This window comes from Oncorhynchus kisutch, linkage group LG6, assembly GCF_002021735.2.
Source record: "Oncorhynchus kisutch isolate 150728-3 linkage group LG6, Okis_V2, whole genome shotgun sequence".
NCBI lineage: Eukaryota > Metazoa > Chordata > Actinopteri > Salmoniformes > Salmonidae > Oncorhynchus > Oncorhynchus kisutch.
In genome coordinates, this window is record NC_034179.2 from 64192597 (window position 1) to 64336775 (window position 144179).

The 144179-nt window shown below is 43.2% G+C and overlaps 4 protein-coding genes across 8 annotated transcripts in view; 2 read left to right on the top strand and 2 right to left on the bottom strand.

Annotated features, from left to right (window-relative positions):
• The first annotated feature begins 12300 nt into the window (after positions 1 to 12300).
• On the top strand, positions 12301 to 34377 carry baiap2l2a (BAR/IMD domain containing adaptor protein 2 like 2a). 2 transcript variants are annotated; one of them, XM_031827174.1, is made up of 14 exons: positions 12302 to 12482; positions 12786 to 12861; positions 13552 to 13638; positions 24164 to 24225; positions 24533 to 24604; positions 25289 to 25369; positions 25772 to 25897; positions 26237 to 26426; positions 26692 to 26911; positions 27181 to 27246; positions 27399 to 27567; positions 28119 to 28162; positions 30738 to 30836; positions 33307 to 34377. In XM_031827174.1, the coding sequence occupies exons 1-13, from the start codon at positions 12429 to 12431 to the stop codon at positions 30814 to 30816; spliced, it is 1326 nt and encodes a 441-aa protein (XP_031683034.1). In that variant the 5' UTR covers positions 12302 to 12428; the 3' UTR covers positions 30817 to 30836; positions 33307 to 34377. The 2 variants fall into 2 exon arrangements, with proteins under 2 accessions (XP_031683035.1, XP_031683034.1); XM_031827175.1 differs by lacking the exon at positions 33307 to 34377 and having other exon boundaries at positions 12301 to 12482; positions 27402 to 27567; positions 30738 to 31418.
• A 532-nt stretch (positions 34378 to 34909) lies between these two features.
• LOC109893192 (parvalbumin-7-like) lies at positions 34910 to 78422 on the bottom strand. 2 transcript variants are annotated; one of them, XM_020486289.2, is made up of 5 exons: positions 78190 to 78422; positions 37600 to 37668; positions 35974 to 36106; positions 35614 to 35723; positions 34910 to 35490 (listed from the first exon to the last, which is right to left on the bottom strand). In XM_020486289.2, the coding sequence occupies exons 2-5, from the start codon at positions 37658 to 37660 to the stop codon at positions 35465 to 35467; spliced, it is 330 nt and encodes a 109-aa protein (XP_020341878.1). In that variant the 5' UTR covers positions 37661 to 37668; positions 78190 to 78422; the 3' UTR covers positions 34910 to 35464. The 2 variants fall into 2 exon arrangements, with proteins under 2 accessions (XP_020341878.1, XP_020341876.1); XM_020486287.2 differs by lacking the exon at positions 78190 to 78422 and adding an exon at positions 45051 to 45177.
• On the top strand, positions 53335 to 110885 carry LOC109893191 (cytokine receptor common subunit beta). 3 transcript variants are annotated; one of them, XM_031827173.1, is made up of 14 exons: positions 53335 to 53353; positions 98632 to 98765; positions 99044 to 99173; positions 99394 to 99554; positions 99752 to 99906; positions 103736 to 103880; positions 104258 to 104393; positions 104584 to 104738; positions 105133 to 105266; positions 105460 to 105643; positions 106247 to 106343; positions 107012 to 107081; positions 107749 to 107858; positions 107974 to 110885. In XM_031827173.1, the coding sequence occupies exons 2-14, from the start codon at positions 98663 to 98665 to the stop codon at positions 108764 to 108766; spliced, it is 2373 nt and encodes a 790-aa protein (XP_031683033.1). In that variant the 5' UTR covers positions 53335 to 53353; positions 98632 to 98662; the 3' UTR covers positions 108767 to 110885. The 3 variants fall into 3 exon arrangements, with proteins under 3 accessions (XP_031683033.1, XP_020341875.1, XP_020341873.1); XM_020486286.2 differs by lacking the exon at positions 53335 to 53353 and adding an exon at positions 98376 to 98478; XM_020486284.2 differs by lacking the exon at positions 53335 to 53353 and having other exon boundaries at positions 98453 to 98765.
• A 25358-nt stretch (positions 110886 to 136243) lies between these two features.
• The window catches only part of LOC109893193 (trichohyalin), an 11697-nt gene continuing 3761 nt past the window's right edge, over positions 136244 to 144179 (bottom strand). The window contains exons 2-7 of the mRNA XM_020486290.2: positions 142168 to 142264; positions 141225 to 141302; positions 140493 to 140686; positions 139262 to 140309; positions 138938 to 139103; positions 136244 to 138651 (exon numbers count right to left, since the gene is read on the bottom strand). Coding sequence (XP_020341879.1) covers positions 138958 to 139103; positions 139262 to 140309; positions 140493 to 140686; positions 141225 to 141302; positions 142168 to 142264 — 1563 coding nt within the window. The 3' untranslated portion in view covers positions 136244 to 138651; positions 138938 to 138957. The remainder of the gene's footprint in view (positions 138652 to 138937; positions 139104 to 139261; positions 140310 to 140492; positions 140687 to 141224; positions 141303 to 142167; positions 142265 to 144179) is intronic.

Sequence of the window (144179 nt, forward strand, 5' to 3'; positions counted from 1 at the left end):
AAACAAGAAAATGCTCATCCAGAGGTGGCGCTCCTATTGGCCGGGGACTTTAATGCAGGGAAACTTAAATCCGTTTGACCTAATTTCTATCAACATGTAAATGTGCAACCAGAGGGAAAAAAACTCTATACCACCTTTACTCCACAAACAGAGACACGTGCAAAGCTCTCCCTTGCCCTCAAGTTGGCAAATCTGACCATAATTCTACCCTCCTGATTCCTGCTTACAGGCAACAATTAAAGCAGGAAGCACCAGTGACTCAGTCAATAAAAAAGTGGTCAGATTAAGCAGATGCTAAGCTACAGGACTGTTTTGCTAGAACAGACTGGAATATGCTCTGGGATTCTTCCAATGGCATTGAGGAGTACACCACATCAGTCACTGGATTCATCAATAATTGCATCGATGATGTCGTCTCCACAGCGACTGTACGTACATACTCCAATCAGAAGTCATGGATTACAGGCAGCATCCGGACTGAGCTAAAGGGTACTTGCATTGCCTCCCCCTCTTTTATACGCTGCTGCTACTCTCTGTTATTATCTATGTATAAGGTCACTTTAATAACTCTACCCACATATTACCTCAATTACCTCGACTAACTGGTGCCCCCGCACATTGACTCTGTACTGGTACCTCCTATATATAGCCTGGCTATTGTTATTTTACTGCTGCTCTTTAAATATTTGTTAGTTTATTTCTTCTTCTTTTTTTTGTATTTTTCTTAAAACTGAACTGTTGGTTAAGGGCTTGTAAATAAGCATTTCACTGTAAGGTTGTATTCGGCGCATATGACAAATAAAATTTGCTTTGATTTGATGAATCTAAACATGTGACAACATAGAGGGAATTCTATTAACATGAGCCACAGTGCACCCAGCTATGGCCGTGATGTGAACAGGCAAAATCGTTGAGGGAGGAGTTCCCATCTCAAATGGAACAGTAATCTTCTCCGCTTGGTCATCTTGTCAACAAGGTAATGTTGTGCATGGTCCAGAAACATAAAACATCTATTTTCCATAAAAAATATGATTGAATTCTCAAACTACTTTTCATTTCTAAGGCAGATAAAGCATTTTTGTCAAAATTAATCCCCTTTGCATGTAAAAACACATAATTATACTTATTATTCCACATGCTTAATCTACATAACTTTTGCTTTGAGCCATCTTCGCCATGGGCTTTGAACGGGGCACCTGGGTCACACCCAGGAGTCAGCCTGGTTCTAAAACTTATGCAATCACTTGGTACAAACTCCTCCCACTGGGGCAACCCGTGCCAGATAATCGAATCCCCTCAATATCTCATGTGAAGGGGTCCAAAAACACATGTTTGCACATCATTCCACATTTGAAATTTCACTTGCACATGATTTGCCTAGCGGTTCAAGCTGGGCATCTTTCTTTTGGTGTTTTTCAGAGTCAGTAGAAAGGCATCTTTAGTGTCTTAAGTTTTCATAACTGTGACCTTAATTGCCAGCCGTTTGTAAGCTATTAGTGTCTTAACAACCGTTCCACAGTTGCATGGTCATTAATTGTTTATGGTTCATTGCACAGGCATGGGAAACAGTGTTTAAACCCTTTACATTGAAGATCTGTGAAGAAATTTGGATTTTTACAAATTCTCTTTGAAAGACAGGGTCCTGAAAAAAGGGACATTTCTTTTTTTGCTGAGTTTAGTTATATGTATTGCTGCTGCAAAGACTTTTATCTGTAGGCAGCCTTTAGGGTTCCATTCAAACTGTGAAGGGTTTTAGTGAAGGGCAGGGGTGGAGAAACCTTTTGGCTCGAGGGCCACATCGGGATTTTGAAATTCAACGGAGGGCCACATTTTTGGGGGGAATAATTGTTTGTTAAACTCATTATTTTTTTATATTTTTATGTCTCGCAAGCCGTATTGAAGTGCCCGGCAGGCCATACTTTGCCCCACCCTTGGTGTAGGGTATGCTATAGCGCCGCTGCGAGAGAGTCAATGATGTTTAAAATTCCAGTCATGTCTTCGGTGGTTTTATGGTGCCACCTAGTGTACAAATAGCCATCAGACAGACAGACCATGATTACTGCGCCACTAGTTTTATGAGAGCTCAAGGGCCTTCTCTCTTGCTCTCTCTCTCACTCTCTCACTTTCTCTCTCTCCCTCACTTTCATCTTTCTCTCTCTGTCAGACCTCTTTCTCTCTCAGTTCTCTCTTCTCTTTCCCTTCTGTTGTTTCTTTAACTCTCTCCATCTCTTCTTCTCTCATTATATCTCTCTCTGCCCCTCAACTATATCTCTCTCTGCCCCTCTCAACTTCTCCCCCCCTTTCCCACCAACATCTTTCTTTCTTTCCTTTCCTCTGATTTTTTAAAATCATGTTACTTAGATTTTAAGACAATCGAACAACCTCCTGGAAAATACACACATAATCAACATGTACACATTAACTATTTACATGAAACTGTACCTTATAGTTTACTGAAGAAAGGCCTAGTACTACACTACCTGTAAACAAAAGTGAGTTATAACTAAATATCAAATGTACAACAAAATGTATAGTCAACTTTGTAAATACAATTCAGGGATGGCCACAACTGCTATTGAGAAGCTCAAATCAAATCAAATCAAATTTTATTTGTCACATACACATGGTTAGCAGATGTTAATGCGAGTGTAGCGAAATTCTTGTGCTTCTAGTTCCGACAATGCAGTAATAACCAACAAGTAATCTAGCTAACAATTCCAAAACTACTACCTTATAGACACAAGGGGATAAAGAATATGTACATAAAGATATATGAATGAGTGATGGTACAGTGCGGCATAGGCAAGATACAGTAGATGGTATTAAGTACAGTATATACATATGAGATGAGTATGTAAACAAAGTGGCATAGTTAAAGTGGCTAATGATACATGTATTACATAAGGATGCAGTAGATGATATAGAGCACAGTATATACGTATACATATGAGATGAATTATGTAGGGTATGTAAACATTATATTAGGTAGCATTGTTTAAAGTGGCTAATGATATATTTTACATAATTTCCCATCAATTCCAATTATTAAAGTGGCTGGAGTTGAGTCAGTGTGTTGGCAGCAGCCATTCAATGTTAGTGGTGGCTGTTTAACTGTCTGATGGCCTTGAGATAGAAGCTGTTTTTCAGTCTCTCGGTCCCAGCTTTGATGCACCTGTACTGACCTCGCCTTCTGGATGATAGCGGGGTGAACAGGCAGTGGCTCGGGTGGTTGTTGTCCTTGATGATCTTTATGGCCTTCCTGTGAAATCGGGTGGTGTAGGTGTCCTGGAGGGCAGGTAGTTTGCCCCCGGTGATGCGTTGTGCAGACCTCACTACCCTCTGGAGAGCCTTACGGTTGTGGGCGGAGCAGTTGCCGTACCAGGCGATGATACAGCCCGACAGGATGCTCTCGATTGTGCATCTGTAGAAGTTTGTGAGTGCTTTTGGTGACAAGCCGAATTTCTTCAGCCTCCTGAGGTTGAAGAGGCGCTGCTGCACCTTCTTCACGATGCTGTCAGTTTGTCTGTGATGTGTACGCCGAGGAAATTAAAACTTACTACCCTCTCCACTACTGTTCCATCGATGTGGATAGGGGGGTGTTCACAAAGTCCACAATCATCTCCTTAGTTTTGTTGACGTTGAGTGGGAGGTTATTTTCCTGACACCACACTCCGAGGGCCCTCACCTCCTCCCTGTAGGCCGTCTCGTCGTTGTTGGTAATCAAGCCTACCACTGTTGTGTCGTCCGCAAACTTGATGATTGAGTTGGAGGCGTGCGTGGCCACGCAGTCGTGGGTGAACAGGGAGTACAGGAGAGGGCTCAGAATGCACCCTTGTGGGGCACCAGTGTTGAGGATCAGCGGGGTGGAGATGTTGTTGCCTACCCTCACCACCTGGGGGCAGCCCGTCAGGAAGTCCAGTACCCAGTTGCACAGGGCGGGGTCGAGACCCAAGGTCTCGAGCTTGATGACGAGTTTGGAGGGTACTATGGTGTTAAATGCCGAGCTGTAGTCGATGAACAGCATTCTCACATAGGTATTCCTCTTGTCCAGATGGGTTAGGGCAGTGTGCAGTGTGGTTGAGATTGCATCGTCTGTGGACCTATTTGGGCGGTAAGCAAATTGGAGTGGGTCTAGGGTGTCAGGTAGGGTGGAGGTGACATGGTCCTTGACTAGTCTCTCAAAGCACTTCATGATGACGGAAGTGAGTGCTACGGGGCGGTAGTCGTTTAGCTCAGTTACCTTAGCTTTCTTGGGAACAGGAACAATGGTGGCCCTCTTGAAGCATGTGGGAACAACAGACTGGGATAGGGATTGATTGAATATGTCCGTAAACACACCAGCCAGCTGGTCTGCGCATGCTCTGAGGGCACGGCTGGGGATGCCGTCTGGGCCTGCAGCCTTGCGAGGGTTGACACTTTTAAATGTTTTCCTCATGTCGGCTGCAGTGAAGGAGAGTCCGCATGTTTTGGTTGCGGGCCGTGTCAGTGGCACTGTATTGTCCTCAAAGCGGGCAAAAAAGTGATTTGGTCTGCCTGGGAGCAAGACATCCTGGTCCGTGACCGGGCTGGTTTTCTTTTTGTAATCCACGATTGACTGTAGACCGTGCCACATACTTCTTGTGTCTGAGCCGTTGAATTGAGATTCTACTTTGTCTCTATACTGACGCTTAGCTTGTTTGATTGCCTTGCGGAGGGAATAGCTACACTATTTGTATTCGGTCATGTTTCTGGTCACCTTGCCCTGATTAAAAGCAGTGGTTCGCGCTTTCAGTTCCACGCGAATGCTGCCATCAATCCACGGTTTCTGGTTTGGGAATGTTTTAATCGTTGCTATGGGAACGACATCTTCAACACACGTTCTAATGAACTCGCTCACCGAATCAGCGTATTCGTCAATGTTGTTGTTTGATGCAATACAAAACATATCCCAGTCCACGTGATGGAAGAAGCAGTCTTGGAGTGTGGAATCAGATTGGTCGGACCAGCGTTGAACAGACCTCAGCGTGGGAGCTTCTTGTTTTAGTTTCTGTCTGTAGGCAGGGATCAACAAAATTGAGTCGTGGTCAAGCTTTTCCGAAAGGAGAGCGGGGCAGGGCATTATAATGATCCAAGGTTTTTCCAGCCCTGGTTGCGCAATCGATATGCTGATACAAAGAGTCTTGTTTTCAGACTAGCCTTGTTAAAATCCCTAGCTACAATGAATGCAGCCTCAGGATATATGGATTCCAGTTTCCAAAGATTCAAATAAAGTTCGTTCAGAGCCATCGATGTGTCTGCTTGGGGGGGAATATATATGGCTGTGATTATAATCGAAGAGAATTCCCTTGGTAGATAATGCGGTCGACATTTGATTGTGAGGAATTCTAAATCAGGTGAACAGAAGGACTTGAGTTCCTGTATGTTGTTGTGGCCACACCACGTCTCGTTAACCATGAAGCATACGCCCCCGCCCCTCTTCTTACCAGAAAGATGTTTGTTTCTGTCGGCGCGATGCGCGGAGAAACCAGCTGGCTGCACCGACTCCGATAGCGTCTCTCCAGTGAGCCATGTTTCCGTGAAGCGAAGAACGTTACAGTCTCTGATGTCCCTCTGGAATGCTACCCTTGCTCGGATTTCATCAACCTTGTTGTCAAGAGACTGGACATTGGCGAGAAGAATGCTAGGGAGTGGTGCACGATGTGCCCGTCTCCGGAGTCTGGTTTATGCAGGCTTTTTTGTTCAAGCCCAGTTCTACCACACCTGATTCTACTATTATTGGTCTCGGTGAACAGCTGAGTAGTAGAATCAGGTGTTGTAGCACTGCTTGATCAGAAAAGCCTGCATAACGCTGTGGATCATCAAGAACAATGTTGATAACTCCTGTCATCATCAGCATGTCCAGTTAAATAGGCCAGACAGTCCATATAAATAGTGTTAAGTTGATGTGCTTATAACAAGGTCTGTAGTGCAATGGTTAGCGTCACCGTCTTTGGATCTGAGGACACAGTTTGACCATTCTCTTTAGTGTATAGTTTTAATTGGCTCTTAAAAGAGCCTTTGGTTTCGTGGAGTGGCAGGCAAGAGGCGGTCAGTGGGCTGGTATGTACTACTGCATCCGTCTCGCTAGAACGGAGGAGAGACCAGCTCTCAGACTCTCAAGGAAGAAAGAGGTCGTTGCCCTCATCCATGAGATTCACGCCATCCCTAAAGTACTGCCCAGTGAAGCAGTGCTTGTATGGCAGAGTAGTGGATTGTGGACATGCGCCTGGAAGCTTGTGTTGCACAATGTCTTTGTTGTTCATTCACTCAGTACTGATTGAACGTGTATTTATCTTGCTTGCTCAAAAAGTTAATTGTCTTAGACAGTTGATGTGTTGAAAACAGTATAATTTCAGTTAGGTCATATATAGAGTTAGCTCGAACCAGGTTAGCAAGCATAGCATTTTCTTTAAACTGCGCTCAGATTCGGTTGCACTAGCAAGTTTTAACTGGGTGCACGTGTGGCAAATTCAGATTTTTGGGAACACACTGAAAAGTAATTTGACACTATTGATCAGTCAGTGCAAATTTGGATTATAATGACAGGAAGACAATTGCATTGAGAGGAGGGCGCGTACTGAATCAATGCATAGGGTAAGGTCTGTAACATTAGCTTACATTAGCTAGCTTGCAAGCTAGCTAGCAGGTGTTATGTTATAAGTTGAAATCTGGTTGTACATGTAACGTTAGCAAGCAAGCCAATTTTACATCATGGAGTAGCTAACGTTAGATGAGCAATGCCCATTGCAAAATGTATTATAAATTAGCTGTGTGGCAGTTTTACAAAGTTTGGTGTTGACTATGAACTTTACTTAGCTATGCTTTGTGGAATATTGTGGGATATAGCTAGCTAAGTTATTGTCAACTTTGAGTTTTTGCTAGTTCGCTAACTGACTATAGCAGGCAAGGACATTAGCTAGCGTATCTGTTTGTTTACACAGATGACTTCAGCCTTATAAAACACCTTCCCAGGAAAAATATAGGTAGGTAGCTTTCCTCGCTTGTTGGTTAGCTTCCTAGCCAACATTAGTTCTCATCTGACAGGTAACTTATGCTGTGGTATAACGTTATGTTAGCTTGTTATCTAATGTTACAGCTGCTGGCTAGCTAGCTAACTAACATGAGCTAATCAAAACAAACCACATTCAGCTCACTAATAACCAACCCATTTTTCATGTTGGACAATAATCTGTGTGCATTTATTGATTAACCTCATCTTGAATACCAACATATAGCTATCTATAGTAGCTTAGGTTTGTCCTCAACCACTTCTTATCATGACTGTCTGCCTGGCTGGTAGAGGCGGCGACCTGTTTGTGTTGGCAAGTTGCTGAGCACTCTTGAGATTCAGCTAAAAATATGTTAGTATTGATTAGAAATGTTACAAAAAGTTAGCACATCATTGTTTTCTAATTGACGGAAATGTGCACGTGATAAATGATACATTTCATAAAAACTGTTGCACCTACAAACTTAGCCTATCCGACATTGTTTAAATTCAATGGTCACTTTATGGACGCTATAGTCTCGCTTTTAACCCAACTTCTAGAATTTGAGCTAGGTAGCCACAAGAAATACTCAATTGCTAATGACAATGTTTAAAAAAATCTGGTATGTGGTTCTTATAAAAGTAGCTATTGGCTGTCCTAAAAGTCACTAGAAGTTGCTAAATGACGTCATCACCTAATTTGCATAATTTGCCATGTGCATGTAATTGTGATGGATGCTGTAGGAGAGAGGAATAACGTCATGGGAGAGACTAAAAGTGAGTAAAAAAACACCCTAAATATGTTTAGAACTACAAATGAACTTTCTTCTGTTGATTCTTGTTTTTTTTATGTCACAATTCCAACCCTCCTCCTTTATCCGGGCTTGGGACTGGCAAAAGTTACCCAAAAGAGACACTCTGGCGGAGTTACTTATTTTTATTATTATTTATTTATTTTATTTTTTTCTTAATTTGGTTTGGTTTTTAACCTTATGGTCCACTTAGGAGCCTACAACAAGTCACAGTAAAACATTACAATTTTTAACCATAACATTTTTTACAATTTTTTTTGTATACAATCTACATTAACAATCTAAATGAACCAAAAAACTGTCAATGGCAATGTGAGAAAATTATGGTAACAAGTCTGTCCCTAATTCAGGTTAATTGTTTATTTTTTCCAGACCCCCCCTCCGCACACACACACAGGCTGTGCTGGCTCACAGAAAGAGTGGGTCATCGTCACTTTGGTCAAGGCTCTCTATGGCAGGTTCAGCAACTGAGGGAGCTGACTTAAATGAGTAAGTAGCTAATGTGCCAAAATCAGCTCCAAATCATTATCAGGCAGCTGGTGCTCATAGCAAGCCTCACCAGACAGCTTCAGTCCATATCGAATGTACAGGATGGAGTTAAGGGTCTGCAAGGACATCCGATTTCTAAGTTTGCTTTTTACCACACTCATCTGGCTGAATACTCTCTCGACTTCAGCATTCGAGTGTGGCAAGGACATCACAGACACAGCAGCCATGGAAAGTTCTTGAAATGGGTTGATATCAGCTGCATCCCTGAACTTCCAAATCTCACTCCAGAACCCAGTGTGTGTTTTGTCTCATTCCATTTACTAAGTTGGATGGCACGCTGGACAATCTTGTCTATCTCTGCGGGGGAGTAGCCAAGGAGTTTGGCTATTTTTTCAATTTCTCCAGGGCTCTTATTGTGCTTTAGAGTTTCCTCCACATTGAAAACTGACATGTAATGCAATGCTTCGATGTTGTCCGGCAGTCTCGCCCTCAATTCATTAGTGAGGGAGATGTTGAAGGCTACACACCGCTTTCGGACATTGTTTTCATCCTCGGGCGCAAGGTGGAGCTCAGCTGCCTTTGACTCAAAAGGTAACCAAGATGCGGTTTGGGACTGATGTATCCATCTATTGGCCCTTTGTGTACATCAACATTTGCCAGTGGATTCAGCACCCTGCTGCTCACAGACTTGATCAGGCTAACCAAGCTGTCAAGTAGCTTAAGAGGATCTACTTGCTCTCCATCAAAAGCCTTGATGGCCAACTGTACCTCACCCAGCACTGACTTCAAAAAAGTCAGATACAATATGTTTTGAGGATCACTGTACATGGAGTATAAAACCTCAGCCATGTAGCAGTGTTCACTGGACTTGGTGACTGCGAAATGCAGCCTAAGCTCCCACTGGTCCAAAATGTGTGGAACCGCATGTTCAATGGAGAGCCAACGTGTGGCACACACCTTGGTTATCTGTAAAGGTTTCTCTCCCCAGTTGATGGTCTCATATAAGGCCTTGTAGGCCTCCCTGCGCTTTGGAGACACATAAAACCAGTTATAAGTCTCTCGTACCAAGTACTCCACACTACAGGGGATGGTGTCATTGGAAGCATGACTTACAGCAAGCTGCAGAGAGTGGCACACACAGCGAATAAGAACCAGACATTTGAGGCCATACTCCTCCTTCAGCACTTTATGGACCCCATTGTTAATCCCCGCCATAACAGAGGCATTGTCAGTCCCTATACCCAGGGGTTTCTCTTTTTTAAGACAACACTTCTCGAAGAAAGCCACAACAGCACGGGCTATAGATTTGGCATCTCCTCTCTCCAACTCAACAAGCCCCAGAAATGTTGATACAATTGTCTGCTTGGTGTCACTAAATTACCTTATCACAACCCCCAGGTACTTAGAAACACTTACATCCGTGGCCTCATCGAGGAGGAGGCTGAAACACTGGTCACCCACATCTGTGACCAACTTTTCAGAATGTATAGTGCTAGAACATCATTAATCATTTCTGTGCACTTTGTTCTGTGCATTTGGAAGTGGGTAGCAGCAGTGGAGTCTGAGAAAGCTGCTCTACATGCTTCTCCAATGTGATCACATGCCAGCATGGAACAGTGTTCAGAGATAGCTAATGCCATGGTGGCCTCATGCTTTTTTGCAGAGTCAAAATTTTTTTAACCATAAATGGCAGCTTGTTTTAGATGGAACTGTTATAAGGCTTTGCCCTTTGAGTATGTTTTTGAGTTGTCATATGTGTTTTTTTTACATCACTAAGTTTGGCATAGAAATCAGCCTTACAATTTCAGGCAGTATGCCCATGTATCATCTCCAATAAACGGCTTCAACCAGCCTTTGAATTCAGGGTTTGATTCCCACTCCTTTCTGTATTTTTGAGTGTACAGTTTAGACTGAGACATGATGAGCTAGCCAGCTAGATGTTTAGCTTATGTTACAGAGAGGCACACACACAGTGGACAAGGTGAGTAAGTGCAGTGATTTATTTTAGACAATTTACATCTACATCCCATTTACATCCCGCGCTGAATGTAAGCCAGGGCGGGATCAGCCAGTGGCGGCTTCTCGCATGCACGATTCATTTGCAGTTTGGACGCGTAGGGGTGAACATCTCCTGCTCTGGCTGCAGCTGGGAGTGACTGCTTTGTGAGGACTGGGCCACCTGTGAGTGCTTTGGGATGGGGGTGGGGCCCACGGCAGCACCTGCTGCTCGTTGAGAAGAGTAAGAACGATACATGCTTTCACGTCAGGATCTACAAAAGTCTCCAATAACACCCGAAAAAGTCGCTAGATTTGTCGCTACTTGATTTTTTTTGAAAATGTGTCGATCATGACGAGAGGCGGAGAGTGAGTTGTGTATCTCCAATCAAGTTGATTTGAAATCGGTGTCCTATTGGCTTAGATATATGATGGTAGGGAGATTTGAATTTAACAGTGAGCTTCAACCAATACCTAAATAGACGAGAGTATTCTCATGTTTATAATACATTTTGGCAGTTACCTGTATATAAATAGGAAATACAATGATTCTTCTAACATATTGGGAAATTGGGAACTATAGTTCTAGCTACTATCACGAGCCTCTGTAATAATCTGTATTATATGTGAACAGAAAGGTTGGTAACAGTAGTCCGTGGGGAGATGGGATAATTATTTATTATTGACAAGTTCACTGCCTCAGCTCACATACCTGAGAGTTGTATGTGTTTGAGGTCACAGGAGAATCTGATAAGTCATTCCTATTGGTGATACATCTGAACCCTCATGCTGGGATAGCTCACACACACACACACACGCACACCCGAGCACACGCACACACTATCCTGGGTGTGAACATGAGCTCATGCTCATCAGATTGTGAATGTTATAAAATTCACTCATTGAATCATTCCAGTTAACTTTGACATCTTATTAGTGTTGATAACGGATGAAATGTATTATTAAAGGGCAATTCCGCCACTTTTCAACCTTGTATTCATTATCTCCAGCGTCATACCAGTGTCTACATGGTCTTTCTTTGATCTGTGGTTAAAAACGTAAACAATTATTCTCTGTGACATCACAGGGTAGGATTAAAAGTAAGTAAACCTGATTTTGTGAGGACAGACGCTTGGAAGCGAGAAGCAAGTACAGGAGTGAACATTTAATTAATAAACAGACATGAAACAAGACATGTCAGCATCTGGACATGAAAAACATAACGACATCAATGCTGACACGGGGATCAAACTGAGGAACAGACAGATATAGAGGGAGCAATCAACAAAGTGAAGGAGTTCAGATGAGTCCAATGATGCGCTAATGCGCGTAATGAGGATGACAGGTGTGTGTAATGATGGGCATAGAGGGGGAGTGGAAACAGGTGTTACAGTAGCCCCCCCTCTAGGGGCGCAACCCGGCATCCCACCTGGGCGAGCCTGACGGTCCGGCTGGGGTGTGGAAGCCTGACGAGCCGGCTGAGGCATGACGCGGGATGGGAGCCTGCCAAACCCGCTGAGGCGTGGGAGCCTGATGAGCCGGCTGAGGCGTGGGAGCCTGACAAGCCGGCAGCCTGGTGCTCGAGGGGGAGCGGGAGCTGGCATGACAGATTTTCTAAACCGGCAACTAGTTTCTAGCCAGAGGGATCGGTATTTTCTTGCTTCCCACGTCATCCGAAACCCATAGTGTTTGAAAATCACTATCTTTAAAATGCATTAACTTTTGATGATGTCATCGGGTAGAACTTTATATATTAGAAATGCACTTTTTTCACATATGTAGACGCTGGTATTGTAATGGAGATAATGAAAATAGCCATTTTAAGGCCCCTACTTACACAAATAACCTATCTTTGTAAAGCTTAGGTCACTAGTCGCTGAGTGTTTTGTGTTGTTGAATCGTTTATAGCTTTGACTTGATTAATAATTGACAACAGTCCTCTCTGAGCTCCAGTGTCAATTACTCACACGTTCTGTTCTGCTCCCCGCCCAGTTTCCTGTGAATTAGAACATCCGCGTTGATACGGATAGGGGACTTTCAGGACTGTCACCCTTAATTTTCACAACGTATAAATAAATAGATTGAATGTTTCATAGGCAGCCAGTGGGAACACTTTGAGCGTCAGAATGTCTGGACAAAACAGCGACCAGTTGCATCGCTCTACTTTGGGCATATATGCGGTGAGTGAGATTGGTTTGAAATCTTGACAATTGTTGCGTAGCCCTAGATATAAGCTTCACCTGTAGGCCTAATCTGCAATGCACATTTGTTGTTCTTATATTCTGTTCAATTTGGCGCACTATAGTCGTGAGCAGTACAGTATTCTATGGATAAATACAATATCACTTATGAACAGGATATATGTATACAGCTTACTGTTCAAGATAAGCACCACACCTTTCAATGTCTCACCGTGTGTGTGTCTCTCTCTCTGTGTGTGTGTGTGTGTGTGTCTCTCCCTGTCTCTGTGTGTGTGTCAACAGAGCCTGATGGATCAGTTCAACCCAAGTCTACAGAAGTTAGTGTCTTTGGGAAACAGCTACATGCAGGCTTTCCAAGGTGAGAAAGAAAGGAAGTGAAACCGATGACCTTTGTGGCATGCATTTGAATACGATGAAGCATTCAAATAAAATAGAGTACATTGTGACAAAATAGTCATTCTCAGCAGAGTCATACATACAGTAAGTATATGACTGATTTATACTAGAGATCCTTCTCAGAACTATATCATCTCATCAATGAGAGATCATTTGTCGTGCCCTTCCTTGACGCCTCTCCTCACTTCTACACAACAAACCTGGAAATAAATACAAATAACTTTTCATTTTGTCAACAGAGTTCATAAGGTTTCCCGTACTGCCATATCACTTGGGAATGTTTATTACGATGAACCTATAGGACATAATATGACCTACACATGTTTCTATTGGTTGAACTGCTGAATGTAAATGTGTCTGTCCAGTTTATGTTCTGTCTGCAGCAGTCCTTTTCCACTCCAAAGTAATGAGATATGGAAATATGGAACATGTATATGCGATGGGCCCAGCTATTTGAATCATTTATAGATGAATCTGTCGATGCATATTAAACAAACTTTCTGCAATTTGCTGCTTTCAGATTCATGTGTTTGTTGGGCTTTTACTGGCATGAGTCTAACTCTGGCATGTCAGCAAAGTGAATCATATCAACTGGATATGCAATTCAATTGCTTGTTTGTTTCTCTGTGTGTGTGTGTGTGTGTGTGTTTAGCCCTAGCTGTGACCAGTGAGGCTTACTTCAGCACCCTTGCTAAGATAGGGGAGCAGGCCTTCCACACCATGTCGTCTCGCTCTATTGGTAAGAACCTCTTCATTCACTGTGTGTGTGTGTGTGTGTGTGTGTGCACACGTGTGTGTGCGTGCGTGTGTACATTACATATGTGCATGTGTCTGCCGTATGGTGTGTGTGTGTGTGTGTCAGGTCAGTTAAAGAGTATGAGAAAGGTTAGAGATGCAGGAACAAAGCTAGAGAAACACGAAGGACTGATGTACTGTATGGGTCCTTTGTGCTGTTTATGGTTGTGGTTATTACCCCAATCAATGCAATGTGTCCTTCACCGAACCACACAGAGCAAAGTTTACCTGACAGGCAGCACATTGGTACACTTCCTTTTACCGTCACAATAACTCTGGAGCTTTCTTAGACGAGGGCGTGTGTGTGTGTGTGTGTGTGTGTGTGTGTGTATGTGTGTGTATGTGACAGAGGGTGGACACTGGGTTGGGTTGAATAGCAGTTGTGCTGTATGCGTGTGTTTTTTTGTTTGTTGTGCCATACACAGTATGTCTGTTCCTGTTTGTTTTGAGCAGAGTTATAGAGCGCATAGGTGTGTATTTCTATATTATTTGTTTACCCCATAGTGGAATATGCATTAAAATGAACTTTGCCCACATCAGCGTGACTGTAATGTTGATGCATTTTGAGGTAACAAGACAACATGTACGTGAGTCTAACCATAACAACTGGTCCAGAGTCAGTCTTTCCATTTCCCTAATAAGAGGTATAATGTAACCGGAGCCCTTGTTAGGGGGTGTTATCTGTACTATAGCAGTGGAATCAGGTGACAGAGCCGTATGCATAATAGAGTGTAACAGGCTGTGGGTCCTGTTTAGTTCATTTAACCCACCCTGAACCTAGCCACTCAGACACTCTGAGGCTAAAATGAGTTACAGATGTAGGATCTTAATTTGATCACCCTGTTGAAGGAGAACTTTCCTGCAATGTAAGAAATGTAAAACATGTACTGTATTTGAGGTTTAAAAAGGCATGGGACAGGTAGCACGTCCGGTGAAAAGGTCAGGGTTCCATAGCCGCAGGCAGAACAGTTGAAACTGGAGCAGCAGCACGCCCAGGTGGACTGGGGACAGCAAGGAGTCATCAATCCAGGTAGTCCTGAGGCATGGTCCTAGGGCTCAGGTCCTCCGAGAGAAAGAGAGAATTAGAGAGAGCATACTTAAATTCACACAGGACACCGGATAAGACAGGAGAAGTACTCCAGATATAACAAACTGACCCTAGCCCCCCGACACATAAACTACTGCAGCATAAGTACAGGAATGTTATACAATTGTATAATCTATGTAATTCTACTTAATAGGGCCTAATATAGAACCCCCATCCATGCAAAAAGTGTCAAATAAAAATAATTATACTGTTACCACTTTAACAATGTATTTTTTAGGCCTTGATATTCACATTATTATTACATTCTAAAATATGTGAGAATAACGTGGACATTGCCTGACTAAAATATTATCTGTCTTCCCAGACACGTGAAATCAATGGATTAAGAAGTCCTAATACATTCATTTCATTTAATTGATATCCTTATATGAACTGTAACTCAGTAAAATCTTTGAAATTGTTGCATGTTGCGTTTGCATTTTTGTACAGTTTGGATTTATACATGGCGATTTTTCTGTAGCCATGTTGCCGACGTCGGCACACATAATAAAGCCATGAATAGGGACAACATCCCTAGCCATGTCCTCAAAGCATGCGCAGACCAGCTGGCTGGTGTGTTTACGGACATATTCAATCGCTCCCTATCCCAGTATGTTGTCCACACATGCTTCAAGATGGCTACCGTTGTTCCTGTACCCAATAAGGCAAAAATAACTGAACTAAATGACTACCGCCCCGTAGCACTCACTTCTGTCATCATGAAGTGCTTTGAGAGACTCGTCAAGGATCATATCACCTCCACCTTACCGGCCACCCTAGACCCACTTCAGTTTGGATACCGCCCCAACAGGTCCACAGACGACGCAATCGCCATCACACTGCACACCGCCCTATCCCATCTGGACAAAAGGAATATGAAAAAGGAATGTAAGAATGATATTCATTGACTACAGCTCAGCATTCAACACCATACTACCCTCCAAGCTCATCAAGTTGGAGGCCCTGGGTCTCAACCCCACCCTGTGCAATTGGGTCCTTGACTTTCGGAGGGGCCACTTCGGCCCCACAAGGGTACGTGCTCAGCCCCCTCCTGTTGTCCCTGTTCACCCACGACTGCGTGGCCATGCACACCTCCAACTCAATCATCAAGTTTGCAGACGACACAACAGCAGTGGGCTTGATTACCAACAACGACGAGACAGCCTATACGGAGGAGGTGAGGGCACTCAGAGTGTGGTGTCAGGAAAACAACCTCTCACTCAACGTCAACAAAACAAAGGAGATGATTGTGGACTTTAGGAAACAGCAGAGGCAGCACCCCCTATCCACATTGAAGGGATAGCAGTGGAGAAGTTGGAAAGTTTTAAGTTCCTCTGCGTTCACATCACAGACAAACTGAAATGATTCACTCACAGACAGTGTGGTGAAGGCGCAACAGCGCCTTGTCACCCAAAACCCTGACAAACCTTTACAGATGCACAATCGAGAGCATCCTGTTGGACTGTATCACAGCCTGGTACGGCAACTGCACCGCCCTCAACTGCAAGGCTCTCCAGAGGGTGGTGCAGTCTGCACAACGCATCAGGGGGCAAACTACCTGTTCACACCCTACTATCCAGAAGGCGAGGTCAGTACAGGTGCATCAAAGCTGGGACTGAGAGACAAAAACAGCTTCTATCTCAAGGCCATCAGACTGCTAAACAGCAATCACTAACTCAGAAAGACCCAATCGCTGGCCACTTTAATAAATGGATGACTCGTCACTTTATACAATGCACTCTAAATAATGCCACTTTAATTATGTTTACATATCTTACATTACTCATATCACATGTATAAGTCAACTGTATGTAGACGTGTTAATGCACTGAAATATCTCACAGCTGCTTTCAGCGATGGAAATATATCACAGGGTCTAACAGTTTATACACACAGGACATGTCAGAAGTAAGTAAGCATTTCACTGTAAGGTCTACTACACTTGTTGTATTTGGCGCACGTGTCAAATAAACTTTGATTTGATTTGAAATAATGTTTACCTGAATTGAGCTAAAGGTAAAATCTGGGAAAATTTCAGTTCCGTATTGATATTATCAGTTCACTCAATCGTAAACCTGATTTAACATTCAACTATCTTACCCTTCACTAACAATACCTGTGTTCATTCTCTCTCTGTCGATTTAGCAACAAAATCGACATGTATTCAACCATGGGGCAAAACAGCTAAGGTTGGCTTATATAGTTGACATGTACGTTATATTTTGTCTCCAATGTTTATTGCAAACGAATACATTTGCACAATGACCACCTGTTGTCTCAAATACATTGTTACAGTTGTTGGTTAGCTAGCTAGCAAATATTTGCATTGACATGAAATCAAATCAAATCAAATTTATTTATATAGCCCTTCGTACATCAGCTGATATCTCAAAGTGCTGTACAGAAACCCAGCCTAAAACCCCAAACAGCAAGCAATGCAGGTGTAGAAGCACGGTGGCTAGGAAAAACTCCCTAGAAAGGCCAAAACCTAGGAAGAAACCTAGAGAGGAACCAGGCTATGTGGGGTGGCCAGTCCTCTTCTGGCTGTGCCGGGTGGAGATTATAACAGAACATGGCCAAGATGTTCAAATGTTCATAAATGACCAGCATGGTCGTATAATAATAAGGCAGAACAGTTGAAACTGGAGCAGCAGCACAGTCAGATGGACTGGGGACAGCAAGGAGTCCTCATGTCAGGTAGTCCTGGGGCATGGTCCTAGGGCTCAGGTCCTCCAAGAGAGAGAAAAAAAAGAAGAGAGAATTAGAGAGAGCATATGTGGGGTGGCCAGTCCTCTTCTGGCTGTGCCGGGTGGAGATTAAAACAGAACATGGCCAAGATGTTCAAATGTTCATAAATGATCAGCATGTTCGAATAATAAGAAGGCAGAACAGTTGAAACTGGAGCAGCAGCACGGCCAGGTGGACTGGGGACAGCAAGGAGTCATCATGTCAGGTAATCCTGGGGCATGGTCCTAGGGCTCAGGTCCTCCGAGAGAGAGAAGGAGAGAATTAGAGAACGCACACTTAGATTCACATAGGACACCGAATAGGACAGGAGAAGTACTCCAGATATAACAAACTGACCCTAGCCCCCTGACACATAAACTACTGCAGCATAAATACTGGAGGCTGAGACAGGAGGGGTCAGGAGACACTGTGGACCCATCCGAGGACACCCCCGGACAGGGCCAAACAGGAAGGATATAACCCCACCCACTTTGCCAAAGCACAGCCCACACACCACTAGAGGGATATCTTCAACCACCAACTTACCATCCTGAGACAGGGCCGAGTATAGCCCACAAAGATCTCCGCCATGGCACAACCCAAGGGGGGGCGCCAACCCAGACAGGATGACCACATCAGTGAATCAACCCACTCAGGTGACGCACCCCTTCCAGGGACGGCATGAGAGGGCCCCAGTAAGCCAGTGACTCAGCCCCTGTAATAGGGTTAGAGGCAGAGAATCCCAGTGGAAACAGGGGAACCGGCCAGGCAGAGACAGCAAGGGCGGTTCGTTTCTCCAGAGCCTTTCCGTTCACCTTCCCACTCCTGGGCCAGACTACACTCAATCATATGACCCACTGAAGAGATGAATCTTCAGTAAAGACTTAAAGGTTGAGACCGAGTTTGCGTCTCTGACATGGGTAGGCAGACTGTTCCATAAAAATTGAGCTCTATAGGAGAAAGCCCTGCCTCCAGCTGTTTGCTTAGAAATTCTAGGGACAATTAGGAGGCCTGCGTCTTGTGACCGCAGCGTACGTGTAGGTATGTACGGCAGGACCAAATCAGAGAGATAGGTAGGAGCAAGCCCATGTAATGCTTTGTAGGTTAGCAGTAAAACCTTGAAATCAGCACTTGCTTTGGAAGCCAGTGTAGAGAGGCTAGCACTGGAGTAATATGATCAAATTTTTTGGTTCTAGTCAGGATTCTAGCAGCCGTATTTAGCACCAACTGAAGTTTATTTAGTGCTTTATCCGGGTAGCAGGAAAGTAGAGCATTGCAGTACTCTAACCTAGAAGTGACAAAAGCATGGATTAATTTTTCTGCATCATTTTTGGACAGAAAGTTTCAGATTTTTGCAATGTTACGTAGATGGAAAAAAGCTGTCCTTGAAATGGTCTTGATATGTTCTTCAAAAGAGAGATCAGGGTCCAGAATAATGCCGAGGTCCTTCACAGTTTTATTTGAGACGACTGTACAACCATTAAGATGAATTGTCAGATTCAACAGAAGATCTCTTTGTTTCTTGGGACCTAGAACAAGCATCTCTGTTTTGTCCGAGTTTAAAAGTAGAAAGTTTGCAGCCATCCACTTCCTTATGTCTGAAACACATGCTTCTAGCAAGGGCAATTTTGGGGCTTCACCATGTTTCATTGAAATGTACAGCTGTGTGTCATCCGCATAGCAGTGAAAGTTAACATTATGTTTTCGAATAACATCCCCAAGAGGTAAAATATATAGTGAAAACAATAGTGGTCCTAAAACGGAACCTTGAGGAACACCGAAATTTACAGTTGATTTGTCAGAGGACAAACCATTCACAGAGACAAACTGATATCTTTCCGACAGATAAGATCTAAACCAGGCCAGAACTTGTCCGTGTAGACCAATTTGCGTTTCCAATCTCTCCAAAAGAATGTGGTGATCGATGGTATCAAAAGCAGCACTAAGGTCTAGGAGCACGAGGACAGATGCAGAGCCTCGGTCCGATGCCATTAAAATGTCATTTACCACCTTCACAAGTGCCGTCACAGTGCTATGATGGGGTCTAAAACTAGACTGAAGCATTTCGTATACATTGTTTGTCTTCAGGAAGGCAGTAAGTTGCTGCGCAACAGCCTTTTCTAAAATTTTTTAGAGGAATGGAAGATTCGATATAGGCCGATAGTTTTTTATATTTTCTGGATCAAGGTTTGGCTTTTTCAAGAGAGGCTTTATTACTGCCACTTTTAGTGAGTTTGGTACACATCCGGTGGATAGAGAGCCGTTTATTATGTTCAACATAGGAGGGCCAAGCACAGGAAGCAGCTCTTTCAGTAGTTTAGTTGGAATAGGGTCCAGTATGCAGCTTGAAGGTTTAGAGGCCATGATTATTTTCATCATTGTGTCAAGAGATATATTACTAAAACACTTGAGCGTCTCTCTTGATCCTAGGTCCTGGGAGAGTTGTGCAGACTCAGGACAACTGAGCTTTGAAGGAATACGCAGATTTAAAGAGGAGTCCGTAATTTGCTTTCTAATAATCATAATCTTTTCCTCAAAGAAGTTCATGAATTTATCACTGCTAAAGTGAAAGTCATCCTCTCTTGGGGAATGCTGCTTTTTAGTTAGCTTTGCGACAGTATCAAAAAGGAATTTCGGATTGTTCTTATTTTCCTCAATTAAGTTTGAAAAATAGGATGATCGAGCAGCAGTAAGGGCTCTTCGGTACTGCACGGTACTGTCTTTCCAAGCTAGTCGGAAGACTTCCAGTTTGGTGTGGCGCCATTTCCGTTCCAATTTTCTGGAAGCTTGCTTCAGAGCTCGGGTATTTTCTGTGTACCAGGGAGCTAGTTTCTTATGAGAAATGTTTTTAGTTTTTAGGGGTGCAACTGCATCTAGGGTATTGCGCAAGGTTAAATTGAGTTCCTCAGTTAGGTGGTTAACTGATTTTTGTCCTCTGGCGTCCTTGGGTAGACAGAGGGAATCTGGAAGGACATCAAGGAATCTTTGTGTAGTCTGTGAATTTATAGCATGACTTTTGATGTTCCTTGGTTGGGGTCTGAGCAGATTATTTGTTGCAATTGCAAACGTAATAAAATGGTGGTCCGATAGTCCAGGATTATGAGGAAAAACATTAAGATCCACAACATTTATTCCATGGGACAAAACTAGGTCCAGCGTATGACTGTGACAGTGAGTGGGTCCAGAGACATGTTGGACAAAACCCACTGAGTCGATGATGGCTCCGAAAGCCTTTTGGAGTGGGTCTGTGGACTTTTCCATGTGAATATTAAAGTCACCAAAGATTAGAATATTATCTGCTATGACTACAAGGTCCGATAGGAATTCAGGGAATTCAGTGAGGAACACTGTATATGGCCCAGGAGGCCTGTAAACAGTAGCTATAAAAAGTGATTGAGTAGGCTGCATAGATTTCATGACTAGAAGCTCAAAAGACGAAAACGTCATTTTTTTTTGTTGTAAATTTAAATTTGCTATCGTAAATGTTAGCAACACCTCCGCCTTTGCGGGATGCACGGGGGATATGGTCACTAGTGTAGCCAGGAGGTGAGGCCTCATTTAACACAGTAAATTCATCAGGCTTAAGCCATGTTTCAGTCAGGCCAATCACATCAAGATTATGATCAGTGATTAGTTCATTGACTATAATTGCCTTTGAAGTAAGGGATCTAACATTAAGTAGCCCTATTTTGAGATGTGAGGTATCATGATCTCTTTCAATACTGACAGGAATGGAGGTGGTCTTTATCCTAGTGAGATTGCTAAGGCGAACACCGCCATGTCAGTCAAAACACTTCAAAACAAGACATGGTATCAATAACATGACGAAAAATGCTGAAATGAGCCACTTGCGATACCTCACATGGCAGTTTGTCATTCTTGCTAGCAATCTGGCAATCCAGAATCACAACAGGCTGACTTCTGCCCCATGGAAGAGCACACATCATTTTCATGACATTATCAGCCAACCCATCTATGTAGCTAGATGCTAAATAATTGTATTGTGCACACACACACACACACACACACACACACACACACACACACACACACACACACACACACACACACACACACACAAAATCTAGTCACTAGATTTTGTGTGTGTGTGTGTGTGTGTGTGTGTGTGTGTGTGTGTGTGTGCACAATACAATTATTTAGCATCTAGCTAATACAACAACCATCTCACTCTGTGTTAGGAAATTCTTGAGAAAGAATCACCAATCTTCCATAAATTGGAAAAAATGTTAATTCAGCTATCGAGCTTTGTTTTTCAACAGATACGGTAGCTAACTAATTGAGCTGACGTTACTGAGAGTAGCTAACGTTAGCCTTAGGTTAGCTAGCTAGCTGAGAAATTATTTGCATATTTGCACAGTAGCGTTACTTGATTAGACAGTAATTGGTTAGTTAGTGATACTTGAGGGGTGTTGAACAGCATTTTCAGTGTCTAAATAGCTAATCAATTACTGTCAAAACCAGTGGTGTAAAGTACTTAAGTAAAAATACTTGAAAGTACTACTTAAGTAGTTTTTTTGGGATCTGTACTTTACTTTACTATTTATATTCTTGGTCACCTCCCTGACCAAGGCCCTTCTCCCCCGATTGCTCAGTTTGGCCAGGCGGCCAGCTCTAGGAAGAGTCTTGGTGGTTCCAAACGTCTTCCATTTAAGAATGATGGAGGCCAATGTGTTCTTGATGACCTTCAATGCTGCAGACATTTTTTGGTATCTTTCCCCAGATCTGTGCCTCGACCCAAGCCTGTCTTGGAACTTTACGGACAGTTCCTTCGACCTCGTGGCTTGGTTTTTGCTTTATCATTGTGGGGTGTTGCATGTAGATTGATGAGGGGAAAAAACTATTTAATCCATTTTAGAATAAGGCTGTAACATAACAAAATGTGAAAAAAGTCAAGGGTTCACGCCTTGTATGATAATGAGCCAGCGATTCTTGTCCCTCCCACAATATTTTACCACAGCAATATTTATTTACAGCAAAAGATCAACACAGTACTTTATTGTTGAATTGTACTGAAAAGCTATTCAGCAATTGCTAATAGTGAAAATGTAATTATATATTACAGCATACCAACTGATATTTGGTGTTTTATATCACTTGTACTTTGGGCCTTAACATAACAAAGGCTTCGAAACTGACAGTGACTACAGGGCAAAAGAGACACGGTTGTGTAATTTGTTCATTTTCAGTAATTTGAGTTAATTTTCACCAAGTGAGTTAATAGGATAATGTTATCCAGGAATCGGGATTGGGATTTCTGGAAAACCTGGGAAATTTCACCTGTATTGCATGCTGTTTGGGGTTTAAGCCTGGGTTTCTGTATAGTACTTTGTGACATCTGCTGATTTCAAAAGGGCTTTATAAATACAGTTGATTGATTGATTACAATATGTCAGTTAAATCTGTACAGCATTCTCACTAATGGGTGCAACAAATAGAGCCTCTTACAAGTCACAACTAAAAATATGTTAATGAGTCAGAAGCAACAACACCATGCACCCACTGGTGTTAAAAAAAGGTTTTGCGCTCCAAAAATGCAGTATGATACTGTATTTTGCATAACAGTGAATTACTGGCAGAAATTGACCAGTAAGTTACTGTACATTTTTGGGACAAGGTTTGTATATTACAGTATTCTCTGGGGGCAGAACATTCTCACTCAACTAGAGCTTCTTACAAGGCATGCCTTAAAATATGTTAATGAGATTCTTTCCCCGCCCACAGCATTTTCCCACAATGCACCATCATGTATTCTTTGAAACATATTTAATGTATGTTTCTGTGCATTCTACAGTGTTTTTATTGGCTTGGCCATCAAACCCCTGCAACTTTTACAGAACGCTGCAGTCCGTCTGGTATTTAACCTTAACCTTTAACCTCCGCACACTCCACTGGCTTACAGTTGAAGCTCGCATCCACTACAAGACCATGGTACTTGCCTACGGAGCAGGAAGAGGAACTGCCCCTTCCTATCTTCAGGCTACACTCAAACCCTACACCCCAACCTGAGCACTCCCTTCTGCCACCTCTGGTCCTTTGGCCAGCTCCCACTCAGCCCAGTTCAAGCTCTTCTCTGTTCTGGCACCCCAATGGTGGAACCAGCGTCCCCCTGAATCTAGCACAGCAGAGTCCTTGGCCATCTTTCTACCTCTGACTTTTCTGATATCTATTTTATTGAGGAAAAATGTATTTGCTATGCCTGTGATATGTGGTTGACCCACCTAGCTGTTTTAGGATGAATGCACTAACTGTAAGTCGCTCTGGATAAGAGCATCTACTAAATGACAAAAATGTCAAATGTGAAAAGGACAAACTCTTACAATGTGCTTTAAAACTCGTTTACGATATTTTACTGTGAATTCTACTGTGTTTTTACTGTTGAAATTACAGAAGTGTCTTACAGTGTAGTCAGAGAGATGCGCCTTGGGATGTTGTTAAAGATGATAAAAGCAGTGTGTGTGTATGGGGGGTGGCGGGGTAGGACTGTATGTGTGTTTTGACACCGTCTCTTTATCTGGGGTGTGTGTGTGTGTGTGTGTGTGTGTGTGTGTGTGTGTGTGTGTGTGTGTGTGTGTGTGTGTGTGTGTGTGTGTGTCAATGTCTGCCTATGATAATAATTTCTCATTGTGTCTCACAGGAGATGTTCTGATTCAGATTTCAGAGAACCAGAAGCGTCTCACCACTGAACTTGAAGGAATAGTAGGTTCCTTTACACTCCTCATCAAACAGTAGAACAGTGGCACTGCACTAGTTCTTTTACTGTATTAGAATTCAAAAGGAAGAATTACGAGTGTATTGCAATTGTACCTGGGGATGTAGTTATACACCTGTCGAAACAACTCACAACTAAGCAACCCACTTATTAATATATTGTACTGTATATTTTACCAGATGGTGTAACATCACAGTTGACTCTATAATCTGACAATTTGAGATGTGATTGTTTGGCTTACCAGTGGTGTTTCAACTACTGCGATCATAATAACCATTCTCTGTGTTGCTCTAGTTCCGCTGGTTCCACACTGAGGTGCTACAGGAGATGAACAACAATGTCAGACTGGATAAGGACTACATAGCAGTGAGTAGCCACTCTCCTTCACATACCCCTTTCACATACTGTACTCCCTTGTGTTGACAGTACAGTAGTAGTGTAGTAAAGATCATGGACTGGCACACATACAGAATCCGAATGTACAAAAGTAGTACAGAAGTAGTGGGCAGTGCCCGGACCATTCCTGTTTGATCCTTACTGATACTTTTACATAAAGACTATGGTGGTGTTATTATGTATACACTCAGTGTACACAACATTAGGAACACCTTCCTAATATTGAATTGTACCCCCTTTAGCCCTCAGAACAGACTCAATTTGTTGGGGGCATGGAAAGCATTCCACAGGGATGCTGGCCGATGTTGACTCCAATGCTTCCCACAGATGTCCTTTGGGTGGTGGACCATTCTTGATGCGGGAAACTGTTGTGCGTGAAAAACCCAGCAGCGTTGCAGTTATTGACACACTCAAACTGGTGTGTCTGGCAAGGGCACTTAAATGGCACAAAATCCAGCTCTCAACTGTTTTAAGGCTTAAAAATCCTTCTTTAACCTGTCTGATTGAAGTGTATTTAACAGGTGAGATCAATAAGGGATCATAGCTTTCACCTGGATTCACCTGATCAGTCTATGTAATGTAAAGAGCTGGTGTTCCTAATGTTTTGTACACTCAGTGTAAATGTATCTGGCATTGATGTAATGTGTCCTCCAGGGCAGCAGGAGGCGATATGAGATGGAGGTACAGAGCCAGGCCATATCTTTGGAGAGGCAGCTGAGGAGAGGGGCTCACCAGGTCAATCATGTGTGTGTGTGTGTGTGTGTGTGTGTGTGTGTGTGTGTGAGAGAAAGGAGGTTGGTGGCATCTTAATTGGGGAGGATGGGCTCATGGTAATGGCTTGAGCGTAACAGGTGGAATGGTATCAAACACATGGTTTCCATGTGTTTGATGCCATTCCATTTGCTCAGTTCCGCCCATTATTATGAGCTGTCCTCCTCTCAACAGCCTCCACTGGTGTGTGTGTGTGTGTGTGTGTGTGTGTGTGTGTGTGTGTGTGTGTGTGTGTGTGTGTGTGTGTGTGTGTGTGTGTGTGTGTGTGTGTGTGTGTGTGTGTGTGTCAGATAAAGAGTATGAGTAAAATAAAATAAAGAGTATTTACACAAGTTCTATATTTACACATTGCATGTGTGCTCACAGGATGAGTACATTCACTTCCTGAGGGAGAGTCAGCGCGAGGCTCTGATGGAGGAAGAAAGGCGATACCGTTTCCTGGCTGAGAAACACTGTGGTCTCACTCAGTCCATCATCTACCTCATGAACAAGGTAGTGTAGCTTAGTTCATTGTACTACAGTCATGCTCTACCAACTGAGCTACAGAGGACGACCCATAAACCACATTCATCATAGAAAGAACCGTGGCTGGTTTGCAATATGACCACCTGCTCCTGGCCTTTTCCATTTCCAAATCTCCAATTTGTGGATTTGAAGGGAATGAATAAGTAGAGGCTCCACCTAGTGTGTTGCTTTCTGTTTTTATTTTTTTTTGAGAGAGAGTGGTAAGTAAGAGAGAAGAGAGTGAGTTTCCTGACCTAGATGAAAGCCAATGAATAAACAAGGTGAATGAAAGTAATGCAATGTGTGTGTGTGTGTTCGATGAGCCAGACAGGGGCAGGGGGAGGCCTACAGCAGATAGCTGATGGATGGAGAGACCAGGTCAACGCCACCAGACGACCTGGATCCCGGAACCCCTCTCACCTGGACCAGGACAACACATCCAGAACGAGGGAGGAGGACAGGGGGAGCCAATGGTCAGGCAAAGAGGAGCAGCCTCTGGGAAGAGTGCCCTCCAGAGGTGGGGGCATGATATACTGTATATCTACACTACAGTATACCAAACCTATAGTGTTAGATAGAGTACTCATCTTCGTGCCCAGTTGACTACTTTGGTGGAAGTCATCAATGGCAATGTCCATGCTAAAACAGGTTAAGTCTATCTGGATAACTATTATGTACATGCCATACCCATGGTGTTCAGGTGTTTTTCCTCTCCTATGACTTGCCTTCCTGGCCCTCTGATGTTCACACATCTATGTCCGTCCGTCCCCCCGTCCCCCCAGGCCCATCACCCCAGAACATCCGTTCCCGCTCCAGCTCATTTGGCGAGTCCCTAGGTCTGGGTGGAGGTGGAGGAGGGAGACCTATGAGAGCTCTGGTATCCCACCCTGCTAACTCCAGCAACCCCACCCTGCTGCCCTTCTCCCGGGGGGAGGTGGTGAGCGTGCTGGTGCAGGAGCCCCGTAACGGCTGGCTCTACGGCCGGGCAGAGAGCAGCTCACGGTGAGGGAGAGGGAGGTAGAGAGAAATGCTCCTGCCTTTGAGGCAGAGCTGCCCTCACAGAACAACATTGTATAAGGAAAACTTAAATCTGTTCAAGAGATACTCCACTTGATACTGTAGTCTTTGGGATATGAACCAGAAAATGAAAAATGTAATATATATATTTTTTTGCCTACTTGCTTATGACGTGCTGAATGCTAGCATGCCATAGCTCTCTGTCCTTCATAGAAACTCCTAGAAATGTATCTCTTCTCTGCTTCCCCCCACAGCCAGGGCTGGTTCCCAGCTGCCTATGTGGGGACACTGGAGGAGGCCCCTAGATCAACTGGCTCCAGGTGATCCACTAGCTCTTAAAGGGACAGTTCAAGCAAATAAGCAAATAATAATTTCACTTGAGGGTAAATTTGGGTAAATTATCCCTTTAAAGAGATAGTTGCTAATGAGTTGCTAATGCTGTTTTGACTTTTGTTGACCTTTGATCCTTCAGTAGCTCCACCCTTAGGAGCGCCCACAGTATGGACAACCTGCTGGACCAATCAGGAGGCAGCAGCCACGGTAGACCCCCGCCTCCGCCGCCTCCACCCAATAGACAGACAGAGATGCGTCCAATCACACCCAGCATGGATAGAAGGGCGGAGTCTCACTCTGACAATAAGGTAATACTGCCTGGGTGAATGATCACTGAGGATCGATTTTGGCCATGAAGTTCTTAAAATCTAGTCTTTACACTGTTTACGCTATGGTGAGCCTGCTATACGACACTAATGTGGTGTTTCTAACAAATCAATGTTCGTTTGTTATTGTTAACATGATAGTCTGAGGAAAGTCTCTGAGTGAAAGTCATTCAAAGCTAGTTAGAATGGAGTTAAAGCGGAAAAGGTTGAATGAAAATTAGTTTTTAAAATCGGCGGCATGTTTGTCCTCCGGCCAGCAGGGGCACTGTGGCAATGTGCTGTTCTCTATGACGCCACAGCCCTCCTTCTGGTGGATGCAGGGGGGAAGCTCCAGCTGCTGACAGTGTAGGGGGGTGAGGAGTGTGTGTGTCTGTTTGTGTGTGTGTTTGCATGGTGTTGGATCTTTGCATGGTGTGGATTGCACACCCGTAGATGCTCTGCCCCCCTGTCTGGGTTACAGCTCTATATGTAAACATGTTTGCATGGGTTGGAAAAGACACCTTTTAAAGTTGTGTTCTTTCCTCCCCCTGCAGAGAGGAGAGCGTCATGGTGGACCTGGGCCAAACCTCTTTCCAAAGTAAGGAACAGCCATTGCAGTTCTCATCAGTCCTATTTGTGTTTATTCATTACTAAGAAGTGATATCTAGAGAGATCGTCCAAGATTGACGTCGAAATTGGATGTTTATCCATGTCCCGAGGGAAATGCCATCAAAACCGGCAACTAGGGGCAACAGTGAACGCTATTACCATCAAGTAAGCTTGGGTTTTGCTAGGTCATGGTGCCTGGGTGTAACTCCCATGATTCTGGGTCAGAAGGTTGTGTGTTCGTTCCCAGTTGTGGCCACTTTTTTTTATACAGAGTACCTTCGGAAAGTATTCAGACCCCTTAACTTTTTCCACATTTTGTTAGGTTATAGCCTTATTCTAAAATTGATTAAATAGTTTTTTAATGAAAAAGCAAAAACAGTTTTTTTAAACATTTTTGCTAATAAAAAAATAATTACAAAATTAAAACTTATATAAGTATTCAGACCCTTTACTCAGTACTTTGTTGAAGCACCTTTGGCAGCAATTACAGGCTTGAGTCTTCTTGGGTATGATGCTACAAGCTTGGCACATCTGTATTTGGGGAGCTTCTCCCATTTTTCTCTGCAGATCCTCTTAAGCTCTGTCAGGTTGAATGGGGATTGTTGCTGCACAGCTATTTTCAGGTCTCTCCAGAGATGTTCGATCTGGGTTAAGTCCGGGCTCTGGCTGGGCCTCTCAAGGACATTTAGAAACTTGTCCCGAAACGACTCCTGCGTTGACTTGGCTGTGTGCTTAGGAGCGGGTTTTCATCAAGGATCTCTCTGTACTTTGCTCCATTCATCTTTGCCTCGACCCTGACTACTCTCCACTCCCTGCTGCTGAAAAACATCCCCACAGCATGATTCTGCCACCACCATGCTTCAACGTAGGGATGATGCCAGGATTCCTCCAGACATGACAAAGTTCAATCTTGGTTTCATCAGACCAGAAAATCTTGTTTCTCTTGGTCTGAGAGTCATTAGGTGCCATTTGGCAAATTGCAAGCGGGCTGTCATGTGCCTTTTACTGAGGAGTGGCTTCTGTCTGGCCACTCTACCATAAATGCCTGTTTGATTTAATGCTGCAGAGATGGTTGTCCTTCTGTAAGGTTCTCCCATCTCCACAGAAGAACTCTAGAGCTCTGTCAGAGTGACCATCGGGTCACCTCCCTGACCAAGGCCCTTCTCCCCCGATTGCTCAGTTTGGCCGGGCGGCCAGCTCTAGGAATAGTCTTGGTGGTTCCAAACTTCTTCGACTTAAGAATGATGGAGGCCACTGTGTTCTTGGGACCTCAATGCTCCAGAAATGTTTTGGTACCCTTCCCCAGATCTGTGCCTCGACACAATCCTGTCTCGGCTCTCTAAGGACAATTATTTTGACCTCATGGCTTGGTTTTTGCTCTGACATGCACTGTCAACTGTGGGACCTTATTTAAACAGGTGTGTGCCTTTCCAAGTCATGTCCAATCAATTGAATTTCTTAAAACCAGTTTTTGCTTTGTCATTATGGGGTATTGTTTGTAGATTACTGAGTATGTTTTTATTTATTTAATTCATTCTAGAGTATGGATTAACGTAATGTAACAAAATGTGGAAAAAGTCAAGGGGTCTGTATACTTTCCGAAGGCACTGTACATAACCTATCCAAAACCTTAACCCTTACCTTAAAGCAGCAATCAGCAGTAGAAACAATAACAAAGCAGACTCCCTGCCACTGGTTCGGTAAAAAGCTGAGGGATGGGGCTGGAGAAATGCAATCACTCTCGAATTCATAGGCGGACTATGGATACAAAGACTGACCATCCATGATATCAAAAATGAGAGTTTTTAACCATGTTGACATTTTCTTTGTTTACAAATGTTGAGCAAAACAAGCTGATATTTTGACGTTCTATTGGGGTACGACAGTCGAACTAAAGCTTCCGAGGCATTTCTGAGTTCTATTCTTCAAGAATCAATGGGTTCATGTCATAAATGTACAAGTCCAAAAATGGGTGTAGCAATTGCTTTTCTTTTTTCACCGCTTTAACCATTCAGAATGATGTTTTAACCCTATCCCAAACCTTAACCCTTACCTTAACCTTTGGAACGAGTGGCTAAACGCATCCCTTTAACTTTGAAATGTTACGTTTTGAGAAATGGAACGATACAGAGCAGCAGGAGTCAACCCAGGGTGTCAAAAAACATTTGGATCAACTTCAAAATTGGACATTTGGAGAACGTGGAAACATTTCTAGTTCTGCAAGTGAGACTGTGGGAGCTTGTTGGGGATATTGTAATCTGCGCACACGTTCAAATGGCTCTCAGCATATCACACAATGTTATGCAAATGAGTTACTGTATGTGATGAGGCTGGGCCATGCTTAGTCAGTTAGTTTTGGAGAGGCGCCGTGTGCGTTGGGTTAGTGCTGCTGTACACTGTTCATCCAAATAAATGACAACTTGATTATTTCATGGGAAATCATCATTCTGGACTGTTTATGCTGGTTAACAAGCTATGTGTGAGTTTCGGTTTTCTCTCAGGCTCGTTAAAACATAATGCGTGAGCTACCATATCTCTGTTCTCTCACTGTCTTTGTTGTATAGGGGCACCAACCCTTTCGCCACTGTCAAGCTGAAGCCCACGTCCACCGATGACAGATCTGCTCCACGGCTCCGTCGGTGAAGAGGTCACGCCCTTGGGAGGTATTGGGCGCATTCCAGTTCGACTACATTTCAGTCATTGCATTGCATCAACAAATGGTTTCATTCCGCATTATCAACTGTGCAGTCGACTGCTATATCATATGATTCACTGATATGTTAAATTCATACCTATCCAGGCGTTGTGAGATCTGACAGGTGTCTGAAATGTTGATGCCCTAAAACTGCCCCAAATCCTCCCAAACTGTTGAAAACTGTCTTAAAACTGCCCCACACTTTCTCAAAGCAGTCCCTAATACCAATCTTGTACAGTTGGTTATTTAAAAATATGATGGAGTTTATCAGATGACTACAGTGATAAAGGAAGTTTGGCGGGCAATGTGAGATGCCAGAAACCCTAACAGATGCTTGGTGCACTGATTGACCTCGCAAGTGCATTAATCCTTTTTATTTAATTAGCGAGACAAATCTTTGAGGGCACTCATTTATGCACTTTCCTTCAGAATCAGGAATATTTTCTGACTTCATATACAGTTGAAGTCGGAAGTTTACATACACTTATGTTGGAGTTATTAAAACTTGTTTTTCAACCACTCCACAAATTTCTTGTTAATAAACTATAGTTTTGGCAAGTTGGTAAGTATTTATTCCAACAATTGTTTACAGACAGATTATTTAACTTATAATTCATTTTCACAATTCCAGTGGGTCAGAAGTTTACATACACTAAGTTGACTGTGCCTTTAAACAGCTTGGAACATTACAGAAAATAATGTCATGGCTTTAGAAGCTTTTGATAGGCTAATTGACATAATTTGAGTCAATTGGAGGTGTGGATGTATTTCAAGGCCTACCTTCAAACTCAGTGCCTCTTTGCTTGACATCATGGGAAAATCAAAATAAATCAGCCAAGACCTCATAAAAAAATTATAGACCTCCACATGTCTGGTTCATCCTTGGGAGCAATTTCCAAATGCCTGAAGGTACCACGTTCATCTGTACAAACAATAGTAAACAAGTATAAACACCATGCGACCACGCAGCTCTGTCATACTGCTCAGAAAGAAGATGCGTTATGTCTCCTAGAGATGGACGTAATTTGGTGTGAAAAGTATGAATCAATCCCAGAACACCAGCAAAGGACCTTGTGAAGATTCTGGAGGAAACAGGTACAAAAGTATCTATATCCAAAGTAAAACGAGTCCTATATAACCTGAAAGGCCGCTCAGCGAGGAAGAAGCCACTGCTCCAAAACTGCCATAAAAAAGCCAGACTACGGTTTGCATCTGCACATGGGGACAAAGATCGTACTTTTTGGAGAAATGTCCGCTGGTCCGATGAAAGAAAAATAGAGCTGTTTGGCCATAATGACGATTGTTATGTTTGGAGGAAATATGGGGAGGCTTACAAGACGAAAAACACCATCCCAACCGTGAAGCACGGGGGTGGCAGCATTATGTTGTGGGGGTGCTTTGCTGCAGGAGGGACTGTTGCACTTCACAAAATAGATGGCATCATGAGGTAGGAAAATTATGTGGATATATTGAAGCAACATCTCAAGACATCAGTCAGGAAGTTAAAGCTTGGTCGCAAATGGGTCTTCCAAATGGGCAATGACCTCAAGCATACTTCCAAATTTGTGGCAGAATGGCTTAAAGCTCATCAATAAGCTAAGGACCCTGGGACTAAACACCTCCCTCTGCAACTGGGTCCTGGTCTTCCTGACGGGCCGCCTCCCAAGTGGTAAGAGTAGTTAAGGGCAAAAAGTCAAGGTATTGGAGTGGCCATCACAAAGGCCTGACCTCAATCCTATAGAAAATGTGTGGGCAGAACTGAAAAAGCATGTGTGAGCAAGGAGGCCAATAAACCTGATTCCGTTACACCAGCTCTGTCAGGAGGAATGGACAAAAATTCACCCAAGCTTGTGGAAGGCTGCCCGAAACGTTTTACCCAAGTTAACAATTTAAAGGCAATGCTACCAAGTACTAATTGAGTGTGTGTAAACTTCTGACCGACTGGGAATGTGATGAAAGAAATGAAAGCTGAAATCCTTCTCTCTACTATTATTTTGTCATTTCACATTCTCATAATAAAGTGGTGATCCTAACTGACAGGGAATTTTTACTAGATTCAATGTCAGGAATTGTGAAAAACTGAGTTTAAGTGTTTTTGACTAAGGTGTATGTAAACTTCCGACTTCAACTGTACATGTCAGGTACAGGAAATATCGTGGTAGAAGTAGTTGTTTTTATCAAAGCCTTTTGCATTGTTTTCTTCAAGTATCACTTTTGTTTAGTTTTGCTTGTACAGTAACAATATGCCAATTTAAACCAATACTTCACTTTGATGCTAAACTACAGTGAACCACAGTGAGCTAATCTTTCTCTTAGGAATGCCATGCAGGTAGATTGTTATGACAAGTGAGTTTTAGTGCTTTACTTAACAGTGCTGTTTGGTCCAGTGCCTTTAGTAAATGTACAATGAGATTTGTGTGTTTTTTTTGCTCATGCAGGCAGTAGGGTGGCCTACTACTCTAGTGAAGAACCCCGGGTTTGTCAATTCTAATCCACCAATGGGAATACTTAACCTAAATGACCCTTAGTGTGTACTCCTTAGTGTGTACTGACATGTGAGTGTTGAGCTCCAACAAAACAATGACTTTTGATTTTATTGCTAAAATAAAAATGGTAGCTGCTTTTCACATTGTTTCCAATTCCTTTAATCAGAAAGAAATACATCCTCTGATTCTGTTTTTTAGTTGCTGTTGATATTTGACACATTTATTTTCTAGTTATTGAGGGCCAATCGGTAGTGCTGAGCGATTAACTGAAATGCATTGAACAACCAATTAACCGACGTCGGTTCATTTATTTGAATTCCATTTAGTTCTTCTTCTTTTTTTGTGAGCCCAACGTGCCATTTCTGTAGAGAGAAATCCAATCATTCACGAGCAAAATCAAGTCAAGAACTACGTGGGACGCTTGGCTGTAGTATTAAGCCAATAATTAAACCTAATTCAGCACAGAAATTTGGTGATTAACTACAATGACCATAATCCATTGCGCCTGTACTTCCCGGCTTGGATGTTAGATAAGACACACACAGACCAAAATAGACCGCATGATAGGAATGTACAGAACACAACGATGAGAGGGACGGAGACAATTTGTGAAAGTATGCCTTACCTTGTTTGAAGAGCTAGTAAAAATGTTTTTTTTTTTTTACAGACGGCTCTGCGACATTATTAGACAGGCTAGCCTAGCTAAATAGGATGACTAAAGACAGTACGGTATATGAAGCACAGAAATACTGTAACGTTAGATGGTCGGTCGGGCTGGCTGCTACTACTTGAGCAGAGATGAGATGATGACTTTAAGGAATGAAAAATGATAAAGACATCAGATAAAAATGAAGTAATGTACACAACTGAAATGTGTTATCATTATGATAGTCATTTTCTACTTTTCAATGGATGTCTACCCAATGTGAACCGTGACAGAGACAATGGAATATTTGAAATGTTTTGACAGTATAATGTTCACTATTTTTGGTTTTTAATTTCCATTAAAAAGCTTTAAAATCATGTAAATTGTTTTATTTCGTAATGCATTTCATGTGTACCCCATCCCTGCAGTCAAAGGACAAAAACTGCCCGTCTAGTGGCCTCATTGGTGGAATGTTATTAATAGTTTTTATAATTTCACAATTAATTAACATCCTTTTTAAGAAGCTGCCAGAAATCTATGTCAAACGGTTTTGCTATATTTCTATCGTCTGTGATGTAATATTGGGAAGCAAACTCAAAATTGAACACATTTCAACTCCTATATCTGACATGGTACAGGTGTCTTATTTTTTGAAGCCCATAAACATGTGAATGAGGGGTATACTTTTGTTTCAAAGTAGATTTGTTTAACCAACACTGTGTGACTCTGATTTAGCCCACTGCAGTAACAAGCTAAATATACTATTGAAACCGAAATCGAAAACCTTGATTACTTTTTTTGTAATCAAACCAAAACTGAACCGACCTCCAAAAAGCACTAATCACTCAGCAATACCAATCTGAGAAGAAAAGGAGACAAACAGAGGAAGCATTCAGAGTGAGTCAGTTGTTCTTGAGGCATTTTTAAAATTTATTTTAGTTTGTTCGTTCACAGCTTCATCTTTTGGTGTGTTTTTACAACAGCTCATTACCAAAGGAGAGAGGGGAGGAAAGGAAAGGAGCAGTGCCAGAAAGTTGAAATAGAGATGGACAGATAAAGAGAGGGGAAGCGGGACAGAGTAAAAGGGGGGTGAAGTAAAATGACTTTCTCTCATTTTGAAATATCTACACTATTATTTTAACTTGAGGTTATTGGCCTTCCAGGCGGTCTGAAAACTATACATAAACAGAAACACATACGTTTTGTATAAAAAGGAAAAAATAAATAGGTTGTGGGTGGGAGTGGTGGAGAGGGGTAAGTTAGCGGGGTGGGGGGCGGGAGCCACGACCCCATTCCTCCAGTGCAGTAGTAGTAGTAGTAGTGCGCTTGAGTGGGAGAGAGCTGGGTGTCAGTGAGGGCAGGTGGAGGGATGAGGTGGGGGTGGGGGTGGGGGGCTGCAGACTGGGAGAGAGGGAATATCGGGGGCCGGGTGGTGGAGCGCTAGTCGGTTTAGGGATGTGTCTATTACTCGTGCACCAGGGCAACGAACTCTGAAAGAGAACAAGGATAGACAAGAGGTTAGAGCACTCTGTGGAGTCTGTGGAAAATCGGATGACACGATGATGACACAGGTGAGTATATGTGTCCGTCGGTCAGAGAAATAGTTTACTTACCGTCGATGCCGATCATGCCGTCTCCGTCCTTGTCGGCTTCGTTTAAGAACGCTTTGGTTTCTTTGTCGGTCAGGTCCCTGCCGTCTGAGGCAAATCCCTTCAGTACGAACCTATGGACAACAGGAGGATGGCAGAGAGATTTGAATAGAGACAGTACAACAACTAGGAATGTTCTGCGGCCTAAACAGTTAAACGTGAGTGTTTGTTTGTGGATATGGGATGTGGATGCATGTCCGCGTGGTCACTGGATAGTCACCACGCACTGTATATTATTTAATAAATGAAGGTGTAGTTAGTCAAAGTGTCAGTGTGTGTGTGTGTCTCTCTGTCTGTGTCTTTCTGGTTGTGTGTGTCTCTTACTTGAGCTCCTCCTCCTCTATGAATCCGCTGGCATCAGCATCCAGCACCAGAAAGGCTTTCTTCACATCCTCAGCTGACTTGGCCTTCAGACCCACCATCTCAAAGAACTTCTTATGGTCAAACGAGTCAGCCGCTGCAAGGCATAATACACACACAGTTTAGTGAACACACACGCATGTGCGCGCACACACACACACACACACACACAGAGAGTACAGACACAAACGGAGGCAGGCACACACATACATATGCACACACGCGACAGGCACGCATGCACGCAGACAGACCGCATGGCAAGTGGTACCGGTGGTGGCAAGTGGTACCGGAGTGCCAAAAAGGCTTCTCAACAGTTTTTACCCCCAAGCCATAAGACTCCTGAACAGGTAATCAAATGGCTACCCGGACTATTTACACTGCGGCTACTCTCTGTTTATCATATATGCATAGTCACTTTAACTATACATTCATGTACATACTACCTCAATTGGGCCAACCAACCAGTGCTCCCCACATTGGCTAACTAACCGGGCTATCTGCATTGTGTCCCGCCACCCGCCAACCCCTCTATTACTCTACTGCTACTCTCTGTCCATCATATATGCATAGTCACTTTTTATCCATATCTACATGTACATACTACCTCAATCAGCCTGACTAACCGGTGTCTGTATGTAGCCTCGCTACTTTTATAGCCTCGCTACTGTATATAGCCTGTCTTTTTACAGTTATTTTATTTCTTTACTTACCTACTGTTCACCGAACACATTTTTTGCACAATTTGTTAGAGCCTGTAAGTAAGAATTTCACTGTAAGGTCTACTACACCTGTTGTATTCGGCGCACGTGACAAATAAACTTTGATTTGAGACAGGCACGCACGCACGGATGCTTGCACACGCACACACTCACACAAAACACAAAAAACTGCATGGGTGGCTGCCTGGACACAGCACTCCAGAGGCTAAACGTTAATGCTAAACAATCATTAAGAAATTACTATTGTTACACTCAGACAAACGTTGTATCATCGTGTATGTGCGTGTGTGGATTCTGTTGTGCCAGTGGTCATATCAATTCTATAGGTTAGAGGACTGTGCCAACACCAGGACTAGCTGGCATCTTCTGGCAGATGTGTTACACAATACCAGTTATTACACTATCATAATTATGTCTGATATGATGTGCTATTACAGTAACATAATTATGTAAAAATGTGTTGATCCCAAATGGTACCCTACTTCCTATATAGGAGGGCACTATAGGGAATAAGGTGCCATTTGGGACACGTACAATGTGTATGTTTGACCAAGGAGCTCCTCCTATTAACACTTTAGTATAGAGAAGACATATTAGCCACTAACGTGCAATACAATACATTTATTTGACCTTTTACTAAGTATAATTAGCCATTTATTTTGCCTCTATTCAGTATTTTCTTGTTTACACATTGTGGGACGGTTTCCCATACACAGATTAAGCCTAGTCCTGGACAACAACAGGAAAACTTTCAATGGAGAATCTTCATTGAGAATGCTTCTTAGTCCTGGACTAGGTTTAATGGATGTCTGGGAAACTGTTCCTAAATATGATGTAAGAAAATAAAATGGAGTAAAAGGTGTTTGGTCACCTGCGAATGCATCTAGGGCTTTCTTGATATCGGCAGCGTTGAGAATGCTGTTCATCGCCATCTCTGCAACTGGAACGTCAAGAGGGGGGGGGGGGGGGGGAGAAAAGGGGGGAACCAAGTTAAACACAAGGGTACATGAGAGCAAAGGGAACAGAGAGAGACATTCTCATATTACACTGCTGAGACTTGTGAACTAGAGCAAGAAATCAGGGCGAGAGCGAGATATTGAGAGAACAAATTAGAAAGGAGGGAGAGGAGGGAGGAGGAGAAACTGGAGGGGGGTGGAGTTGCTCAGTTCTCCATTTAGTGTGTGTGTGTGTTTTTGGGGAGGGGGCTGGGGTTATTATAAGAGAAAAATGGCTGGTCTCCAGGCGTCTACTCAGCAAGGTTAGTGCCATAGGATCTGTGCCTTGTGCTGTGTCGGACATACCATAGAACAAGAACAAGAGCTGTGGAGCTAGGAGGCCGTTGGACATACCGCAGAGTTGGAGCTGTGTTGAGCTGTAGTGTGGGCCGGGGGCTCCTTCTGTCTCACACTTTGAAAGGCGAGCAGTGTGTCCAACTCTGTGTGCCACTGAAGTCAATTGCTTCTTACTTATAAACGTATCACCTTACCCTTCCTACCCCAGTGCCCATCTGTCTCCGGAGAGAGGAGAGCTGGGGAGTGAGTGGTGTTGACTAAGGGGTTATTGAGGAATGGATTAGTGAGTTGAGGTATGGTTGCTGTGTGGTGGCCATGCTATGATATCGTGCGAGGGCAATTTATAGTTTATTTTTGGATTAGTTTACGTCTGCAATGGCCCCCGAGGGGTGGCCCTACTCCAGGACGTCAGGACCGCAGGGCCAAGTAGGGTGCTCTAAGATATTTCCCTAAGACACAGCTGAAGCAAAGGCTCATTGGAGTGAGCAAAAAGGCCCAGCTAGACATATATAGTACAATAGAGCTCGCCAGCTTGTAGTCCTAAAAAACTGAAATGCGTTGCCTCTGGCTCGTTCAGAAATTCCTATGGGGGAAATGAATAGGGAAAGAATGGGGTTTTGGGATAAACGCCGAAAATAAGGTCTGAGGTTAACGCAGGTTTAGGAGATCTTATAAGTTTTGTTCTAAAAGATAATATCAGTTAGTTAAAATGACCTTTATGAATTATGAAGCCTTTCCCTTTCAGAAAAAACACAACATTTCACATGTGAAATCATGTGAAACCGTGTTTTTGAAACACTTCACATTTTTCCATGTGATATTCCACATGTGAAATCATGTGGTTTTTCCGGCTACACAACCAGGTATGTGGCCACAGATTTATAGGCAAGAATAAAAGGTCAAAGGTACACATAAGGTACCTTCGGAGATACACAGGAATTCACATGGTACTGGCAGGGCCGGCTAAATGCAGGGGCTTACCCCAAAAATACATAGTATATATTATATATATAATATTCTGCAACTGCCAACCACAGGAGGATTCAGGAGCCCACTCTCAATGAGTGTAGACAGCCTGCTGCTGCCTGGTGCCACCCTGCTAATCGTTAGATCAAGGGAGGAGATACATGTGACTGGTCAATTGTGTGAGTCAGGGGCAGGGGCCCAAGCCATAAGGGACCCAGTTTTTTTCAACCACAGGAGCCCATCCTCAAAATACACCAGAGAGCATAATTTAGCCACAGAGGAACAATAGTTTCAAAAATATTACTGTGGATAAAATGTTATCACAAGCACATACAGGTAACTGCCAAAATAAAGGACACACCAACATAGTATCTATGAATGGTTTGGCTACGAGCTGTCGGAATAGCTTCAATGCGCCTTGGCATAAAGACTACAAGTGGACCTAAAACAAACCATGCCAGTAAAATGCACACCAGACCATAACATATCATTTGAATCCCTCGTTTACGCAAGTGTTTCCGTTATTTTGGCAGTTACTTGTTGCCTACAGTCAGAAAGGCCAACTTTTTTGTCAAGCAAGCACACCAAATATACAGCTTGTGGCACCGGGGCCAATGATTTCTTAATATGGCCCTGGGTACTGGTCAATATCTTGTGTGGATAATCTAGTATAATGGTAATTCTTTCTAGGTGCAATCGCTACTCCACTCCAAAAAATGCTGGGTTAAAAGCAACCCATAGCTGGCTAAATAGTGGACAGAACACGTGTTGGGTTATTGAGCTATGATCCAGCATGTCAGATCAGAATACAGAATACAGAATACTGGAGGCATGGCTTTCAGTTCTTTTTGGCCACCTGTGAAAGTAAATGCTGTTCCGGTTAATCTGTTCTGTTGTATTGTCAACACATGTTAAAGTTGAGCACTGACACTTTTTTTTGGGCAGGTTTTAGTAAAGTGCAGGAATGTATTATTGCCAATAAGTCTGTAGCCCTATCTCTTTTATGCTCACAGACCTGGTGGTGTAGCTGGACATTTCAGATGGCTACCAATGAAGAGGTTATACTGTGGTCACACTAATTGAAAACCGAATACAGCAGCATACTGTCATTGTATAGAAATAACACCTTGAAGTTGTTGTATACATGTATACTTTTAGGCAAAATGCAAACATGTATTCTTGGCAATATACAGTATGTATGACCAATCTCTTTTATGTCCACAGGCCCAGTGGCGCTGGAGGAACTTCAGGTACCTACCAACAAAGAAGTTGTGAGTTAAAATCACAACTGAGGTTTAGTCCCAAGTAATCCAGAGGACCATGACACAAGGTTCTTAAAAGGTTGTTGGTGATGTCCTGGGAACTAGACTAAACTTGGAGGGGGCCATGACTGTTTAAACTGAATGCCTTTTAAAGTCAAATATTCTCAATGACATCCGACACCTGTGTTTTCACGTGCTCAAATGTTGTCACGTGTAGTTTCATGGTATCACATGTTGAAATATGCCATCCCCACGTTGTCACATTTATTTCCCATGAGATCATAATTTTGCATGTGTTACCATGGTCACAGGTTTTCCCATAAGGCTTATGTGGTTTATGATTGTTTTGATTACATAAATGCTTCAAAATTCACAAAAAGTGATATTAGCTGATGAAGATTATCTCATGGAACAAAAAGTACAAATTCTCCTAAGTCTGTTTACCACAGACTTTAAGTTAGCATTTTATCCAAAAACCCCTCCAAACACCCCATTCATTTCCCCATAGGCTTTGGCCAATGAGCCATGGGGGAGTTAGTGCCTACAAAAAAGATGCCATTACTATTGCTCTCTATAGGATCCTACAAGACCCTATTTAGTAGTTAGCTTCTTTCCACAGTTTGTCCTATGCGAATGCCTCAACAGTCAGCCTCATCTTAGTGAGATATAGTGCTTTCTTCCACCCAACCCCTTTCTAACACTCCTCCATTTGGCTAACCCATTGGCTCCAATGAAAAGTAGAAATATGAAACCCTCCTTTTTTCCTGCGTGAGAGCCGGCTGTGCCCTTCTTCTCACCCAGAGGTGAGGGAAATCCAACCGCACCTCAGGAGAATGGACCGACTCCTAGCCTTCAGTACAACAGCTGCATGGTGTGTGTGTGTGTGTGTGCGTTTGGAAGAAGGGTTCTGGGGATCAAGGGAGAATGCACTTGCGTCTCAAGAAACCCGAGACACTTAAGTTAAGCCCCCTCGATCTCAGTTTACTATAACATGTGTAAGTTTGTACTCGGTCGTTTGTAGTGTCAGTGTGTGAGTGAGAGTGTCTATGAATGTGTGGCTTTGCTAATATGTCTGTGACGTGTGTGAACTTAGATTTGATCTTTGTGCTTGGTATAGGTTAGGTGTGCACACGGGGGGGTTATGAGTGTGTGTGTGTGTGTGTGTGTGTGTGTGTGTGTGTGTGTGTGTGTGTGTGTGTGCATGCTCCCATGGGGTGGGGATGAGTTTGTGTGTGTTATTGTACATGCATATATGTCTGTGTGCTGTTGGTGAGATAATATTTTGCAACATTGTGTGTCGGGACACATATACAGTTGAAATCAGAAGTTTACATACACCTTAGCCAAATACATTTAAACTCAGTTTTTCACAAATCCTGACTTAATCCTAGTAAAAATTCTCTGTCTAAAGTCAGTTAGGATCATCACTTTATTTTAAGAATGTGAAATGTCAAAATAATAGTAGAGAGAATGATTTATTTCCGCTTTAATTTCTTTCATCACATTCCCAGTGGGTCAGAAGTTTACATACACTCAATTAGTATTTGGTAGCATTGCCTTTAAATTGTTTAACTTGGGTCAAACGTTTCAGGTACCCTTCCACACGCTTCCCAAAATACGTTGGGTGAATTTTGGCCCATTCCTCCTGACAGGACTGTTGTAACTGAGTCAGGTTTGTAGGCCTCCTTGACGCACACGCGTTTTCAGTTATGCCCACAAATGTTCTATTGGCTTGAGGTCAGGGCTTTGTGATGGCCACTCCAATACCTTGACTTTGTTTTCCTTAAGCCATTTTGCCAGAACTTTGGAAGTATGCTTGAGGTCATTGTCCATTTGGAAGACCCATTTGCGACCAAGTTTAAACTTCCTGACTGATGTCTTGAGATGTTGCTTCAATATATCCACATAATTTTCCTACCTATATTGTGAAGTGCACCTGCAGAAAAGCACCCCCACAACACGATGCTGCCACCCCTGTGCTTCACGGTTGGGATGGTATTCTTCGGCTTGTAAGCCTCCCCCTTTTTCCTCCAAACATAATGATGGTCGTTATGGCCAAACAGTTTTATTTCATCGGTCCAGAGGTTTCTTCCCTGCTGAGTGGCCTTTCAGGTTATGTCAATATAGGACTCGTTTTACTGTGGATATAGATACTTTTGTACCTGTTTTCTCCAGCATCTTCACAAGGTCCTTTGCTGTTGTTTTGGGATTGATTTGCACTTTTCACATTCATCTGTAGGAAACAGAACACATCTCCTTCCTGAGTGGTATTTTTTTTTATTTTACTAGGCAAGTCAGTTAAGAACAAATTCTTATTTTCAATGATAGCCTAGGAACAGTGGGTTACCTGCCTGTTCAGAACAACAGATTTGTACCTTGTCAGCTCAGGGATTTGAACTTGCAATCTTCCGGTTACTAGTCCAACGCTCTAACCACTAGGCTACTCTGCCGCCCCATGACGGCTCCGTGGTCCCATGGTGTTTATACTTGCGTACTATTGTTTTTACAGATGAACGTGGTACCTACATTTGTTTGGAAATTGATCCCAAGGATGAACCAGACTTGTGGAGGTCTACCATTTTTTCTCTGAGGTCTTGGCTGATTTCTATAGATTTTACCATGATGTAAAGCACTGAGTTTGAAGGTAGGCCTTGAAATACATTCACAGGTACACCTCCAATTGACTCAAATGATATCAATTAGCTTATCAGAAGCCTCTAAAGCCATGACATCATTTTCTGGAATTTTCCAAGCTGTTTAAAGGCACAGTCAACTTAGTGTATGTAAACTTCTGACCCACTGGAATTGTGATATAGTGAATTATAAGTGAAATAATCTGTCTGTAAACAATCGTTGGAAAAACTATAGTTTGCTAACAAGAAATTTGTGGAGTTGTTGAAAAACGAGTTTTAATGACTCCAACCTAAGTGTATGTAAACTTCCGACTTCAACTGTACCTCGTAGAGCTCTTACTTACAGTTGTTTTGACATGTAAATACTCACTATGTAAGTGAATCAGAATGATTTTAAACACAACAAATTGGGGACTGTGCTTGTTTTTAGCATACTTTACAGCAGAAACATTTCATTTGAGGATTTTGTTTCAGAATAATAGCCAACTTGTAAATGAATAGCTGAAAGTGTGTCGAGAACAGGTCAACTGGGTGGCTACAATACAATGCTGTAGCTCCAACGGTAATGATGTGTCTTTAGTTATGGCTGCTATCTTGTGCTAAGTGTATCCAATCTAATGTTTGCTATTCACGGTCCATCAGAACAAATGCTATTGATTCAGCAAGTCATTGATTTCATTATAAAAAAGTGGAGTCAGACTCTTGTCATGCTAACAATACCAAAACACAAAGAGCAGTGGTCCTAGTGGCACGGCCATAATAACAACACCCAGATGGATTGTGGGGGATCATCTTTGGACATAACACCAAAGTCCCCTATCTTATCTCACGGCATTGGTGCTGAAAATAACTGCTGAGCTACCTACCTGCTGTACCACCACAGTACAACTAAACAATCAGACCTGGGTTAAAATACTTTCAAAATTTGTTTCAAATACTTTAACTGTACTTGACTAAATTTGACTGTTGCAATGGAACCAATAGAGCTGTCCGAGTGCAAACCTTGCCCATCTGGTTGTCCAGGTAGGCTGATAAAAATATTTAAAATAGTATCCAAACCCAGGTCTGGATACCAAAGTACCCACAATTCAATGACTGAGCAGCCACAACAATAGGCATTGTGTAGTAGTAGGGACTCTCCTGGCTGGCACAGAAAGGTACCGCCATGATAATGTAATCTTGTCTAATCAACTAATCACATCATCTCATAATTCAATTTTGGACAATGGGACAATCAATAATCTACATGCAAATTCCAAACATGTCAATAATGAAACCACGTCACGAGACATTTACAAAAAACACAAACAGAATAATATAATATTATTAAATAAATAGAAATGTGTAAATCGCTTAAGCTATCCATTAGCATTTAAATCAACATCTGAAGTCTTGAAGTCGTACATATTTCATTATGACACACAAACAACACATTAAATATGTCCCTAATGGCACCCTATTCCCTATATAGTGCACTACTTTTGACCAGAGCCCTATTGAGTTGTTATTTGTCTCTGTTTAATTAACAAGGGCTATAGCCACTAAAACAGTTCACTGACTATATGAATATGCATTAACATAGAGATATGAGTATCATGCAAATGCACTAATCATACTCAACGACTCAACGTAATCACATACCAAATGATAATGAGGGAAGGTTATGGTCCCGAGAGGCAGCTTAGTTAAAAAAAAATATTCATAAATACAATTTCCCAGTGTCAGCAATTTGCACCATACTTAGTTAATGTCCTCTTCATCATTATTGAAAGGTTTGGTCATTTGGTTCATATTCTTTATATAGTAGCCATTCCCATTATACAACGAATACCACAAATTGCACCTACTCATGCTATTTTCCAACACGTAACTACCTACATACTTAAACAAGAGCTTACCCTCACAACTTTGCGTATACTTTTTGTCATTTTCCCCCCAAAGTAGTTGTTAGTAAGTGTACTGCAAAACTGCCTAAAATTGAATTATAGATATTCTCTACTGTGGTGACCAATTTATGAAACCTCTTCCATGTTATTACTAGGGTTGGGGTCAATTCCATTTCAATTCAGTCAATACAGGAAGTAAACTGAAATCCCAATGTTTACTTCCTGATTTGGCTGAATGAAATTGACCCCAATCCTGGTTGTTGACCAAAGCACGCAGCCTTACCTGAGTTAAGGTGAGGAGTTGTATGGAGGAGATGGAGAAATGGGCCAGAGAGGTAGGGTGGAGGTCTGATAAAGAGACGAGGGTCCACTCCTTTCTTTTTTATACTCCTCCCCTCCGCCTATTTTAGGAGGGAAAGATGGAAACCCTATCGCTACCTTTAAACCACACTTAACTAATCAAACCCCTGCTATTAATAATCACCTGCTCAGTCTCCAGCACCCATTCCACCTGACACCTTTTTCTTTGCTCTAGCTCTTTCTTGCCTTCCCTCCACCCATCTGATTTTCTTACCTTATTTTCTCCCGCTCAGGGGGCTCTGTCCTTAAATCCTCCTTTGATGTCACTCTTTCTCACAAACTCTCTCTTTCTGTGTTATATCTCTCTCTCTTTCTTTCTCTCTCTCTCTCTCTGTCACTCTCTTCATCTCCTAAGCCCTCCGTCCGCCAACGTCCCCTGTCTCTCACACTTAACCATTCTCAAAGCAGAGATAGGTAGTAGTTCTGTTACATGTATTTGAAATACGTATTTGAACTACTTCTGAGTATTTTGTACGTTCTATTACACTGGGCCGAACTACAGTCCAATGTACTTTGTAACAATATATTTTCAAAAGCTGTAATTTTCAAACGACAAAATACTTTTCTATACCATTTCTTTATAGAAGTTCAAATATTTTGTGGCCCTCTTTCACCCTACATTGTTATCAAAAGTCTGACGGCACTATGGAGTGATAAGACTATCTGCTAAATTAACTTAATGTATACATATATACATTTTGGTAATTTAGCAGCCACTCTTATCCAGAGTGACAGTGCATTTAAGTAAGGTAGATAAACAACAACATATTACAGTCATAGCAAGTAAGAAGTTTCTGTAACCATTACTGAGAATGTTGTTTCTGTTCGTCCGGTTAGTTGAAAATGTATATCTGTATTTTTTAATACAAAAGACATGTATTTCAATAAAATACAATACTTTGCAAAGGTATCTTTATATTTTATTTGGATACATTGGTCTTTACGGTATTTTTCAGGGTTTTTTTCTAATTGTAATTTCTAATTTACGCCCATCCCTATCTCAAAGTCTCTCTCATCTACCATTCTTTCTCAGGGGGGATTAAAACCATTAGCCAACTTCCTTAATCCGTCCCTTTATATCCACCTTCGTTATCTTATTCCTTTCTTTGTCTGTCCCTAATGAATCTATATTTAGCAGACACAAGGCAAAGCCAAACTGAAGGTAAATCCTGAACAATCATGACTTATTTTTACGTCCATGATCATAACTGTAACTGAAATCTGATATCCGTGGGCTACCTTATGCGCTATGCTCATATGAGTTTGTCCAAAAAATGGCAGCCTATTTCCTGTATACAGCTGGTAAAAATGAGACTACATGAAAAGTGCAATACTGTTGACATAACGTGTTTAAATGTGAATTCTCAGCAACAAAAGAGTGATCAAATTAAGATCTTATATGTGTACAGTGTAGGTGTGGTCAAAAGTAGTGCACTATATAGGAAAAAGAGTGTCATTTGGGACACAGACTATATTAATTTGTGGGGAGAGAATCCAAACAGGGTCTCAGCATCAATTAACCACAGAACATAGAGGCTTGGGTCACTCTGGCGCAAGCAGCACCCCGTCAGGAATCTCCAAAGCCTGTCGTATATAGATATGTATTACTGATTATGGCTGTACCAGTGGACTGCACACATCAGCTGTTTCCATGTCTGTGATATTATTGAAGTGTGTGTGTTTGGGTGGAGGGATGGGGGGGATTGTGTGTGTTGACCTTTGGAAAGGTGGGTTTTGAAGGCTAGAGATAGGGACTGTGATGTGGGCTGCGGTGCAACTGTACTGTACATAAAGAGAGCAATAAACAGGTTTACTATTGGATAGAGGGGGGGGGGGGGTGGTGGTGGTGTGGGCCACTGAGCTCCCATGTATAAATGTACTGGGACATGGTGTGATGAGGAGGGATTTTCTGCTCTGTAGGGGACCTCAGTGACTGTTGCTATTAAACCTTCTTACCTTACCTCATTGGGACCATTTATGGAGCAGATGCTGTACTTAAAAAATAACAAAAACGGATAAAGTTTTGTTTCTGGAATGACATGCATTTCTCAAACGAGGTTAATCACGCAGTTTGATTAGATGTCGAGTCATCGTGACATATTTCCAATCAATGACTTTGATGTGGAACACCTCCCCATCTGTACTTCTCTACAATTTACCACTATCATTTACCACTCTATAATTTCTCCCTCTGTTTCTCCTGTCCCTTATTCCCTCTGCTACCACTCATGGGAATGTAATTCCCCTGTCCAATTCTAATGCGCTCAGGCACTTTCATCTTTTTTAAACTCTTTCTCTCCTTTCTTTCCTTCCAAGAGAGCATCCCTTCCGCCTTCCGTTCACTGCATGAAGAGGTATATACAGTACCCTCCTTTTAAGGAGCCCCTTTCTTCATTTCTTCCACTAAACTTGTGTGCTCTCCAACCTTCCTTAGACTAAATGTATCATCCTCCTCTCTCTGCCTTTCAGGGCCATGCAGCCAAGAGCCACCAAGAGGCTTGACTTAACCCCACAGCGTGCTTGTTTGTTGTCTGGGTCTCTCTCGGGGGTGGATGACTGTGGTGCTCAGTGGTGAAGCCAGGGTGGTGGCAGAAACGGACTGGCCGTAGGGCAGCTCGGGAAAATAACAGATAGGCTGGTCCATCTTTAGCTCAGTGGGTCGGTGATACAATTTTTGGGGGGCTAATATTGAAGGGTCTGGAAAGAAAAAATGGGTTGGTGTGGGGACCTCAAGGAAATGCCCGGACGGTTTCTGGTCACTGACTTTCCCTGGGTGGAGGGGTGGTGCTAGGGGGAAGCGGGAAGCAGAAAGGCGGGCCTAAGGGTGGTGAGATACATAAACAGGTTGTATGGAAATCAGTGTTGAACGGGGGTTTTTCACCCCAATGCCCTAGCTGTTATTAACAGGCATGGCACCAGACACCATCAAAAACCTTTTGAGCAAAATAATATAACAAATTTTGACACGTCGTGGTTTTGTAAGGGATTTTATGGAAGGTGATGGAATTATCTGCTTCTTTGATTCAAAATGACTTTTTATTTACATTTCTGTTCATTTGAAAGGTTTTTGTTGAGGTTGACTTAAATGGATGTATCAATAAAATGTGTTCTGACTAGCATGTTAATGAGGAAATCAAAAGGTCCTTGTTGGTTCGTTTAAAGGGGTGCGTGTTTTTGTTGTTTATCCCCAACAAAGCACACAATGCACATCGACAGGCTGTTGTGGAACAGGTCAAGAGCTGGTATTTCAGGTTTTTATGTTTAATAAATGTGCACATTTTTTTTATTTTAAATCTGTTTTTAGCTTTTTCATTATGGGGTATTGCGTGTAGATTGATGAGGGGAAAAAATTATTTAATACATTTTAGAATATGGCTTGTGTTATTATTTGATCTTTTTCTCTGCTATTTCTCTTTTTTTCCCTCTGTATTGTTGGGAAGGGCCCGTAAGTAAGCAGTTCACTGTTAGTCTACACCTGTTGTTTGCGAAGCATGTGACAAATAACGCTTGATTTGATTTCAAACTGTAATGAGTTCAGTTGTAAGTCATTTCCAGTAAAGGTCTTTGAGTGTTTGATTTCAGTCTGTCTCGGGCCAGTTTGTTGAACACACTGACATGTTCACACTTGGCCTACTCTTAAACAAAGTTGTAATATGAAACAAACTTTTTCCAACCCACATATTTAGTTTTTACATTTCTGGTGGCCTTCTCTTTAAAACACACTTCCTAGCGAGAGCCACTTCCTGTGGCTGAAGAAAGCACAAATATGTTTATATATTTCCCCGTTTCCATGCCAGGAATAACAAAGACAGAGTTATTCTGAGGAAGACAAAGTGAGAGAATAAAACTGAATACGTTTTAGAGGAAGCCGAATTCCAGGGAGTCGAAAGAGAGGGGACGGGGACGGAGGGAAGCTTTGAAAAAGTCACAAAAAAAAGCTCAGCTAAAACAGACAAAATCTCATTCCCTTTGAAACTGACAGCTTTTGAAGAAGCAGAAGTCAGGGCTGTGCGGCTGGTCCAGGGTGAGATGAGAGGTAATGGGATCTCCAAATGTCATCTTTGCAGAACAGTGTGGGTCTGGATGAAAAGTTGGACGATTATGAAGGCTTGAAACAACCACAGTTTAAATAAACACGTTAGCATTTATTTTTCTTTTTTTTGTGTACATTTTGGAGTACTAGCTCTTTCTTGCCACCTGGTTTATTTACTGTATCATCCGTATCCAGTGAAATACTGGTGAAGTCTGTTTCAGCAAACCACTGAAAGCAATGCATTGTTTACTTGTTTAGCTGTGCTGTGCTGAGCCTTTCCACCTGGCATTAGGTGTGGGTATGTAGGGGCATGACTGTTACCGGCTGTCTGGCCTGCTGTGGGACATCACATGACAGACCTATTGCAGAGAATCATCGTCCTCCCTTCAACTATTACATTTCTCTGTTTCAGCATTTTCTCCAAGGGAGACGCAGAGCGAAAAATGACACTGACAGGGATGAAGGGAACAAGGGAACAATGGATGAAGGGAACATGAAAGGCGTAAAGAGCGACAGAAAGACCAAGGGTAGGAAATGGAGTGGCAATGGAATGAGATACTGTCCAGAGAGAGAGAGAGAGAGAGAGAACAAGATGGACAAGGACATCCATGGGTCCTGACAGAGGGAATGAGAGGAGAATGAGAGCTGGACGCCCATGGGACAGAAATTAATTAGTTATTTAATAAAGGAGCTACTGGGTCGTCCACCTGCAGGGATCCTCCCTTAGCCTTATCAAATAGGAGTCTGCATTTGAAACATTAAGACGGCTGGGCTCTTCTCTCACTCCGCATGATCAGCCGTTCCGTTGCAATGATGTAACGCTATTTCGCGCCGCGAGCATCTTCTGATGCAAGAAAAGACAGAATGCTGCAGGGCTGAGGAATACCAAGAGACACACAGACAGTAAGAATGATGGGCCAGTCAGGAGGCTAGGAGAGAAGTAGTGTGCAGAAGATACAGAGGAAAGAGACAGGAAGAATGATGGGCCAGTCAGGAGGCTAGGAGAGAAGCAGTGTGCAGAAGATACAGAGGAAAGAGACAGGAAGAATGATGGGCCAGTCAGGAGGCTAGGAGAGAAGTAATGTGCAGAAGATACAGAGGAAAGAGACAGGAAGAATGATGGGCCAGTCAGGAGGCTAGGAGAGAAGCAGTGTGCAGAAGATACAGAGGAAAGAGTCAGGAAGAAAGAGACAGGAGAGGCAGGGAGTAAAAGAGGTCAAATAGAGTTTTGGTTGGATGTGATGAAGGAAGGTTGCTCAATCTATAAGGAAAAACATAAGATGGATGCCAGTGTCTTGTCGTCAACCTCAATCAATTACCAACGATGGACAGTGTAATGGAGGTGATTCGGTGAACTGCGCTCGCATGATTTAGTAGCCTAACCTTTTCTTAGACCTGAAGACTTGTGTCAGCTCCTCAAGTTAGGCTTTAGCTTAGCAGGCTAACAGACCCCGTTCGTCACACCAGTATGGACAACCAATGTGAATCGCGCCAACAAATCTGAACTAAATCATTTCAATAAGTCTTGAAAGCCCTTTGAGATGACGGTGGCCGCAATAGAAAAGCTGAACCTCAACATAGATGATGGGGTGGGTTATTCACACGGAGTATACGTCCCAAATGGTACCCTAGTCCTATATGCAATATACTCCTTTTGACCAGGGTCCTAAGGGCTCTGGGCAAAAGTAGTGCACTACGTAGGAAATAAGGTGCCATTTGGGACGCTGAGAGAATCAGAGCTGGTCTGTACTGGACTTGGCACAGGGAGGTGTGTAATCCCTTCAGCGGGTGCCTTGGGGCCAGAGAGACAGGCTTTGGGAGAATATGAGGTTGTGAAGGGGAGATATGAGGAAAGAGGGAGAACACAGGGAAAGCGATATGAGGAGAGGGAAGAGAGGGAGAGTAGAAGGGTGTGGGGATTTGAAGAGGTAGGTATAAGCGAAAGGAAGGTGAGGAAATGTGAGTTTGAGGAGGGAGGGCGAGCGAGTGAGCGAGAGGGAGGGAGTGGGGGAGATGGAGTAGAGGGTGAGGAGATTCCTCAGGAGCATCTGTCGACTTACAACTCAAGCGATAGGTGTTGAGTTGCACCCGGCGATGCTACAAATGCTTTATGGGAGACAGACACTGTATCCCTGGCGATGTCGTCATAACTAATGTTGGATGCTGGCCAGTTTGCATTTTTGTCATACATTTTGTAGCTCTCCTTGGGTTCTAATATCAGTGTGCTCCTGTTTGTTTTAGGAAGGATGTCAGTGAGTCAGTGATACCTTCTCTTCCTCTGTAGGCCAACTGACAACATGACATTTATAACCGTGTCACTTGAGAATCACACCACCACGCAAGCACAAAAATGCAAGCATGCATGTTGATACACACACACACGCACACACACACGCACACGCACACCAAGATCGGTTTGACCTTGAAGTCCTAGGCTACATGTGTCAGATGTGTGGGTGCAGTATGTAGTGTGAATGAACTGTGATAAGACTGTAAATAGTAGCTCTAATATATACAGAGAGCACAACACCAGCTCAAGGCCTGAGGCAGCAAGAGCACTAAAGTTCACTTGACATTAGATGCAGTCAGGCTTAAACTGCACCCCCAAATGGCCACCACAGCATTGTAATAACTACTACAATGATCATTATTCCCCTAAATGTATACTGAACAAAAATGTAAACGCAACATGCAACAATTGAAACAAATTTACTGTTACTGTTCATATAAGGAAATCAGTTCATTAGGTCCTAATCTATGGATTTCACTTCACTGGGCAGGTTCACAGCTATGGGTGGGAGGGCATAGGCCGACGCACTGGGGAGCCAGGACTTTCAATTAGAATGAGTTTTTCCCCACAAAAGGGCTTTATTACAGACAGAAATACTCAGTTTCATCAGCTGTCCAGGTGGCTGGTCTCAGACGATCCCGCAGGTGAAGAAGCCGGATGTGGAGATCTGGCGTGGTTACACATAGTCTGCGATTATGAGGCCAGTTGGATGTACTGACAAATTCTCTAAAATGACATTGGAGGTGGCTTATGGTAGAGAAATTAACCTTCAATTATCTGGCAAAAGCTCTGGTTGTCACGGATCCTTCTGGAACTTTCATCACACACACCTGTCCCCTATTCCCTCTGATTAGTATTTGTATATATGTGCCCTTTGGTTTCCATGATTTTGACGATTATTGTTATAATACCCGTTGGTGTGTGAGTACCTGTGCTGTGTGTTTTGTTTTTTCGTGCCCTTGTGGATTGCGCAGATGATTACAGGTCTTGTCCCGTGGGTTAATCATATGTGCTCATGTGTTATTTATTCGAGGTACTCCTCGCTCTTTTGTTTCTACCCTGTGTTTTGTTCCGTGTTTGTTTGGTCTTTGTCCCCGTGCCTTTACACGGCACGCCGTAATTTGGGCTTAATTTTTTTAAATGATTACGCATTCCTGCATCTGCCTCCCGACCCTTCATGCCAACGTGACCCTGGTAGACATTCCTGCAGCCAGCATGCCAATTCCACATCTGTGGCATTGTGTTGCGTGACAAAACTGAACATTTTAGAGTGACCTTTTATTGTCCCCAGCACAAGGTACACCTGTGTAATGATCATGCTGTTTAATCAGGTTCTTGATATGCCACACCTGTCAGGTGGCTGAACTATCTTGACAAAGGAGAAATGATCACTAACAGGGATGTAAACAAATTTGTGCACAACATTTGACAGAAGTAAGCTTTTTGTGCGTACGGAAAATGTCTTTACATGTTGCGTTTATATTTTTGTTCAGTAATAGTTGTTGTTGAACAGATTTGAAAGGCTGGCGCTGGTTCTGACTCCATTTAGGGGGATATGCTAGCTCTGTCTGTGTTGCCAAATGTACCACATTATAAAAACATTAAAGAGACGGCAGCGCTCACAAAGACAGAACACACACCGCTTGAAATTGAAACATCAACACCGACCGACTGGCCCGCACATCCACTCAGTCAGGGGTATGTCCATTTAGAAGGCAGACAAGATGTTGGATTGGAGTGTCTTCACATGTGAACAAATACAATAGGCTTCTTGAAGGGCCCTTTAACAGTTAACTGCCGTTAACTCTACGCTCCCTGTTCTTCCCCAGGACCCAGCCGCATTGCAGTTAAAATCGAAGTCTGTTCGCAGGTGAAGGATGCCTTGAGTCGCTTGGTTGGGAAGGTCTGTATTATTACTTCACACAATCAATTAGCTGTTACATGGGCTATGAGGGCGGTGTGTGTGTCTCTGTGTGTGTGTGTCTCTCTCTCTCTCTCTCTCTCTCTTGCTCTGTGTGTGTGTGTGTGTTTGTGTGTGTATATGTATGGGCAGTGTGTGTGTGTGTGTACTTATGTGTGTGGGCAGTGTGGGCAGTGTATGGGAGCCAAGGAGTGGCCACCATAGAGCAATTAAGCCAAGTTAATGCACCCCCGTGCACATCGATCCACTATACTCTAATATCCCTCAGCAGTGCCAGTCATTAGAGTGTGTCCATAATGGCACTATATAGGGAATTGGGTGTCATTTGGGATGTACCCATTATATTTATCATGGTCGACGCAATAACACCATAGTGTAATTACCTAAAGAAGCATTAATTGCTTTGGGTTATTTATTTAGTAACATATACTGTATGTAAAGTATAGGCGGTGTTAGGTTTGAAAGTGTGTCGCAGATTTTGAAGTGGTTTTTCAGATGTGCTCAATATAGGGAATGAGCTTTACCCCAGTAACTGTTGTTATCTCACTCAGAAGAAATTACATTCACAAAATATCACATTTCAGTTTCGGAGAAACTAACCAAAATGTTGGTTCATTTTTATTCACACTTATTCAGGAAATTCCAGTCGACACAATCCCAATTTAATGGGCCACACACACACACACACACATGTACACACACACAAACGCGCACACACACACACACACGCATGCACGCACACACACCGCACGCATGCACACACAAGCCATTGTCTTCTAATTGGGGTATCGGGTGATATTTCTCAGAGTCTTTGAACAACTCTCTTTCTGAATCATTCATGATTTTTATGAACAAACGGAAACAATGAATCTTTTATCAAAAATATAGAATATCCAACCCATGCTGTTACATCTGAGACAAGTCATAGAGGGATCACTGGTTAAAAAAGATAAAAGACGTTTTTTGAAACAGAATAAAAGTAAATATTCCCAGCTTCAGTTTAATCTTTTAAGGTAGAATAGTAGCTGACTGCACACCAGGGACCTCATTTCTCAGTCATGCATTGGCCCAAATCTGTGCGTAAACCATGGGTGAGATCATTTCCACTCAAAGTGTGAGATTTATCCATGTAAATGTTTGCTTGAGAAGGTGCGTACATTTACACACAGCCAGGACCATGTGTACACACAGTGCCAAGTGGTGGAATAAGGGAACTGCTTGTCAAGCGTAGTCTAGTGACTGGGGGAAAAATACAGTGCTTACAGAAAGTCTAACACAGCTTCTGTCTGTATCGTCCGGACCGCTTTGGCTACCCACTAATACCGTTTGGACTACGTTTGGGCTACCCACTAATACCTTTTGGACTACGTTTGGGCTACCCACTAATACCGTTTGGACTACGTTTGGGCTACCCACTAATACCGTTTGGACTACGTTTGGGCTACCCACTAATACCGTTTGGACTACGTTTGGGCTACCCACTAATACCGTTTGGACTACGTTTGGGCTACCCACTAATACCGTTTGGACTACGTTTGGGCTACCCACTAATACCGTTTGGACTACGTTTGGGCTACCCACTAATACCGTTTGGACTACGTTTGGGCTACCCACTAATACCGTTTGGACTACGTTTGGGCTACCCACTAATACCGCTTGGACTACGTTTGGGCTACCCACTAATACCTTTTGGACTACGTTTGGGCTACCCACTAATACCGTTTGGACTACGTTTGGGCTACCCACTAATACCGTTTGGACTACGTTTGGGCTACCCACTAATACCGTTTGGACTACGTTTGGGCTACCCACTAATACCGTTTGGACTACGTTTGGGCTACCCACTAATACCGTTTGGACTACGTTTGGGCTACCCACTAATACCGTTTGGGCTACGTTTGGGCTATCCACTAATACCGTTTGGGCTACCCACTAATACCGTTTGGACTACGTTTGGGCTACCCACTAATACCGTTTGGACTACGTTTGGGCTATCCACTAATACCGTTTGGGCTACCCACTAATACCGTTTGGACTACGTTTGGGCTACCCACTAATACCATTTGGACTACGTTTGGGCTACCAATTAATACCGTTTGGACTACGTTTGGGCTACCCACTAATACCGTTTGGACTACGTTTGGGCTACCCACTAATACCGTTTGGACTACGCTTGGGCTACCCACTAATACCGTTTGGACTACACTTGGGCTACCCACTAATACCGTTTGGACTACCTCCTCTGTGCAAGGGGGAGACTCTCACGAACACCCACAGGCCTCACAAAACTCGTCTGAAGGTCCCGCTACCAGTTGAAAACATGTCTGGAAGTATAGCATATATGGAGACTGTTTAATGGCAAAAATATGGAGTTAAATACAAATAAATGTTTCCTGATCTTTCTTATATCTCTCAGATATAGGAGAGACACTTCAGAGCAAACTTCCTTTTGATATTTTTGGGTGGACTATCTGTGGTTCCATGTAGTGAATATGTTATCCAATGAGTTTGTATGGGCTAATAGCAGGCCAAAAATACTAATACCAAAAATCATTTTAATGAGCAATTTTGACAAAAACAGTGCCTTCAGAAAGTATTCACACCCCTTCAACTTTTCCACATTTTGTTGTGTTACAAACTGGGATTAAAATGGATTGAACGTTTTCACATGCACCAACAAATGGGTGTGTTCATTCTACAGTGGTCCCTGGAGCGTACGCTCAAACCGGTGTGATTAGAACGCTTTTTTAGAGCATCTAGTTTTGATGGACACGACAGCCAGCATTTGAGCTAGCCACACTGTTTTTTCACAAACACAGTCCTTACAAAGGTATTTTTGGATGCAATGTTCAGACATTCACAGAAGTAGCGACAGCATACACAATCATCCGAACCGGAAAATGTAGAGCACATTAGTCCTATCGCTAACTGAGGAAAGATTGACATAACACAAGCAGTCATATTTATAGAACTCTCGGCTGACAAAAACTACAATATGAATTAGCTAATAGCAATTACTATTAAAAGTAATCGCATCACTGGTGAGATCAACATTGATCAAAATGGATTGAGTAAAACACTTTCTAGAAATCAAAAGGATTCCAATGATGGGTAGTTTGTGCATACCACCATGTTTATTTTTTCACGTCAACCAAAGATAATACAAGGAGACAAGATAAGTTTGGTCTGTTTGCATTATGCATGTTGAAGGGGGTGTGTCGTATACGATCATTCCCTTCCCTTCATTCAATAGCGTAAGTTTATTAGAAAAATGAGTGAACCATTCCTTCAACATCTTTGGTCTGATAGACGTTTACGTGACACCCAGAATGCATTGTATAATGTCAACAAACATGGCGCCACACATAGCTGGCAAATTGATTAATATTAGCTCATTATAATCAGTACAACCTTCAAAAAGTATTTTACAAACATCATAGGTGTCCATTACAATCTATGCAATAATCGGAAAGCATGATTTGTCACGAGAACTTGAAAACATGTGAATAAAACTGTAAATACATTATGCTCTATACATACATACTGTACATACTGTATGCTCAGTAGAAACAACATAGTAAGCAATTCCAGTGTATATTTGGTGTTTTAGGTTATTGTCCAGCTGAATGGTGAATTCATCTCCCAGTGTCTGGTGGAAAGCAGACAGAACCAGATTTTCCCGGTGGATTATGCTTATGCTTAGCTCCATTCCATTTATTTTTTATCCTGAAAAACTCCACAGTCCTTAACGATTAAATGCATACCCGTAACATGATGCAGCTAACAAAATGCTTGAAATATGGAGAGTTGCACTCAGTAAAATGCTGTATTGAATTTCCCCCAAACATAACACTTTGTATTCAGTACTAAAAGTGAATTGCTTTGCCACGTTTTTTGCAGCCTTACTTTAGTGCCTTGTTGCAAACAGGATGCATGTCTTGTAATATTTGTATTCTCTACAGGCTTTCTTCTTTTCACTCTGTCAATAAGGTTAGTATTGTGGAGTAACTACAATGTTGTTGATCCATCTTCAGTTTTCTTCTATCACAGCTATTAAACTTTGTAACTGTTTTAAAATCCCAATTGGCCTCATGGTGAAATCCCAGAGCGGTTTCCTTCCTCTCCTATAACTGAGTTAGGAAGGACGCCTGTATCTTTGTAGTGACTGGGTGTATTGATACACCATCCAAAGTGTAAGTAATAACTTCACCATGCTCAAAGGGATATTCAACGTCTTCTTTTTTACATTTTTACTCATCTACCAATAGGTGCCCTTCTTTGCGAAGAATTGGAAAACCTTCCTGTTTTTGGTGGTTGAATCTGTGTTTGAAATATACGGCTCGACTGAGGGACCTTAGAGATAATTGTATGTGTGGGGTACAGAGATGAGATAGTCAAGAATTATGTTAAATACTATTACGGCACACATAGTAAGTCAATGCAACTTATATGTGACTTGTTAATCAAATGTTTACTCCTGAACTTATTTAGGCTTGTCATAACAAAGGGGTTGAATACTTATTGACTCAAAACATTTCAGCTTTTCGTTTCTAATTAATTAGTAAACATTTCGAAAAACATAATTCCACTTTGACAATATGGGCTATTGTCCGTTAAAAAAAATCTATATTTAATAAATTTTTTAAATCACGCTGTAACACAACAAAATTTGGGAAAAGTCAAGGGGTGTTAATACTTTCTGAAGGCACTGTATGTTGCCCTAAAAGTTGGTAGAATCTTAATGAAAATGATTCACAGCTGTAATGGCTGCCAGAGGTGCTTCCACCAAGTTTTACCTCGCAGGGTGGAGACTTATCCAATTATGATACTGGTATTTTTGTGGAACACTTTTTTTCCCTTTGAAAATGTGGAGTAGGTTGTGTTGATTTGTAGGACAAAATCAAATGTAACCCCTTTTTAGATTGAATTAAGGCAGCAAAATGAGAAAACATTCAAGGGAGTGTAGAAATTGTGTGAATTTGTGAGTAATAATTCAATCATTTTTCTATTTTATTGTATTTCCATTGTGAATTCATGCAACATTTCTTGCCATATAATTCGACCACATCAGTTAAGATAATAATTCAAATAAAGTACAGTCATTTGTTAAATTAGAGGCATGTGTGAAAGTGAAACCATTGTTGAAATACTATAAAACACTGACAGAATGGTAAATCGAATGAGAGAAGACTGATCTTGCTCTGTTCAAGGCTTTGTCACACAACGCATTTCACAGAGAGCTTGTTTATAGAGAAAGGTGAGACTTTTTTGTTGGCCAGCAGATCCAAAACCAATCTTGTAGGATTTTAGCAAGGATTTAGACCTACTTTAAAAAAGGCGAACACATACCATTCCGGTGCGCATCCAAGTGCCATCCAGCGGCGGGTTTTGGCAATGGGCACTTTTCAGCTGGAGTTCGCTGATCTGCATCTCACAGACCTCCATGTGCCAATGTGCATAATCAGCAAAACAAACTGTTATGTACACTTTCCATACACCATCGCACAACAGGTTGATGTAAGAGGGGTTTCTTTGCTGTCAATGGGTTCCCAAATACGAAAGGAGCAATAGATGTCACCCACATTGCCATTAAAGCACTATCCCAAAATGGGTTCAACTATGGTTAATGTGATGTGATGCGCAAAAGACGCCGCTGAATGTGGTGGAAAGGTGATCAGGTGGAGCGCACAACTCATTCATTCTGCAGAACAGCAATAGCACGACTCATTCATTCTGCAGAACAGCAATAGCACGACTCGTTCATTCCGCAGAACAGCAATAGCACGACTCATTAATTCTGCAGAACAGCAATAGCACGACTTGTTCATTCTGCAGAACAGAGATGTTTGCCTACACGCCTACAGGAGGGAGCTGTTGAGGATGGATGGCCTATTGGTGAGTGTTGCCTACTCATTTGAAGTATATTTGCCATAGCTAAAGCAACTTCAATAGTCTTAATGGTCCTCTCGTAGTACTTTTATTTTTTACTGGTCAAGCCAAAACTGAGCGAGCCAAATAAAACCTTTTGGTTGTACCTAACCTCTGAAACTAGCACCTCTATTTCAGTTTGTTTTTTGGTTGGGCCATTGTATTTCATGGTACAGCATTGTACAGGTATGTTCCCTAAATGCGTGTGTTCCTTAAACAGGGTGATTTTGACCATATACTGTGCATTCTGAAAGTATTCTGACTCTTTTCTACACTTTTGTTACGTTACAGCCTTATCCTAAAATTGATTAAATTGTTCTTGCTTTTCTCATCAACACACATAACTGACAAAGAAAAAACTGTTTTTATTATTATTTATATAAATACAAAAAATATCACATTTACATAAAGTAGCATGCGAATGTATTCACCCCCCTTGGCATTTTTCCTATTTTGTTGCCTTACAACCTGGAATTAAAACAAGAAATAAGACAAAACTCAACTTAAGCATGCATAATTATTTCCCCCCCAAAGTCAATACTTTGTAGCGCCTCCTTTTGCAGCAATTACAGCTGTAATTCTCTTGGGGTATGTCTCTATAAACTTGGCAAATCTAGCCACTGGGATTATTGCCCATTCTTCAAGGCAAAACTGCTCCAGATCCTTCAAGTTGGATGTGTTCCGTTGGTGTACAGCAATCTTTAAGTTATACCAAAGATTCTCAATTGGATTGAGGTCTGGGCTTTGACTAGGCCATTTCAAGACATTTAAATGTTTTCCCACTTGAGTGTTGCCTTAGCAGTATGCTTAGGGTCATTGACCTGCTGGAAGGTGAACCTCCGTCTCAGTCTCACACCTCTGGAAGACTGAAACAGGTTCCCCTCAAGAATTTCCCTGTATTTTGCGCCATCCATCATTCCATCAATTTTGACCAGTTTCCCAGTCCCTGCCAATGAAAAACATCCCCACAGCATGATGCTGCCACCACCATGCTTCACTGTGGGGATGTTGTTCTCGGGGTGATGAGAGGTGTTGGGTTTGTGCCAGACATAGTGGTTTCCTTATTAATGTCCAAAAAGCAACATTTTAGTCTCATCTGACCAGAGTACCTTCTTCCATATGTTTGGGGAGTTTCCCACATGCCTTTTGGCAAACACCAAACGAGTTTGCTTATTTTTTTCTTTAAGCAATGGCTTTTTTCTGGCCACTCTTTCCCAAAGCCCAGCTCTGTGGAGTGGTCCTATGGACAGATACTCCAATCTCTGCTGTGGAGCTTTGCATCTCCTTCAGGGTTATCTTTGGTCTCTTTCTTGCCTCTCTGATTAATACCCTCCTTGCCTGGTCCGTGAGTTTTGATGGGCGGCCCTCTCTTTGCAGGTTTGTAGTGGTGCCATATTCTTTCCATTTTTAATAATGGATTTAATGGAGCTCTTCAAAGTCTCTGATATTTTTTATAACCCAACCCTGATCTGTGTTTCTCCACAACTTTGTCCCTGACCTGTTTGGAGAGCTCCTTGGGCTTCATGGTGCCACTTGCTTGGTGGTGCCCCTTGCTTAGTGGTGTTGCAGACTCTGGGGCCTTTCAGAGATCTGAGATCATGTGATAGATCATGTGACACTTTATTTACTTTATTTAATTAATTATTTTACTTCTGAAGGTAATTGGTTGCACCAGATCTAATTTAGGGGCTTCGTAGCAAACGCACCACTTGTCCATAATTTTTTTCATTTCACTTCACCAATTTTGACTATTTTGTGTATGTCCATTACATGAAATACAAATACAAAATCCATTTAAATTAGGTTGTAATGCAACAAAATAGTAGAAATGCCAAGGGGATACTTTTGCAAGGCACTGCACTGTAAGTATTCAGACCCTTTACACAGTACTTTGTTGAAGCTACTTTGGCAGCGATTACAGTCTCAAGTCTTCTTGAATATGGCGGTACAAGCTTGGCACACCTATATTTGGGGAGTTTCTCCTGTTCTTCTCTGCAGATCCTCTCAAGCTCTGTCAGGTTGGATGGGGTGCATCGCTGCACAGCTATTTTCAGGTCTCTCCAGAAATGTTAGATCAGGTTCAAGTCTGGGCTCTTAGCTGGGCCACTCAAGGCCATTCAGAGACTTGTCCTGAAGCAACTCCTGGGTTGTCCTGTTGGAAGGTGAACCTTCGCCCCAGTCTGAGGTCCTAAGTGCTCTGGAGCAGGTTTTCATCAAGGATCTCCCTGTACTTTGCTCTGCCACCACTATGCTTCACCGTAGGGATGGTGCCAGGTTTCCTCCAGACGTGACGCTTGGCATTCAGGCCAAAGAGTTCAATCTTGGTTTCATCAGACCAGAGAATCTTGTTTTTTGGTACCCTTCCCCAGATCTGTGCCTCGACACAATCCTGTCTCGGAGCTCTACGGACAATTCATTCGACCTAATGGCTTGGTTTTTGCTCTGATATGCACTGTCAACTGTGGGACCTGATATAGTCAGGTGTGTGCCTTTCCAAATCATGTCCAATCAATTGAATTTACCACAGGTGGACTCCAATCAAGTTGTAGAAACATCACAAGGATGATCAGTGGAAGCAGGATTGACCTGAGCTCATTTTTGAGTCTCAGAGTAAAGGGTCTGAATACTTATGTAAATAAGTTATTTTGGTTTTCACTTTGTCATTTAGGGGTATTGTGTGTAGATTGATGAGGACATTATTTTATTTAATCAATTTTAGAATAAGGCTGTAATGTAAAAAAGTCAAGGGGTCTGAAACACTCTTTTTGGAAGTCAAGAACATTGACATTCACCTGGCTTGCGCAGCTTTCTGATTCTGGCCGTTGAACAAACTGAATAATATGGTTAAAAAAAATATGGTTTCTCTTCAACTCTCTCTTTATCTCTCACACATTCTCCCTTTCTATCGCTGTCTCTCTCTCTCTCTTTTTCTTTCTCTCTGCCATCTTCTTATGTCCTTTTACTATGCATTCTATTACTCTTTCTTTGTTCTCGGAGGTGACAGAGAGCACTATTAAACGTGCACAACACACGTGCACATGCACACACACATGCACACTCTTTTTGGAAGTCAAGAACATTGACATTCGCCTGGCCCGTGCAACTTTTTGATTCTGGCCGTTGAACAAACGAACGGACGCAGAGTCCCGGGAGAGTAACGGATACTATTCAGCCATATCGGCCCAAAGGTCGAGCTATTGATCAAGCTTTAAACCCACTCACACCCTCTCATGCTTCACAGAGCCTGACGGTCAGAGGAAGGACTAGGGTTTGATATTACGCCCATACTGTCAGCAGCTAGCGGGCAAGGACCCGATAGTGTTCACTCTTAGATTACCGCGCCACTGTAGGCAATTTTTTATGCCTGCCGTGTATATTTCTCTATCTGCCAGTACATTGTGTTTTCTTCTGCCTACACAGAGAGATGGAGTCATAGAGAAGACCCATTTCGGCTCACATTATAGGCCTGTCTATATGATGAGGATGGTTCATGACCCTGTTGGTGCCCCTCGGGTCAGAAGTCAGTGAGTGCGTGTAGGATAAGGATCACTGTCGTGTTAACATGTAGGATGGGTCCACGTCGCCTAGGGATGAGAGCAGAGGAGAGGAGAGGAGACGAGACGAGAGGAGACGAGAGGAGAGGAGACGAGAGGAGAGGAGACGAGACGAGACGAGACGAGACTAGGGTCGGAGGGTTAATTCCAGGTTTGGGGTCAATTCAATTTAAATTCCAATCAATTCAAAAAAAGTGAACCAAACTCCAATTCAAGTTCAAATGTTTCCTAATTGAAAAGCATTGAAGTTAATTTGAATTTCATTGTACTTCTTGAATTGACTGGAAATTCAATGGAATGAACCCCAACCCTGGATAATACAGACTCATAATAACTACCTGAGTCGTAAACTATACTGTGACTCTTTCCACACAATTACGGGTTGGTGAAAGGATATGAGTTATCTTGGAAGTTATACTCACTGGCCAAAAGGCAAGCCAGTGGAGGGACAATAATGCATTTGAGAAGGAGCCTGCTTTTTAAAGACATCACGCTAGAGCAGAGAGCCACGAGAGCTCAGTTCAGTTACTCACATACTAATGTTGCCTGTTTCTCCCGAGGCACTTAGATGCCCACACTTTCACACGAGCTGTCTCTCTCTCATATCCTTCCACCGGCTTGCTCTCCCTCACTTCTTTTCATGCCTTCCACTATTTCCCTCTATATATCTTAGTCTCACAGATATCGGCAGAGGGGTTTGAATGTGAACACAAAGACGGGACTAGTTCATCTGTAGCCAGGCTTGGCTAGAAGCTATTCTACTGGTGAAAGACACACATGATAAAGACTATCAGACTGAGGGCAAAATACAAATATTTTGGGGGGTTGTTGTAAAGGACATTTGATGCAGCCAAACTTTTTAACCAGTACTTTCTCTATGTCTCGTTCCTCTTACAGAGCGTAGGCAGTGGGTAAGTCGACAGAACATAGACAAGGATCACCTGGGGCCTCATATATCAATTTATCTCAGATACTATTTACGAACGGAATTCAGAATGTTCATACACGTAGAAAAAGTGTGATTATAAAACAATCCAATGAGTGTCATAAACACACCGGTAGGAGATCACCATTGATAAATGGCAATCGTTCTCAGCCTTAGTGCTCGCGCATGACCTTGGCTATTTGCATTTCGAAACAGCCCCTAATTAAATCCCAAGGAACTGACCAGGGTTCAGAACAATGATAATCTATTGACGTTGGCCACTGTTGTTACCATTCTGATACCAACCTCTTGCCAACTGTTGCCGTGATGATACTGGAATCCGCTCAGAATGCCAGCATTGGTTTTTAACCTGAACTGGCCCTGCCAATAAGCCACCTGAAGTAGAATTGGAGGTGACAAGATGAGTGGGGGGAGAGAGAGGGGGGAGGAAGGGGAGGCTGGGAGACAGACAGGGGGGCATAATTAGGAGAGGCGTGTGAGGCTTGTGAGGTGGCAGCGCCCCGGAGGGAGGAATGGAAGTGAGGGAAGCCTCGGAGGAGAGGAGCTGATAAGCTAAACTGCTTCAGTAACGGCCCAGTGGATGCTGCTCTGAGCAGAGATAGATACGGTGTGATTGAGGTGCCATGCTGCTGGCTTGGCTGAGTTTTCTCCTCATCGCTCTGCTCCTCCAAATGCAACCAGCGCCAAATGAAATGCAAGAGTGCATTTCCTCTCTTTTACTCTCCTCTCCTCCTCTGCCCCCTGTATTTCTGTCAATTGTACAAATGGAGTGGAAATCTATGGAGCTCAGTAGTATTCTACCTGCCAGACAGGAGGCACCTCACCTGCCCTCTCCCTGTCAAGGGCCTGTTATGCATATGGAATCACCAGTCTCTTCTCGCAGATGCCTCAGCCAGCTACAGTACATGTTTAATCAGCCCATTTGAAGGACTCTACTTATTCGCTACTCTTTATTAAAGAAATATATATATATATATTCCGCTCTGCTCCTTCTCCAAATAGTTTTTGGTTTCTTGCATCCAACTCTCCAGTCCTGGCTCCCTCTCTCCGGTTTCTGACATATTTGCTCTCTTTATTGATTGCTTGCTCTTTATCTATTTGTCAAATGCCTTCTCAGGAGATTCTCTTGAGCCTCTTGAAACAGCAGAGATTAAGATATTAAGAAATGATGTGACTGTCTGCCAGCCATGTTGACAATCACCTCTCTCTCTCTCTCTCTCTCTGTGTGTATCTCTCTCAATCCATTATCATGACTGTATCATTTGGCTCCTGCCCTCTCTGTTCCAGGTGGGTTAGATATAATAATAACAATGAGGACCAGATGTACCTTGGCAGAGAGTCGGTGGCTTTACATTACATAACATCAGGGTCGTATTCATTATTGCCAGTGGTGGTTCTAACTTGTATGGCTCCCTGGGTGAACCATCATAACATTTAAAACGATATAAATATACAAAATATATACAAAAATAAGACTCATAAATAAAATCCAGTTAAAATAAGACTCATAAGTAAAAACAAATTGTAGTATATAAATACAAATAAAGAAGAGAATCAAATTATTACATTATTACCCTATTGCAAACAAAAAGCACAAATCTTATATCATACAAATGCACAAATAGAATAACACACTTATAAAGAAGAGAACCTGATAATTACACTATTGCACTTCAAACAAGAAACACACAAACTAAATTGCACAACTAATTGCAGTACTGTACAAAGATAGTGCGCTATTTAATAGATTCCCCCACTCCCCCTACCTCGGGCATCCAGTGGGGAGACCTCAGGTCAACCAACCCCCGCCCCCCTCACAATCTCGTACTTCTGAGTGTGAGACCTTCCCAGGCAGTAGCCTGCCTAGCTCACAAACTAGAATCAGGGTGCCCACTCCGACAAGGTTAATTGACCCACAGACCCATATGGTGACATGATATCATTGACGTGACATGCAAATGAGCAATAGAAAAATGATTGCGCAAATGTCACCATTACGATTTTTTATTTATTTATTATTATTTATTAAAGACATTTGTGAGAGCGCCCCGTGGCGCCCACGGCAAGATGCCGCCAGGGGCGGCTGCCAATGCCGCTAATGCCTAAATCCGCCACTGATTATTGCACTTTGTTTTGCAGCGGGAAAACAAGCGTTCCTTATAAGTTCATGCAGTCACTTCCCATCTGTTTTCTTCAGTTTGTTATCTAGTGAATATGACCCTGGTTTTTATGTTACGTAATTTCAGCTTTGTTTTTCTTTCCTTGCTTAGTCATCCCCTCTCCCCCGCCCCCTCCTCTCTTGGTGGAAGCCAGGCAGTTGGGTGACAAATGTGAATTCTTCACGAACACTCCCTGGTTTCCTTCCAAGTCATTACTAGATACACTATTTCTGAATGCTCCCTCTCTCCGGTCTCTCTTCTCTTTCTTTCCAAATGGATAAATACATCTTCTCTTTTAATAACCCTTTTTTAAAGATGGTCATACCATGGCTCATTTAGCTATTTGATTTGGATTTGTAGGACCCCTGTCGGGAAATATAGTACCAGTCAAAAGTTTGGGCACACCTACTCATTCAATTGTTTTTCTTAGTTTTTTCTATTTTCTGCATTGTACAATAATAGTGAATACATCAACACTATGAAATAACACATATGGAATCATGTAGTAACCAAAAAATTGTTAAACAAATCAAAATATAGTTTTGATTTTAGATTCTTCAAATAGCCACCCTTTGCATTGATGACCGCTTTGCACACTCTTGGCATTCTCTCAACCAGCTTCACCTGTAATGCTTTTCCAACAGTCTTGAAAGAGTTCTTGTTGGTTACTTTTCCTTCACTCTTTTCCTTCACTCTTCACTCAACTCATCCCAAACCATCTTGGCTTGAGGTCAGGTGACTGTGTAGGCAAGGTCATCTGATGCAGCACTCCATCACCCTCCTTCTTGGTCAAATAGCCCTTAGACAACCTGGAGGTGTTTTGGATCATTGTCCTGTTGAAAAACAAATGAGAGTCCCACTAAATGCAAACCAGATTGGATCGCTGCAGAACACTGTGGTAGCCATGCTGGTTAAGTGTGCCTTGAATTCTAAATAAATCACAGACAGTGTCTTCAGCAAAGCACCCCCACACCATCACACCTCTTCCTCCATGCTTCACGGTGGGAACCACACATGTGGAGATGATCCATTCATCATGATCCATTGACCATGAAGCCTGATTCATGCAGTCTTCTCTGAACAGTTGATGTTGAGATGTGTCTGTTACCTAAACTCTGTGAAGCATTTATTTGGGCTACAATTTATGAGACTGGTAACTCTAATGAACTTATCCTCTGCAGCAGAGGTAATTTTGGTTCTTCTTTTCCTGTGGTAGTCCATATGAGAGCCAGTTTCATCATAACGCTTGATGGTTTTTGTGACTGCACTTGAAGAACCTTTCAAAATTCTAGAAATTTTCCACATTGACTGACCTTCATGTCTTAAAGTAATGACTGTTCTTGCCATAATATGGACTTGGTCTTTACCAAATAGGGTTATATTTAGTATATTTAGACACATATATTTAACATATTTGCACAAAACGACTTACATACTTCCGTATTTTTTTTAACCCAGTACCGGGTTACCTTCAGAACAGTCCCGTGAGATCATAGTTGGTCTTTAGGCCAAACTGTTCAGGTGCAACAGACAGAAGTTGGCACATTGGCGGCACCGACTTCAGACGAGTCCCATGAGACGAGTCCCATTTTTGTGAGAGTATCGATTTTCGGGATGTCTCCTGGTCTGACAAACAAAGCTGTAGCTCTGCCTCTTTCCACCATGGTTGTGGAAGGCGGACTTCGGCGGATGTGGTGTGGATTGAGACGCGGCCCCTCCTAAACAGATTTCTCTAGCTTAAACAGACGGATTTTGGTGGGGATTTTAAAAATTATGTTAATTGCTCAACTCAACTTTTTTTTAAAGAGCCAGTGTATCCAATAGCACTTAAGACCATTCCATCACTGTCATGCAGTGCTTGACTTGGACTGAAACAGGTTCCGGGAATTCATTTTGGGTGCCGGTATTGTTTATATTTAGGTGCTCCTGTGATGTTATTCCGCTGCTACTTCATCTGATTTGATGGGTCTTGATTTGCCTTTATTGGTAACGACATCATGACATGTGATCTCCCATATAAACATACATATTCTGTGATTATGGGTAAAAAGTTTAAGTCTATAGTAATCTCCTGGCAGTGAAGGGTTAATGGACAGCCGGTATGTGACAAGTCTCGTCTCAGCAGGGGGGCAGGAGTACTCTGAACAACTCTGAACTGAGCATCAATTCACCACATGGGAACAACTCCCGAACAATGGGCTCATCGTAATAGCTGCAATGGAATGGATGGAAAGGTATCAAACACATTTCCATGTTTTTGATACCGTTCCATTTATTCCATTCCAACCATTACAATGAGCCCCTCCTCCTATGTATTCACCCACCAGCCCCCTCTGGTTCAAATTGGCTCCCCCTCCAAATATGCTAAGAGCGTTTGATTGAGTCTCGGTATTGAACCCCTTCTGTACCTTCATGGACAATATGTATATGACTGCATTCCACTAGTCAATGTTAGATTGTCGTGATATTTACAGATAGCTATTCACACCAAAAAAGTGTCCTATAGGTGCACGCCTAAGATGACTATCTGCAAGGACAAAAACCACAGTCCCTTTCAAGCATGAGTGCCTCTGCACGGTGTGATGGCTTATTTATTTTCTGAACTATAAAACTCTACTGTTCACCCCAATTTTCCTTTGTGTATAGAGAAAGACACTAAATCAAGTGAGACAGATGTTGTCACCCCCAATGCTGTGTGTTTGTGATTGAGCGTGTATGTGTGTGTGAGAGAGAGAGAGAGAGAGAGAGAGAGAGAGAAGGAGAGCTGTATCCACAGGGGTAGGCCACTGTAGTGAACAAAGGAGGCTAAAAGAGGCCATGGTGGTGTCAGGAGAGTGTGTGTGTGTGTGTCTAAGTGTGCGTGTGTGTGTCTATGTGTATGAAGGGGATTCCTGTTTCCTTTAGTATAGTGTGAGTGGCAGCCAGGCCTGTCCAGGATGAGTCTGATAGGTTTGGATGGCTGCTGAGGCTTGAGTCACACAGCCCTGTGTGCGGAGTAGAGGGTGACAGAGGATCCTGGGGGGAGGCGTGAGAGAGAAAGAGAGAGAAAGAGACTATGGGGAGGGGCTGGATATCAGGGTCCTGTGTATCACTTAGCCAACTAGCATGGTGCTGAGGCTGAGGATTCATACATCCGCAGAACAGTGCCTGTCCATCCATCACACACTCCTTCATCTTCCTTTATTTTCTTGTCTTTTATCCCTCGCTCCTCTGGCTCCTCGCCTCTGTCTCTGGTTTGCATTTTCCTTTTCTTATCGGTTTCTTTCTTCTTCTCTTTCTTTCTTTCTTCCTCGCATGCCCTCCAGCACCTCCCTTTCGACAGTTCTCCTCCTTCCTCTTCCCATTTTCTCTTTCTCTTTTATTCTCTGTTTCTCTCATTTCTTCTCCTCTCAGCTTGTTGTCTGCATCAGGCTGGTGTAAGCCTCTCTATTGTGCTGGATCCTTTCTTTCTCTTCCTGGGACAGATTCACTTCTATTCCCCATTCTCCTCATGCCCTAGGCTTATGGTACCAAAAAACTAAAGCGCAACACAATTTGTATTCTGCGCTAGTCTTTGATAAGGGGGGGGGGGGGTAGAAGAGAGATGAAGGAAGAGGGAGACAAGGTTTAAAGCCACAGTCGTGGGCTGCTTAAAATTGTTGAACATACAACTTGTTTGGGCGTTACATTGTCAGCATATTCTCTGTTCGTCTGGGATTTAACCCAAAGATCCTGCAGGCTGCGAACACAAAAGCCCAAAACCCTATAATGGTGTTGTTATCGTAATAACTTGTCATTCAGTCTTCTTCTTGTACGGCTCTCAAAATCGTAATTATGGGATTATCGGCTAATAAGTAGTACATTACATAAGTGGCCTATCCGTCAGAACTTTGACATGACATCACGTCACTTAAATATGTTTTGTTGTGTGTGGTTGTTTGCATCAGACTAAATATAAACCAGATATTGAGTATGTGTTCATGTATTTGCATTAGCTCTTGATGTGTTTCCTCGTGCAGTGTGGGTGACTGGGTGGGTGACCACCATCCACGCAGATCTGCACATTCCTCTGCTCATGTTTTTACTGAGTGTGTGAGTCAGGGTGTGTGTGCGTGTGTCCATGTGTGTGTTTCAGTGTAGATTGTCGGAGTGTGTCTGTGTATTCAAACAGAGTAGCTGAAGCCCCTGTCCCATTGACAGTGGCTTGCCTTGTCAGCAGTAGTGGCAGCAGAAACTCTGCCGCCTGACAGCGCCTCTTGTCTTGCAGAAGTGTGTGTGTGTGTGTGTGTGTGTGTGTGTGTGTGTGTGTGTGTGTGTGTGTGTGTGTGTGTGTGTGTGTGCGTGTGCGCACGCTCGGCTGTATAAACCCTAAATTGACCTTTCACCATAAAAGTCAGTCCAGCACTGGGCTTCCACTCCTCCTCTACAGCTCTCCTCTCTTACTCTGACACAGTCTTCAGACTCTGCTGGTGGGAGCCGGGGCCGAGCCTGGGGCAAGCTGAGTTGAGTGTGTCCAGCTAGCGCTCTCACACAGAGAAGAGGGAGGGATGGGGAGAGAGATGGAGAGGAAAGAGGGAGAAGGGGATGCACACATTCATGGTTCTACAAAGGAACGATATGCGTTGTCATTCATAAAGATAGAAAATAGAGAGAGATTAACACAATCTAAAAGAGCTAAAGTGGCTGTTGGCAACTGGGCACACACACACACGGCATGATTGTGTGTGTGTGTGTGTGTGTGTGTGTGTGTGTGTGTGTGTGTGTGTGTGTGTGTGTGTGTGTGTGCGTGTGTGCGTGCGAATCTACAGTACTACAGTATCATGACCAAAGCCCATTTACAGATAAGGCTTCAACCTAACACTCCCAAATAGAGAATGACATTCAAGTGAAATAAGCTCATCAGTGTAATACGTGATAAACAGAGACGTTTAGCGCTGGCTATACTGCAGGCCCCTTGCTCACACTGACATAACGATTGCATCCAAAATGGCACCCTATTTGCTAGATAGTACACTACTTCTGACCAGGGCCCATAGAGCTCTATTAAAAAGCAGTGCACTATGTAGGGACATAGAGGATTTTCGGACACAGACGGGATTGCATGTTTCCTGTATTCAGATGATCTCTATGATGATCGGGGGCCAGTCCGGAACGCTCCCAGCTCCCGTCTAAAATATATTAGCAGGCTGGCAAAGCAATGGGAGAGAGGAGGGGAGAAAAACGTCCATCATCCTCTTTGCGCATTTTCAGATAATATGACAGCTGATTGTCGAATATGATGTATATTGGTCACAACGAATGCTATTCCAAGTCCTGCTTATCTGCTTATCTCTTGTATCACACTGATAATGTAATGACATCTGGTCATCGTAGTCATTGCTAGGAATAGAATAGAACACATTGGAACGGAATAGAATAGAGTTTGGTAACTTCTGCATTTTGCCCGCTAAGTTGTCCTTTCTTGGCATCTATTCTCTATGCAGGGAGTAGAGAACAGTAGTTCTAAGAATGAACTGTTCAGCCAGGGACCAGGCAGCAGTCTTCTGTAAGGGACTAATTGTGTAGCCGGTAAGTGAGAAACCATGAGAAACCTCGGGAGGAGATGGAGCAGAAGTTTGAGACCTCATATAGGGAATGCAGCAGTATCTCCATCGACTCCATCCACTTGTCCGTGAAACAGTGCCCCCTGTCTCACGTAGATTAACTGTGGTGCAGAGGGATGCTGTTTTCAGGTCACAGAGCAGGAGTAGACTTTTGCAAATGATGTTGGGTAAGAAGCGTCATTTGTTGTGCTGTGCATGTGTATGTGTCTACATCTATGTCTATATATGATCCACATCCACTGACTCTTACTCTTACATACTCCAAAAGAGTAAGGAGTTTAAAGTCACACTGCATCAAAATAGGTCACAATGTTACATTATCATCCCATTTATTTCACCAAAAACTCCCTCCCTCCGTGACCCATAAAAAGAAAAATCTCAATCCACTTTTGTCTCCCCTGCCTCTTCCCAGATGACTTCCATCCATCCCATCACACTAATGATCTCATTTAGGAGTTTGTGGAGGTTTTAATTGCTCGGCCTGACTCCTGCAGCGCTGCGGTGGCCTCTGTGTCACTACTAAAGTTAGATTCGCTCTAAGCGACCTCTGTTGCTCGGGTGGTTTAAAAATACATTGGCCTTAAAAATAAAAAAATACATGACCAAATCTCTAAAATAGATTGACTGAACTTTGGCACAAAGTGAGAAGTGTCCCCTTTTCACACCTTCGTTTGGACCGGCAGAGCGCTGGTGATAGAGAGAAAGTAAGAAAAAAAGTGAGTTACGTGAGGAAAAGAGAGAGAGAGAGAGAGAGAGTGAAAGAAGATACAAGAAAGGGAGGGTATTGCAAGTGTGGTGGCAATTACATCAGCACCTGGATATTCAACAACAGAAGAAAAAAAATCGCTCTTCCATCAAAACAATACAACAGTTTCCCCCCTCCACACATTAATACACGTACTGCAAGATAACACAGGTAGTTTGTAAAACTAGAATGTCTGAAATCTAGATGCAAAATGTAGGAGGAACAATAGCTGATGTTCCAGCACCATGCATCATTAGCACTAGCTTGGGAGCCAGCCTGTTTCTGCTCTCTTGCCAACTCCTTATGGAATGCCAATAGAGCAGGGAAAAGCACAAACAGATCTGGGACCAGGCTACATTAGCACAACAGTCGTAATTCTCTATTAGCAGGTGACTCAATGTTATGGCTCCCTTCCAGCTTCTGGCTTCCAACTTCCAGCCCTGCAATGCCACTTTGTCCCACATGTGCTTTCATCTGATCAGTAACACACACACACTGCATACATACACGCACACATACACACAGTCTTGTATAACTAACCTTGTTGGGACACACAATTCAGTCCCATTCAAAATCAAAAAATGTTATAGCCCCTAACGATAAACATAACCCTAACCCTTATCCTAACCCTAACCCCAAGGCATTGTGGGCATTATGAATTGGAGGATGATGTCTAAGTGAATTTTGTTGGCCAAATCTCAAGAGATGAATGCATTGCATAGGTGACCTGACCGTGAGAGTTCATTTGGTGGGGCTGGAGGGATGGAGGGATGGAGGGATGGAGATGGTATTGTGCTGTTCTGCTGAGCAATGGAAAAACTAAACGTCCTCTTCCGGAACGGTGTCTGTGACCTCTCGCTATGTGTGCATCTAGGTGAATGGGTTTATAAGTGTGTGTGTGTGTGTGTGTGTGTGTGTGTGTGTGTGTGTGTGTGTGTGTGTGTGTGTGTGTGTGTGTGTGTGTGTGTGTGTGTGTGTGTGTGTGTGTGTGTGTGTGTGTGTGTGTGTGTGTGTGTGTGTGTGTGTGTGTGTGTGTGTGTGTGTGTGTTAATGCAAGAGTGTCTCAACACAGTAATGAATTGTCATGAGTGTCAAACTACATTGGGATCAATCCCCACGATGCTGACAGGCAGGCAGGCAGCAGCTTCTGAGTTTCCCACTCCTTACAGCAGTGGAGGCTCCTCAAATGAGGAAGAGGAAAACCATCCTACCCAGTGATTTTTTGTTGTTGTTGTAAAACATATAAAAGTTATCCTTTTTAAATCAATCTCTACTAAATATATTCAAATGTCACCAAATAATCTATTAAAACACACTTTTTTTGCAATGAAGGTCTACAGTAGCCTCAACAACACTCTGTAGGGTAGCTTCATGGTGTAGCCGGAGGACAGCTAGCTTCCGTCCTCCTCTGGGTACATTGACTTCAATACAAAACCTACTGTAGGAGGCTCATGGTTCTCACCCCCTTCCATAGACTTACACAGTAAATATGACAACTTCCGGAGGACACTCTTACAGCATGAACTGACATGTTGCCCACCCAATCAAAGGATCAGAGAATGAATCTAGTACTGAAAGCATAAGCTACAGCTAGCTAGCACTGCAGTGCATACAATGTGGTGAGTACTTGACTAAAGGAGAGAGAAAGACAATAGTTGAACAGTTTTGAACAAATTGATTTATTACAAAATGAAGGACAAGCAAAAGAGATAGAGAGAGAGAGATTTCGTAATTTAAAAAATAACCTGTTTCACTTACTTAGCTAGCAAGTGCAGCTAGCTAGTTTAGCCTACTCAAATACCCTGCTCAAACAGAGGGATGCTATTTTAGCTAGCTGGCTATGAATTGCCAACACAACACTGGAACTCTTCCAAGTCAAGGTGAGCTGCTTACTGACTGTGCACTGTAGCGTTACTGCATGATTGTAGTGGGTTTACTGACACATTAGTTCTATTAGCTATGCTGACTATGACATTACTTTAGCTAATATGGTGACATTGATGCAAGCTGTGTGTAGAGGTTATGATATGGTTTGGCTTGAAAAGGTTTTTTCACCTGGTCACATACAGCTGATGTGTTGTGCATTGAAGTTCACAAACAAAGAGAAAGGGTGAGAGGAGGAGAGCTCGTGGATGCAAGAAGGAATACAACGTGGCTGCTATGAAAATGAACTGTGTTTACGCGTGATCAGGGGTGTATTCATTCTGCTGATTCTGTTGAAAATAATGTTTCTTAAACGGATGCAAACGTTTGCAACTGTTGGAATAAGGATTACACCCTAGATTAGCTAGATTCCGGTCAAGAGCGTGCAAGATGGTATTGAATGTGTCACTGTCTGTCCATGTGTCACTGTCTCTCGTCTCAAATTTTTTCCTCCGCCAGTGTGCACCTACATTGTAAACTTTCATTCATAGACTAGGTTGTACCATCCTCATGATGGGTATAAGGAACATTGAGTATTATGTATTAGACCGAACCTATTAATGTTATATTGAGCTGAGTGAATGGAATATGAACGACAGTCATCCAATATGCTATAATAGAAGTAAGACCATGCTCATAAAAAAAAGACCCTTCCTTATCTTAAACGTCACCGACTGCCACTGCCTTACAGTATAACTACAGCCTGCCACTTCAGCAAAGAGAGAGGAAAATACTCTCTTCTTTCTCCTCCCCCCCATTTATTCTCCTCTTTATAATGATGGCGATCTGTTTTTTTTATTAACGCTCTGCACCGGAGGTCAATTAACTCTGTGTCAATTCCCTGTTTTTAATGTCAAAAATCTATCAGCGCAAATTGAGAATAGCTTTGTTTAAATTCATTCAATTACATCTATCAGAAATGCACATAATGGGTGTGGCTACTTGCAAGTAGCCTTTTAAGTGGGGGAAGCAACATATTATAGACACATCCCTGTACACTCTTAGAAAAAGAGAACTGAAAAGGATTCTTTGCCGGTCCCCATAGGAGAACCCTTTGAAGAACCCTTTTGGGTTCCACGAAGAACCCTTTTCCTCAGAGGGTTCTACATGGATCCCAAAAGGTTTCTACCTGGAACCAAAAAGGTTTCTCCCATAGGGACGGCCGAAGAATCCTTTTGGAATCCTTTATTCTAAGAGTGTAGTTGTGGATGATACCTTTCGGACCATAGAACGCAGCTGTGCTTTAGTTTCATACCGTTCAGTTTTGAGGCTGCCCACGTAAAAATTCAAGCATGCACTCTGGATCCGTCCGCACACAATTAGCTGGTCCTATCTTAACATCTAACAACCTCTCACCTACACAATCCCACACAACAAATTTCTCTTCTTCCAAGCAATCATGACATTCTCCTATTATTTCACCCACTGGCACCCAGCTAGCTACCCACTCACTCAAACTCACTCAAACATACGTGCGCTGCACACGCAGAAAGGTACCCACACACGTCTATGTGGAATTGGAGAGAATATATAGATAATAAGTAGATCTGTAGTTTGATGTATGTGGGGCTGCTGAACTGGTAGTGGTACTAGCAGGCTAGATTGATCATCTCTGTTGGATTGGTACTCCAATCCCATCCATGTTCCATGGTGTCATTAATCTGCCCGTGCCTGAATCAGAGACAGGGATCGGGGATGAGATGTGCTTCATTAACTGCAGTGCCACATTGCGCTGAAGAGGCCTGCTCTGGTCCGGTTTGTTTGCGCACACGCACACACACACACACACACACACACACACACACACACACACACACACACACACACACACAATAACATGCTTGAATGCTTGAATTACTCCACTATTTCAGACAGGGTTTGTGGAGAGACGCCTCAAGAAGAAGGAGGATGAAAGTCACTCTAACACACACTGCAGCGACAAACCATACCAGAGGCAGAACCCTTGAACACATAGCTGCCACCAAGCGTAAGGTGTACCCAACAAGAACTCAGTTCCCCGCACTGACACAACCCTGAAATCTCCCCAGAGTCCCACCCTTCCACCACGCTCCCGTGCACATCCCCATCACTCCTGTCCTGTGCTGTTCTGGGTATCCCAGCAGATCCCAGCTGCCATGAATGCGACAGACTCTTCGGCGGTATATTTCACAAGGTTGTATTTCACACTCCAAAGAGCCGCTCGCCTCTAAATCAGTGAATCCCTAGAAATTCATGAGATGATATAGACTAGAGTCATGCATCACACCCCTCACGTTCACTTCTAATGAAAGAGGAGTGATGGGGTGTGAAATACTATATGTAGTGAAAAAGAGATGGAGGATGGATGGAGCAGGGGAAAGAAGTATCTTTCTACACACTGGGCACCGATGTCAATTCAACGTCTATTCCAGGTCTTTTTTGTGAATGGGATTTTACGGAGAGGCAGAGCTGCCGCTGCTTCCTGTTTTTTGCAGCTGCACAGCTGATACATCAACATTTTCTTGACATTCTCTCTATCCCTCTCCATCCCTCTCTCTTACAATCCCTATCGCTCCCTGTCTCCCTTTCTGTATTTCTGCCCGCTGCATGCATCAAACTGTTCTCTCTTTCTCTATTCTCAGACAGTTTCCTCAAGACCCACCATTTCCATCTACACATCTCTTTCTACATTCCTCTCTTCTCACAAGTAACAGTGCACTGCATTACTGCCTACCTCTCCACACATCTCTTTCTCGTTCCATCTCTCTCTCTCTCTCTCTACTCCCTTTATTCTGTCTGCCCAACCCTCCTCATCTTTTCTTCCTGCCATCTCATTATGACCCTCATTCCCTCCATATGTCAGTTAATATTTTCTCTCTCTTCTCTCTCTCACACTCTTTCGTCTCTCTCTCTCTCTCCCGGTCTCTCCTCTCTGTCCCATTAGCTCCCTTGTGGTTGCTGAAGTTCTCCCCATCGCTCTATCCCTCTCTCTCTCCCTCCCGTATGTATTTCAGGTTGCCCGTACTTTGCCGCACCAACGACAGTTTCCCAGAAATGTAACGTCACTCTTACAGACTGCTGTTTGCATGTCAGCAGTGCAGCTCTGTTTCTACAGATGTTATCAAAGGGGAGCAATCTGGAGTGAGAGATGAGGCAATCAGGGAGAAGGGGAAAGGAAGGGGAGGGAGGAGTTGAAAAGGGAAAGTGTCCCAAAGTCTGTCGCAAAGTCACACTGATCGTCTCTGTATTCTATAGCCTGCATTATGACAAGCGTACCAACCCGCACCAGCGACATCACTCATTATTTCCATTTGGACCCCCCCCCCCCTCAGCCCACCTCTCTCTCTATCTCTGTTAGTCTGCATGGTGTATGCTGCTGGAGCAGCCGCTCAAGCACAGCATTAGCACCAGACCCACAGAACAGCTATCTGATAGACTTTCTATTCCCCTCCTCCCTCCCACTTTCCCTCCTTCCCTCTCAACCTTTCTCAATCTCATTCTCTAATACAGTACACACGCACATTGGAGCAAACACACACCGCTCGGGGACCAATCGGAGTCGCCAGAGTTCAGTTCTTATTTGTGAATGGGATTTTACGGAGAGGCAGAGCTGCCCGCTGCTTTCTGCAGCAGCACAGTTGATACACCAACATTTTCATGACATTCTCTCTATCCCTCTCCATCCCTCTCTCCCTTTCTCTAATTCTCCTCGCTGCATGCATCAAACTGTTCTCTCTTTCTCTGTTCTCAGACAGTTTCCTCAAGACACCTACATTTCAGTCTAAACATCTCTTTCTATATTCCTCTCTTCTCACAAGTAACAGTGCACTGCATTACCGCCCCTCCTCTCCAATCCCCTCTCCCTCTTCTTTTTCCACTTCATCTCTTCTCATTTCTGGTTCTCCCCATTCCCTTTCTCTTTATTTCCCTCATCCTGTCTGCCTCCAGCATCAGTGATAGTTGAGGGAAGCAGAGCCCCTCTCATCTTCCCTTATTTCTTACCTTTGTGAGAGTCTGTGTCCCGGGTTGGTGCTGGAGCTTCACTGGGATCGTCGGACGGTCAGGCAGACGGGCAGAAGGACAGACGGACGGACCAGGAGCCTGGGAACCTTCTGTGAGCCAAAGAGAGAAGGAGAGAGAAAGAAAAGGGAGCGAGAGAGAGAAAAAGGTAGAAAGAGAAAGAGAGCGGGCGGTGCTGCTGAAGAGGGAGCGCTGAGTGGCTGGAGGTGAGATGAAGGGGAGAAAGCGAGAGGGAGGGAAAGATAAATGGAGAGGGAGGGAGAGAGGGAGAGAGGGCTGGATTGGGATAGGAGGGTATTTTGTGATGTTTAAGAGGAGGGAGGGATTGCAGCAGTGGAGGGAGATAGTGGAAGAAGGGATGCGGAGAGGGAGGGTCGCTAGGTAGATGGAGAAGAGTGGAGAGAGGAGGGAGGGAAGTAAAGAACTTGAGGCAGAAAAGGAATGAAAAGGTGATGGAAAAGGGAAGAGTGAAGGAGGAGTACAATGTGGAGCGAGGGATGAACCCCATATAGATGAAGTGCTGATGGAGAGATGGAGAGAATGGCAATGAGAGATAAGGGAGCATGTCCGTTTGTTCTGGGGCCTGGGGTGAGTGCACTTAGGAGTGGAAGGTTACGGGGAGGAGGACAGAGGAAGAAAATAATAGGCTATTTTGAGGCTATTTTATACAAGACGCCTCTAGACAGTAGAAGTTCCTGTTCCAACCTTGACTCAGGGGTAGATGTAACATAGTAAAAGTCAATTATATGATATGTTACAAATTCAAATTATACGTTAACAATTGCAATTGGTTGTGTCTAATGTAAGCTAGGTGGCTAAGTGGCTAATGCTAACATTAGCTAGGTGGCTAACATTAGCTAGACTAGGGCTTAGGGGTTAAGGTTAGAGTTAAGGTTAGGAGTTAGGTTAAAGAGTTAAAGAGTTAAGGGTTAGGGTTAAGGGAAAGGTTAGCTAACCTACTAAATAGTTGAAAGTAGCTAAAAAGTAGTAAGTAGTTGCTAATTAGCTAAAACGCTAAAGTTGTCTGTGATGAGATTCAAACACGCAACTGCCGGGTTGCTAGACGTTCACATTATACGCCTACCCATCCAGCTCAATCGTTTTTGCATTAAGTAACTGTCTGTCTTATGCAACTATACCAAACGTAACATATCATACTAATTTGAGTGTCCCAGATTTACATTTAGTATGTTATGTCTAGTCTATAAGACTTGGCTGGCTGTTCTAGACCTTGGCTCAGAGTTAGTTCTGGAATTCACAAAGTGTCTCAGAGCATGTGCTGGTCTAGGATCAACTTAGGATCAATTTATCAAAATTATTGAGTGAGGACCTGATCCTTGATTAGCAACCCTATCATAAGTTGCTTTGTGAATAGGTGAAGGTCTCTCAGTTGATTTGCAGTGAGTGAGATGTCGAAAAGTCAGAGTGGACTTCTACCTTAGCGATTGGAGAGGCTTTAGGGTGCTGCTCGCTACAACAGTATAGGACATAAAATAACACAGAATTGTCTATGAGAAGCCAGATTATAAAAGCCACATTCAGCCACTGCCCCAGCAATGGAGAGTGTGATTGCATCATCATCCTTCCTCTAGTTCTGTGGAAAGAAACGACATGCGTACATTTATTTTCACACGGTCATGATGGGTTCTACTGTGACGTACAGTGGGGCAAAAAACGTATTTAGTCAGCCACCAATTGTGCAAGTTCTCCCACTTAAAAAGATGAGAGGTCTGTAATTTTCATCACAGGTACACTTCAACTATGACAGACAAAATTAGGGAAAAAAGTCTAGAAAATCACATTGTAGGATTTTTTATGAATTTATTTGCAAATTATGGTGTAAAATAAGTATTTGGTCACCTACAAACAAGCAAGATTTCTGGCTCTCACAGACCTGTAACTTCTTCTTTAAGAGGCTCCTCTGTCCTCCACTCGTTACCTGTATTACTGGCACCTGTTTGAACTTGTTATCAGTATAAAAGACACCTGTCCACAACCTCAAACAGTCACACTCCAAACTCCACTATGGCCAAGACCAAAGAGCTGTCAAAGGACACCAGAAACCAAATTGTAGACCTACACCAGGCTGGGAAGACTGAATCTGCAATAGGTAAGCAGCTTGGTTTGAATAAATCAACTGTGGGAGCAATTATTAGGAAATGGAAGACATAGAAGACCAATGATTATCTCCAAAATATAACTTTTTGATAAAAACTCAACTCGTCATGTTTGGAGGACAAAGAATGATGAGTTGCATCACAATAACACCATACCTACTGTGAAGCATGGGGGTGGAAAAATCATGCTTTGGGGCTGTTTTTCTGCAAAGGGACCAGGACGACTGATCCGTGTAAAGGAAAGAATGAATGGGGCCATGTATCGTGAGATTTTGAGTGAAAACCTCCTTCCATCAGCAAGGGCATTGAAGATGAAACGTGGCTGGGTCTTTCAGCATGACAATGATCCCAAACACACCGCCCGGTCAATGAAGGAGTAGCTTCGTAAGAAGCATTTCAAGGTCCTGGAGTGGCCTAGCCAGTCTCCAGATCTCAACCCCATAGAAAATCTTTGGAGGGAGTTGAAAGTCCGTGTTGCCCAGCAACAGCCCCAAAACAGCACTGCTCTAGAGGAGATCTGCATGGAGGAATGGGCCAAAATACCAGCAACAGTGTGTGAAAACCTTGTGAAGACTTACAGAAAACATTTGACCTCTGTCATTGCCAACAAAGGGTATATAACAAAGTATTGAGATAAACTTCTGTTATTGACCAAATACTTATTTTCCACCATAATTTGCTAATTAATTAATTAAAAATCCTACAATGTGATTTTCTGGATTTTTTCCTCTCATTTTGTCCGTCATAGTTGAAGTGTACCTATGATGAAAATTACAGGCCTCTCTCATCTTTTTAAGTGGGAGAACTTGCACAATTAGTGGCTGACTAAATACTATTTTGCCCCACTGTATATCAAAACATGTTCATTCCTTCTTCTTTTATTCTCAGGGGGACCTGAAGGAAATGAGAGGAAAAACACACATATCTCACAACTACATGTCATTAACTGTGTATGTGTGCGTGTGCGTGCGTGCGTGCTTGCATGCGCGCACATGTGTGGATATGAGAGAGAGAGAGAGAGAGAGAGAGAGAAAGAGAGAGAGAGAGAGAAAGAGAGAGAGAGAGAGAGAGAGAGAAATATGGCGCTGCTATAAGACAAAGTCGACACGATGTGCTGTGGATGCGCATCCGCTCCCCTCTAATCTAATTCAAATGCAGGTATCTCCTCCTCTCTGCCCGTCCGCTGCCATATCTCCCCAAAGCACTTCACTTAGATTAAAACCCCAAGTGCCTTATAATTATAATAATGTATCTATAAAGGGGAGGACGAACTTAACAGCTCTCTCCCATCCATCCCTCTCTATCTATTGGTCTAAATGGTCCTATAAAGTTACATTAGTTCGAGCTTTTACTTTTAAAATCCACCTTTCCAGAAATAAGTCTCTCACTGTTGCCGCTTGTTATAGACCCCCCTCAGCCCCCAGCTGTAACCTGGACACCATATGTGAATTAATTGCTCCCCATTTATCTTCAGAGGTCTACTGTTAGGTGACCTAAACTGGGATATGCTTAACACCCCGGCCATCCAACAATCTAAAATAGATGCCCTCAATCTCACACAAATTATCATGGAACCTACCAGGTATAACCCTAAACCTGTAAACATGGGCACCCTCATAGATATCATCCTGACCAAACTGCCCTCTAAATACACATCTGCTGTCTTCAACCAGGATCTCAGTGATCATTGCCTCATTGCCTGCGTCCGTAATGGGTCCGCGGTCAAACGACCACCCCTCATCACAGTCAAACGCTCCCTAAAACACATCAGCGAGCAGGCCTTTCTCACCGACCTGGCCCGGTAATCCTGGAAGGATATTGACCTCATCCCGTCAGTAGAGGATGCCTGGTTATTCTTTAAAAGTGCTTCCCTCACAATCTTAAATAAGCATGCCCCATCCCAAAAATGTAGAACTAAGAACAGATATAGCCCCTGGTTCACTCTAGACCTGACTGCCCTTGACCAGCACAAAAACATCCTGTGGCGTACTGCATTAGCATCGAATAGCCCCACAGGCAGTTAGGAAAGTTAGGAAGGCATTTTCAAACAGAAATTTGCATCCTGTAGATCAAACTCAAAAATGTTCTGGGACACTGTAAAGTCCATGGAGAATAAGAGCACCTCCTCCCAGCTGCCCACTGCACTGAGGCTAGGAAACACTGTCACCACCGAGAAATCTACTAGAATCTAGAATTTCAGTAAGCATTTTTCTACGGCTGGCCATGCTTTCCAACTGGCTACCCTTACCCCGGTCAACAGCTCTGCACCCCCCACAGCAACTTGCCCAAGCCTCCCCCATTTCTCCTTCACCAAAATCTGGACCCCTACAAATCAGCTGGACTAGACAATCTGGACCCTCTTTTTCTAAAATGATCCGCCGCAATTGTTGCAACCCCTATCTTTTGTATCGTCTGAGATCCCTAAAGATTGGAAAGCTGTTGCAGTCATCCACCTCTTCAAAGGGGGTGACACTATAGACTCAAACTGTTACAGACCTATATCTATCCTACCCTGCCATTCAAAAGTCTTCGAAAGCCAAGCTAACAAACAGATCACCGACCATTTAGAATCCCACCGTACCTTCTCCGCTATGCAATCTGGTTACCAAGCCGGTCATGGGTGCACCTCAGTCACGCTCAACGTCCTAAACAATATCATAACCGCCATCAATAAAAGACAATACTGAGCAGCCGTATTCATCGACCTGGCCAAGGCTTTCAACTCTGTCAATCACCACATTCTTATAGGCAGACTCAACTGCCTTGGTTTCTCAAATGACTGCCTCGCCTAGTTCACCAACTACTTCTCTGCTAGAGTTCAGTGTGTCAAATCGGAGGGCCTGTTGTCCGGACCTCTGAATGTAGTCTATCACAGTGTCATCCGTTTTGTCACCAAAGCCCCAAATACTACCCACCGCTGCGACCTGTATGCTCTCGTTGGCTGGCGCAACATATTCGTTGCCAAACCCACTGGCTCCAGGTCATCTACAAGTCTCTGCTAGGTAAAGCCCCGCCTTATCTCAGCTCACTAGTCACCATAGCAGCACCCACCCATAGCACGCGCTCCAGCAGGTATAGTTCACTGGTCACCCCCAAAGCCAACTCCGCCTTTGGCAACCTTTCCTTCCAGTTCTCTGCTGCCAATGACTGGAAAGAATTGCAAAAATCCCTGAAGCTGGAGACTTATCTCCCTCACTAACTTTAAGCATCAGCTGTCAGGGCAGCTTACCGATCATTGCACCTGTACATAGCCCTTCTGTAAATAGCCCACCCAACTACCTCATCCCCATATTGTTATTTCTTTTTTTGCTCCTTTGCACCCCAATGTCCCTACTTGCACATTCATCTTCTGCACATCTATCACTCCAGTGTTTAATTGCTAAATTGTAATTATTTTGCCACTATGGCCTATTTATTACCTTACGTTCCTAATCTTACTACATTTTCACACACTGTATATAGACTTTTCTTTTGTGTTTTTGACTGTAAGTTTGTTTATCCCATGTGTAACTCTGTGTTATTTTTGTCGCACTACTTTGCTCTATCTTGGCCAGGTCACCGTTGTAAATGAGAACTTGTTCTCAACTGGCCTAACTGGTTAAATAAAGGTGAAATAAAGGTGTTTTTTTATAATTATGATCTCATTATCCGTATAGGAAGACTGAATAATAACCTGCTATAAAACAGGAAAAGAATAGGGTGAATCGATCAGATGATATGTTGTGTGTCATGCTGTGGGATCAGAGGAGGCTGGTGGGAGGAGCTATAGGTGGATGGGCTCATTGTAATCAATCAATCAATCACATTTATTTATAAAACCCATCTTACATCAGCTGATGTCACAAAGTGCTTTACAGAAACCCAGGCCAAAACCCCAATCAGCAAGCAATGTAGGTGTAGAACCACGGTGGCTAGGAAAAACTCCCTAGAAAGGCCAGAACCTAGGAAGAAACCTAGAGAGGAATCAGGCTATGAGGGGTGGCCAGTCCTCTTCTGGCTGTCCCGGGTGGAGATTATAACAGAACATGGCCAAGATGTTCAAATGTTCATAGATGACCAGCAGGGTCAAATAATAATAATCACAGTGGTTGTCGAAGGTGCAACAGGTCAGCACCTCAGGAGTAAATGTCAGTTGGCTTTTCATAGCCGATCATTCAGGGTATCTCTACCATTCCTGTTGTCTCTAGAGAGTTGAAAACAGAAGGTCCGGGACAGGTAGCACGTCCTGTGAACAGGTCAGGGTTTCATATCCGCAGGCAGAGCAGTTGAAACTGAAGGAGCAGCATGACCAGGTGGACTGGGGACAGCAAGGAGTCATCAGGCCAGGTAGTCCTGAGGCATGGTCCTAGGGCTCAGGTCCTCCAAGAGAGAGAGAGAGAGAGAGGGAAAGAAAGAAAGAAAGAAAGAAAGAAAGAAAGAAAGAAAGAAAGAAAGAAAGAAAGAAAGAAAGAAAGAAAGAAAGAAAGAAAGAAAAGAGAAAGAATTAGGGAGAGCATACTTAAATTCACACAGGACACCAGACAAGCCAGAAGAAATACTGCAGATATAACAGACCCTAGCCCCCCGAACATAAACTATTGCTGCATAAATACTGGAGGCTGAGACAGGAGGGGTCGGGAGACACTGTGGCCCCATCCAACAATTCCCCCTGGACAGAGCCAACCAGGCAGGATATAACCCCACCCACTTTGCCAAAGCACAGCCCCCACACCACTAGAGGGGTATCTCCAACCACCAACTTAACATCCTGAGACAAGGCCGAGTATAGCCCACAAAGATCTCCCCCAAGGCACAACCCAGGGGGGGGGCGCCAACCCGGACAGGAAGATCACGTCAGTTACTCAACCCACTCAAGTGACGCACCCCTCCTAGGGACAGCACCAGTAAGCCAGTGCCTCAGCCCCTGTAATAGGGTTTGAGGCAGAGAATCCCAGTGTAATGGCTGGAATGGAAGAAATAGAACGCTATCAAACACATCAAACATATGGAAACCACATGCTTGACTCTGTTCCAGAAATTCCATGCCAGCCATTACAAGGACCCCTTCCTCCTATAGCTCCTCCCACCAGGCTCCTCTGTCTGGGCTGTTATTGGCTCTAATACTTCATAATGATGAAATGTTAGGTAATCACACATTAGTACAAGTCATTATTGTGACATAGTAGCGTGGAAATTATGCATGATGAAATGTCTGTCAGTAACAAAAAGAAGAAGCCCTGGAGAAAAGCCTTTTTTTTAACGAGACGTGTAAAAGTATCTCCTGAAAATTAAGGCTTCTTCTGAAAATCTATTTCTGAGAAGAGTGCCTATTAGGAAAACTGTCCATATGATTGTGAACTCACTATGGAATGGTTTTCTAAAAAGAAACATTAAATCAAATCAAATGTATTTGTCACATACACATGGTTAGCAGATGTTAGCGAAATGCTTGTGCTTCTAGTTCCGACGATGCAGTAATAACCAACGAGTAATCTAACCTAACAATTCCAAAACTACTACCTTATACACACAAGTGTAAAGGGATAAATAATATGTACATAAAGATATATGAATGAGTGATGGTACAGAACGGCATAGGCAAGATGCAGTAGATGGTATCGAGTACAGTTACATTGAAAATCAACTGAAAATGACATTTCCTTTTCTGACCAACTGGATGAGAGTAAAGTTTTGTGGTCACTAGATGGGAGTGGTGAGGTTAATATAAATTGCGTTTGCCTAGGGTCATTTTCAGAGGTCTATTGGCGTAAGGGCATTAACGAGGGAGCCAGTTTCCCTGATGAGACGTTAACGTCTAAATAATGCTAATTTAACCATTCTCCAATTTGTTTAAAATGCAGTGGTAAATATGTTTTACAGTGGTATATATGAAAATAAAATATTTCAATGAAACAAACACCCCCACCTCTCTGTAATGGTTTGGAGGACCATTTATTTTTATGTGGCAGAGTTGTTCATCCAGTAGTGCTGAATTTCGGCCTCAGCTGAGCTCCTTTGCGCATAGATTTTCCTTTGTGTGTCCTCATTTTCGCCATTTGTTTGCCATGCGTCCTTGATAAAAAAAAGAATAGCCTTTATTCCAATGCAATCGATTTATTCATTGATTTATCATTGTTTGCTTTTGTCAGTCAACTGTTAAGAGAGCTCTTTGCTTTTGTCAGTCAACTGTTAAGAGAGCTCTTTGCTTTTGTCAGTCAACTGTTAAGAGAGCTCTTTGCTTTTGTCAGTCAACTGTTAAGAGAGCTCTTTGCTTTTGTCAGTCAACTGTTAAGAGAGCTCTTTGCTTTTGTCAGTCAACTGTTAAGAGAGCTCTTTGCTTTTGTCAGTCAACTGTTAAGAGAGCTCTTTGCTTTTGTCAGTCAACTGTTAAGAGAGCTCTTTGCTTTTGTCAGTCAACTGTTAAGAGAGCTCTTTGCTTTTGTCAGTCAACTGTTAAGAGAGCTCTTTGCTTTTGTCAGTCAACTGTTAAGAGAGCTATTTGCTTTTGTCAGTCAACTGTTAAGAGAGCTCTTTGCTTTTGTCAGTCAACTGTTAAACACAAGCAAACACTGTTAACCACTTATTTTTTTAATGCATTGAAAGTATAGGGAGTATTACTTTTTTTCCGCGCGACTGGTAATCAGAGTTTACTGACATATATTTTTTTAACGATACATCACTGGCTACTGGTAGGCCTTTTTGAAGTTCATGGTAATACACATTGTAGCTTCGTCTAGTAAATTGACCATGTGTGTTAGGATGACCATCCTGTATTTCTCCGAGCCAGTTCCAGCCCCATTTCAGGTGTCCCAGCTTTTCAGGCTATAAAAAAAAGTTCATTTGTCAGCAAGAGCATCAATTGATGTAGGACTAATCAATATAGAACTAATTAATGTAGGACTAATCAATATAGAACTAATTAATGTAGGCATAATTAATATAGAACTAATTAATGTAGGCCTAATCAATATAGAAATAATTAATGTAGGCATAATTAATATATAACTAATTAATGTAGGCCTAATCAATATAGAACTAATTAATGTAGGCATAATTAATATAGAACGAATTAATGTAGGCATAATTAATATATAACTAATTAATGTAGGCCTAATCAATATAGAACTAATTAATGTAGGCATAATTAATATAGAACTAATTAATGTAGGCCTAATCAATATAGAACTAATTAATGTAGGCATAATTAATATAGAACTAATTAATGTAGGCCTAATCAATGGCAATCTGCAAATGTCATTAGGCACACTTTTTGGTGTTTTGTAACAGATGTCTATTTCCATTCATCAAATGGCGCAGGTATACTCCGTTTGGATGCTGGAATAATTTTGGAGTGGACGAACATGCCTACTTTTTGAAGTGATTTGTTTGACAATCAGATGAAAATATCATAACTGGTTGTGTACATGCCACATTAAAAGGTCATGCATTTTTTTTATTATTAGGCCCACAAAAATGTTTCAGTACAGAGACCCCGAATGTCATGGTTTAATTTGCACAGAAAAATGTATACATACAGTAACTAAGGAGGAGGTCCTTACTGTTCTCAACACAAGTTCACAAAGGCCCTTGCCATCCTACATTATAATAGTGATTGATATAGTGATACTGTTAGGTTTTTCAAAGGTGTTATGTGTAGTATTGTAATTCGCACTCTGCATAAGAGTGATATAGAAGTATGCCTCTTATGCAGAGTGCGAAATACAATACTACACATAACACCTTTGAAAAACCTAACAGTATCACTATTACAATCACTATTATAATCTAGGATGGCAAGGGCCTTTGTGAACTTGTGTTGAGAACAGTAAGGACCTCCTCCTTAGTTCCTGTATGTATACATTTTTCTCAACACTGTGATAACGTGTGAAATGATGTACAGTGCAACCAATTACTATATTTGATGATACAATATCTCCTTCTTTGGAAAGGCACCGAATACCCACAAGACAATTCTAAGAGCACATTTATTTCAGAGAAAGAAAGAGGAACTACTTGCTGCTTAGTTTGGCACTTGCTTCCAGGAAGTTAAAGCAAGTGAAACACAACGACACACTAAGACACTTCAGAGGGCTATACTACAAAGCAGAATCTAGCCAGCTAACTTTGATAAATAACTATTGATTTTCTGGTTAATTAAGAAAGCTAAACTTAGATATGTGTTTTTGGTTGTTGAGCTAATAAGACCATACCCATGTCAAGCTTATCTTTAAAAAAAAATATATATATAAAAAAATATTTAGGCAAGTTATCTGGCTAACTCTTTGATCCTAGTTCTGCCGGTCTCTAGATGACAGATAGTTACAATGTGTCATGTTTACTCCCGCTCCGTTATGGCAACCCATCATTGCGCACACCTGGCAACCATTATTACACACACCTGTGCCCCATCATTACGCACACCTGGACTTCATCACTACCCTGATTACTCCCCCTTTATTTAGCCCTCAGTTGTTATCAGTCCTTAGGTGTTATTATTTTCTCTCAGGTTCAGTATGTGGCGGCATGTTTGTTCCTCACGGCGTGTACGGTACACAATGTTAAAGCATTTAATTGGCAGACAGATGGTGAATGGAAAAGGGAGTTGAACACAAACAAACTGCAATGTACTGTTACATCCCATTCACACTCTTTGACTTTAATCAACCAATCAATCACATTTATTTGACAAGGCCCTTTGGGGTGGCAGCATAGCCTAGTGGTGTGAGTGTTGGACTAGTAACCAAAAGGTTGCAAGATCAAATCCCCAAGCTGACAAGGTACAAAATCTGTCGTTCTGCCCCTGAACAAGGCAGCTAAACCCACTGTTCCTAGGCCATCATTGAAAATAAGAATTTGTTCTTAACTGACTTGCCTGGTTAAATAATGGTCAAACAAAACATCAGCAGTTGTTGAACCCAGCCTAGACACCAAAAAGCAGAAGTGAGAACACAGCGGCCAGACAAAAACTCAGCAGAGGGAAGAAACATAGAAAGGAGACCCAGGTCAGATGTGTGATCCATCCTCTTCTGATTGGACTGAGTAGAGATTAAGAGTATGCCAGCTTGTTTAAACCTAAACAACAAGGTCATAGTCCAACATAGTATAATTGATAAGCCACAGAAAGTGACGCTTTTGTGAAAAGTCAAATGGTGTTTTCTGAAATGCTAAACAACAACCATGTCTGACTGACTAGAGTGATGTTTCTGAGTACGTTACCAGGTGGGGTCTGGTGGGAGTGAAGTGAACAGCTTTGCTGAGAGTATCTGATCTGAGCTCAGTGACTCGGGGGTTAATTGTCTGTGTGGCTTTGATACAGACGTGCCAGGTTTGTCATTAGAAGGGCACTGTATGACTGCTGCTCATGAGGGATAGGGGTGAGGGGCCTTACAGAAATAGAATGGAATCAAATAGAATTGAATTGAATAGAATTGAATAGAACAACTTTATTTGAATACAGTAGAACAGTAGTTGTTCAAAGAGGTTACAGCCGGGGACAGATGGCACAGGACTATGGCTTATTTGTGGTAGTTATGGAGGTGAAGTAAAAACAACATAATAAGGACTTGCTGCATCCCAAATCATTTTCTGGGTAAAAGTAGTGCATAATGTAGGGAATTAAGTCCCATTTGTGATGCAGACCCTGACTTTATCACAGGCCAGACTCTAGTGGAATATGAATTGAAATGGGGAAATTACAGCACTGGGTAATGTCCTACCGTCCACTAGGGGCAACGCGAAGTCTCAGAATGAATTCCTAAACTTAACCGTCAAGGTAAGTTTTGGTTTCACTTTTGCGCTGTTTGACGACTGTCAGCTAACGTAGGGGAGACCGGGGAAGGTTGTAGCACTTTTAGCATTTGAAAAAGTTCTCAGAGATTGTTGGAGCTACTACAGTACATTCAAAATGCGATAGGAACAGCTTCCATCTGTCTGCTACAAATTGGCATTAACTCTCTAAATCAAACAAACAAGGTGTGAAATGTTACAATTTACCCCACCTCCCCGGTCAGTAACAGGGCTGGTAGTGAAACGTAACCGTTTGAAAAAAATTCTAAAATCATAACTGTACTATTTGTGTTGTGGAGAAATGACCAGGCAGGAGACAGGAGTACAGTTAGTTTTCGTTTCGTCAAAACCCCTCGTGCTTTACAGTTCCCGGCACCCCAGTGCGCATGTGCCACCCCAGGTGTAGTAACGTAACACTGCCGTAATGCATTACTGCTTAGTAACAGCACAGTAACTAATATAAACAGATGTAGATCCCAGATACTACACTCCTCCCCCATAGTGTTTAACTCCCAGAGAACAAGGTAAATATGTTAGGTAACTACTAATGCAATATCTGAACAATGCATTCTTAAACATTTTTCAACTACTGGGTTGAAGCAGACTTTTCAGAGCCCAGCACAAATCCAGGGGATTATTCTGCCCCGAAGATGGAGTTTGTGTCCTAATAACTAACCCAGGTAATGTCCTTTGTCTTTCCTTTTATCTAGGACATATTAAAGTGTTTGTTTTACTGTCTGTTACCTCCTTAACCAGCTCAACTCACAGGTCAAGCTTTTGAGGTGCCCTTCGCTGTCGAATAGGATATCTCCGCTCCTCCTGGGCTTCCGGTGGTGGGCCAGGTTCGGGTGGAAGGTCAGGCTCTGTCTCTCCCGTACGTCCACAGTCAGGAGAATAGTCCTGGGGGTCGTTATTGTTCTTGTTCTCTCGGCATGTCTCTGCTGGGGCGTTGGACCGTAGCAGATGATCCACATGAACGTTGACCTGACGATGACCAGTTTGGACTTGGTAAGTCAAAGGTCCTCTGCGTTGCAAGATCACACCTGAGTTCCACAGGCGGTTAGGGTGTCTGAAATCACGTACCATCACCCTCTCTTCCTCTTTGAATTCTCTGACAGTCTTTGAGTGTCTGTCATGAGCTTTCTTCTGCTGTAGCATTTGCTTTGCCACAGTGCTTGACAAGTCTGGTTTCAACAATGTCAGGCGGGTACGTGGTTGGCGTTTCAGAAACAGTTCAGCTGGTGTACATTCCGTTACTGTGTGTGGTGTGTTACGGTAAGTATACAGGAACCGCGGAAGCCTTTGGTGGGTGTGCACAGACTGAACCTGGAGTCTAGTCCAGGCCTTCTTAAAGGTTTGCACGGCTCTCTCCGCTGCTCCGTTTGATGCCGGATGGTAAGGTGGTGACAGGATGTGCCTTACTCCATTGTTCTTGAGAAACATTTCAAAATCGTTTGACGTGAACGGAGGGCCATTGTCCGATACGAGCTCCTTGACTAGTCCAAAGGATGCAAACAGGTGTCTGAGGAGATTGATGGTCTTCTCAGCTGTGGTCAGTTGAGTAGGGAACACTTCCATCCACTTGGAATGGACATCAATGACAACAAGGAAATGTTGCTTGTCAATTTCGGCGTAATCCACATGGATGCGTTCCCAAGGTGTAGCAGCCCAGGACCATGGATGAAGAGGCGCAGCAGCAGGCTTGTTGTGAACAGCTTCACAAGGTGAGCAGTAGCCTACATGCTGTTGAATGTCCTGATCCAGTCCAGGCCACCACAGATAACTGCGAGCGAGTGCTTTCATTTGAGTGATCCCTGGATGTCCCTCATGCAGGTCAGATACCAGTCTCCTCTGGAATTTGTGAGGTACCACCACCCTTGATCCCCACAGAACACACCCTTGATCAGTGGACAACTGGTCTTTCTTGTCGATGAATGGACGAAGGTTATCGTCATTTACGAAGGTTGGCCAACCGCCTAATGTTAAGTCCAAGACTTTGGATAGCACTGGGTCTTTCCTTGTTTCCTCTGCTATGTCAGAAGCAGATATGGGCAGTTCATCAATGAGAGAGATCTGGAAGACTGCTCTATCATCTTCACTGTCTGAGTCACTATTGCATGGTAGTCTTGATAGTGCATCGGCATTTGCGTGATCACTGGATCGTCTGTACTCAATCTCGTAGTCGTAGGCTAACAATATCAGAGCCCAACGTTGCATTCGAAGTGCAGCAAGGGTTGGTATAGCTGATTTTGGTCCAAGGATGGCCAACAGAGGCTTGTGATCTGTCAGCAGTTGGAACTTCCTTCCGTAGAGGTATTTGTGAAACTTCTTCACTCCGAATATTATGCTCAGGGCTTCCTTCTCAATTTGAGCATAATTTTTCTCACTTGGTGACAGAGTCCGTGATGCAAATGCAATAGGGTGTTCTTCACCTGACGGTAGAACATGTGAGATGACGGCTCCTACTCCGTATGGAGATGCATCACACGCGAGTCTCAGCTTCATCTCTGTGTTGTAGTGGGCAAGCCACTTGCTCTTTAGCAGACGCTGTTTGCAAGTCTTGAATGCTTCTTCGCATTGTGGGGACCAATTCCACTTTGTATCGGCCTGCAGCAGTTGGTGAAGTGGATGCAACAATGTGGACAAGTTTGCCACAAACTTTCCGTAATAGTCCAGGAGCCCCAAAAATGACCTCAACTCTGAGATATTTGTGGGTGCTGGTGCGTTTACGATTGCTTCCACCTTGCTGTTGGTTGGGTGCAGGCCTTGTGCATCAATCTTGTATCCGAGATACTCCACTGAGTCCTGGAGGAACTCACACTTGCTGCGTTTCATTCTCACTCCGTATTTTCCAGTCTTGACATCACTTTGTCCAGCACTACAAGGTGCTCTCCAATGGTTGGTGCTGACACGAGGATGTCGTCCATGAAGCACACAACATGGTCTATACCGTCCAAGATCTGATCCATTGTTTGTTGGAATATCGCTGGAGCTGTCGAGATTCCATAGGCCAAGCGATTGAATCTGAATAGCCCCTTGTGTGTATTGATGGTCAGATACTGTTCTGACTCCGGTTCCAGCTTCAGTTGCTGATAAGCGAATGCCAGGTCCAGCTTACTGAAAACCTTCCCACCAGCCAGAGTGGCAAACAGATCTTCAGCGTTTGGTAGTGGATATTCCTCTGGTAGTATGCAGCGATTTACTGTGACCTTGTAGTCACTGCACATTCTGACGGTCTTGTCTTTCTTTGGGACTACAACAATCGGAGCGGCCCAGTCGCTCCTCGATACTTTCGTGATTATGTTATTCTTCTGTAGGCGGTCCAGTTCCTTCTCTACTGCTTCCTTAAGAGCATAGGGAACCGGACGTGGTTTGTGAAAGATAGGCTTGGTTCCTTCTTGCACTCTGACTTTTGCTGTGAAGTCTTGTATTTCACCGTAGCCATCTTTGAAAGGTTCTTTGTGCGTCTCCAGCATGTTAGTGAGTGTAGCCTGACTCACTCGTTTGTCATTTCTGAGACTGAAGATTTCTCCCCAGTTCAACTTGATCTTTTGTAGCCAGTTTCTGCCTAGCAAGGCTGATTTTTCTCCTTTAACAATGACAAGCAGTAGCGTCCACTCCTTCCCCTCATACCAGACTGGTACCTGGATCTGCTCTAACACAGGAATAGTGTCATCAGTGTATGAAGAAAGGTGGATGGACGCGGGCTGAAGAGGGCACTCTTTCAGTTTTTCTTTGTAGAGTCTCTCTGGAACCAGAGATACAGACGCTCCGGTGTCCAGCTGCATTTTTACTGGTTGTCCCGCTAACTCCATGTTGAGATAGATTCCATCTTTTAGTTGTTGAGCTGTGTACACTGTGAACAGTTCCAATACTGTTTCAGTTGTACCTTCCTCTTCTTGTGCTGCGTCTGACACGTTGTGCGCTCTTGCTGTGCGTTTTGAAGCCTAACACACTCTCTGTAAATGTCCAACCTTTCCACAATTGTGGCACTTTTCATTTTGGAATCGACATTCACTGTGCTGATGATTATCTCCCCCACATCTGTAGCAACTTGGCTTAGACCTTTGAGATGTGGGCTGCTTTGTTCTTGTGTAACCTTGAGGACGGGACTGAAAAAAGTGTGACTTTTGTGAGCTTTTTCCACCACGTGCATCACTGACCTTGTGAACACCTTTCTGACGTTCTGCATGTCCCGATAGCTCAATAGTATCCCTGTGGGCAAGCTCGAGTCCAAGTGCTATATCACAGGCTTTCTTAAAGGTCAGGTCCTTCTCTGACAGGAGCCTTCTGTGATATGCTTCACCTGTGAGACCACATACAAACTTGTCTCGGAGAGCATCATCAAGAAATCGTGCAAACTCACATGTGCTTGCCAGCCTTTTCAAAGCAAGGATGTAGTCAGCCATGGTTTCCCCTTGACTCTGGTGAGGTTGGTCAAATCTGAAACGTTCTGCAATGAGAATTGGCTTAGGCTTGAAATACCTTGAAAGAGTTTCAGTCAGTTCTGCATAGTTCAACTCCACTGCTTTCATTGGTTCAATGAGACCTTTCAGCAATCCATACTCAGTTGGACCCAAAACACTGAGAAATACGTCTGCTTTCTTTCCATCTTTGATTTAATTTGCAGCCAGCCAACGCTCAAACGCTCCAAATAGGAATCAAAATCCTCTTTTGTAGCCTCAAACTCTGGTACTCGACCAATGGTTGCCATTTTCACAGTTAATTGTTCAGTTTCCTTATTCCTTGTATTCCTTCATTTTCATCTAATTCTTCACTTCCAACGTTTCTGCAATTACTTCATTCACTGCACTCATTTGTAATAATGTACACACCGTGTTACGTTCCTTCTTCCTTTTTTTTGGGGACAATATTTCTCCACTGAGATCGCCTAATTCCAATGGGTTCAACGACAGTTTTAAATTTATTTAACCACCAGAGGGCAGTGTCGCTATTCTGGACTCCAATAGTCTTGCTACTTGGCAGCTCCTGAATACTGTACTAGCAGTGCTAGCAGTGCTTAGCCTTCTCTACTGGCGAAAGAAAAAAAAAATAACTGACGAATTACATAATTATTTTGAGTCTCATTACTCACGCAACATTCTTCCCTTCAAGCAATGTCCGTTTATGTAGTTTAATCACCTCGTCGCCACTGTAATATTTGTGTTGTGGAGAAATGACCAGGCAGGAGACGGGAGTACAGTTAGTTTTCGTTTAGTCAAAACCCCTCGTGCTCTACAGTTCCCGGCACCCCAGTGCGCATGTGTATTTCCTATTAGGTGTAGTAGCGTAACACTGCCGTAATGCATTACTGCTTAGTAACAGCACAGTAACTAATATAAACAGATGTAGATCCCAGATACTACAATAACATTGCCGTGTTTCAAATTTTGTGCGGCAGAAATAATAAAATAATAATACAAATCCTAATTGTTTAATTTTACGTTCCATTTGCTGTCCCTTCTCAACTAAACAACATCTGACAACTAATCAACAACATTTGGATTTGGATTTGAATTCCTCACGTGAACACGTGTGATCTTGAGGGATCACATGTGCTTTTATGTAAAGTTAATGTGATAACGTGACAACATGCGAAGCAACATGTGACAACATGATTTCATGTTAAATAAATGTGGGGATGCAAAATTTCAACATGTGATACCATGTGATACCACGAAACTACACTATTTGTGAAATGTCACATGAGAAATGATGTGGAATAATGTGCAAATGTGTTTTTGGAACACTTCACATGAGATATTGAGGGGATTTGAGTATCGGACACAGGTTGCCCCGGTGTGAGGAGTTTGCCCCGGGTGAATAGTGATTGCATTCGTTTTGGAAATGTGAAGTGTTCTAAAAACACAGCAAATGACATGTGAAATGTCACATGGGAAGTTTTCCAAAACCACATGTGTCTTTCCATGTTTGTGTGTGATTGGTGTGTGTGTATGAGTGAATGCTGGACATGCTCACTGAATCAGAGTCACAGTTGTAACCTTGGTATGGTAGTACTGGGGTACAGGCTTGGAGGGCCCATAATTTGTATTCCCTTAGGCTTGTTACAACTAACCCTGACCCTTGCAGCCATTAGTTATCTTCAAGTTTAGCTAAGTTCAAACTTTAGCATTGCTAACTTACATCAAATATATCTACACACACCGGTTATAAACCTGATATAGGTTTTGATTCTAACAACAAAGCAGGCGATGCCATCACCAACAAACATTTTTTTTTACCTCAAAATCATATTTCTGTCAATAAAATCTGCAAAGTCTATCACAGGGCCTTGTTTCGTCACATGAGGATTGAGGACTAAACTGACCATGTGCACAGTGAGTCACATGATTCTAGCTTGTTCCCGATGAGAGATATTGAGTGTTACATCTATCCTGTGTTACAACCATCCCCGGTCTCCCCTATGCCAAAATATACCTTAAATAAGACAGCCACACAGTCCATAATCTACAGACAGCACCACAGCCTGTCCCACACACCATCATTAAAATGGCTATGGATTGGCGTATCTCTGTTGCTGCATTTATGGCGGTGTTTTCTTTGGAACTTGTGTTGCTTTATCATTATCCTCCATTGTCACTGTTCTTTCTGTGTTGTGTCGCAGTAATGATGTTCGATTGTAGGTTTTGGCCTTTGAGTCAGCTTAAAAACCTCATCAGTGGTCTATGTGAGTAACATACACTTAACAGAGTCAAATCGTCACCCTGCTAGGGACTAGACAGGAGTTCTTCTACAGATATCGAGCCTCTCCCTTCACGCCACAGTGAGCAGGATAAGCTGCTCTAGCAGCCCAGCACAGCTCCAGACTCCTGTTCTGAATGGCACCCCATAGGCCTCTGTTCATAAGTAGTGCACTATGTAGGGAATGGGGTGCCATTTGGGACACAGAATCCAGACTCAGGCGTTTCCCTGTCTGTCTGTGTGCTAGCTAAGGACTGGTGTATTATACAATGGATTTGCTCTGCTACTGAAGTGCAGTCCTGGCACGCCAAAGGGACATAAAGGACATCAATGGTTTGCGTCCCAAATGGCACCCTATTCCCTATTTAATGCACTACTTTTGACCAGGGACCATAGGGTTTTGGTCAAAAGTAGTGTACTATATAGGGAATAGGGTGCCATTTGGGACGAAGCTAATTACTGTACTGACATGACACTGCCTGAACCAACTAAGACACTTCACTGATCAATCTTCACACTGTTCAGTAGCACGTCACTGGAAATCCCCAGCACCCATAAAAGGCCTAGGCTAGAAGCTCACTCTTGTGTAACAGCAAGACAATTATAAGATGACAGAAAAGGAATATGTTATTTTAGAAAAATTGTTTGAAAGTGATATTCATAATTTATGCATACTATACATACTAAGCTACTTATATTACCCTTGGGGCAGCATTTCATTCCATACTATAGCCCTATGAGCACAATACGTGAAATGATGTTGAAAAGACACATTTTTTGTTGAAAATGTTGAAAAGATACCCGTTTGGTTGAAACTATGTATTTGTGGTTGAAAAGTGTTTTTTCAATGTTTTGTGCTCACTGGGAGTGTACGGATCACACTGTTGATTAAGTGTAATTTTTGACCACATGGTAAACAGTCACATGAAAAGAGGAAGCAGATAAAGTTGAGGCAACAGACCGAACACATTTGGCATGAGTCTTGACGTTTCCTTGCACATCATAACTTCTTGGAAATAGAACAACAGAATTCACTGAACATTGAATAGGAGACTAGGCGAGAACAACTTAAGTTGTATAAATGAGCTTATATATAAGTGTTAATTTTTGGGGATTCTTACCATCTCTTTGTATTTTAACCTCTATCCCACAATGTATTCTTAGAATGCTTATTTAGAAACGCACGCACAGACACAGACACACACATACACAGAGACACAGAGACACACACACACACACACACACACACACAGTATCTGATGGGGATTTCTCAACGCCACTACAGTCACAACTCTCTGCCACTTTGTTTTCATGCTTCTCTTCCAAAATGTCTGTGCCTGATAGAAGGACATCACAGTGAAGACAGTACCACAATCATAAGAAACAGAGGCTACGTCCAAAATGCCACCATAATATGAAGTTATATACTATTGACTAGGTCCCATAGGGTAGTGTGCACTATACATAGGGAATAGGGTGCCATTTGGAACACATTAAGCCAGAGAAAGCAAACAAGGGTGAGACGAACGGATGTGTGGTTACAGCGGATGGTGGGAGGAACATCAGAGTCACTTAGTGAAGAATATACTGTAAGTGAAGTGAGTGGTAATGATGTCATTTTTTCCGAGAATTGTGATATTTGCGTGTGTGTGCACGTTCATGAGAGAGAGAGTGAGTGAGTGACTGAGTGAGTAAGACTTTTTGTATCTGAGCCATTTTTCTCTGAACTCTGACAGGTATAGCAGTCAGTCCACATAATGCGGGCCCAGGATGGTCTAGATCTAGAAAGTTAATTACTGAGACCCACCTGCTGAACCTTACCCATGTTCTTCTGCTCCAGGGGACCAGTCCTCCTGCGCTCCCCGGGAAACATGCTCCTCTTCTGGATATCTTGTGGATCACTTCTCCCTCTCCTGGTCCTTTGCAATAACGGACAAGAATGCTGCACCATCCAGGACAACACACAATATCATGGTAGGGTCTAAGTCTAAGACTCTTTTTTTAGCAGATATCGATGACAACAAAATGTATCATTTAGTCATATGGTTAGATGTTTAATTGTAGACATTATAGAAAGTCTCATTAAGATACAGACACAAGCACAACACTGCCACCCACTTGGAAATGTATTTTTTCCAGAAGTGATTGTAGATCATATTTTCTACCCATATAGAGAGAACTGTACACCATACAGCACAATGTGTTCTAATTATATTGTCTATATCCTTCTTCCCACTCCGTCTCTCCCATAGTGTCCCCTGTGCTTGAGTCCCTGCGGTGCTACAATGACTACAGCTCCTACGTCCGCTGTAGCTGGGAGGAGAGTCCACACCCGTCCTCACAGCCGTTAGCCCTATTATACTGGGACAGCCCTGAGAACCGGTAAGGATAGAGCTGATGGGGTGATGAGAGGACAGAGAGAGAGGGAGGGAGGGAGGGAGGGAGGGCGGGAGGGAGGGAGGGAGGGAGGGAGGGAGGGAGGGAGGGAGGGAGGGAGGGAGGGAGGGAGGGAGGGAGGGAGGGAGGGAGGAAGGGAGAGGTGGACCCCGAAAAACAATGTACTCAATGTTACTCATGTCTCCCTCTTTCTCCGACCCTCTAGTGAGTCCTTGTGTAAACCCTATGGTCAGCGAGCACTGAATCCCAGCAACATCAAGCTCACTGCCCAGTGTCAGTACAACACTAAATACTTTGGCATCAATACCAACCATGTCTTCTTCTTCAATACCTCCTGTCCCCCTGCCCTGCTTCTGTCTAAGAATGGTGAGTTTAAACATTGCAGGACACCTGTCATAAGTCATTGTTCTCAATTATTTTACATTTACATGTTTCATTTTAGTTACAAGTTAGCTAGCAGATGACCAAAGTCAGTCAAATATATATAGGGTCCTGTATCTGTATTTGACTATTCATGTATGTGTTAATTTGTTTTTGACAGTGTGTACATGTGTGTATTACAGTGAGGGTGCGTCCACCAGTCCACCTATCACCGAAGCTTGTAGAGAGAGGGGGCTGTTTGCTCAGCTGGAAAAGCCCCTACCCCCCATCATCCCTCTTGACCCCTACTCTCAACTACCAGGTCAACTACAGGAGGTCTAACCAGGATGACTGGACAGTATGTACTGGAGTAACAAACAATTAGCCTGAGTGCCATATCTTGTTTGTGCTATATATTGCCAACTCATTGTCAAGGACAGCAGGCAAAAAGCGCAAACAAATCTGGGACCAGGTTACATACAATGTGCTCTTAAAGACTCCTATTCATCTAACACATGTGCTTCTGAATCATCATAAATACAGTATACACTCTTAGAAAAATGGGTTCCAAAAGGGTTCTTCGATTGTCCCCTTAGGAGAACCCTTTTTGGTTCCAGTTAGAACTCTTTTGGGTTCCATGTAGAACCCCCCAGGGGAAAGGGTTCTACGTGGAACAAAAAAGTGTTATTCAAAGGGTTCTCATTGGGAACAGCCAAATAACCCATTTAGGTTCTAGATACCACCTTTTTTTCTAAGAGTATTAGTAAACATATTGCTTATGTTTTCTGACCCTCTTGTAAAAAAAACATCATGGCATGAGATATCCCCCGGAAAACAAGCACAAGTTTAGGGTAGTTTTGCTCGGTGACAAAATCATGAATCACTTCTTTAAAATTATTCATCACTACCCCTTTGCTTAATACCCAGTGGTATCACCAGAGTTTCATAACATTTGGGGGCTCAGTCCTGAAGACCAGGGGCTGAGGGGTTTGTGGGTGAGAAAAAAAAGGGCCTTTTCTAAAATCACTTTCCTGTAAATCATTTTATATGACTGGAGACATTACAGTAATATTTTTTTATACCACACAAAGTATCTAAATGTCAAGCTGCTAAAACAAACAACCCATGTCTTAAATGAAACAAAAAGATAGGCCAATGAAAAGAGTGGATACTCAGATCTTAAGTCTACAAGATGAGGAGGAAATTATAGTCCACCAACTTTCCAGTGTTTACTCACTAATTTAATCAGAATTGTTCCGCAAGTGTATTTTTAAATATTGTGAAATACCTTCTAGCTGCTGCCTGCTGTACATTGACAGCCAAAACGCAACAATCAGCTGTTTTATATTTGCCGTAATCGCTCACAATGTGACAAAACACAATCTACAGCAATTATTTTAAATAATTATATCAATATTTCATGTATTTTTATAGAGACAAGGAGTAATTATATCATTTGTCAAATTCAATTTCTATTTATCTGCAGCACTTCCAGTACCCCTTCCTGCAGCGCTATGGTTTCTTCCATGTGATGTCCCCCCAAGGCCCCCCAAGGCCAAAAAAATCAACACTTATTATTATTAATTAAATGGATTGTGGTCAGTAACCCCATATGAGGTTGTTGTATAGGTAGGCCTACTGTTACCATAATATTTTAAATAATCAAGCAGCAAGTAGCCTAGCCTAAAATTACAAGAGAATCAATTCAGTAAATCAATGAAGCCAATAGTGGTTTTCAGCTATACTGTTATTAAAACAATGTAGGACTTTTTAAAACAATAACAACAACAAAAACATGTCAAATTACTTGAATAGACTATAAGGAAAAGTGTACAATGTGTATTCACATCAGTAGGCTAAGGGACTGAAATGCATCAGAAAAGTATTGGAAAGTTCAGGAAAACATCAGGGAAGCTCATCAGGTAGGCTATATAGGCCTAATATGTGTGTGTGTGTGTGTGTGTGTAGAGAACATCTGCATTACTTTTAACTGTTAGACTAATGATCGTGAGCACTCAACTCAACTTAGCTAACATTACCTAGCATAATTGTAACCTAATATCCAAACAGAGATTCAGTGAAAACAAAAATCGGACATTGATTGATTTATCAAGATGAGTTCCCACGCTGTCCCAATCAAAACGATGCTGGAACGATCAGTTGAACACACATGGAAATGGCTTTACATTTATTATAGCCAGTGCTATTGTTTTAGGTAGCCTACCAGAGCACCATTTTATCAATTATTAAGCCATTTCTGAATGAAAGTTGGTACCAACATGAAACCTTTCATTCAGAAAATCCTAAAACACCAAATTAGGCCTACCTTATTATAAATTAGGCCATCATCACTGTCAATCGTGAATGATAATTCACGTTTTACAGGTTAAACGTCCATGCTGCATGCATGCCAACAGTTTGATCCCAACCAGGTTGATGGGAATATGCATTTTGATCTTCTTGAATATGTAAGTAAGGTTGGCTAACCGGCTGAACTAATCACATTTTAGAGCAGATAGAGTTAAACACAGCAACCGCATGAGCAAAAAAATGCTGCATTTCAAAATTGTCATATGAAATTACATTGTGTTTTTGGCATAACCGTAGCCTGCCATTATCATTTGATTATAGTTGGTTTGTTATGTAGAATACTAATGAATCATTAAGTGATCTTGCGAGACATTGCACCATTCTGAGAAATGGCTGCAGGAATGTCTACCACTGCAGAAATGTCCACCAGCACTTGCCAGAAAATGTCATGTTAATTTCTCTACCATAAGCCGCCTCCAACATCATTTTAGAGAATTTGGCAGTATGTCCAACCAGCCTCACAACCGCAGACCACGTGTAACCACGCCAGCCCAAGACCTCCACATCTGGCTTCTTCACCTGCGGGATTGTCTGAGACCAGCCACCCAGACAGCTGATGAAACTGAGGAGTATTTATGTCTATAATAAAGCCCTTTTGTGGGGAAAAAGACATTCTGGATGGCTGGGCCTGGCTACCCAGTGGGTGGGTCTGGCTCCAAAGGGGGTGTGCCTATGCCCACCCATGTCTGCGCCCCTGGCCAGTCATGTGAAATCCATAGATTAGGGCCTAATGAATTTATTATAATTGACTGATTTCCTTATAACTGTAACTCAGTAAAAAATGTGAAATTGTTTCATGTTGCGTTTATATTTTTGTTCAGTATAAGTGGCGCATTCAGTTGACTACAAAAAAAATTCACACCATTGCAACAGCGCAAAAAATGTGGGGCTGACCCAAAATCCTGGTGACGTCCATGTTCTAGCTCGTCACGATCCTTACCAAAGATTAACCACGCCACTATCTAAGACTGAGAGGATATCACACGGCAATAGTTGTAAGGGTTTTCCTGTGGTGAAGGAGAAGCGGACCAAAATGCAGAGTGGTGGTTATTCATGTTCTTTAATAAAGGAACTAGACATGAAATAACTAACAAAACAATAAATGTGCGAAAACCTAAACAGTCCTATCTGGTGCCAACACAGAGACAGGAACAATCACCCACGAACACACAGTGAAACCCTGGCTACCTAAGTATGATTCTCAATCAGAGACAACTAATGACACCTGCCTCTGATTGAGAACCATACTAGGCCGAAACATAGAAATACCCAAAACCTAGAAAAACAAACATAGACTGCCCACCCAACTCACGCCCTGACCATACTAAATAAATACAAAACAAAGGAAATAAAGGTCAGAACGTGACAATAGTATAGAAAACAAATCCACCGGTGGGAGTCACATAAAGATCAGGTCTCTGTCGCAATAGTCTGAAGTGGTTTCCACCCTTTCAAATGCACTGATTCAAGCCACGGGATAGGTGGAAGCAGTTGGAAAGATTCTTTCAGGAAGTCTACATTTACCTGTCCAGACCAGGTGCTTCACACTAGTGCAGATGAAGGGAAGGAAACAAAGAAAGGAACCCACTGGGGACTTAAATCAATGCTGATTCCATGTTATTTCAATGATGTTTATGTTCAATTATGTTGAACCAACGTGGAATAGATCTTGCCACTTTAGTAGATTGAGATGCACACATAATGTGCGTGTCAAATGGCATCCTATTGCCTTTGTAGTACACAACTTTAGACCACAGCCTTGTGGGGCACTATGCCATTTGGGACTCCATATTCTTTGTCTGTTTCTCTCTGTGCAGGCAGTGGAGGTTCAGGACACCCAGCTGAGTGTGAAGGCTGAGGCTCAGGTGCCCGGCTTCCAGTATGAAGCCAAGGTGAGGGCAAGGAGGAAGACAGGACTGTGGAGCGAGTGGAGCCCCCTAGTGACCTGGTTGACTGAGGAGGGTGAGTGGAAACCCTACGTATACATAAACATACTCCATCCTCCGTCCTCCATAATGTAATGTCATACAATGAAATGTATTCGTTTCTTGGCATTGTAATGAGTTTGTAATGAAATTGTAATGAGCGACTTGCGATGGCATGTGATTTGCCAGGGAGTTGTGATCGCGTCATGTTAGCATTGCTCAGTCGTGCATCAATGTCTTCTTTCCTTTTGTTCACTCCCGTCCTCCCTAATTCCCCCCCCCCCCCTCTCTCTCTCTCTCTCTCTCTCTCTCTCTCTCTCTCTCTCTCTCTCCATCTCTTTCTGTCTCATTTCCTCCTGTCGTCCTGTCCTCCTGCTCCCTCCCTCCCTCACCTCCCTTCCCTCCCTCACTCAGACCCTGTGCCAGGCCCCTCCAATGCGCAGTGTGTGTTGGATAATGAGACTACGGTGACATGCAGTTGGGAGGTGAAGAGAGACCTGGCTCAGTTCCTTACCTTCCACCTGTCCTGCAAACACAACCACACGGCACCGTGAGTTAAGATCTGTGTGTATGTCTTTGTGTTTGTGCGCGCTGCATGCGTTCATGTGCGCGTGCCCATGGATGAGACAGAACAGTTGACTACACTTCAGTCTCATGGATGACTACTCTCTTTCACAGCATTGTCCTCCCTCTTCTCCATCCATCCATCCATTTCTCTCTTCCTTTCGCCATCTCTGCAGAGCCCAGAAATGCTGTGATAACACCATGGTCGGCGTTCCATCCAGGGGTCCAGTGCTAGAATACAGCTGCTCCTTCCATGTCCAAGACTTAGAGCAGCTAGAGGTGGAGCTCATCCCCACACGCAACAGCAAAACGTTTAAAACACACAAAAACAGTGAGTCATTTTCACACCGAGACAGGGGTGATATTTGGGGGAGAATAAAATCTCATAGCTGAGACTCAATTTATGATGATATTTGTTTTGATGCAAAAAAAGAAAGAAAATATACTACCTCAGTGATTGTGTATCAGTGCTGCCACTTGGAGTTTATATTGTGGTATTACAGGCACAATTTTCTAGAAGGTATCATTTCAGCCAGTAGTTTAGAAATTAGTGCTCATGAGCCAAAACGGGTCCCGGGAAATTGTGCACAACTGTGTACAACGTCATCCATTTCGTACGATATGTTACGTCCTGCAAAAAATAAATAAATTTGTAAGTGCTTAAGATCCCGTTCAACTCTTTAAAGATTCTTGATGTCTGATTCTTGATGTCTCTCTCCACGCAGTTCGTCCAAACCGTCCACTCAAAGTGCAGATAGAAGAGAGAGATGGGAACTGGATTCTAAAATGGAATCCGCCTGATTTTGATCTGACCTATCAGGTGCACTATCAGGTGCAATACTGGAGTAATGAGACTAAGGTAGGATGATCCAAAAGCAATGTCTTGTCATTTTTCAGTATTACATTTGATCATCTCTAGTTCATCAGGTAAAGAACGCTCATCAAGCGAGATAGACTGTTGCCATTTTAAGCATCCCATGAATAGATAATTTGACAATGACTGATAATTCTACTGTGTCTCACTTGGTTCTGTCCAACCTTCTCTTTTTCAGGAGGATACTACGTTCATCAATGTCTCCCAGGGGTCCCACTCGCTCTCCATACTGGGGGTGTCCCTGCGCCCCTCTGAGTGCTACCTGGTTAAGGTGAGAGCCCTGGTGGTTCCAGGAGAGCGTGATCCTTTTGACGGAGCCCCCTCAGAATGGACCGACCCAGTGGAGTGGACCACAGAATCAGGTAATGGACCTAGATGGTATCTCCTGGTTGAAGCAGGTTTTTAATAGTATTCTGATCTATTGTTGTATTCTATTCTAGCCTGAGAGTGTCTGTTTTTACTATTATGCCAACTCCTTGTCACTCATTGTCATGTCAATTGCTGTATATGCTTGACAATGACAGCAATGGACTTGGAGCACAAACTTGGACCAAGCTAATTCTGTTATTTTTTTCAAATAACTCTGAAAACATATTTTATCAGAGATAACCAGTCTGCACTGAAACAAGTACAAATGGTGGGATGTGAACCATATTTTATTATTTACAATTCATCTAGCCGTGCCAGCCATGCGAGTCAAAATAGCGGAGCTCTAAAAACTATAATATGATTATCTATTCATGAGATGCTGAATGAAAAAGCACCAAAGTTCATATCCCTTGAAGAATGTTTTCAAAAACAAATGTAAAGACCTTCATTATGTATTAAAGATGTGTCAGTCTTATGTGCAGCCACGATATTTGCTTTCATGTGAAATATGAGACACTAATCAATTACTCATCGATAATCATCAACTACATTTTCCACTCTTACATATGCATCTTTTGTCCCATGTCTCCTGGTAGCTTCCTGGTCCATCACCACCTTCCTCTACGTCTTCATCAGTATACTGGTGGCCATTGTCTTCATCGCTCTCTATGTTACCATACCAGCCTGTCACAGGTGATTACTCAGACTTCTTCAACTGTTTCTATTCTTTTTCTACCATTATAATTCACCCTTCAAATCAAACTTTATTTGTCACATGGGCCCAATACAATAAGTGCAGACTTTACCGTGAAATGCTTACTTACAAGCCTTAACCAACAGTGCAGTTCAAGAAACTATTTACCAAGTAGATGCCCTTGTGTTATTACTAGTGTTAGAGCCAGTGCTTCCATACAGGTGTGGTCCCTGAGTTAATTAAGCAATTAACATCCCATCATGCTTAGGGTCATGTATAGAAATGCTGGGCAGGCCATTATTTTGGCTACCATGGCTATGGGAATACGATGACAATGGCCCTATCCACAGGGCACGAGTGGTCACTGAATGGGTTGATGAGCATGAAAACCATATAAACCACATGCCATGGCCTTCTCAGTCACCAGATCCCAACCCAATTGAACATTTATGGCGGCGCCTGAGACAGAGGTTTCCACCATCATCAACAAAACATCAAATTGTGTCATTTCTCATGGAAGAATGGCATCGCATCCCTCCAATAGAATTCCAGAAACTTGTAGAATCTATGCCAAAGTTGTGTTGGTGTTTCCTTTATTTTGGCAGTTACCTGTCATTTCATTCATTCGTCCATCCCATTGATTCATTCGTTCATTTTCTGTCCGTAGGAGGGTAGTCCTGTGGGAGGTGTCTGTCCCGTCGCCCCTCAAGAGCAAGGTACTGGGAGAGGTCATTAAGGTAAGTCTGAATGCATCTGAATGGCTGAGTATTCAATCAGCATTATTCACAAAGCATCTCGCTGTAGACTACTCAGCTATTGAATATATGACAACTGCACTCAGTAATAATGCAAATCATCTAGACTGTGCACAAAGATCATTTTTCATAACCACTATAAATGACATTGTGTGTATCCAGGGCTGTGCACAGACCTTTTAGCGGGCAGGTGCTCAAAATGAAGAAAACAAATGGCAATTCATATCTCGAAATTCCTAACATACTAACTGCCTCTGTAGCGAACATTTAAACATGCTTTAGCATTGGCCTATTTATTTCTGCAACAACACACTCACTTACAAGATTGTAAGCAGGCTAGTTACAGTGCCTCCAAAAGAAATGATTGACATCGGGAAAAGAAGGTCGGCTATCAGCTAATCATTTGTGTCGATTGATGAAAACCTGCTAGTTTGTGAACTTGACAATGTCACTTCGACTTGGGGGCAATGGGTTCAGAACAACAACCGACAAAAACTGTATACAAAAAATATACCGCCACCCAAAAGGGCGAGTGGGAGGGCAAAGGGGCAGGTGGGAGAGTAAAGGTAGACCCCTATCTGTGCACGTGCCTGCATGCATCTTTCATAGTTCATCACTCACAGATAATGGTATGTCCTCTCTTTCCCAGAAATCTCCTGATAGGTTGTTATTCCATGAGAGTGAGAGAAGTGAGAAGACCTACATCTGCAGGGTACAGACACAGGAGAGCAGGGAGGAAAACAGTCTCTGCTCCAGCTGGTAAAACTAGCTCATATCTTTATACTTATTTAACCTACACTATCCAACACTTATAAAAGATAACTCGTACACCTAGCTTCAATACTAACCCTTACCTCACTATGTTGTGTTGCAGCTCTTCAGTTCCATTGTGGTTGAACTCAGATGTAAAAGCAAATGGACTGTTCCATTCCATTACCAAGGAGGGGTGGAAGAAGTATGACCCAAACTCTTCCTCCCTCCATTTGCTGTCTGTGGACAGATCTGGCCCTCCTGCTCTGGACTCATCCGGCTTCAGCTTCAGTGGCCCTTACATCTTCTGTGGCGACAGTTCACCGGCGCCGAGTGAGTTTCTGAGTCTGGAGCCTCCCTGTGAGGAGTTCGACAACACTCTCTCTAACTCTGAACCCACTTCTCCGTCCTCCTCGGAGAGGTCTGCCCCATCCCTCTCGGAGTCGAGTGAGGGCTACGTGGCGATGCCTCAGGTCTGTGCTGGCCTGTCCAGATCAACAGAGGGAGTATCTGATGGTGTTACGAGCGCTGTAGTAGCGGACGACAGTAAGAACACTGGTAACAACAACGGCAACAACGACATCATGGCATGGCCCAAGTCAGCGCTCCTCCCACCCGGACCTAGCTCTATGCCCACCTGCTCACCACCCAGTGAGAATGAAGACCCTCCTCCAGCGTACACACCCCCAACCACCACAACCACCCCTCCCACCTTGCCCCCAGTGGGCCCTACCCTACACACCTCTGGGTACTGCTTCCTCCCGGCCCTACAGGCACTTGGGGGCTGGGGCCATGTGCAGTCTTCTGGACCACCTAAAGGGGGCAGTCAAGAGCAGCAGGCCTGTAGGAGGGAGATGAGGCAGGAGGAGCAGTGCAAGGAGGATCCATATGTCAGACTGTCCCAGCTAGCCACTTAGCTAACTAGCTAACCCCATCTAATGCTGGACTACATGAGGGACTACATGAGGGTCACTGTTCTCAATATTTGATCCATTCTAACACTAACACACCTGCCTCAACTAATCACAAGAGCTTGATTATTAGTTGGACTAGTTCATTCAGGTGTGTTAGTGTTGGAATGGACCACATGTGTAAAACTACTGATTTGTGGTCACTGAAGACTGGGTTGAGATTGAGAAACACTTCTATTTCTGGGAGGGAAAACTGTTGGAGCCTCATAGAGAAGCCTCCCTTGATTACTCACAATGCCCAGCAGATGGCATCACTGTACTTACTGTGTATCTGTTGAACTCACAAGAGGTGGCCTATGGATTCTACTGTAAGGACTAACTACAAACACAGAAGCATACTGCAGTAAGCCATTCCTCTCTGGGTGGTAAGGTGACTGAGGGCCAGATTCCCAGGTTTCCACCACATCACATAGATGGTACATGTGTAACAGGGTGGCACTGTTGAGTTGGTGAATGCAGCCTTATGCCTCTGTCAGTGCCAGTGGCTGTTCCTGTCGTTCCACAGCAGGGGTCGGCCCGCGGGCCGCAAAGTGCTGTGTTACAGAATGCGAAGGGTGATGACTGTCTCCTGGTCGAATGTCATTTGTCACAAGCTTTGTAAACAACTGGTGTAGACTTAGAATTATGGGCCCTTCCCAACAATGCAGAGAGAAGAATATAGAGACGGGGTACCAGTACTGAGTAGATGTGCAGGGATACAAGGTAATTGAGGTTGATATGTACATATAGGTAGGGGTAAAGTGACTAGGCAACCGGATAGATAATAAACAGTAGCAGCAGTGTATGTGATGAGTCAAAAGAGTTAGTGCAAAGAGGGTCAATGCAGATAGTCTGGGTAGCTATTTGATTAACTATTTAGTAGTCTTATGGCTTGGCGGTAGAAGCTGTTCAGGGTCCTGTTGGTTCCAGACATGGTGTATCGGTACCGCTTGCTGCATGGTATCAGAGAGAATAGTCTGTGACTTGGGTGGATGGTGTCTTTGACAAATGTTTTCCTCTGACACCGCCTGGTATAGAGGTCCTGGATGGCAGGGGCATACACACTACCCTCTGTAGCGCCTTGCAGTCGGATGCCAAGCAGTTGCGATACCAAGCAGTGATGCAGTGAGTCAAGATGCCTTTAATGGTGCAGCTGTAGAACTTTTTGAGGATCTGAGGGCCCAGGCTAAATATTTTCAGCCTCCTGAGGGAGAAGAGGCATTGTCGTACCTTCTTCGCGAATGTGTAGGTGTGTGTGGATCATGTTTATTTGTTAGTGATGTGGAACTAAGGAACTTGAATCTTTCATCCTGCTCCACAACAGCCCCATCGATGTGGTAGGAGCGTGCTCAGCTCTCCGTTTCCTGTAGTCCATGATCAGCTCCTTTGTCTTGCTGATGTTGAGGGAGAGGCCAGGTCACTGACCTCCTCTCTGTAGGTGGTCTCAGCAAACTTAATGATGGTGTTGGAGTTGTGCACGGCCAAGCAGTCGTGGGTGAACAGGGAGTACAGGAGGGGACTAAGCACGCACCCCTGAGGGGCCCACGTGTTGAGGGTCAGCGTGGCAAGCTTTTTACTTTCTTTGTTAATTAAATGTGAGGACACCTTTTAAAAATAGAGGGGAAAGATGTAACATGGTGGAACTGTTGAGTTGGTGAATGCAGCCTTGTGCCTCTCAGTGCCAGGTGTGTGAGATTGTTGATTGTAATTAAGGGTGTGGCCTTCAGTATTTTACCTGGCTGTTCTTGTTGTTCTACAGATATGCATTACCATGAGAATTCCAAATTCTGAAGCATATCCGGGGATCTTGCGTTTATGGCAAGAATACCCGTATGCCAATTTGACCCGCTCTCCTTCACCCATGGCATGCCCTCCTGAGAGTATTGTGCAACATGTCCTGTGACCACCAGTAATTGATCTGATCTGTGTTATGCCATAGCTCAGGCATATATCGAATGTAATTGTGGATTTGTATGTCAACTAAAGTTTTTTTATGTCCTTTTTTTATGTTCCAAGGAACATGTATGCCTAGAGATGAAAATATTGTTTTGTTTGCTGTAAAATAAAGTAGTGCGTTCAGAAAGTATCCAGACCCCTTGACTTTTTCCACATTTTGTTACGTTACAGTCTTATTCTTAAATTGATTAGATAAATAAAATCGTGATCAATCTACACACAATGCCCCATAATGACAAAGTGACAACTGTTTTTATAGAAATGTTTGCTAATTCATTAAAACTCTAATTTAAATATCTTACTTACATAAGTATTCAGACTCTTTGCTATGCGACTTCAAATTGAGCTCAGGTGCTTCCTGTTTCCATTGATCAACCTTGAGATTTTCATACAACTTGATTGGAGTCCACCTGTGGTAAATTCAATTGGTTGGACATGATTTGGAAAAGCACCAACCTGTCTATATACAGTGGGGCAAAAAAGTATTTAGTCAGCCACCAAATGTGCAAGTTCTCCCACTTAAAAATATGAGAGAGGCCTGTAATTTTCATCATAGGTACACTTCAACTATGACAGACAAAATGAGAAAAAAGATTTTTTATGAATTTATTTGCAAATTATGGTGGAAAATAAGTCTTTGGTCACCTACAAACAAGCAAGATTTCTGGCTCTCACAGACCTGTAACTTCTTCTTTAGGAGGCCCTTCTGTCCTCCACTCGTTACCTGTATTAATGGCACCTGTTTGAACTTGTTATCAATATGAAAGACACCTGTCCACAACCTCCAACAGTCACACTCCAAACTCCACTATGGCCAAGACCAAAGAGCTGTCAAAGGACACCAGAAACAAAATTGTAGACCTGCACCAGACTGGGAAGACTGAATCTGCAATAGGTAAGCAGCTTGGTTTGAAGAAATCAACTGTGGGAGCAATTATTAGGAAATGGAAGACATACAAGACCACTGATAATCTCCCTCGATCTGGGGCTCCATGCAAGATCTCACCCCGTGGGGTCAAAATGATCACAAGAACGGTGAGCAGAAATCCCAGAACCACACAGGGGGACCTAGTGAATGACCTGCAGAGAGCTGGGACCAAAGTAACAAAGCCTACCATCAGTAACACACTACGCCGCCAGGGACTCAAATCCTGCAGTGCCAGACGTGTCCCCCTGCTTAAGCCAGTACATGTTCAGGCCCGTCTGAAGTATGCTAGAGAGCATTTGGATGATCCAGAAGAAGATTGGGAGAATGTCATATGGTCAGAAGAAACCAAAATATAACTTTTTGGTTAAAACTCAACTCGTCGTGTTTGGAGGACAAAGAATGCTGAGTTGCATCCAAATAACACCATACCTACTGTGAAGCATGGGGGTGGAAACATCATGCTTTGGGGCTGTTTTCTGCAAAGGGACTAGGACGACTGATCCGTGTAAAGGAAAGAATGAATGGGGCCATGTATCGTGAGATTTTGAGTGAAAACCTCCTTCCATCAGCAAGGGCATTGAAGATGAAACGTGGCTGGGTCTTTCAGCATGACAATGATCCCAAACACACCGCCCGGGCAACGAAGGAGTGGCTTCGTAAGAAGCATTTCAGGGTCCTGGAGTGGCTTAGCCAGTCTCCAGATCTCAACCCCATAGAAAATCTTTGGGGGGAGTTGAAAGTCCGTGTTTCCCAGCAACAGCTCCAAAACATCACTGCTCTAGAGAAGATCTGCATGGAGGAATGGGCCAAAATACCAGCAACAGTGTGTGAAAACCTTGTGAAGACTTACAGAAAACGTTTGACCTCTGTCATTGCCAACAAAGGGTATATAACAAAGTATTGAGATAAACTTTTGTTATTGACCAAATACTTATTTTCCCCCATAATTTGCAAATAAATTCATAAAAAATCCTACAAATGTGATTTTCTGGATTTTTTTTCTCATTTTGTCTGTCATAGTTACAGGAAATTACAGGGCTCTCTCATCTTTTTAAGTAGGAGAACTTGCACAATTGGTGGCTGACTAAATACTTTTTTGCCCCACTGTACGTTCCCACAGTTGACAGTGCATGTTAGAGCAAAAACCAAGCAATGAGTTTGAAGGAATTGTCCATTGTCGAGGCACAGATCTGGGGAAGGGTACCAAAAAATGTCTGCAGCATTGAATGTCCCCAAGAACACAGTGTCCTCCAACATTCTTAAATGGAAGAAGTTTGGAACCACCAAGGCTCTTCCTAGAACTGGCCGCCTAGCCAAACTGAGCAATTGGGGAAGAAGGGCCTTGGTCAGGGAGATGACCAAGAACCCGATGGTCACTCTGACAGAGCTCTAGAGTTCCTCTGTGGAGACTGGAGAACCTTCCAGAAGGACAACCATCTCTGCTGCACTCCACCAATCAGGGCTTTATGGTAGATTGGCCAGACGGAAGCCACTCCTCAGTAAAAGGAACAACAGTCTGCTTGGAGTTTGCCAAAAGGCACCTAAAGGACTATCAGCATTAGAAACAAGATTCTCTGGTTTGATGAAACCAATATTGAAGTCTTTGGCCTGAATGCCAAACATCACCTCTGGAGGAAACCTGGCACCATCCCTACGGTGAACCATGGTGGTGGCAGCATCATGCTGTTTGAATGTTTTTCAGGGGCAGGGACTGGGAGACTAGTCAGGATAGAGGTAAAGATGAATGGAGCAAAGTACAAAGAGATCCTTGATGTAAAACCAGCTCCAGAGCGCTCAGGACCTCATACTGGGGCAAAGGTTCACCTTCCAACAGGACAACAATCCTAAGCTTAGAGCCAAGACAATGCAGGGGTGGCTTCGGAACAGGTCTCTGAATGTCCTTGAGTGGCCCAGCCAGAGCCCGGACTTGAACCCGATCGAACGTCTGAAGAGACCTGAAAATAGTTGTCCACGATGCTCCCCACCCAACCTGACAGAGCTTTAGAGGATCTGCAGAGAAGAATGGGAGAAACTAACCAAATACTGGTATGGCAAGCTTGTAGCATCATACCAAAGAAGACTCAAGGCTGTAATCACTGCCAAAAGTGCTTCAACAAAGTACTGAGTAAATGGTCTGAATAATTATGTAATTGTGAAGAAATGTCTAAAAACCTATTTTTGCTTTGTCATTATGGGGTATTGTCTGTAGATTAATGAATATAATATGAATATGAATTTTTAAAAACAATTTAATCCATTTTAGAATAAGGCTGTAACATAACAACTTGTGGCAAAAGTCAAGGGGTTGAATACTTTCTTAATTTTACCTTTATTTAACTAGGCAAGTCAGTTAAGAACAAATTCTTATTTTCGATGACGGCCTAGGAACAGTGGGTTAACTGCCTGTTCAGGCGCAGAACGACAGAACGACACTTTGTCAGCTCGGGGATTCGAACTTGCAACCTTGCGGTTACTAGTCCAACGCTCTAACCACTAGGCTACCCTGCTGTCCCAATGCACTGTATAGGCCTACATATACGCTACAGACCAGTGGAGGCTGCTGAGGGGAGGATGGATCATAATAATGGCCGGAATGCTGTGAATGGAATGGTATCAAACATATAGTTATCATCCATTCACTCCATTCCAGCCATTATTATGACTGTCCTCTCCTCAGCAGCCTCCACTGCTACAGACACATATTATAGAAAATATACATAAAGTACAGTATATGCTTGGATAATTCAAGCATCTTTCTTGTGCGCATACATGTTGTCTCTGTGGCCCCCCTCTCTGACCGACATCTGGAGTGGGAGAGAAACAGCTGTTCATATACCCCCATCTGTCACGACTTCAGCCGAAGTTGGCTCCCCTGCCTGTTCAGGCGGTGCTCGGCGGTCGTCGTCACCGGCCTACTAGCCGCCACCGATCCCTTTTTCGTTGTCTGCTTGTTTTGTCTTATTAGTTTCACCTGTGTCCTGTTGTATGTGCTTCATGAGCTTCCTTATTTAAAGTACGTGTACCCGCCCTTGTTTTGTGCGGGATTGTATTTGTGTTACGTGTGTGCGTTAGGTAGAGGCGTTCATTTTCTGGACTTGGCACCCTGTGTTTTGGGTGGTCCACATTACTGTCCGCGCCCTGTGTTTTGGGTGGTCCACATTACTGTCCGCGCCCTGTGTTTTGGGTGGTCCACATTACTGTCCGCGCCCTGTGTTTTGGGTGGTCCACATTACTGTCCGTGCCCTGTGTTTTGGGTGGTCCACATTACTGTCCGTGCCCTGTGTTTTGGGTGGTCCACATTACTGTCCGCGCCCTGTGTTTTGGGCTTGTTATTTTTTTGTGCCGCATAAAAGTGCACCTTTTCCCAGTGGAACTCTCTGCGCCTGATTCCTTCCTCACCCACCTAGTCCCACGTGACACCATTTGAGATTTATAATCCCTCTAGTCAGAGCACTCAGCACCCGTTGGGACCCCTCAACACCCCACCACCTCTTTCCTCTATTCCCCCCTTTTCAACACTTACTTCTGCTTTATGATGTGCTTGACCCACCTTTACGCTAGAGTAAGAGTATCTCACTTTCGCTCCCGTTCTCATCACCTTGCTTTCTCAGATTTATGCAGTCTCTCCAGAACCTTGCTCTTTGAGAACCACTCATAGCCTGGTTCCTCTCTAGGTTTCTTCCTAGGTTTTGGCCTTTCTAGGGAGTTTTTCCTAGCCACCGTGCTTCTACACCTGCATTTCTTGCTGTTTGAGGTTTTAGGCTGGGTTTCTGTACAGCACTTTGATATATTAGCTGATGTAAGAAGGGCTATATAAATACATTTGATTGATTGATTGATTAAAGTTAACTAGCTAACGTTGCCCATGAAGTTAGGCTAGCGAGATAGCATTTTAGCCAGGTAGCCTAGGACATCAAAAAATAAAAGTGTGTACTGTGTGACAGTGAGAGACCGTTTCAAATCAAATCAAACTTTATTGGTCACATACACATGGTTAGCAGATGTTAATGCGTCAACATGAAAGAGAGGACTAATGGCATTGGCGTTTCTCTACAAGTAGGGTGAGTCAACATGTTTTTCTACCTGCATGAATATGCATGCACACACATGCACACAGAAATCAGAACCATGGACAGCCACATCATATTTAGTTTATGTTGATTGGACTAAATGTTTTTTGTTATATTTTAGTTATAGTCACTATATAGTCACTATATTCGACTATGCAGAGGGGATTTGATCATGTTGAAATGTTGAAGGTTAAATGGTGCTGGAATGGTGGAGCCAGCTCCTGTTTCCTTTGCGACTTGCGTTAACTCTCTGTGGTTCTAAATCAATAGCTGTTAATAGTTCCTATCCGGTTTTTGCCACCCGTCAGGTAATTAATCCGCATTAAATGGTTGCATGTAAACCTGGTTATAGAGAATTACTTTTACTAAAGTAGTTGAATTGAAATTGTGCAGTGTCACTCGTTCGATTTTGCGAGAAGTTATGAAAAACATTTGTGTTCATATTTTGATTTTTTTATTGTAAATTTGGTTAACTTAGTTTCTCTCCAGTCCCTGTCTGTTTCTGCTTATAGGTGCTAGGTCTCCAGTTATTTGAACGTTGTAATTTGTCTGGCTGTCTATTGGCAGCTAAAGCCTGGCCCGTGGGGAATATTCCTGTGTCTGCAGTACTGAATGACTTATCATCAAATTTATGACCATGTGTATCTGCTCATCCAACTAACCACTTTCTGAGCTGGTGTCAGTATGTGAGAATTACCATAGCATATATTCATGGTTAATATCTCAGTGGCCCTAAGTGTGGATGTCATTCGTCATTTGTGTTGTGTGTGTACTTGTGCGTGTCTCTGTCTTCACAGAAAACACAATGCAAGAATTTCAGGCATGATGATAAGAACTTCCTGTGTTTTCAACCCATCACAAGGTACTACTTCCTGTTCACAAGGTACAGCATCCTGTCTTCTGAGGTTCAGTTCAGATACGTGTGTGTGTGTGTGTGTGTGTTGGTCAAACTGCCCCCAAACATGCTCATGTAGCTTTTTTTTCTCACTATTGTGATAACGGCCTTGACCGTGGCTTGAAGGTAAAGAGGTGATTCATTTTTTCCAAACATTCCAGACTGGTTCAGATGCTGAAACTGCCCCAAAACACTCACATTCCTCTGTCCCACATTCCTCTGTCCCCACCACAGTTCTATTGTTCACAGAGAGAGGGCGGAGAGATAAAGGGAAATAGACAGAGATAGAGAGAGAGAGAGAGAGAGAGAGCGAGAGAGAGCGAGAGCGAGAGAGATCGTGAGAGAGAGAGAGAGAGAAAGAGCGAGAGAAAGAGCGAGAGAGAGAGAGAGAGAGAGAGAGAGAGAAAGGCTTGGGTTGAGGTAGAGTCGGTGATGTCTGGGGTGGGGGCTTGGGGGCTTGTCTGTGTACAGTATGTCCCCATCCTTTGTCGTAAATAAGAACAAGAAAATAAAAAGTGAAGAAGGTGTAGGGGGTGCATGGCGCCACACAGATGCTTACGCAACGGCTTGTTCAAAGTCTTTTGTTCTATTTTCGACAGGATCAATTAATCTAGGTCAACCTCACCCCTGACAGGCGGGAGCCACCAGGTAGTGCCACAGAGGATGCCATTATATCTGTTCCAAAACCAACCGAAAACATAAAACGAGCACAGTATGCTACCTCTGTCTTTAGACCAGTTCTGAAGGGTAGGCCTAGACATACCTACACTGCAGTGGTGGTCAGTGCTGTTTAAGATTAGGGAGGGTTATTTAAAAAATGTATGAGCATGGCCTTACTTCTATTACAGCATATTGTATGATTGTCATTTATATTCCATTCACCCAGCTCAATGGAACATCGATAGGTTTAGGCTACTACATGATACTCAAATGTTCCCTATACCCATTATGAGATTGCTACCACCTAGCCTACGAATGAACATTTACAACATCGGTAGAGAGAAAAGTAATCAAGGGGACGGACAGTGACACATTCAATACTGCCTTGCATGCTGTTGCCTGCATCTAGCTGATGTAGGGTGTAATCATTAGTCCAACAGTTCAGTTCAGGACAAATTCAGGTATGTTTATCCCCGTTTCGTTTAAGAAACATTTTTCAACAGAATCAGCGAAATGAATACACCCCTGATCATCACCAAATACAGATCACTTTCATAGCAGCCACATACAAACAGCATTATTGCTTTGCTCATTGTATAATCCCTTCTCGCATCTACACACTATTCTGTGACCAGGCGAGAAAACCTTTCCAAGACAAAATGTTATACCATAACCGTTAACTGCTACACACAGCCTACATCATTAAGACCATATTAGATAACGTCATAGTCAACATCCACTACATGACCAAAAGTATGTGGACACCTGCTCATCGAGCATCTCATTCCTAAATAATCATGGGCATTAATATGGAGTTATTCCCCCCTTTGCCGCTATAACAGCCTCCACTCTTCTGGGAAGGCTTTCCACTAGATGTTGGAACATTGCTGTGGGGACTTGCTTCCATTCAGCCACAAGAGCATTAGTCATGCTATCATGCTGAAACAGGAAAGGGCCTTCCCCAAACTGTTGCCACAAAGATGAAGGCACAGAATCATCTAGAATGCAATTGTATTCTGTAGCATTAAGATTTCCCTTCCCTGGAACTAAGGGGCTTAGCCCGAACCATGAAATACAGCCCCAGACCTTTATTCCCCTTCCACCAAACTTTACAGTTGGCACTATGCATTTGGGTATGTCGCGTTCTCCTGGCATCCGCCAAACCCAGATTTGTCCGTTGGGCTGCCAGATGGTGAATCATGATTCATCCCTCCAGAGAATGTGTTTCCTCTGCTCCAGAGTCCAATAGCGGTGAGCTTTACACCACTCCAGCGCTTGGCATTGTGATCTTAGGTTTGTGTCTCGCTACTCGGCCATGGAAACCCATTTTATGGAGTTCCTGATGAACAGTTCTTGTGCTGACGTTGCTTCCAGAGGCAGTTTGGTACTCGGTAGTGAGTTCTGCAACAGAGGGCAGACGATTTCTACTCGCTACGCGCTTCAACCCTCGGTGGTCCTTTTCTGTGAGCTTCTGTGGACTAACACTGAGCCGTTGTTGCCCCTAGATGTTTCCACTTCACAGTAACAGCACTTAAAGTTGACCGGGGCAACTCTAACAGGGCAGAAATTTGACTAACTGACTTGTTAGAAAGGTGGCATCCCATGACGGTTCCATGTTGAAAGTCACTGAGCTCTTCAGTAAGGCCATTCTACAGCCAATGTTTGTCTATGGAGATTGCATGGCTGTGTGCTTGATTTTATACACCTGTCACCTGTAATAGCCAAATCCACTAATTTGAAGGGGTGTACACATACTTTTGTATATATATATATATATATATATATTGTAGCTACTACAACTAACGCGTTAGTAAACTCGCTATGAGTAAACTCGCTACACTGTAACACCGGCGCCGACAGAGATGGCCGCCTCGCTTCGCGTTCCTAGGAAACTATGCAGTTTTTAGTTTTTTTACGTGTTATTTCTTACACTAGTACCCCAGGTCATCTTAGGTTTCATCACATACAGCCGAGAAGAACTACTGAATATAAGATCAGCGTCAACTCACCACCAGTACGACCAAGAATATGTTTTTCGCGATGCGGATCCTGTGTTCTGCCTTACAACCAGCGCCACGGGACGGTTCCCATGCAGCGACCCAAAAAAACGACTCAGAAAAAGAGGGAAACGAAGCGGTCTTCTGGTCAGACTCCGGAGACGGGCACATCGTGCACCACTCCCTAGCATTCTTCTTGCCAATGTCCAGTCTCTTGACAACAAGGTTGATGAAATCCGAGCAAGGGTAGCATTCCAGAGGGACATCAGAGACTGTAACGTTCTCTGTTTCACGGAAACGTGGCTAACTGGAGAGACGCAATCCGAAGCGGTGCAGCCAGCGGGTTTCTCCACGCATCGCGCGGACAGAAACGAACATCTTTCTGGTAAGAAGAGGGGCGGGGGCGTATGCCTTATGGCCAACGTGACATGGTGTGATGAAAGAAACATACAGGAACTCAAATCCTTCTGTTCACCTGATTTAGAATTCCTCACAATCAAATGTAGACCGCATTATCTACCAAGAGAATTCTCTTCGATTATAATCACAGCCGTATATATCCCCCCCCAAGCAGACACATCGATGGCTCTGAACGAACTTTATTTAACTCTCTGCAAACTGGAAACGATTTATCCGGAGGCTGCATTCATTGTAGCTGGGGATTTTAACAAGGCTAATCTGAAAACAAGACTCCCTAAATTTTATCAGCATATCGATTGCGCAACCAGGGGTGGAAAGACCCTGGATCATTGTTACTCTAACTTCCGCGACGCATATAAGGCCCTGCCCCGCCCCCCTTTCGGAAAAGCTGACCACGACTCCATTTTGTTGATCCCTGCCTACAGACAGAAACTAAAACAAGAAGCTCCCACGCTGAGGTCTGTCCAACGCTGGTCCGGCCAAGCTGACTCCACACTCCAAGACTGCTTCCATCACGTGGACTGGGAGATGTTTCGTATTGCGTCAGCCAACAACATTGACGAATACGCTGATTCTGTGTGCGAGTTCATTAGAACGTGCGTTGAAGATGTCGTTCCCATAGCAACGATTAAAACATTCCCCAACCAGAAACCGTGGATTGATGGCAGCATTCGTGTGGAACTGAAGGCGCGAACCACTGCTTTTAATCAGGGCAAGGTGTCTGGTAACATGACTGAATACAAACAGCGCAGCTATTCCCTCCGCAAGGCTATCAAACAAGCTAAGCGCCAGTACAGAGACAAAGTAGAATCTCAATTCAACGGCTCAGACACAAGAGGCATGTGGCAGGGTCTACAGTCAATCACGGACTACAGGAAGAAACCCAGCCCAGTCACGGACCAGGATGTCTTGCTCCCAGGCAGACTAAACAACTTTTTTGCCCGCTTTGAGGACAATACAGTGCCACTGACACGGCCTGCAACGAAAACATGCGGTCTCTCCTTCACTGCAGCCGAAGTGAGTAAGACATTTAAACGTGTTAACCCTCGCAAAGCTGCAGGCCCAGACGGCATCCCCAGCCGCGCCCTCAGAGCATGCGCAGACCAGCTGGCCGGTGTGTTTACGGACATATTCAACCAATCCCTATACCAGTCTGCTGTTCCCACATGCTTCAAGAGGGCCACCATTGTTCCTGTTCCCAAGAAAGCTAAGGTAACTGAGCTAAACGACTACCGCCCCGTAGCACTCACATCCGTCATCATGAAGTGCTTTGAGAGACTAGTCAAGGACCATATCACCTCCACCCTACCTGACACCCTTGACCCACTCCAATTTGCTTACCGCCCAAATAGGTCCACAGACGATGCAATCTCAACCACACTGCACACTGCCCTAACCCATCTGGACAAGAGGAATACCTATGTGAGAATGCTGTTCATCGACTACAGCTCGGCATTCAACACCATAGTACCCTCCAAGCTCGTCATCAAGCTCGAGACCCTGGGTCTCGACCCCGCCCTGTGCAACTGGGTACTGGACTTCCTGACGGGCCGCCCCCAGGTGGTGAGGGTAGGCAACAACATCTCCTCCCCGCTGATCCTCAACACTGGGGCCCCACAAGGGTGCGTTCTGAGCCCTCTCCTGTACTCCCTGTTCACCCACGACTGCGTGGCCACGCACGCCTCCAACTCAATCATCAAGTTTGCGGACGACACAACAGTGGTAGGCTTGATTACCAACAACGACGAGACGGCCTACAGGGAGGAGGTGAGGGCCCTCGGAGTGTGGTGTCAGGAAAATAACCTCACACTCAACGTCAACAAAACTAAGGAGATGATTGTGGACTTCAGGAAACAGCAGAGGGAACACCCCCCCATCCACATCGATGGAACAGTAGTGGAGAGGGTAGCAAGTTTTAAGTTCCTCGGCATACACATCACAGACAAACTGAATTGGTCCACTCACACAGACAGCATCATGAGGAAGGCGCAGCAGCGCCTCTTCAACCTCAGGAGGCTGAAGAAATTCGGCTTGTCAGGCTGTATCACCGCCTGGTATGGCAACTGCACCGCCCTCAACCGTAAGGCTCTCCAGAGGGTAGTGAGGTCTGCACAACGCATCACCGGGGGCAAACTACCTGCCCTCCAGGACACCTACACCACCCGATGCTACAGGAAGGCCATAAAGATCATCAAGGACATCAACCACCCGAGCCACTGCCTGTTCACCCCGCTGTCATCCAGAAGGCGAGGTCAGTACAGGTGCATCAAAGCTGGGACCGAGAGACTGAAAAACAGCTTCTATCTCAAGGCCATCAGACAGTTAAACAGCCACCACTAACATTGAGTGGCTACTGCCAACACACTGTCAATGCCACTGACTCTACTCCAGCCACTTTAATCATGGGAATTGATGGGAAATGATGTAAATATATCACTAGCCACTTTAAACAATGCTACCTTATATAATGTTACTTACCCTACATTATTCATCTCATATGCATACGTAGATACTGTACTCTATATCATCGACTGCATCCTTATGTAATACATGTATCACTAGCCACTTTAACTATGCCACTTGGTTTACATACTCATCTCATATGTATATACTGTACTCGATATCATCTACTGTATCTTGCCTATGCTGCTCTGTCCCATCACTCATTCATATATCTTTATGTACATATTCTTTATCCCCTTACACTGTGTATAAGACAGTAGTTTTTTTTGGAATTGTTAGTTAGATCACTTGTTCGTTATTACTGCATTGTCGGAACTAGAAGCACAAGCATTTCGCTACACTCGCATTAACATCTGCTAACCATGTGTATGTGACAAATACATTTGATTTGATTTGATTTGATTTGATGATCATGCAATAAACTGTACAGCAAGCAGTTTAACAGTTACACTGGTGGACCCCGGTGGCATTTAATTAATAAAACCTTACCTTGACTTGGAAGAGCCATAGCCAGCTAGCTAACACAGCATCCCTCTCTGTTTGAGCTGGGGGTTTGAGTAGGCTAAACTAGCTAGCTGCATTCACTTCGCATGTAATTTGCATGTAACTTTCACATAGAAATGTGTGTTATAGATCTGTCATTATCATTGAAAGTAAGTGTAAGAAGTGGTAGATCTGTTCTATTGTGCTCTATTTTTATGCTTCACGTTCTAATGCTTTGTTTTTGAGTCATTTACTTTTGATATGTACACCAGCTTCAAACAGCTGAAAATACAATATTTTTGGTTATGGAAATGATATTTCACAGCAGTTTAGAAGGTACAATGATTCTCTACACAATACTTGCTTTATTTGTCACATAAATTGAAATTAAGCAAACTATTTGAATTTTAGCAACCAGGAAATGGCGGATTTCTGCATGGTGTATTTTAAATGAAAGTGAAAAAAAAGAAGAAATATAGCTAGCTCCCTCTAGCTGCAGTCCAAACAAGTCATTTTTTGCCCTCAGCCCTCGCGCTAGCCACTTTCCCTTGGGGGAATCCCTGTCGAAACCGGACGTAGTTTAATTACCATTTTAAGTGGAGGTCCAATTCACTAACGTTGCCCCCTCGGCCCTCGATTTAGCTCGAGGGAGCGAGTGAAGAACTTCGATCACTTGCGGAGTTGATATGACCAACAATTCAATGCAAACTGTAGTCACGTGTCATACTCAAATTTAATCAACACGGAATGTCAGATTATTGACATGTCAGATTATGAAGCTAGCTTCCTAAAATAAATATATATATATATATTGATTTTAGTGTTGGAAAATTGGCTTAATCTAGTAGTAAGGACCATGTAAAACGTAAACAGCTTCATAAACCATATTTTGGGTAATTCTGAAAAGTATTGGCATAAATGACCAAACTATAAAACTATCTAGCCGGCTGTAGCTGGCTAGCTACCTGACAGGAGTGCTAGCTAGCTATGTTTTTTATTTAACCTTTGTTTAACTAGGCAAGTCAGTTAAGAACAAATTGTTATTTTCAATGATGGCCTAGGAACAGTGGGTTAGCTGCCTTGCCCAGAACACTGTTGCCACTGTTCCTAGGCCATCATTGAGCTACAGATTTTTACCTTGTCAGCTCGGCGATTCGATCTTGCAACCGTTCGGTTACTAGTCCAACGCTCCAAACATTAGGCTACCTGCCGCCAACGTTAGCTTGCTAGGTACATTAATAGATTTAGGTAGATTTTTTTTAAGCTCAATTTCAAGATTTCACCAAGGACGTTGCCTCTCTGATCATCACTCTCCCTCGCTTGGGCAAGGGACATTTAAGGCACACTCGGATGTGACAATGTAAAAAGTCATTCAAGGGTTGAGGATTTAGGCCTAAGGGCTATCTACTATGAATTTGGAATGCAGCATCTCTCTCTCTTGCTTCTCCTTCATTTTTGAAGAAATGTATTTCTTCAAACCGGTTTAACGATTGTCCTTCTCTCTCTTTGAGTCAACTACTCACCACATTTTGTGCACTGCAGTGCTAGCTGGTTGTAGCTTATGCTTTCAGTATGAGATTCATTCTCTGATCCTTTGATTGGGTGTACAACATGTCAGTTCCTGCTGTAAGAGCTCTGATAGGTGGGAGGGCGTCCTCCAGAAGTTGTCATAATTACTGTGGAAGTCTATGGAAGGTGGTGAGAACCATGAGCCTCTTAGGTTTGTAAATGTACCCAGAGGAGGATGAAAAACTAGCTGTTCTCCGGCTACACCATGGTGTTACCCCAGAGAGTATTGTTGAGGCTACAATAGACCTTTATTGCAAAACAGTGTGTTTTACTTAGTATCGAATAACCCCTGCGATATGCAACTTTTCAGGGAAGTTAAGAACCAATATACACAGGCAATTAGGAAAGCAACGGCTAGCTTTTTCAAACAGAAATTTGCATCCTGTAGCACAAACTCCAAAAGGTTCTGGGATACTGTAAAGTCCATGGAGAATAAGAATACCTAGGTGTCTGGCTAGACTGTAAACTCTCCTTCCAGACTCATATCAAACATCTTCAATCTAAAATCAAATCTAGAAATCGGCTTCCTATTTCGCAACAAAGACTCCTTCACTCATACCACCAAACTTACCCTAGTAAAACTCACTATCCTACTGATCCTCGACTTCGGCGATGTCATCTACAAAATAGCTTCCAATCCTCTACTCAGCAAACTGGATGCAGTCTATCACAGTGCTATCCGTTTTGTTACCAAAGCCTCTTGTACCACCCACCACTGCAACCTTTAGTCGGCTGCAGGTCTCCAGGTCATCTATAAGTCTTTGCTAAGTAAAGCTCCGCCTTATCTCAGCTCACTGGTCACGATAACAACACCCACCTGTAGCGTGCGCTCCAGCAGGTATTTCTCTCTGGTCATCCCCAAAGCCAACACCTGCTTTGGCCGCTTTTCCTTCCAGTTCTCTGCTGCCAGTGACTGGAACGAATTGCGAAAATCGCTGAAGCTGGAGACTTACATTTCCCTCACTAACTTTAAACATCAGCTATCTGAGCAGCAAACCGATCGCTGCAGCTGTACATAGTCCATATGTAAATAGCCCACCCAATCTACCTACCTCATCCCCACATTGTTTTTATTTACTTTTTTGCACACCAGTATCACTACTTTTTCATCATCATCTTCTCATCTACCACTCCAGTGTTAATCTGCTAAATTGTAATTACTTTGCTTCTATGGCATATTTATTGCCTTACCTCCTCACGCCATTTGCACACACTGTATATACTTTTTTTTTCTATTGTGTTATTGACTGTACGCTTGTTTATTCCATGTGTAACTCTGTGTTGTTGTTTGTGTCGTACTGCTTTGCTTTATCTTGGCCAGGTTGCAGTTATAAATGAGAACTTGTTCTCAACTAGCTGACCTGGTTAAATAAAGGGGAAATTTAAAAAATGTAAAATAACAAAGGTAGTGAAGGAGATATTGGGGACTCTCCCAATTAAGTAAGCAACAGTAGGCTACAGGTCATCTGTAGTCTTCCTTTAGTACTGGGACACACAACTCACACAGGGGCACCCCCCCCCCAACACACACACACGCACGCATGCACGCACACTCACACACACACACACATACACATACACACAATGGATATGTTCTTTATATTTCCCTGCAGCACAAGGGCTCTTCCTGTTATCTTATTCAGGCTTGATTTCTTCCTCCGTGTGTGTGTGTGTGTGTGTGTGTGTGTGTGTGTGTGTGTGTGTGTGTGTGTGTGTGTGTGTGTGTGTGTGTGTGTGTGTGTGTGTGTGTGTGTGTGTGTGTGTGTGTGCACAACTTTCACTGTGATACAAAAAGGGGCATCGGTGTGCTTTAGGACCATATGGATGAATGTATACAGATGTGGTTGAATGCCCAGTCTTGTTCATATCATCTCAGACATAAATTACTGCAGTTTAAGACCATCCATAGAACCTACTATATGCCAGTGAAATGGAATATCATGCACTCTGAAATGTAATTCCTCCGCTGGTGGTGTAAAAAATAAAAGGGGACACATTTGCATATGGTATGCTCTTGTGAAGGTTGGCTGTATTCAGGAAAAGAGAATGTTATTTTATATCAGCATGTTTACAGTGTCTCCCTTCTGACTGTTTTTGTTTCCTTGGAAATGTTGATACTGGAGACTGTTATCTGAAGAAACTGTGTACCCTAGCATTTATAGCGGCTAAGAGATGCATTGCCATTAAATAGAATCAAAATCCAATCAAATGTTATTGGCCACATACACATGGTTAGCAGATGCTATTGCGAGTGTAGCGAAATGCTTGTGCTTCTAATTCCGACAGTGCAGCAATATCTAACAAGTGATCTAACAATTCCACAACAACTACCTAATACACAAATATCTAAGTAAAGGGATGGAATAAGAATATGTATATATAAATATATGGATGAGCAATGACCGAGCGGCATAGGCAAGATGCAATAGATGGTATAAATACATATGGTATGAGTAATGAAAGATATGTAAACATCATTGTTAAAGTGGCATTAATAAAGTGACTAGTGATCCATTTGTTAGGGTGGCCAATGATTTCAAGTCTGTATGTAGGCAGCAGCCTCTCTGTGTTAGTGATGGCTGTTTTTCAGTCTCTCGGTCCCAGCTTTGATGCACCTGTACTGACCTTGCCTTCTGGATGGTAGCGGGGTGAACAGGCAGTGGCTCGAGTGGTTGTTGTTGATGATCTATTTGGCCTTCCTGTTACATCGGGTGCTGTACTGTAGGTGTCCTGGAGGGCAGGTAGTTTGCCCCCGGTGATGTGTTGTGCAGACCGCACCACCCTCTGGAGAGCCCGGCAGTTGTGAGCGGTGCAGTTGTCGCACCAGGAGGGGATACAGCCCGACAGGATGCTCTCAATTGTGCATCTGTAAAGGTTTGTGAGGGTTTTAGGTGACAGGCCAAATTTCTTCTGAGAAATGTCTTCTTCTGAGAGGTGCTGTTGCGCCTTCTTCACCACACTGTCTGTGTGGGTGGATAATTTCAGTTTGTCCGTTATGTGTACGCCGAGGAACTTAACTTTCCACCTTCTCCACTGCTGTCCTGTCGATGTGGATAGGGGGGTGCTCCCTCTGCAGTTTCCTGAAGTCCACGATCATCTCCTTTGTTTTGTTGACATTGAGTAAGAGGTTGTTTTTCTGACACCACACTCCGAGTGCCCTCATCTCCTCCCTATAGGCTGTCTCATTGTTGTTGGTGGTCAAGCCTACTACTGTTTGGTCGTCTGCAAACTTGATGATCAAGTTGTAGGCGTGCATGGCCACGCAATCATTGGTTAACAATGAGTACAGGAGGGGGCTGAGCACGCACCCTTGTGGGGCCCCAGTGTTTAGGATCAGCGAAGTGGGGATATTGTTTCCTACCTTCACCACCTGGGGTCAGCCCGTCAGGAAGTCCAGGACCCAATTGCATAGGGCGGGGTTGAGACCCAGGGCCTTAAGCTTAATGATGAGCTTGGAGGGTACTATGGTGTTGAATGCTGAGCTATAGTCAATGAACAGCATTCTTACATAGGTATTCCTCTTGTTCAGATGGGATAGGGCGGTGTGCAGTGTGATGGCGATTGCATAGTCTGTGGACCTATTGTCACGGTATGCAAATTGCAGTGGGTCTCGGGTGACAGGTAAGGCGGAGGGGATATGATCCTTGACGAGTCTCTCAAAGCACTTCATGATGACAGAAGTGAGAGGCAACGTTGCAATAGTCATTTAGTTCAGTTACCTTTGCCTCCCTGCGTACAGGAACAATGGTGGCCATCTTGAAGTATGTGAGGACAGCAGACTGGGATAGGGAAAAATGTAATATGTCCGTAAACACACCTGCCAGCTGGTGTTTAATGGGAAGGTTGGTTAGCCTCCCACTATGTCACAATGGATGTCAGAAACGTCAAGTTATGTATCACTAGATTAGATTTATTACAAGATTAAAGGTATACTGGATAACTTTCATAAGGTCTGGATGCCGTATATGGAATATTGTACGACAATAGAAGTCTGTAATGCAAACATGCCCACGTCAGGGGAGATCCCTAGCTTCTGGGCTGCTCAGTCCCGGCCTGTGGTTCTTGGTTGTCACTCTAGTTTTGACTTAACACAGCTGAAACCAATAATGTTTCACTAAGATCCTAAAGCTGAGTGGGGTGTGTTGGGTTGGGGGGCTGCAGGGTGGTGGACCTCTAGGGGCAGGATGGGGAAATCCAACTATATTGTGTGCCAGTAAAATGAGCTCTACAGTACTGTTAGGGCTATGATATGAATTACAGTGCCCTCCGTAATTAATGGACCTGTGAAGCATTTTTTTCCTTATTTTGGCTCTATACTCCAAAAGTGTGTATTTAAAATCAAACAATAACTACGGAGTTAAAGTGAAGACTGACAGCTTTAATTTGAGGGTATTTTCATCCATATCGGGTGAACCGTTTAGACTTTAGATCACTTTTTGTACATTGTCCCCCCATTTCAAGGGAGCAAAAGTACTGGGACAAATTCACTTGTATGTGTATTAAATAAGTAAAAAGTATTTTGTCCCACATTCATAGCACACAACGAATACATCATGCTTGTGACTACACGTTTGTTGGATGCATTTGCTGTTTGTTTAGGTTGTTTTTTAGATTATTTTGTGCCAAAATGAAATAAATGGTAAATAATGTATTGTCATTTTGGAGTCAATTTTATTGTAAATAAGAATAGAATGTTTCTAACGCTTCTACAGTAATGTGGATGCTACCATGAATGAATCGTGAATAATGATGACAGAGAAAGTTACAGACGCACAAATATCATACCCGCAAGACATGCTAACCTCTCACCATTACAATAACAGGGGAAGCTAGCATTTTTGGGGGGTATGATATTTGTGCGTTTACAACTTTCTCACTCATCATTATTCACGATTCATTCACGGTACAGTAGCATCCAGATTAATGTAGAAGTGTTTAGAAACATTCTATTCTTATTTACAATAAAGTGACTCCAAAATGATCGATCCAGAATCATGGTAGCATCCACATTCATGTAGAAGTGTTTAGAAACGTATTCTACTCATATTTACAATAAAAGTGACCCCAAAATGACACCCAAAAGTTTTTGTCCCTCACACTTCTAAAACCAATGTTGCACCCCTGAGTGTATGTTTTTGCTTGCAGAGTGCTGTAGATATAATGCCTAAATATAGAAAAGAAGAAAACTGTGAAGCCTTCAGGAGATTTCGAAGGGTGCTATCACCACCAGAACCATGGGATCTCTTACCCTGTCTACGCCACAATCACTTGCTCCACTCAAGTCATCATTGAATACCAGTGGAGAAAAGGGCAGAAGAGAAACAGAGTTAGAAGGTTGAACAGTCACTACAAACCGAGAAAGAGGATGAGATATCTCACATGGCAGGGGAAGTGAATGTCCAGAGGTGGGGATGGTGTTGTTCTGATCCAGTGACCCGGATCAGTGTAGGGGTGGCCCAGTCATCTGCGAACCATGTCTCCTTAGTCATGGTCCCTGGTCCCACACAGACACCCACTGCCATGGTGGATGAACCCAATCAACTGGGGGGCTATTGGGGCAGTCAACAGTCCCACCTCTGTGCTCTCCCCATTGTTGTTTTATGTTTGTGGGGGTTAAACAACTTCACCATCCCTTCCTTGAATATATCCTCCCACCTCTGTGCTGAATGTTGAGATGGTGTGCTGTTTAAAAGTAGTATGGGGATGTGAGGTTGACGGTAGGACCATGGGCCTTGGGTATGGGATTCTGGGACCTGCTGTATGATGTCTTGAGAGGAACATAAAACTACACTATATACAAGAGAGGGACAGCTGCTGTGTTCAAAGGCCATAATCAGTCACAAAGAAGTGGAAGATATAGAGATAATATGAAAATGTGCTGCATGTAGCAGGGGCTGAGATGCAGTTTTACAGCTGAGTTTGTGGGTTTCAGAAGTCGAGTAGAGGGTAAGTGTGCAAAGTAAACCACAGAATGACGAGGTGTGCCAGAGTTCATGTGTGTCCCCACCGCAGTCGCTTTGGAATGAGCACCTGCTGCATTTTCGCCTCAGCACTGCATCAGCTAGAGACTCACGCGCCAAAACACTGTCAGAGAATCAAAGTGTGGTTTACATAGCAGTTTTTCCCCCAGCTGGTTCCCACTTCATACTCATCTGTTGTTGATGCTTCTCTGTGCAAAAGCACAAGTTGCTTTTCGAGTCTGTAAGTCTGTTTTTCTCGAACTTCTCTCAGATATTCTGATCGCTCTGCCTCACCTTGTTCGTCCTTATCGTTGCCTCACAGACAAAAATGTATTGCTTCGTTTAAGGGAACTCTCTCGCCAACTCTCAAAAACTGAAGGAAAATAAAGTAAATGGACCTGATAGGTTTACAAATGTGACAGTGGTAAATTCGAGTCACTTCCACTGGTTCTGGCCTACAGGCCTATTCTATTTTGGGAACAGATGGATATGACTTCACAAGATTATTTAAAGTATCCTAATGGGCAAAAACTGTTTGAATCAACTTTGTTTCCAAGTCATTTCAACGCAAAAGGTCTATGTGATGGTGAGCATGCATGCCCCCATCGACATCAACAGGGCTGCAGTGGAATGGGTCGAGAGCTTCAAGTTCCTGCATGTCCAAATCACTAAGGACTTCAAATGGCCCACGCGCACAGTCACGAAGAAGGCGCCACAGCGCCTCTTCCCCCTCAGGAAGTTAAAAAGTTTTTTTTTTTGACTGGATGCATCACTGTTTGGTATGACAACAGCACCACCTTCAATCGCATGGCACTACAGAGGGTGGTGCGGACAGCCCAGCACATCACTGGGGCCGAGGTCCCTGCCATCCAGGACCTCTATATCAGGCAGTGTGAAAGGAAGGCCCGGAAGGCCACCCAAGCCATAGACGGTTATCTCTGCTTCTGCACGGCAAGAGGTACCGGTGCATCAAGTCTGACACCAAATGGCTCCTGAACAGCTTCTATCCCCAACAGTAGCGATGCGTGGGTAAAAACTGTGGGAAGCCAAGCCAGAAAAAAAGAAATATTACAACCTATGTGTTGTGATAATTACATTGTTTGCTCTATAACTTAATAAGAAGACCCAGTGGCAGAATAAATTCAACAAAACCTTTGTTTCATCACAAAACCGGAGAACAACCTCTGTTCAGTAAAGTCCACAAAGCATATTGCATGTATCAAATAGTTACATGTCCTACAGCATGGTCAAGAAAGTTCATGTTTCCAACATTTTTGGACTAGTAAACAACTATTGATTTAGAACCACGGAGAGTTACTGCAAGTTGCAAAGAACTCAGGAACTGCCTCCACTATTCCAGCACCATTTCAACTTCAACATATAAACATATGAATGCGATGACCAACTGGCAAGTGTCTTCACTGACATTTTCAACCTCTCCCTGACCGAGTCTGTAATACCTACATGTTTCAAGCAGTCTACCATAGTCCCTGTGCCCAAGGAAGCGAAGGTAACCTGCCTAAATGATTACCGCCCCGTAGCACTTACATCGGTAGCCATGAAGTGCTTTGAAAGGATGGTCATGGTTCACATCAACAGCTTTCTCCAGATAACCTAGACCCACTCCATTTGCATACCGCCCCAACAGATCCACAGATGATGCAATCTCAATCGTACTCCACACTGCCCTTTCCCACCTAGACAAAAGGAACACCTATGAGAGAATGATATTCATTGACTACAGCTCAGCGTTCAACACCATTGTGCCCACAAAGCTCATCACTAAGCTAAGGACCCTGGGACTAAACACCTCCCTCTGCAACTGGATCCTGGACTTCCTGACGGGCCGCCCCCAGGTGGTAAGGGTAGGCAACAACACGTCTGCTACGCTGATCCTCAACACTGGGGCCCCTCAGGGGTGCGTGCTTAGTCCCCTCCTGTACTCCCTGTTCACCCACGACTGCGTGGCCAAACACGACTCCCACAACATAATTAAGTTTGCTGACAACACATCAGCGGTAGGCCTGATCACCGACAACGATGATACAGCCTATAGGGAGGAGGTCAGAAACAACAATCTCTCCCTCAATGTGAGCAAGACAAAGGAGCTGATCATGGACTACAGGAAAAGGCGGGCCTAACAGGCCCCCATTAACATTGTCCATAATCAGTCCGGGTGCACAATGTATTTTATGGTTGGATCTACGTTGAACATAATAAACGGCTCTCTATTCACTGGGTGTGTACCAAACGCTCTAAAAGTGGCAGTAATAAAGCCTCTCTTGAAAAAGCCAAACCTTGACCCAGAAAATATAAAAAACGATCGGCCTATATTGAATCTCCCATTCCTCTTAAAAATGTTAGAAAAAGCTGTTGCACGGCAACTCACTGCCTTCTTGAAGACAAACAATGTATAAGAAATGCTTCAGTCTGGTTTTAGACCCCTCATAGCACTGAGACTGTACTTGTTAAGGTAGTAAATGACCTTTTAATGGCGTCAGACTGAGGCTCTGCATCTGTCCTCGTGCTCCTAGACCATAGTGCTGCTTTTGATACCATCGATCTGCACATTCTTTTGTTGAGATGGGAAACCCAAATTGGTCTACACAGACAAGTTCTGGCCTGGTTTAGATCGTATCTGTCGGAAAGATATCAGTTTGTCTCTGTGAATGGTTTGTCCTCTGACAACTGTAAATGTTGGTGTTCCTCAAGGTTCCGTATTAGGACCACTATTGTTTTCACTATATATTTTACCTCTTGGGGATGTCATTCGAAAACATAATGTTAACTTTTACTGCTATGCAGATGACACATAGCTGTACATTTCAATGAAACATGGTGAAGTCCCAAAATTGCCCTCGCTGGAAGCCTGTGTTTCAGACATAAGGAAGTGGATGGCTGCAAACATTCTACTTTTAAACTCGGACAAAACAGAGATGCTTGTTCTAGGTCCCAAGAAACAAAGAGATATTCTGTTGGATCTGACAATTAATCTTGATGGTTGTACAGTCGTCTCAAATAAAACTGTGAAAGACCTCGGCGTTACTCTGGACCCTGATCTCTCTTTTGACGAACATATCAAGACTGTTTCTAGCACAGCTTTTTTCCATTTATGTAATATTGCAAAAATCAGGCATTTTCTGTCCAAACATTATGCAGAAAAATGTTTCCATGCTTTTGTTACTTCTAGGTTAGACTACTGCAATGCTCTACTTTCCGGCTACCCGGATAAAGAACTAAATAAACTTCAGTTAGTGCTAAATACAGCTGCTAGAATCCTGACTAGAACCAAAAAAAAATATCATATTACTCCAGTGCTAGCCTCCCTACACTGGCTTCCTGTTAATGCAAGGGCTGATTTCAAGGTTTTACTGCTAACCTACAAAGCATTACACAGGCTTGCGCCTACCTATCTTTCTGATTTGGTCCTGCCGTTCATACCTACACATACACTACAGTCACAAGACGCAGGCCTCCTAATCTCCGTCCCAGTCTCAAATCTCTAGAAGACTGATGTTTGGGGAGTCTCCCACATACCTTTTGGTGAACAGCAAATGTGTTTGTTAATTTTTTTCTTTAAGCAATGGCTTTTTTTCTGGCCACTCGTCCGTAAAGCCCAGCTCTGTGGAGTGTACAGCTTAAAGTGGTCCTATGGACAGATACTCCAATCTCCGCTGTGGAGCTTTACAGCTCCTTCAGGGGTATCTTTGGTGTCTTTCTTGCCTCTTTGATTAATGCCCTCCTTGCCTGGTCCGTGAGTTTTGGTGGGCAGCCCTCTCTTGGCAGGTTTGTTGTGGTGCCATATTCTTTCCATTATTTAATAACAGATTTAAATTGTGCTCCGTGGGATGTTAAAAGTTTGGGATCTTTTTTTATAACCCAACCCTGATCTGTACTTCTCCACAACTTTGTCTCTGACCGGTTTGGAGAGCTCCTTGGTCTTCATGGTGCTGCTTGCTTGGTGATGCCCCTTGCTTAGTGGTGTTGCAGACTCTGAGGCCTTTCAGAACAGGTGTAAATATACTGAGAACATGTTACACTTACACGGAACCCAAACCGGCTGCGCGCGTGCACCATCGTGCACTACCGTGCATAAATGTATTTTGTCCCCCAACACCAAACGCGATCACGACACACAGGTTAAAATATCAAAACAAACTCTGAACCAATGACATTAATTTGGGGACAGGTCGAAAAGCATTAAACATGTATGGCAATTTAGCTAGTTAGCTTGCACTTGCTAGCTAATTTGTCCTATTTAGCTAGCTTGCTGTTGCTAGCTAATTTGTCCTTGGATATAAACATTGAGTTGGTACAATTTTATAAATGCCGACAGATAATATGTTCGTTGCCATGTTGGGATCTTTTGGTGTCGGTAAAATTAGTTAATGCGAGAAATGGTGGTAGAAACATCTTAATGCCCTAATAGCCATCATATCGAAGTGAATTTGGAGTCACGCGATGATATGGTGTGTGGTCCTCCCACTATGACTCGAGAAACCATGCAGTTTATTAGGCTACAGATTAAATAAATGATGATGAACTTCACAGGGTGGTGAAAGTGCACACTGATTTTGATGCTCCTTTCCAAAAAAATATCGAAGGTCTTATTCTGGTGACATGATGGATGATGCTTGACTGCAAAAAAACTGTCTGGCTCTTATCCATAATAATCTCATCATGTAGACGTGCCTAACTTCACACAGTGTTGCCAATTTAGCGACTTTGTCGCTATATGTAGCGAGTATTCAGACCCCTCTAGCGACACATTTTCAAAAAAGTGACAAGCAACAAATCTATCAACTTTTTATGGTGTTATTGGAGACTTTTGGAGACTGGCGTGAAAGCACGCATCGTTCTTACTCTTCTCAACGAGCAGTCGGTGCTGCCGTGGGCCCCACCCCCGTCCCAAAGCACTCACAGGTGGCCCAGTCCTCTCGCAACAGTCCCTCCCAGCTGCAGTCAGAGCAGGATATGTTCACCCATCCGCGTCCAGACTGCAAATGAATCGTGCATGTGGGAAGCCGCCACTGGCTGATCCCACCCTGGATTAAATTAAAAAAACTATTAACCTGAATTAGGGCCAGACTAGTTACCATAATTTTCTCACATTGCCATGGTCACTTTTTTCTATTGTCTCTTTTTGGTCCATTTAGATTGTTAATGTAGATGTAAAAAAAAAATGTTTTACTGTGACTTGTTGTAGGCTCCTAAGTGGACCATAAGGTTAAAAACCAAACCAAATTAAGAAAACTAAACTAAAAATTAAAAAACGTAAAAAACTATGTAACTCCGCCAGTGTCTCTTTTGGGTAACTTTTGCCAGTCCCAAGCCCGGATAAAGGAGGAGGGTTGGAATTGTGACATTTAAGAAAACAAGAATCAACAGAAGAAAGTTCATTTGTAGTTCTAAACATATTTAGGGGTTTTTTTTACTCACTTTTAGTCTCTCCCATGACGTTATTCCTCTCTCCTACAGCATCCATCACAATTACATGCACTTTTAGTCTCTCCCATGACGTTATTCCTCTCTCCTACAGCATCCATCACAATTACATGCACATGGCCAATTATGCAAATTAGGTGATGACGTCATTTAGCAACTTCTAGTGACTTTTAGGACAGCCAATAGATACTTTCCTTACTGAGGAGTTGGCAACACTGACCTCACAGACTTCCCGCACTGTATCTACGAGCTGTTTCAACTCTCCTGATAGTTATATCAGGAGAGTTGAAATGTGATGGAAACACATTGAACTTTAGATTTTTATTCAGTACATTAAAACTGAATGAAAATCTGTCGCCAATTGGATGGAAACCTAGCTATGGTGATAGATTACTGCATTGTTGGGTTTGGAGCTAGCAAGAAAGGCATTTCACTGTACTTGTGCACGTGACATTACAACTTGAAACTTGAATTCACCTTAGTTGACAACTCAACCAAAATGTAAATGAAAACTAGACGTTGAACTGACGTCGGTGCCCAGTGGGTAGCTTCTCTTACTTCACAACACAAAAAGCAGGCCAACAGCTCACAGCCCAAGTACACTTTCTCACATATGTTTTTTTATAATCATATCAAAATAGAATTAAGTGGCCATTATCACAACATTCATTTTTTGATAACTCATAACAAAACAGACAATAACTCATTACAGTTGAAAGAAGGCATTATGACACATGACACATTTTCAAGATTTAAAATAAGTTTGGCTGGTAGTTAGGCTATTTGAAGTGAGAACACTTTACCTGACAGTGGACCAGCAGTGGCCCACACACAAGCACTGAGCTTCTTTGCTTGACACATCTGGCCCATGCTGCTTTTAACGTCTGACACTTTTTAATCGGGGCACTTCTTCTCTTCAAATTGTAGTGTTAGATTATTCACCAAATAAATGAAATAAAGCAACGCAGCCTCAAGATACAGAAGGTCTGATGCTCTACTGTTCCCTATGCAGACAAGGACTGGTTAGCAGTGAGCATTAAGAATAAGGGACTATCTGATTTATGGACTCATGAGTGTTAGTGATCGAATACATAAATATGATTCTGTTCACATACTTACATATACTCTCACACGGGCATACCCACACGCATATTGCACACACGCGCGGGCACAGACAGGCACATACACACGCACAACCACACTGACACACAGAGCTAAACGACAACACAAAGTCATTACCATAACCTGTCTATCATACAGACAGTCAATGGCAGGCAACACCTTTTCGCCTTTTTCAAAGCTTTTCTTTGTAGTTACATTGGGCTCAATTCGATCAGATCCGTGTCCGCTTTAGCCAACATTCCCATGGCGGTTGTTTTGGCAGTGTCAGAGGTGGAACTGAGTCCCCGGCGTTAATACCTAAAGCGGACATTGCCATTGGCTGAGTCTCACGAACAGAAATCCTATGCAGCCTTGTTAACAAGTTGGAACACTGGAATGTGAGATGTAATCTACACCTCCATTAGGATGATGAAAATCCCATCGTTTGATTGATCCGTTTTCAACCTGAGCGTAATTATTTATATATAGCCGACACTTTCTTGTTCTGAACTTCGAGCCAATTTGACAGCTCCAATGCAGTTCCTCCTCTGACACCGCCAAAACATAACGCTTGATCTGATTGAATCTAGGCTATGGTCTGAGCGCACAAAGGCTGACAGCTCAAATTATATTGAGACCGGAACAGGGATCGATATTCAACCCCCAAAATGCTTCATATGCAGTAATCCTATTGAAAGTGAACACATGAGACCTATGTGATATAAGGAATAAATAATGTTAAAGACAGACATGAAGGTGTAATGCAACCCTGTTTAGCACCTTGCATCTTGTTTTAATCCCATTCTCCGAAGGAAGTGCGGAAGCCTCGGCTGAACATGAGAATGCAAACCGGTGCATTGTTGTTGATGGAATTCCAGTGTTTTAGATCAAATTAAATACAATTAAATATGTTTCTAGAAAAACGAGATTCTACATTGTGTAACTATTGAGACATGCAATATCTTTGCTGCGTAGTTCTATTGACCTTCCTTAGTGCAGGAATAGACTAGAACATATAGAACAACTTAAGCACAATTGTAGGGATACTGCACACATCAGTCAAGACTACCAGTCATTCCAACAGTCCTAGCTCATATACATGTCATCATTTCTTTCCCATTGTCCCTGAAATATCTGCTTGCCATGGTATTTTCCCGGTCCTCTATCATTGTACCTTTCTAGTCCGACAAAATAAAATGTCTTCTTCCATGTCAGAACCCAGTAAGCAACATTTTGGAAATATGTATTTTTTTTTTTTAAGTATTTTCAAAGGAAAAAAACAGGTATTTTCAACGTCTTGTGCTCATAGGGAAATGGGAGATTTGGACTGACATAAAAATGCTCTCTCTCTTTGGTCTTCTTGACAAGCATGATCAGTCCACTTCTTGGGATAATAAACCATGCCTTGGATGAGAATGTGAAGAGTTTTTAACCGACTTGATCTCTACTGACTGGAGTGGTTTACTATGCTGTTCAAAAGTCACGAGGGAGGTCCAATAGTCCAACGACAGTCCAACATCCTTGTGAACGTTCCAATGTTCATCTCCCAAAGTTCTAATGTTGTTCCAATGATCTGTTCCAAAGTTCTAATGTGGTTTGAATGTTCTGTTCCGACTGGGGGAACATCTTGTTGTTAATAGGAGATCATCTTTTGATGGATCAGACATGTGTTGATGGATCACCTCAGCCTCGTATGTATTTACATCCCATTCTTCTTGTCCCATATTTCTTTCCGTCCAAGGGTTTGTTTTGGGTTCACCAGACAATCATTAGTACTATTAGGGAATACCTCACGGTCACAGGACGAGCAGGTTACTGACACTCGAATATTAACACATAAGAAAGGAATGAACTGCTCGGTGTCGCCACTGGATTGTCCACAACAAACACAGAGAGCATCACTCCCTGGATGAGAAGGAGAAACAGAAAAATTGTTAAAATTGTTATATTCTAGACCATGTAGAATATAGTTTTTGTATATGAATATACACTTTTCTGTGGAAAGTATGTGGAAGGGTTAGGAAAGTATTTGAAAACTGTTTGCAAATACCTTGCCCAAAAAAGTATTTTAAAGTGTTATTTGAAAGTACTTGGAAAGTATTTGTGGTATTTGAAAGTACTTGGAAAGTATTTGAATGGGTTTGGAAAGTATTTGTGTTAGGAAACCATTTCTATCCGTTCTATCTCTTACCTTCAGAGAGATTGTAGGTTCTACATTAGCATTGCTCTCATTGCAGCCTTGCTGATACGCTTGCGGTTGTTCTTCCTCATTCTCTTCCTAGTTGGGCCGGGCCGAGCAGGTGGCCGGGGACCAGCCAGGACTGAGGGCGCTCGCGTCGAAGTGGGTGAAACTGTGTCTGGGAGAATAGGAGAATATTAGATTCAGATGATTTAACAGTTTGGAATACACATGAAACTGAGAAACATAAATCCAAAACACATATACACACACACAGACACAGCCACACAGACACACACCACACACACTTGCTAGCTCACAATGTTCTCTATCTACCTGTTCTTTGTGTGGTGGTTTGAGTTTGATATTTATGATTAGGCCGATGATACTGCTGCTCCTCTTCTTCTTGCTGTTGTTTATGTTGCTCGCGTCTCAGGAGCTCCTTCTCATCGTCCAGCCTACTGTGGAGTAACAACAGCTCCTTCCTCTCCTCCTCCAGCTTCTCCTGTTCCAGTTGGAGAGCGTGCTGGAGGCTCCTCTCTGAATCAGGGGTCTCATTGTCTTTACGTCTTTGATCAGCTTCCTCAAGGGGAGGGAATCTGCTCTCGGGCCTCTGATTGGTTTCCTCCGTAGGATGGAATTGCTGTTCCGTTCTTTGATTGGCTCCCTCTCTGCTTTTGGTTTCCTCTGAGGAGGAGTTGGTCCCATGTCGCTGTTGCTTTGATGTGTTGGTGCGTAGCGAGGGACTCTGTGTTTGTGTGGCTTGTCTCTGTGTCTCTTGGTCTCCCTCCTCTTCACTGAGGCTCAGACTACCCTGCTGCCTATCTCCCCTACTGACATTTCCCTCAGTAATGTTAAATAGCGAGTCCCCACGCGTCTCGACCCTGTCTCTCTTCTCGTGGTCAAGCTGTGCCATGTCGATGTCCACTGCTGTTGTAGTGCCGTTGACACTACTACTGTCTCTCCCCTCCTCCATGTAATCGTGATGTCGAGGTTCGGTCCACTCGTTAGCCCCCAGCTGTCTGGTAGCGTTAAGCACCCACTGAGGATCAATCTTGTCATGGTCCAGCCCATAGCCCCCTTTCCTCTCCCCTGCGTCTGAGGAGGTGTCCTTGGGGTTCCAGTGCTGGTCCAGCAGGTCTTCCAGCTGGATCCTCTGGTTGTGCTTCAGCTCATCTCTGCGGTGCAGCTCCTCCTTGGATCTGGCCTTGGCTGGATGGCCCTCTCCTTTGTTGTCTTTCTGCTGTCTGCGGGGCGTGGACTTCTTCTTGGGGGCGACCGGGGGACGAGGAGCGGGCTGGCAGCGACACTCCACGTGGTCGTGGACCGAGACGACTGCCTTGGAGTAGTTGGGCCGCTTGTCCACGTACTGGATCTTCATCACCTAGTGAGGAGGAGGAGGAGGGAGATTCAAAACGACTAAATCACTTTTTATTTTTTATGACAAATCCTTTATTTGATCAGGTAGGCCTAAGTCAGCTGAGAACATTCTCTTTTACAGAAACAACCTGGGAAAGAGTTTCAGGGTAGAGGACAGGTGTTGAGATGGGTGGTGGTGTATATGTACCTGTAGGTGCCTGGTGTGGGTCAGCACGGGGACACACTGCAGGCTCTTGGTGTTGCAGCAGCCAGAGCATCGCTGTACCTCCACACAGGGAGGCCACAACATGAAGTTGGCGTTGCTGCGGTCCAACATGGCACGGGTCACCTCCATCACCTCTGTCCTCACCTTGCATAGTGCCTGCTGAGCCGGCTGGGCGTCTGAGACAACAAAGACAGACAGACAGACAGACAGACCATTTAAAACCTCCCATATTACAGACAGGTTTCATAAGATGGGACAGTGTACATTAATCAGCAAATCAGACACATAATTGGAAATGTGCTGGAGCCTCAGGCTTAATGTTAAAAGCATACCATCTACACTGCTCAGTGCATACAAATCAGTCAGCACATAGGCCTCAAAATGTATAAAACATTTTGTTTACACTAATTCTACTGAAGGTATATTACTTATGCTGTTTAAAGAAATCACATGCTATTTAAACAGTGTATGCATGAATCTTCATACGTGCTGGAGTGTAACTTGGAGTTGCAAGTCATACGGCGTTTGTTCAGCAAATAACTAATGAATTGCAATATGGTGACATACTTTATATGTTTCTTTACCACAACATGCATTACACAACTCATTTTGGATTAGATATAGCTGTCCAAAACCACCCAAGTCAACATGAGTGATGGAAATATGTGGAATTATAGCCTAGCGTCAGAGACTACGAGGAAGGTGAAAACTCACCCAGACTCCTTGGCAATCGGTTGCTAGTGTTGTTGGAGTGTTGTCCACTCGGCAAAAAATCGTCAGAGAAATCCTCATCTGACAAAAAACAATCCAATCCAATATTAGTTTACAGATCTAATCAACTTGTTGCTTCAATTGTTTATTTTGTATATTTTTTAGGGGGTTATGACTTTTACTCTCTCTGTGTGTGTGTGTGTGTGTGTGTGTGTGTGTGTGTGTGTGTGTGTGTGTGTGTGTGTGTGTGTGTGTGTGTGTGTGTGTGTGTGCACGTGCATGCATCTGTGTACGGTGCATGTGTGTGTTTATGAGAGAGTTTGAGGCATTGTTTATAAGTTGAGCTTCCCCTTAATAGATGTCTGTTTGTGTGGGAATTTCTTTCTGTCATGACCTCATGTTTGTATGTTTTTGTATCTTGAGACACTGAATAGTTCCCTCTTTGTTTCTCTTATCTCGTTGAGTTTGTATATAGTGTTTACCCTATGTGATGTTCGCTATTCAATGATGGGAATATGTGTATCTATTTAAGAAGTCTTTCTGCCCTCTGTGTCACTGACGGTTTGTCTGTTAGTCAGTCTGTGATATTCTGTTTATAGTATTTACTGTGTGTGACGTTGGCCTGTCCCTGTTGGGAATTAAATCTGGGCATCATGTGACAACAGTTTTCACTTTCTTTCCCTCAGTCTCTGTTGGTCGGGTTAGTTCGTCTGAGAGAGCCTCCATCTCTTGGCGTGACCAGTGTGTCTGGCTGGCTTGTGGTCCTGTACCGCTCAGTTGTTAGAGCATTAGGCTTCGGGAGCCAGGATGTGGGTTTGAATCCCAGGGCCACCCATACGTAAACATATATGCACCTATGACAGTAGGTTTCTTTGTAAACCGATTCTGCTAAAATGCATATGCATGTTGATGAGTATCAGCATAGTACAACGTTAGAGATATTTACCTACGGAGTCACTGAGCAGCAGCAGCTGCAGGTCCTCTATGGAAGAGATAGGGTTGCTCCTAACCAGCTCCACCAAACCTGGAGGGAGAGGATCCCCCTGAGAGAAAGAGATGAGACAGGAATAAAACTAGATTCTCCCAAATCAAATATTTTCTCAGCTTCCCCATTTATTCTGTGTAGATATGGAAGCAAAGAGACAACAGCAGTGGTACATGTAGGCAGTGGTGTAAAGTACTTAAGTAAAACTATTTTAGAGTACTACTGAAGTAGTTTGGGGGTATCTGTACTTTACTTGACTATTTCTGAAATGTTTTATTTTTACTTCACTACATTCCTAAAGAAAATATTGTGCTTTTTACTCCATACATTTTCCTTGACATCCAAAAGTACTGGTTACATTTGAAACGCTAAGCAGGACAGGAAAATGGTCCAATTCACACACTTATCCACAGAACATCCCTGGTCATCCATACTGCCTCTGATCTGGCGGACTCACTAAACACAAAAGCTTTGTTTGTAAATTATGTCTGAGTGTTGAAGTGTGCCCCTGGCTATCCATACATTTTAAAAACAAGAAGATTGTGCTGTCTGCTTTGCTTAATATAAGGAATTTGAAATTATTTATACTTATACTTTTGATACTTAAGTACATTTAAAACCAAATACTTTTAGACTTTTACTGGTGACCTTCACTTTTACTTGAGTCATTTTCTATTAAGGTATCTTTACTTTTACTCAAGTATGACAATTTTTCCACCACTGCATGTAGGTAGGTGTGGGTTAGGGTTAGGGGGTTACCCAACTTACCCCCCTAATCATTCATGAAAAAAGAGGATGAAGGAAATGGCTGCTTGGATTCACAATGGCCACTAAGAGGGGGTGAATGACTATTGGCCTTGTGTCACCTCATCTGCTAATACTTAGGGGTCACAGGAGTCAGGAAGGGTTCAGGAAGTAGTGGGGGATGGAGTGATTGAGAGGAGGAGGAGGAGAGGTGGATCAGAACAGAGAGATGGACATCGGGGGAATAATGGAGGGATGGATGAATAAAGGACAAGAAGTTGCATAAATGGAGATATTAACTCTTGCTAGCTGGGTCTACCACTGTTTGACCTATTGGGTCCGAATCCCGGGTCTAATGCTCACCACAATACTGAGTTAGCTTTCTGAGCTAATGCCTAGGCATTCATTCAGGGAGCTAACACAAGTCGAACCACCTCTGTCCGTTATATTCATCCATTCAGTTTCTTGTGAGAATAAAACTAAGCCCTTTGCGGAGTGCTTTGAGGAGGAAGAAGCCATGCGTGAACGGCATTCACGCACTATTAATGTACATAATGTACTTTTCCCCATTGTTGTTGGGCACTGAAGAAAGTCCAGCCATACAAAAGGAAAATGCCATGAGTTAAATTAACATCTCTATTTGTGTAGCGATGCCCCTGAGGAGCCATCCCAGTTATTTCCTCTCCTTGGCCCCAGTCTACGGGCTGAGGCTCCAATGGCACCCTATTCCCTATTTAGTGCACTACTAGCAATGTCATTTGGGACGCAAACTAATTGTGCTGGCTGTGCATTATGGTCTGGGCCTTTGTTCATAGAGTGGCCGTTGCCATGGCGATTTGTGTCTGGGCGGGAAAAATTTAATAAACACTTCACCGCCTGCAACTGATGTAAACAGAAAATCATAACCTTCACCCTATAATACTGTAGGAATCCAGGAGTTACTCTGGTCCTAATTGGTGAACTCTAAATCAGAACTCTAAATCACACACACAAGTCAGCATCTGACTGAGTCACATCTGGAAGTTCTGGAACAGTCAGTGTCTTCTAAAATTTACTGTCATTCTTCTGATCACACAGACTGAGACTGGCACTTATTTTAGAGCCATCATGCAGTAGATCTCCATCTCTGTGAATAGAGATGGAAACAGAGACAGTCCCAGTCCCCGTATTTAATACATAGTGCACTTAACAGGGAATACATTGCCCCAGTGATGTTTAATGGGAAGTGG

What these genes read in the sequence shown, in the direction of transcription:
- baiap2l2a (XM_031827174.1), top strand. Translation starts at nt 12,429, where the DNA reads ATGTCTGGACAAAACAGCGACCAGTTGCATCGCTCTACTTTGGGCATA. An exon ending in CTACTTTGGGCATATATGCG is followed by an intron (nt 12,483 to 12,785) that starts GTGAGTGAGATT and finishes GTGTGTCAACAG; the next exon opens with AGCCTGATGGATCAGTTCAA. An exon ending in CCTAGATCAACTGGCTCCAG is followed by an intron (nt 27,247 to 27,398) that starts GTGATCCACTAG and finishes TTGATCCTTCAG; the next exon opens with TAGCTCCACCCTTAGGAGCG.
- LOC109893192 (XM_020486289.2), bottom strand. Translation starts at nt 37,660, where the DNA reads ATGGCGATGAACAGCATTCTCAACGCTGCCGATATCAAGAAAGCCCTA. An exon ending in AGCCCTAGATGCATTCGCAG is followed by an intron (nt 36,107 to 37,599) that starts GTGACCAAACAC and finishes TATGCCTTGCAG; the next exon opens with CGGCTGACTCGTTTGACCAT. An exon ending in CGGCATGATCGGCATCGACG is followed by an intron (nt 35,491 to 35,613) that starts GTAAGTAAACTA and finishes GTTCTCTTTCAG; the next exon opens with AGTTCGTTGCCCTGGTGCAC.
- LOC109893191 (XM_020486284.2), top strand. Translation starts at nt 98,615, where the DNA reads ATGTTCTTCTGCTCCAGGGGACCAGTCCTCCTGCGCTCCCCGGGAAAC. An exon ending in GGACAACACACAATATCATG is followed by an intron (nt 98,766 to 99,043) that starts GTAGGGTCTAAG and finishes TCTCTCCCATAG; the next exon opens with TGTCCCCTGTGCTTGAGTCC. An exon ending in TGGGACAGCCCTGAGAACCG is followed by an intron (nt 99,174 to 99,393) that starts GTAAGGATAGAG and finishes CCGACCCTCTAG; the next exon opens with TGAGTCCTTGTGTAAACCCT.